At 45.7% G+C, this 144,179-nt stretch overlaps 1 protein-coding gene and 3 long non-coding RNA genes across 5 annotated transcripts; all 4 read right to left on the bottom strand.

The window, feature by feature from the left end:
* Positions 1–25,121: 25,121 nt before the first annotated feature.
* On the bottom strand, positions 25,122–141,853 carry LOC127602590 (uncharacterized). Of its 2 annotated transcripts, none has more exons than XR_007962838.1 (2): positions 141,823–141,853; positions 25,122–25,264 (listed from the first exon to the last, which is right to left on the bottom strand). It is a non-coding gene; the product is annotated as an uncharacterized LOC127602590 (long non-coding RNA). The 2 variants fall into 2 exon arrangements; XR_007962837.1 differs by lacking the exon at positions 141,823–141,853 and adding an exon at positions 39,851–40,392.
* Positions 36,331–38,273, bottom strand: LOC127602591 (uncharacterized). Its single transcript, XR_007962839.1, has 3 exons — positions 36,804–38,273; positions 36,586–36,716; positions 36,331–36,499 (listed from the first exon to the last, which is right to left on the bottom strand). It is a non-coding gene; the product is annotated as an uncharacterized LOC127602591 (long non-coding RNA).
* On the bottom strand, positions 39,051–39,841 carry LOC127602594 (uncharacterized). The gene is made up of 2 exons (XR_007962844.1): positions 39,245–39,841; positions 39,051–39,135 (listed from the first exon to the last, which is right to left on the bottom strand). It is a non-coding gene; the product is annotated as an uncharacterized LOC127602594 (long non-coding RNA).
* Positions 43,435–90,477, bottom strand: rtn4r (reticulon 4 receptor). Its single transcript, XM_052068800.1, has 2 exons — positions 89,965–90,477; positions 43,435–45,460 (listed from the first exon to the last, which is right to left on the bottom strand). Exons 1-2 carry the CDS (start codon positions 89,984–89,986, stop codon positions 44,079–44,081), a joined length of 1,404 nt encoding a protein of 467 aa, XP_051924760.1. The 5' UTR covers positions 89,987–90,477; the 3' UTR covers positions 43,435–44,078.
* Positions 141,854–144,179: the final 2,326 nt, after the last annotated feature.

Raw genomic sequence — 144,179 nt, 5'->3', positions numbered from 1 at the left:
TTCCACCTCCGGCCTCCCTGTGTGGAGTTTGCATGTTCTCCCCGGGCCTGCGTGGGTTTTCTCCGGGTGCTCCGGTTTCCTCCCACATTCCATAAACATGCTTGGCAGGCTGATTGGAAGCTCTAAATTGTCCCTAGGTGTGAATGTGAGTGCGAATGGTTGTTCGTCTCTGTGTGCCCTGTGATTGGCTGGCAACTGATTCAGGGTGTCACCCGCCTACTGCCCAAAGACAGTTGGGATAGGCTCCAGCACCCCCGCGACCCTGGTGAGGATTAAGCGGTTCGGAAAATGGATGGATGGATGGATGAATCCAAGAGTCGGAGAGCGAGAGATATAGCCTCAGATGTGGGAGAGGAGAGAAAAATGGCCTGGCAGCAACCCAAGTGGATCATCGCCTTCTGGTCCGCGATGTGATTGCGGCGATTGAAGGTGAACGCGATCATTTGGAAATGAACGCAGCTCGGTGGACAAGCCGCTCAATCAAGAGCTACGACTGTACCGTGGCAGATAACGGCCACGGGGCTTCAAAGCACAGCTGCCAGCTGGTCCCTGGAACCGAACGACTGGGCTTGTTCTTCGCTCGCTCACACGGGCAGGAAGAAACTGATTAAAACACGCCCACTTTGTGACATGGATGCGCCTTGCTGTTTTCCCGGCAAGAGTTTTTGCTTCATCGGTGCATGGACATTAGCGGATGTTTCAAGTTGTACTTGATACTTGACTTAATAAAGCCCTCCTCAAAACTCACTTGTATTCTTTGGCGTTCGACTCAGCATGACTTAGATTTGCTCTTGATTTTACTGCTTGGTGCTTTCTATCGCCTTTAGTACCGATTCGTCTTACTGTTTATTGTGTATGGTAAATCGCTCCATGTACAGCACTTTGTATGCAGCGATGGCTGTTTGAAAGTGCTCTAGAAAAACTCTTGACTTGACTTGACTTGATATTCGCTCGATATGGACGGAACCAGATGTTGTCGCCGTCGCCGCCGGAAAGATTTACGAGCCTACGTTCTGATTCATGCGTGCACGTGATTCACAAGTTCACGTGATTAAATGACAACGTCTTTGCGTTTGATGAAATAGTCAAACGGGCTGTAAAGTCGAAAAAGGTCAAAGGCATAAAGTGGCTTTGCTCGCCTTAATTGCTCGGAATGATCTAGAATAAGATCTAAATCATACATCCAAAACCAAATCATTAAACACTCCCTTAATTGAAAAATAGAATATCGCTAACTATAAATCGTGTGTGTGACAAATACCATCTTGGAAAAAAAAAAGACATGAATCATATTTAAATGTGAATGGGGGGTGCGGTAGGGGTCGGGGGCGGGGGGGGGGGTGACGCGCTTAATAGATGAGTACTCGGGTCACACTGTAAAGAACAAAATGGCAATTGGAAAATGAAAGCTCATAATATTCCAACAACAACACCGAAGTCCTGAGAACTGTTGAGGACGTTTCGCAAACAACAACGAAACCGCTCATGCAACCGAAGACGCTCGAGTTCTGACCTAGTGGTGGGAGGGGCTACTCATGCAGCGCTCCAAAGTGCGTCACAAGGTGCCATTTTAGCCACGCCCCCCCACCCAACTACACCCCCCCTCCAAAAAAATAAAAAACGACATTTGCGCAGGCTTTTATAGGTCAAACTGAAAAACAAACAATAAAAATATCCCAAATGTGATGCGTGAGACAGAAAAGTATACGCGTTTTATAAATTGTCGTCAAAAATTTTGTTGAGGGACACATAAAGCCACCTCAGATTCAAATGTTATTATTTTGTGTCTTTCATGAAATCATGTTTTTTCTTGGGCGGCCCGGTAGTCCAGTGGTTAGCACGTCGGCTTCACAGTGCAGAGGTACCGGGTTCGATTCCAGCTCCGGCCTCCCTGTGTGGAGTTTGCATGTTCTCCCCGGTCCTGCGTGGGTTTTCTCCGGGTGCTCCGGTTTCCTCCCACATTCCAAAAACATGCGTGGCAGGCTGATTGAACACTTGTCAAAATTGTCCCTAGGTGTGAGTGTGAGTGCGAATGGTTGTTTGTTTCTGTGTGCCCTGCGATTGGCTGGCAACCGATTCAGGGTGTCCCCCGCCTACTGCCCGAAGGCAGCTGGGATAGGCTCCAGCACCCCCCGCGACCCTAGTGAGGATCAAGCGGCTCGGAAGATGAGTGAATGAATGAATGAATGTTTTTTCTTGCAATATGACGCCTTTTTAAAAGCCCCCCCCCCACCATATACATTTTTACTTACTCTGCCATCGTTTTTCATTGCCATTATATCAGTTTTTACTTTCAAGCGTTGTTGAATGCCCCCGTAATGATGCGACGGGCACGTAAGCATCCTATATTTGCAAACCTTGGTGCACATGAATCACAGCGCGAGGCATCAAAACGCTGCGTAATTCAGATAAATGAGTGCCATTAATGTCGCCGCGCAAGGTGAACATCCCAGATGCCTGCAAACGAAGGAAAAAAAGATACGCTCCCAAAGACGACTGTATTTATCTATATTTAAGGCACTAGGCACTGCATTCTTTGGGGGCGGTGGGGGTGGTGGGGGGGGCTTTGATTTGGGGGACGGCGGTTGTTCATTTCTGTGCAAATTCCTCCCATCCGAGCCAATTGAGAGTTGGCCCCCGCATCATGTGGAGAATGATGATTTCAAATGCGGCGAAACTTGCGTTATAACGGATGCACGGGCGCTCTGGCAAAACATTGATCAATACACCGGAGACGCTTGAGAAAATGACTTTGGCTTCCGAGGCTGCGGTCATTTCTCCTCATTTAAATGTGGTCGAAATCTGATGAAGTTGGCGCTCGTCCTACGGGACGTCGAGGTCACGTCACCTGCCGTCGGGATGGGTGCTAAATGTTTCTTCGGGAGAATACGGTTGAAGTCAATTGACTCTTAAGTCATACATTTGTAAAAAAAAAATGCTTTTAAAAGTTGCATGTGCGGCCCGGTAGTCCAGTGGTTAGCGCGTCGGCTTCACAGTGCAGAGGTACCGGGTTCGATTCCAGCTCCGGCCTCCCTGTGTGGAGTTTGCATGTTCTCCTTGGGCCTGCGTGGGTTTTCTCCGGGTGCTCCGGTTTCCTCCCACATTCCAAAAACATGCATGGCAGGCTGATTGAACACTCTAAATTGTCCCTAGGTGTGAGTGTGAGCGTGGATGGTTGTTCGTCTCTGTGTGCCCTGCGATTGGCTGGCAACCGATTCAGGGTGTCCCCCGCCTACTGCCCGAAGACGGCTGGGATAGGCTCCAGCACCCCCCGCGACCCTAGTGAGGATCAAGCGGCTCGGAAGATGAATGAAAGAAGTTGCATGTGACCTCAGGTGTATATGAAGACCAACTTCTGTGATCAACCTTGTGAGGCTGAAGTTAAAAAAAAAAAAAAAGAAGTAACCCTGGGCGCCGCTTCCAAAAAGCCCCCCCCCCAACCCCGATTGAAACCCGCTCAGAGGATGGATTCAACCGTGCCGCACGGCTCCATCTTCATTTCTATTTCATGACCTTTTTCAGTACCTGTCGGCCTTTGCTATATTCCAAATGCGGCATGAAGCCCCCCCCCCCCCCCACCCCCGCAACCTTGAAAACAAGCAGACGATTGTATTCATGCCTCTGCGACACAGACATCATTTCAACCGGATCCAAATGAATAAAATGAGCCAAGCTGCTTCCCCGCCTCATGTTTTCTCCATTCCGGCAACATCACAAATCATTTAAAAATTAAAACGCCATTATGGGCGTCGCCGGCCCGGGCCACCTGCAGGGTTCACACTTCAAACGCAGCGTTGTTAATTAGTGGCAAAACGGCTCGAAATGCAAAGTAAATCACGCACTCAAATAGGCTTTGCGCAGCTGTCGGCACGCGGCGATATCGCGAGCGGTGGCCTCGGACGCGAAGCTGTTGTTTGATAGCGTTTTCAGTTTTAATCGACTGCAGCAAGTCAACACCTGCAGCCACTCCAGTCAAGAGCGAAAAAAAGAAAACCCACCCCACCCCAGGCGGCCCGGTAGTCCAGTGGTTAGCACGTGGGCTTCACAGTGCAGAGGTACCGGGTTCGATTCCAGCTGCGGCCTCCCTGTGTGGAGTTTGCATGTTCTCCCCGGGCTTGCGTGGGTTTTCTCCGGGTGCTCCGGTTTCCTTCCGCATTCCAAAAATATGCGTGGCAGGCTGATTGGACACTCTAAATTGTCCCTAGGTGTGAGCGCGGATGGTTGTTCGTCTCTGTGTGCCCTGCGATTGGCTGGCAACCGGTTCAGGGTGTCCCCCGCCTACTGCCCGGAGACAGCTGGGATAGGCTCCAGCACCCCCCGCGACCCTAGTGAGGATCAAGCGGTTCGGAAAATGAATGAATGGATGACTCTTCCACCCCCAACCCCCCCATATCATCGTCGGTCATCTTCAAGAAGACGAGGAATCACTCCCAGCACAAACACAATTCCAATGAAGCAGGGACGTCGTCATTAACATGAGTAAAAACCGAATGCAAAACACGCATCATCTATATTCAATTAAATACATTGCAAAGGCAAGATATTTAATACCCAAACTTTATTTTTTAAATTTGAACATTATGGCTGCAACAGGTTGCAAAAAAAAGATGCGATACTAAAACATCCGTCCAATCCGTTTTCTAATCCGCTTTTCCTCACGAGGGTCATGGTGGAGCCTATTCCAGCTGTCTTTTGGCACCAGAGTACCCGCAGAAAATAAATTCTAATTATCACTTTAACTCCCGCTTTGGTGCAATTCCAACTCGCTCACACATTTTCGTTTTGTTGCCACCGCCGCCGCCGCCGCGCAAAGGGAACTCAGTTATGAAACAATGGCTCCCTGTTCCGTTTTGTTTTCATTGTATTGATTGGCTGCAATCTGCGTAATTAGAAAAGGAGCACAGAAAACAAGGTCACTTCAGCCTTCATTTAGTTTGAAATTTTTCCCTCGGGAAAACTCGCCATAATTTTAGCAAGGACAAAATTATCCCAGCCGGAATCAAGTCTAATTTTTCATATTCCATGTGAAGACTCTGATGTTCTTCCCTGGAGGCGATACGGCCAAGAAGACCAATTAAGGAACGCCGGCGACTGTCAGGCAGGAAACGGAGGCGATCCGACGGCTTGTGTCGTGGCGACTGCCAGGCGGCGGGACAGTCGGCGGGACTTTCGAGACAGTCGATTCATACTTGCATGAAATGGGTGAAAAGTTCCAAATGATGCACACCACTACCCTCGTGCACCCTCGACTGCACACATTTCGGGAGACAGTGCAACCTCCCGGAGTTGAATGTGTCCGAACTCTGAAAGAATTCAACAAATGCAGTCTGAACAAAATATTTCTCCACCCGAACCAAATATTCGATTTATCCACGGCGTCGCACGAGCGTCTGCACATCGTAAATCTCAGCCAATTTCATGTACACACACACACACACACACACACACACACTACAAGTACTAGTCTGAGACATTGTACACATTATGGCCTCTGCTGGAAATAATTAGCATCTATTTTATATACATTTGTAAAGTCTGCCTTTGGTAGTACAGGAACCATGACAACCATTCCATCGAGGAAACGCTGGCAAAAAAATGTGGGGTGATTCGTCCATCTGCTTTGAAAAAAAAATGCGGGTATTTGTGTAGTATTTGTGATGCCACAGTCAGGCGTGACTGTATCAAACGATCCTTTTTGGAAGCACTTGAAAGCACGTTTAAAGTGCCGTCGACTTGGAAACATTGTCTGCCTGGAGGCATGGCTGCCCATTTCATGATTCTTTTACCGTCACTGTGATCATTTTTCGGATTACAGATTCGTGCGTAGAGATAACTTCTTTGGCACATACGGGTACAGTGTCGCATTGAGTGCTATTGTTCATTCATTCATTCATTCATCTTCCGAACCGCTTGATCCTCACTCGGTTCGCGGGGGGTGCTGGAGCCTATCCCAGCTGTCTTCGGGCAGTAGGCGGGGGACACCCTGAATCGGTTGCCAGCCAATTGCAGGGGACACATAGACGAACAACCATCCATGCTCACACTCACACCTAGGGACAATTTAGAGTGTTCAATCAGCCTGCCACGCATGTTTTTTTTTTGGAATGTGGGAGGAAACCGGAGCACCCGGAGAAAACCCACGCAGGCCCGGGGAGAACATGCAAACTCCACACAGGAAGGCCGGAGCTGGAACCGAACCCGGTTCCTCTGCACTGTGAAGCCGACGTGCTAACCACTGGACTACCGGGCCGCCCAGTGCTATTGTTGTTTATTAAAAAACAAAAAATAACCAAAACCCCGAATCATTCCTTGCACTGAAACAGCCATTATTGATGTGATTAATGGTTCGATAACTAACATGTACAACCTTTGACGTTTAATTGCTGAAAAATCAATGAAAACGTCTACTTTCCTTACTACACAAAGAGAGATCCCCTCTTATAAGTGTGGCTAATCCGGTATTTAGTCACTGGAATATCGAGCTCGCCATTAAACCTTAAAGCGTGAATGCACTCTCAGAGAAACTTTCGACCAAGTTGGAGAAAAAAAAAAAAGTACCTCAGTACCTCAAATTACAGCCACTTAATGCGCCGGGGTCAATGAATTCCGTGAAATCATCATTGAAATTGGCCAATGCTGTTGACACAAGAGTGCCAGGGTGTGGATGTATATAAGATAAGATAAGATAAGATAAGATAAGATAAGATAAGATATCATTTATTCGTCCCACACTGGGGAAATTTACAGCCTCCAGCAGCAAGAATGTATGTAGAAAGAAGAAAGAGAAAAAAACAACAAACATCTTTCAATTAAATGCAATATGAACACAAAATGGATAAATAATCCCGATACAAACCAAAAGTTGTAAAAATATCATGGTTAAGAGTAAAGTATGAGCCTTAATGGAGACTTCTTCTTACTTTTTTCTTTTGATTGAAATTAAAATAACTTAAAATGATTTAGTAGATATAAACACATAACGGGGTAGGACTAGATACATTTTTTACTTCATCCTACTCCCTTGAACATAATAACTGTGTTGAATGAAGACTGATTTCTTTCTTTTTACATTTTTATCTACCTTATTGTCTGTCAAATTATTACTGTATATGTTTTATGTTCAATAAACAAACAAACATTTCATTAGATGGGATGTAAGCTTGATCGCTGATCAAATGCCCTCCAATGACATTGCCATTCAATTCTTGAAAACTGCCTCCCGTAGCAAAACATTGCTATAACGTTCACTCCTTGAATGAACCTCTCCGTGTAGAATTGCTGCAATAAGACACCCAAAAAGAAGAAGGAAAAAAAAAATAATCCTAAATGACAGTTGCATATCTTCCACTGCCGCATGCTGAAAAAGGTCAATTACATCACATTGCTAAAAGCGCCGATGCATTGTGGGAAGTATTCCCAGCCCCGGTGCACTGTGGACCTTTGAGAAAGGCGTGAGTCACTTACTGCCGAGCACGATGTCACCCCTTGTCCCGAGAGAACCAATTACATTGTATGTTTGCCCCCAAAGTCTCGGCGTGAAGCACAACACACACACAAGGAATACAAATATCAGGTGAGGCGGGGGAGGGGGGGGGGGATGGTGCACACTATTGATTGTCTCACTGTTGTGGAAGCCTTCAGGCTGATGGGCTATGCAGCTGTCTTGTTTGCGTTGTGCCGACAGCGACTACAATGACGGTTTTGTTTGAAAACATATTTAAGGGATGTGCATACACGTGGTGATTCGTGCCAGATTGGAACCCAAAATATCAGCAACGCACCGACGATCTTCTATGCGGTAAAATTTTTTTTGTGTGATACCCGTTTGATTCCCACTATCCCGTGGTGCGAACTCTAATTTGGTCTGACTCGAGACGGTGCAAATTTGAAAGAAGAATGGAACAGGAAGTGACTGTTTTAAGATAAGATAAGAAAACCTTTATTAGTCTCGCAATGGAGAAATTCCCAATTCACAGCAGCAAAGTTATGAAAGGAAGAAGTAGAACAACAAAATATAGGAGCTGCTGGAAAGGCAGCCACTCTCGCGGCGCCATTTTGAAGTCAAAATAACAAAAATAACACAAGACAACACATAGGACACAGACAGTCGTGCAATCTTCACCAATTTTCTGTATAGACTTTGTTGTCTGAAACAGTTCTAGATGAAAGAGGAGAGGATCAAAGTGTCCTTTCACCAGTGGATCAGAGACGTCATGCTGAAAATGTGCACACGTCTGCTACAAGCTAAGTTTTGAAAGCAAACACGAAGCTGTATTGACGAAAATAGATTAGTTCACTTCTCCTGTACCACGTAATCCACTTCAAACTCCAAGCCGCGACTCCCAGTTCCAAATCCGCATCGGCGCTCCGCCCGCGCTAACGCTCCTTTCTTCTCATCGTCGGCTCCTCAAGACTTACATCCATCCAGCCGCAGACTGTTTTGTTTTGTATTTCAGCAGAGCCGATTTGCAAAGACAAAGGGACACTGTAAGTAATTAAATAAGTAATTTAATAAGTGCTTTAAATGCGATAAAGTCAATGCCGTGGAGTATTTAAATCGTGCATGCCCCTTATTGCAAGAGTGGAAAGGAACGTAACCCACGCCTTTGGGGGGGAGAGGAATGGATTGCTGTATGTACTTTTTTAATACGAAGCTTGAAGTGTGAAAGGGCCCAAATTTGAAGTATCTTGTAACGGCCAGCCATCCATTTTATATCACGCTTGTCCTCATTAGTGTGTACTGCGGCCTCACTTCCTAGTATAATTCGTGAAGTCTAGGGTGTACCGTGCCTCTTGCTCAAAGTCAGCCCGGATGTGTCCCAAATGAAGACAAGCGCTATGGACAATGACTCAATGAATATTCCATATCAACCGCGTAACGCTCTGGTATTAAAATGATTTCTTGAAACAATTAAATACTATTAAAGTCCCTGTAAAGTGTCATTTTAAAGTAAGCCTGCCAGCTGCTAGCTTGCAAGCTAACGGACGTCCGCACTGGCGCTCGTCCACAATGTTAGCTCCATATATATTCTTCTTTGGGTATATAACTTCTTTATGGGTTATATACCCAACATGACTGGGGAATTAAAAACACCGAGCTGTTCTGTAACATTTATGACATCCAAGGAAGATGTTTTTAAGCTAGCTAGCTAATAGTATGCTTTAGCGGTAGAAACTAAGAGAGAGGAAATAGAGAGTGACGGTCTTGCGCATTATAACAATCTACAAGTCCCTCGTTTGCGTCGACAAGTATTAGTTAATTGGTTTGCAGTTGGAAATATCCAAGTAAACTCAGACCCGCCAGATGAAATGATCGGCGGTCACCGTGTGTCTTAGGGCCTAAATCTTCAATTCCCGGAGCTCTTCAACATGGACGGATGTTCAACTCGCTCTGATTCCTATCAAGGTGTTATTCCACTCAGGTTAAAGTAGCGCTGCAAATCCGCCGGAGGCAGAGCCGTTTGGTCCCACGCGGCATTGAAGGTCAGCCTCTGAAAGGCAACTGATATCCCTGACTGCAGCGCTTTTTGCTTGTCTCCCGTTTGGGCAAATGGCAAGACTCAGGTGATCAATCAAGTGCATCAAAAGGCCAGACAGGACGGAGCCAAAAAGTAAAAAGATAACACTGTCCGATTCGATCCTTGAATGACCGGATTTTACTGTACTTTTTGAAATGAAATTCACTGCATACAAAAACACTCGCCATGCACGGATTGATTTATTGCTTATCTTCAAGTCAGCCGGGAGTGCAAAGATACCAAGGGAAACTCTGTCACTGCTGTGGGAAGTTGTAAAAAGTTGATTTATTTCAAAAATTTCGCAGGGGAAAAAAAAACAATCTTTGAATCTGCCTCTCTGGAGATTTTACCAAAAATATTTATGCATTCAAAACATTTTCGAACAGGTTGCCTATTTTATGTGTATGGCAGCATGTGCGCGAAGACGTGTGCTTCCATATTCAGAGACTGAATATGCAGTGGGTGGGGTGAGATGTCAGGCCATTTTTTTTTGTTCAAACCATTTACAGAATGTTGGGAAAGTTGGGGGGTGATTGGGTGTAATTGAATCAACGCTACTCTAGTTCCGTTTTTGGCTCTCGCCATGATTTATTCATTCATTCATTCATTCATTCATTCATCTTCCGAGCCGCTTGATCCTCACTAGGGTCGCGGGGGATGCTGGAGCCTATCCCAGCTGTCTTCGGGCAGTAGGCGGGGGACACCCTGAATCGGTTGCCAGCCAATCGCAGGGCACACAGAGACGAACAACCACTCACACTCACACCTAGGGACAATTTAGAGTGTTCAATCAGCCTGCCACGCATGTTTTTGGAATGTGGGAGGAAACCGGAGCACCCGGAGAAAACCCACGCAGGCCCGGGGAGAACATGCAAACTCCACACAGGGAGGCCGGAGCTGGAATCGAACCAGGTACCTCTGCACTGTGAAGCCGACGTGCTAACCACTGGACTACCGGGCCGCCGCCATGATTTATGTTCTTCGTTATTCAATTAAGTAGTTCTTGGTGTGTTTAAGTGTATCCACGGTTTGTTCTCCACACGGTATTGTAACTCGGTATTTTCATTCATGTTTTTCCTTGCCTTACGCAAGCGCTTTTTGTTTACTTGGCTTGTTGTCCAGGCTAAATATTTGTTAGCCTAGCGCCTATTTTTGGAAATAAACATTTTTGTTAGATCAACTTTGAACTTTTTATTTGTACTGTCCGATTCTGTCCGGAATCTTTCGGACGCCCAACAACTGTGACTGTTTTACAACAGCTTTTCAACATTATGGATGGCGCACGATGAACTAGCTTGCGCGGCGACATCAGAAGACGACTTGGCGTAGCATGACAAGGTGCTCGCAATTGCCATACTTACTGATTTTATTTTGAAATCTCTGAATCTACAATCACATATACATCCTGTAATTCTGACTTTACTACTGCTTTGATGTTAGCGATCTTGCGCATTTCAACATTTACACAAATGGGAACGGCATCGTAAACCGACGACGCCCTATTTTTTTTCCCATAGCCGTGATTTCTTACGGGAAACGCAAATCCCACACGGAGGTTGACCGCTTTCCCTGAACGTATTTTGTTCTGCCTAAGTGGTTTTGTATTTTTTATTTATTCCACAAATAAATAATTGATCTAATCCTTTTTTGCCATTCACTGTGTAGGAATTAGACCCATTAGTGTGACCGGAAGGATGTTGCAGGATTTATGAGAGTGTAAAGTCCAAAGCCCAAACCCAGCGTTTGATTAAAAAGGAGCGCTATTTCCTGCCGACGGAGGCCGTGTTGCGGTATCGATCCATATATTAGATAACGACTGGCAATTTGTGTAACGAAGGACTTGGGCTGCCTGTTGTGCTGTAATCACAAGCTTCTTACCGACATGCCATTTCCCGCTGTCAGATGAACACAACACCGAAATGCGCACAGACAACCACGTCCGGGGCGGCTTACTTGAGGTTCCTCGGCATTTGAAGGGCGTTCATCCTACTCCACCTCGCAAATCTACAATCAATTTGTACTCCCTGCTCTCCCCTCCCCTGCCCCCACCGCCACTCTTTTCGCTTTCCAATTAACTGCCGTCATTCCCGGCTCGATACGGTTCAGCTTTGGTAGGGCTCGCTCTTTTCCTGAGGTTGTGCCCTATCGGGCGTGCCCGGTATCAAATGTCAGCCCGCTTGCCTCGCGAAGAAGAGCAGACGGTCCGTCGCGTTTTTCATCCTGCACTGTGGCGATTGCTCTCAATCACCTTTTGTGCTACGTTGGGAAGTGATTCATTCACAGCCTTTACGGAGGTATATTATCTGATATATTTGCTGAAAGTGTGAGTCAGACTTGACCGCAGTATGTTAAGAAAATGATGCGTCTTTTAAAATTGAAAACGCATCCTGTTTTGCTAGCTCAAGGTGAGTCTCGAACTAGCTCTCAACAGAGCGCACCGTTAGCACGTCGGATTCACAGTGCAGAGGTACCGGGTTCGATTCCAGCTCCGGCCTCCCTGTGTGGAGTTTGCATGTTCTCCCCGGGCCTGCGTGGGTTTTCTCCGGGTGCTCCGGTTTCCTCCCACATTCCAAAAACATGCGTGGAATTTAGAGTGATTGAACACTCTAAATTGTCCCTAGGTGTGAGTGTGAGTGTGAATGCTTGTTCGTTTCTGTGTGCCCTGCGATTGGCTGGCAACCGATTCAGGGTGTCCCCCGCCTACTGCCCGAAGACAGCTGGGATAGGCTCCAGCACCCCCCGCGACCCTAGTGAGGATCAAGCGGCTCGGAAGATCCTGTTTTTGTGTCAATAACGAGCATATGACATGGGTGTCAAATTCTTTTTTGTCAACTTTGCAGTTACGTCTTCCCTCGGAGGGCCATGATGACAGTGAAACAAACTAAAAGGATGTTAGTATTTGTACACAAAAAAATGATGGATCACTAGTTTTGAAATCGATCAACTCTAATATTTTTTTTCAATTATTATTCAAGTGAGCGTAAACAAATTATTGCTAAATCTCAACGTTATTTATTACAGACTGCAATTGTTCATTTCGACACAGATTTTAGCAAAGATCATGAAGCACATGATTTGCTTCCGCGGGCCACTTAAAATGATGCGACGGGCCGGATCTGGCCCCCAGTCCTTGACTTTGACACCTGTGGCGTAAGACATAAAATGGGCATTCACTTTTAGCCCTTGACGGTTCCGTTCTTTCTCGTAATCTCCACCCCCGCTGTGACAGAGACTGCGGCTGCCGGAGCCCGGGATCTTGCAAATAATGTCGCCGTTCGTATATTGCGGCTGGATGAAAACTCATCAATCACGGCCAAGTTGACACATTTTAAAATGCTTCATTAATGGCTTAATGAATCACAATTTCAAAGGTGTTGCCTTCTCTCCCACCTTGCCGTCGCCATAGATGGGCACGTCACTTTCATTGATCCGGCCCGTGTGTGTGTTGATATATGGTCTCAATCTAAGTGCACTCACTGCGGGCCGTTATGGATGTTGGCCGGGAAGGACGTTTACGCCGGCTTGCCTGCGACTCAGCTCCACCCATGTGCCTTACCGCTTGACCGGACTTTTTCCTGCGCACAAAATAAGAAAACCTGCCATTAAAAATATAACGCAGTTATCAAAGACAACCATTTTTTGTTTTCTAATGAATCCCCTCGTGTGAGCTTTTGTGCAAAATCCATGTGCTGACAGTGTCTTGCGTTTCTGAGGGTCTGAGTTTGAATCCGATAACCGTATTTTCCGCACTATAAGGCACACCATCAATAAATGGCCTATTTTAAAACTGTTTTCAAATTTAGGGTGCACCGCATTTTTAGGCACGTAGAATAGAAGCTAAAATAGTGGCTGCAGTTGCATTATGCATCCACTAGATGGAGCTAGTCTGGGTGGCAGAACAGCCCCCCACAGACTGGACCCGAGGCATCATCCTGCCATTCTGGAAGCGGAAAGGCGACAAGCAACTCTGCAACAACTACAGAGGCGTCTCACTGCTCTCCATACCCGCAAAACTGTTCACCCGGATCCTTCTCAACCGCGCCCTTCCCGCCATTCGAAGCCATCGCTGCCCCCAACAAGCTGGCTTCATGCCCAACCGGTCCACCATAGATCACATCTCAGCAGTTAGACTCATTGTTGAGAAGGCTAGAGAGTTTCGGAAGGACCAACATCTTTTCATAGCCTTCACAGATCTCAAAGCTGCCTTTGATACAGTCGACCACCTCTCCCTTTGGAACATTCTGAAATACCTTGGAGTGCCACCCAAAATAACCACATTGTTCCAGCGACTCTACAACAACTCAGAGAGCTGTGTTCGTGTGAATGGGAAGGACTCAGAGTGGTTCCCCATTAACAGCGGGGTCAGACAGGGCTGCGTAGCCGCTCCTGATCTATTTAACTGTGTCATTGACCACCTTATGATCCGAGTACGGGAGCAAGTCTCAGGCGTGTCGCTCGGCAACTTCCACCTGACCGACCTTGAATACGCTGATGACACCACCCTGTTCAGCAACTCCCTCCAACACCTCAGCAGTGCCCTCTCCATATACCAAACAGAAGCAGCAAAGCTGGGCCTCCAAGTAAGCTGGCAGAAAACCAAACTTATGTATATCGGTGACGGACCCAACCCCTCCCCCCTGATCTTTGGCAGAGACGAAGTGCAATTTGTCAACTCCATCATTTACCTGGGCTCCACTATTACCAGCAGCGGCGATCTCAAGCCAGAGATTGACCGCAGACGCGCCCTCGCGGCCGCGGCAATGCAGTCACTGTGGCGGCCCCTCTGGCGCCACCACTCAGTGTCCCAAAAGACCAAGATGCGCATTTATAACGCAGCAGTTCTTCCCATCCTCCTGTATGGTGCAGAATCCTGGCCATTAAACAAGACCCAGGCCAAGAGGATCGACGGCTTTGACAGCAGGTCACTAAGAACCATTTTGAACATCAGCTGGCACCTCCATGTTTCTAACTCAGACCTCCGAAAACATACCCTTCAGCCCCCTGCATCCCGACTGGCCGCTCAGAGGCGCATCCGTTGGCTTGGTCATCTCCTCCGATTACCCCCGGAACACCCAACTCGTGCCATCTTCTCATTTGATCCAGCGACAGCCGGCTGGAAAAGGCCACGTGGCAGACCCCACACCAGATGGCTCGATGTCATCAGAGAGGATCTCAAACACCAGGGCCTCACCCTGGAGGATGCAGCGGACCTGGCCCATGACCGTGGTCATTGGCGGACCCTGGTGAAGCTGATCGGCTCTACGCACTGCGACGACCCAGCCGAATGAGACTGGGCCCCCGCGTCGCAAGAGCATTATTATTATTATTATTATTAGATGGAGCTATGCTGAAGGGAATACAATACAGCATTATTGATACGGGGCTTTCACTCACGCTGCAGCTGTAATAAAGGGCTATCGGATTATAATGCGCATTGAGAAAATTGAAGGCATTTAGGTACGCCTTATAGTGCGGAAAATACAGTAGTCTAGTTCTATTTTAGCATCAAGCTTGTGTCCAAGAAAATCCAAAACAATAATAATAATAATAATGCACACCCTCCCTTTGTCTCCCAATTAAGGGCTGGAGAATGAATAGCTCATGTTACTTCTTGGTGAGTATGCAAATGTATTACAAATGTAAAATGTAAACAAAGATTACGTTCTCTGGGAATTAGCATAACTTTAACCTATCGCCTCTTTAGACAATATACTGCTTGCCCGTGTTTAGCAATTTCTTGGCATGTGGATGTTCATGCCACTCGTCAATCTCTCATTGGAATCGGAGGTATCTTGCCTGCCGAGTTTCATCTTGATGTCCTAAGCGGTTTAGTGTGGCAGACTGAGACTAAAATGGGCCCACTGGTCTACTCAATTTACTTTCCGAGTTAAATAAATGAAACTAATCAAATGCGAAATCGTATTAAATGACAATTCACCACATGATCTCGAAAACAATTGGCCCTGACGTTCGGCTTTGTTTTGAAATGGTTCATAATTTCCCAGTCAGGATCTGCGTGAATGATTTTGCTAAACAAAAATACAACGCTGCAACGTATGACGATAATTGCGCAAAATGGATTAAATAATTGCCCGTGATGTTCAAGCGGAGACAAAAATATAACATCTCACACTTCTGGCCACTTCCAAAAACATTTGGCTGAAGGTTCATTGAAGACTCGAGCTTTTTGAATAGTTTGAGTGTCAATGGTTGTTTTTTTTTTATGTGGGCACATGCAACCCTAATGAGGACCGACGCCAGATGCCAGTGGATGACTTTTGTTTGGCTCGAGAGGTGCGGCCCCATGTGAGGATAAAGCGGTTCGGAAAATGGATGGATGGGTGGATAAATAAATAAAACACATTTCCCCCAAATGGAAATGGCGGGGCGGGGGGGGGGGGGGAACCCATGCATTTTCATAGAAAAAAAAGGCTTCTTCTGATTTTCTCGCTAATGTCTTTCATTCATTGATCGCCCTAACCTCAGCCGACTTGCAAAAACGCTGCATGGAGCCGCAGTCAAATAATGAGGAAAAGACTCCCCCGGGGGAAGCACGCCCTTCACCCCCTCCTGTTTTTACTAAGCTCCTGCATCCTGATTGATAGATAATGCTGGCTTAATTCCATGAACGACCCTGCTGAGAAGCAGTAAATACTTCACCAAAACAAAGTTGAAATAGCAGCATCAGTATCATAGCCCAAAGCTGCGAACACTTATTTGGCTAGTTTCATGACCCAGTTTTTTTTTAGTTGGTGTGTGTTTTAATCCAATAGCGGTTCACCAGGGCACATCATTTACTCTACACACACACACACACACACACACAGAGGGCGGAAAGACATCACTTTATATAATAGCTGAGATTAAAATGTTTGACTTCCGCGCATCCCAACTAATGGATTGTGTGCTTTGTGATGAGTGATATTTCAAAGGCAGCGTGTATTTTCTTTCCACATTTCATAAGACAACCAGTTGTCTTGTTTGGGTCATCAAGTCCAGTTTCAAACATTTCTCCTGAGGTAGCGGCTCTAATTTCTAATTTCAGGCACTGGAGCCTGAATAGAAAATGCTCGAGAGCCTGCGAACTTTATTTTGGCTCTCCGGATCACTAAAAGATCATCGTTGTGATGGAAAAGTTCTGGATGGAGCATACGGTACTACTAAATCAGCGAGATCTCAAAGTACCGAGCCGTGAAATATTTTACAAGTAAGTAGGGAAACCTCGTACTTGCATCTCAAGTTGGTCTGGGAACCGATGCAAGTTGGCTAGTATCGGGCTAATATGCATAATGCACTATGCATCCCAGTGCAACCGTGTCAGCTGATGGAAGCACTCTGCTCGTCACTGAAAAGTGGCTCCGGATCTCCCATGTGTCAAGTCATGGGGGGGGGGGGGGGGGGGGGGGATCGGAAATAGGCAACTCATGAAAAATTTACTTGTGTGTTTAATTTAACTGCTAAAGGATGGGCAGCGGGGTGCTCTGGCGGACAGCGTGCATTTTTTTTATGACCCCCCCCCCCCCCACACCCCCCTCTGCGCGGCGCCCTAATGTGGTGAACAGGAAGAGATTGATCATTATCGCCGGGCTGAGCCTCAACTGCCAATTTGGTGACAAAAACCTGTCTAGACTTTCGATTAACTCACTGGCGGTCTAAGTTGTGGCACAAGGTGGTGTACGGTGATTTTGATGGATTTGATCAAAGCACGCAGGCAGGTTGATGTCATCGTGTTGCATCCGTAAATGTGACAAGAGGGTGGGACAGTCCCTCTGAATCATTGTTGAAAACATTTCATTCAACTGTCATCGTCATTTGATTTGATCAAGGCTACTATTCATCTCCTTTTACAAAGCAGAGGTTTACCCGCATTCTTGAATGACTGCGCTCCATTTTAGTTTCCACTGTAAGTTATCATTCATATCAAAGACATGAATGACACAAAGATTGCTTATTAATTTAGCGCACCGCCTTGTTGTTTTGCATCCTCTCCGGAGCATATAAATAGCAGACCAAGTCGCGATGCATCTCCATTTTAATAGCCCATTTTCGACCGGGTTACCCCATCTCTTACTCAAACTCATCTGGAACTATCTTATATGTTCGAATAGTTTTGACAAAAGTGTCACAAAGTCCCAAACGTGCGCCCGCTACGCGAAATCATATATGCCTTTGTGCTCTGGAGCACATAAAAGGAATGAGGAATGAAAGTTTTGAGAGGGGAAAAGTGTGATTCCCGAGTAGGAGCATATGGAGAAAATACATTTTTTGAAAAAAACCACCATGTGCGATAATTACATAAATAAATAAAAATCCCCTGCAAAACATTTTTATCTGTTTTCTCCGACGACGCAAAAAGTGGTAGCCGATGCTCCAAAAATTCTTGACCTGTGTCCATTTAATTTAATCTATGCTGCATGTCATATATAAGTCATATTTGACAATAAAGATGACCTTGACCTTGACCTTAATATAATCACATATGTGAATCGCATTTGACATGCTTTTATGCGTCAATAAAAGCTCAAGTTCAAAGGGGCAGTTGACTGCTGAGACGACTTCAAAGTAGAAACGAACCCGAAAGAGAGAATCTGCAATTTCATTTCACATCAGCACGAGTTGCTGCGCTCCACGTCCAAACGTAGCTGCCTTCAAAAAAGGATTTAATAAAAAAAAAATTTTTTAAGGACTAAATGGCCACTGATTGGGGCACAGTGTTCCAAAAGATGCTTGGAACTTTTTGCGAATAAACTTGAACTGCTGACTGTAGCTCCTCCACTTTTTGATGAGCTCCAACCTTTTCCTTTGAAAATTGAAATAAAAGATATGGCCAATTTTGCTTTCAAGTGCACTTCAGTGGATTTAAAAGACTGTCCATACGCATTATTCCTAACGAGTCTCATTTACACTCATTCTCATTTACGAAGCAAAAAAAAAGCCCAATCGTTTCAATTCTGTATGTGACAAAACGACCAAAGTGGTTGTCAGAAAAATACATGCCATTGCACTTCTAAAATGTTCCAGTATTATATGTACAACTTTACAGCGGTGTTAAAAAAAAGTATTAGTCCCTTACTGATTCATGTATTACTGCATGTTTCCCATCATCAAGCAAATTTAAGTACCGTTTTTCCCGCACTATAAGGCTCGCTTGAAAGCATTCAATTTTCTCAAAAGCGGCTTTGTATTGTATTGTAATCCCTTTAGTTTAGCTCCATCTAGTGGATGCATAACATAACCGTAGCCACTATTGTAGCTCCTACTCTGTGCGTCTTATAATCCGGTGCACCCTTATAGTTGAAACAGGTTTAAAACAGGCCATTCATTGAAGCTGGTCCTTATACTCCGGAGCGCCTTATAGTGCGGAAAATACGGTACAAGTCAAAGATAACACAAATTTACACAAAATGCGTTTTTGAGGGGTTTTATTATGAAGAAAAAAAAACACAAAACCGAATAACTGGTTGGACCACCATGAGCAGCAACAACCGAAATCAAGACTTTTCTGGCAATGCATCTTTCTGCACATGTGTTTGGAGATACTTTGGCCAACCATTCCTGGCAAAATAATTTTAATTAAGACACACCAAAGACTTTTTGAGCAGTCTTGTAAAGGTTACGCCATTGGTTTTTTATTAGATTCAAGTCCGGACTTTGTCTAGACCACTCCAGAACGCTCAGCTTGTTCTTTTAGGCCATATACAGAAGCGCTGCTTTTGATCTTGGAACTCTTAACACAGATGTCATTTTCCCCCCAGCCTCCAGTAGCATTCAACAGCTGATTTGTGGATAAGATCTGACACAACGTCGCAATCGCATTCCTCTGGGTTGCCGATGTGAGAAGGGCCCTGTGTAGATTGGACGGAGCACAGCAGCTTACGACGCAAAAAGATTGTTTGTGAGTGGCAAATAAATCTGCTCCTGGAGGGAAACACTCCTGTGCGAGGAGGTTTAGAGGAATCTGGGTGCAGGATCCAGGCAGGAAAGGGAGAGGCTCCGAAGCTGCAAGGGAGGCAGGCTGGGAATTGACGGCAGACAGTTCAGAACAAATAGTCTTCATTCAAATGGGACTATGCTATCAGCTGGATGCAGTTAAATCGAGAAAGGGCATTGTTGACCAGGCAACAATGGAGGAGTGCAATGTCGGCTAAAGCCTGCCGCACACTGCTGAGCAAAAACTCATTCAGGCCGGCTTCTTCAAGCCCTGATCTTCAACTCTCACCGGAGCGGTTCGCAGCCGTGTGTGAAACGGTTGGGTTGACAATCAGCGCATCCTAATTTGCGATGACGGTCCTCAGTCGGAAAAGGGTGGAGTGCCCTCTCCGGGTCGGGGATGAGATGCTGCCCCAAGGGAAGGAGTTCAAGTCTCTTGGGGTCTTGCTGATGAGTTAGGCGAGGATGGATCGGCAGGCGAATCGGCGCGGCGTCTGCAGTCTTGCAGAATCTGTTGTCAGTCTGTAGTGGCGAAGGGTGTCCTCCGCAGGGTGTCCAGGCTCGAGATAAGGTGAGAGGCTCAGCATCCAGGAGGGGCTCAGAGTTGAGCCTCAGGCAAGACGTCTCCCTCATGAGGTGTTTTGGGCATGTCCCACTAGGACATTCTGGAGAGACTCTTTCTCCCGGCTGGCTTGGGAATGCTTCGGGATCCATCAGGGCAAAGTGGCTTGGAAGAGGGAAGTCTGGTCTTCCCTGCCCTGACGACCCAAACTCAGATTAGCAGAAGAGAATGAGATCGGAGATGAAACGAGATAATCAGAATCAGAATCAGAATCATCTTTATTGGCCAAGTATGTAGAACACACAAGGAATTTGTCTCCGGTATAACACGCTGCACTAGTATCATCGTAAACAACAAAATCATTGAACCATTTTAGAGTAACCAGTAGTTTTGTAGTACCATTTTGTGGTGCAAGAAGAGTGACTACGTCAGTGACTGTTTAAGGAGTTAATGGCTAGAGGGAAGAAGCTGTTTAAGTGTCTACTGGATTTGGTGCGCATGGATCTGTAGCGTCTGCCTGAGGGGAGTGGCTGAAAAAGGTGGTGGGCAGGGTGCGGGGGATCCAGGCGGATTTTCCGTGCCCTAGTCTTGATTCTTGCAGTGTGCAAGTCCTCAAGAGTGGGTAGGGCGGTGCCAACGATTTTTTCTGCCGTCCTAACTGTCCGTTGAAGTCGGACAGTTTAATCCGGTTTACCGTTCTTTTGCCAAGTGCTTCTCCTTTTTATCAGATGAATGAATGATGAAGAAGAGCAGATCTGTGCTGGTCTCGACTGGTTCTGATGGGAAAACATCAGTCCGCCCATTCCAAGAGTGAGACAAGACCAGGACTTTTGGGAGTCAAGTCTGCGACAAAACCAAGACCTTCAAAATGTGGTCTACAGACCGGTCTGGAGTGTTACGACATGAATCACTACAAAGCATTGCCATTTGAAATTCTGACAATTCAGGACATTTTATTTCTAATGCTCCAACAGTCACAATGTTCATCAAAACCTCGATGGGTCACTGCCCCATGCCAAAACCACCTCAAGAGTGCATGAGCCGTATTCATTATGAATCACATTCAGAACAGGTTGGGCCACCTGTCTGAGGTCGGCATTCAAATCGCTTCATGACTGACTGAAATTCGCCAGTTTCTAAGATCCATCCATCCATCCATCCATCATCTACCGCTTATCCGGGGCCGGGTCGCGGGGGCAACAGCTTTAGCAGGGAAGCCCAGACTTCCCTCTCCCTAGCTACTTCTTCCAGCTCTCCCCGGGGGATCCCGAGTCGTTCCCAGGCAAGCTGGGTGACATAGTCTCTCCAGCGTGTCCTGGGTCTTCCTCGGGGTCTCCTCCCGGTGGGACATGCCCGGAACACCTCACCGGGGAGGCGTTCAGGAGGCATCCGAATCAGATGCCCAAGCCACCTCATCTGGCTCCTCTCGATGTGGAGGAGAAGTGGCTCGACTCTGAGCCCCTCCCGGATGACTGAGCTTCTCACCTTATCTCTAAGGGAGAACACCCTGCGGAGAAAACTCATTTCAGCCGCTTGTACCCCAAGTGGAGGAGTTCAAGTTTCTAAGATTTTATTTTATTTTTTTCCACGACAGCGATCGTCGTTTTCAACTAAGGCAACCGAATGACAGCTGCCTCAAAATCGGGTTAGCTCAAGTCAACCCTGTGAAATTATTATTTTTTTTAGTCTCTCGCAATTCTGCAGTCATTCCCTGAACTCTATATCATTCGAGCCCTCATTTTAATAAACTATTCTTTTCTGCGCTTGTCATGCCGGCGACTTTCTTGTTTAAACTAACAATTATTTTTAGACGGGCGGTTGAGCCTCTTCACTCCCCGCGTTAAAGCGCATTCGATGTGACTGCAGCTCCGGCTCGCGCTAATATAATGTCACATTGATCCGTCAGCCAGAGGGCCCCTTGGAATCTGGGACGCTTACCCCATCCCAAAGGCATGATTAGTGATTACAATTTGACGCTACATCAGTGCGGCAACTTGTGGCTGCTGCTGGTTGAGCTCGAAAAAAATCAACGCTGAGGGCTCACCGGTCACTCGATGCAACTGAAACGGCACGAACGACGAGAATAATCCAAACATTACTCGGTATTTGCATGATAGAAAATGCGGCAACATTGGTGAATTGAATCCCCCCCCCCCCCCCCCCCCCCGCAGCCCCCTCCATCCTTCTGGCTATTCTCTCTGAATGTTTTAAAACATTCGGCGTGTGAGGAAATGGTGGTGACACACATCTCTCATGTGCAATCCGAACAATGCACGTGGGTTGTGTATTTATATACAGTATACACACACACACACACACACACACAGACATTTATCAGCTGACCTCTCACGCATCGCCGCGCTAATTGCGTCTCCGCCCTCCAAGGAGCGAGGAGGATCTGACAGGAACATCCAGAGTGACGGATATAAAGCCCCGTGGTGACACGTTTATGCCCCCCAGGGCAATGTCAACCAACGATCTGTGACATATGAGCCACTTCTGCGATAGATTTTATCGCTTCTTCAACAAAATGGTGGCCAAAAGGCCGCTAGCCTCTAAAAAAAAAAAAAACATCATTTTATTTATTTTTTGTTTGCTGTGTACTCTGTGGTTGATCCTCCCACAACATCGAACCCACAAAAATAACTGACTGAATTGTTCAAATATCCTGAAAGAAAAGCCCAGCAGGAGTACGTTGACTCTTCGCAAATTGTGGCCATTCGAAGATAGTCAAAGCGCAATCTCATTTGGAAAGGAATTTATATTAATTAATTTATATCCGTACATGTTCTGTAGTGCTTCTCCTAATTGAGGTCATGTCATAAGATAAGATAAGATAAGATAAGATATCCTTCATTCGTCCCACACTGGGGAAATTTACAGCCTCCAGCAGCAAGAATGTATGTAGAAAGAAGAAAGAGAAAAAAAACAACAAACATCTTTCAATTAAATGCAATATGAATACAAAATGGATAAATCGCAGTACTATTTACAATTTTCCTTCACATCCTTAATTATTATTATTATTATTATTGTTATTTTTTATTCATCCTGAGGTCATCCAGCTGACATTGGGCAAAACTGAAGGGACACAAACAACCAAAAAAAAAATCCTGATCGTCTTCTATTGAATATGAGGTGTACCTAATGGAATACGCTGATATATAATGATATATATTTGGATGTGTGAACAATAAAAATGATGTCGATATTCCAAGCATAACATGTTTTCCTGGATGGTATCAATGTTGATGAAATCATCATTCATTGTCGTCTTCGTTGAATATTTTTGTTGCCCATTGGAGGAAGCTCGGGTCATAAATGTAGATGCAGCATATACGGTATATTTCTTTTATTTCCATCTGCTTCGGTTAATATAATTTGCTCTAGATCCTATTTATGTTGTTGTTGTGTTTTCTTTTCTCTCTCGATCTCTAATTATGCCCATTTCAAATCATCCCTTATCTCAAGTCAGATGTTATTTTCAATTTATAATGGTAACGAGTACACGTTGGCTTTGCTCCACAATGGTACTAAATAATTCATAATTGTAATCGTCATGGGCGGCCCGGTAGTCCAGTGGATAGCACGTCGGCTTCACAGTGCAGAGGTACCGGGTTCGATTCCAGCTCCGGCCTCCCTGTGTGGAGTTTGCATGTTCTCCCCGGGCCTGCGTGGGTTTTCTCCGGGTGCTCCGGTTTCCTCCCACATTCCAAAAACATGCGTGGCAGGCTGATTGAACACTCTAAATTGTCCCTAGGTGTGAGTGTGAGTGGTTGTTCGTTTCTGTGTGCCCTGCGATTGGCTGGCAACCGATTCAGGATGTCCCCCGCCTACTGCCCGAAGACAGCTGGGATAGGCTCCAGCACCCCCCGCGACCCTAGTGAGGATCAAGCGGCTCGGAAGATGAATGAATGAATGAATGTAATCGTCATCATCACGCAGATTTTTATGGCATGCAAATGACCCAAAATAAAGGTCAGCCATTTCCGTACATTCGCTGTCAAAAAATGTGGAGCCCTGCAGGACGCGACCACGTACTTTCGAGTGTGCGTAAATGGCATCTGATTCGGCTTGTAAGAAAGCAAACCAACAGCATTAATTCCAGTGTTAAACATTCACTAAAGGCCTTAATAAGGCTTTCTGCATGCTGCTGCATTGTCATGGTTGACTGGGACGCTATTTTTAGCCTCGATGTTTTTACATTGCCAGTGAAAATGTCAGCCGTGGGATTAAAAAAAAAAAAAAAAACACCCTCCCCAACAAAACATGAGGGTGTGAATTTGTGTGAAATCTCATTAAAACTTTCACACGTTGATTGTGAAGATTTCAGAAAGTGTTTTCGAAAGTTTTTTTTTTTTCCTTATGTGGCTTAAGGTTTGTATCCAATGTGGCAAGTCGTTTTCTCCAGGAACATATTAAACAGTAGAGTCGCGGCCCTGTCGGAGGAAATATGACGCTTTCAAATATTTGTTTGAGTGAAATTCTTGAGACTGTCTATAGTTTATTCGGTCCGTCTTTACGGAGAGCAGGAGGCATCGACATGTCTCAACACGCTCAACTCCAAATCAATAGTGCTATCTCGCAACACGTTAAAGCCCTTGTCAAAGGATTTAGTGGGTAATGAGGGCGCTAGCTTGTGGCGGCTTCGAGCGCGCCTTGGCGCGCGGCGTAATGAATTGCGCGAGTCGAGCCGGGGAGGCCAAGCCATTTACCTCGGCTTGAACGGCAACGGCTGGCCGCGGCGTAAACAGCTCAGGCTGCGATAATGAGCTGACAGGTGCACTGTTTACACTCTCGTTGACGCTCGGGGTGGTCAAGACTCCACTCCAGTTTGACGGAGTCACTTTTGGCGGGAATGATGCAGGACCCGGTGACTCACCGCAGCCAAGACGGAGATGGACAAAAAGCGGTCTACTGGTTACTTATCATTGTAATACATTCATTCATCTTCCGAGCCGCTTGATCCTCACTAGGGTCGCGGGGGGTGTGCTGGAGCCTATCCCAGCCGTCTTCGGGCAGTAGGCAGGGGACACCCTGGATCAGTTGCCAGCCAATCGCAGGGCACACAGAGACGAACAACCATCCACGCTCACACTCACACCTAGGGACAATTTAGAGTGTTCAAACAGCCTGCCACGCATGTTTTTGGAATGTGGGAGGAAACCGGAGCACCCGGAGAAAACCCACGCAGGCCCGGGGAGAACATGCAAACTCCACACAGGGAGGCCGGAGCTGGAATCGAACCCGGTACCTCTGCACTGTGAAGCCCACGTGCTAACCACTGGACTACCGGGCCGCCCCATTGTAATACATATTACAGGAATCAAAAAAACATTTTTGGGGGTGGGGGGGGGGGGGGGTAAAGGTGTGCGGAAATTTTATACAACACTGAGAAATCTGCAATACTTTTGAATGCCAAAGAGTCAACATGGCACTCTTCCGTAATTCACTGAACGCAAAACACATTTGACGTGTGTCAGAAAAGTTCCAGGATAGCACAGAAACAACTCCATCGACTGGCATGAAACTTTAAATGTGCGGCAGATAGAATGGAACACCTAGTATGCTGGTGCACAAGACTCACGTTAGTGCAGCACCATATAAAAACAAAAAACAAAAAAGAAAAAAAATGGAATTGTTTATGTTGCGCGACAGCGTATGTGTCAACTGTACATGAATAATAAATCCTATATATACACAGGTCAGTGGCAAATTGGAGAGGAATAAATACATTCTTTATAGATGAACAACAGCAAGAGCAGTCTGCAGAATTGCATACAGCAAAAAAAATAAGAATAATAAATAATAATAACAAAGCAGGGCGGCTCGGTAGTCGTGGTTAGCACGTCGGCTTCACAGTGCAGAGGTACCGGGTTCGATTCCAGCTCCGGCCTCCCTGTGTGGAGTTTGCATGTTCTCCCCGGGCCTGCGTGGGTTTTCTCCGGGTGCTCCGGTTTCCTCCCACATTCCAAAAACATGCGTGGCAGGCTGATTGGACGCTCTAAATTGTCCCTAGGTGTGAGTGTGAGTGCGTATGGTTGTTCGTCAATGTGTGCCCTGTGATTGGCTGGCAACCGATTCAGGGTGTCCCCCGCCTACTGCCCGGAGACAGCTGGGATAGGCTCCAGCACCCCCCGCGGCCCTAGTGAGGTTCAAGCGGTTAGGAAGATGAATGAATGAATAACAAAGCAGACTTTATGGCATGTCCTTAGCTCTCATACGCGATATAACGATGAACTTATAGACGGTTTGGGGACGTAATTTGGTCCGGAAATTGTTTTAGTTCAAAACCATTCGGAATAACATTCAAAACAACAATTAAAAAAAAAATCAAATACACCACTAATACTAAAGCATTCTGTGACCTAAGTCAGCTGTAGTACAGTTCATCTGCAAATGAATTTTGGCAAATTGTAACATTTGAGCCCAGCAGCAAGAACAGGAGCAAATTTCAGCTTTGGGTCCTTCCTTAACGTATTCTCTTCCAAGACGGGCTGGTGCAGTGGGTGAATGCCTCGCCACAAAAACCCCTCCGTGGAATTGCGACGTTAGCTCGAAGCAGTCGTTGTGAAATTCATGTTCGGTCTGATGCAACTTAAGATGTCGTCTACAAAACAGCCACTTTGTCTTTGATTTTATGAGAGCGCACGGAGCAATTATCGTGTCTACGGCACTTTGTGCATTTGCGCAAGCTCATATGTGGGCACAGGAAGAGAAAACGTTTGTCTTGAAGGGAGGGGATCACGGTTTTGCCTTTAACGAAAACCATACAAAAGCAATTGATCAAACTGATGACATTTTTGTGAACTGATTTTATTGGATATTAACTGAACACTATAAGATTTAAACACTAAACAATTCGTGCGACTTATTTATCTGGCGAGGAGTGGTTAGGAAAATGGCCGCCGCGCTTAGTTTACAAAATGACTGCTGGATAGATAGATGTTCAATCTATCAGTTATGTGTTTAGAGTGAGACTTCGCAACGGATACGCAAGTCAAAGTCATGTGACGGGCTTACAATGGTTTTCACAGGCACAATCGGTGCCGGGTTCATTCAAAATGAGTTCAAAATGAAATAAAACCTGAAACTTATAACATATAAGGCCCTATTTTCGTTCCATGCAAGTCGAGCATCGACCAAAATTACAAACGCGCTGAATTCGACCACTGCCCCAGCCTAAAAACGACAACGCGCTCATTTTTGCAAAAATGTCGGATGAGTCGGGGGCGAGGCAACCTGAGAATGCAGTTTCTAAACTGAGCACATGTTAACGTAACATTCTAGAATGAACTATTATAAATAAGTCTATGTAGCTGCCATGGCCAACGTATTCCTATTTAAATGCTAATGCTAACTGTGCGGCTTTTGCTAGCTAGCCATTGCTAGTGCGGCTATCATGACGCTGAAAATGTGTTCGATGACAACATGCCTACGCGCTTCCGTTTCACATCCAGGAATGAATGACCGCGTTTAAGAATGGCACCGCTGCTTGTGAGTGAAGGGCCGTTTTCAGAGAATCCAGGGTTGGGTGGGGATTAACGATGTGAGGTTACATTCTGATCTTGCTAGCACCAAGGCTGCAAACTCTCCCCCACGATGGCCTTAACTGTGCAGGTTTCAATGAACATCTCGCCATTCTAAACAATCAGATGATTCGAAAAAAGCAGTTCACCACTGTTAGCATGAAAACGACGACCTTGAGGCTTCCACTGGTGTGATTTCCAAGAGCCTTTTTTTTTTCCCTCCTCCGTTTTGTGGAGATGGTAAACCAAGTGATTTCTCAGCGGAGCTTAAGCTTAATTTCATGCTGAATAATGCATGAATGTGGGCAAATTTAGGTGATGCAATGGGTGCGCATCTATGAAAGTTTACAAACTGATGCTGCACTAAATTGGGTACCCTTTTTAACACACATTAGTTGATATTCAGTCGCGTCGGTCAAATGCAATTGAAGTGTTTAACGCTGTTAAATATTCAGGGCGCATACGGGGCTGATTATGACTACAACTTAGAGCAGCATGTCCAAAGTCCGGCCCGGGGGCCAAATCCGGCCCACAGTCGAATTTCATCCGGCCCTCGGCCCCTGTCATAAAATCAGTGCCGTCTGGCCCGCAGGTTGGGCGCAATGGAACACGTGTTGCATTGACTGAGGTCTCGTAGACTGGTCAGTGATGTTTCATAGAGTACTGCTTCCCTCTAGTGGCTAAATGAGTAATAGCATTCACTAAATGAGTAATAGCATTTAGACACTAGGGGGCATCACTCACGAGTTAACAAGACATCACTCCGTTTATATTGACTGATATGTCATATTTCAAATGATCCTTGCAGTTGTGGATTTGTGTCGTTCGAGTCAAAGGTTTTGTGACTATTGAAAAGTCATGGTGATACATTTTATGTTTCAAATCAATCAATTTGCACTCAGGAGACTTCTGTTTAAGAAAAAGTCAAGTGAATAAGCAGTTGCATGTGATATACCTGTTTCAAATGAACCAAAAGAAATTCTTAAGATTGCTGAAATTAAAAATGGAAATGTGAAACAGACTGGCTTACTAAAATTAGTTGAACAATATTGTTGTTCAATGTAAAGAATGTCAGCCAAGGTCGACATAAAATCTGGCCCCCTTGGCAAAAAGTTTGGACACCCCTGACTTAGAGCGTGCTGTGCGCGTGTGTTTTCGCCAACATTCACAACCCACTGGGTGAAGTCTTGTGATGGGACTGGAACGGTCCGAAATGTGAGCCTCTGGTTCATAGGCCCAATTGCTGGGGCGACTCTTATTAATCAAGTGCGCCGTTAATGACATTGCGCCCAACATCTTCCCACCATTTGGTCCAAAATGCACAGACGAGTGCACTAATCACCGTTTAAAAAGGGAGGTCTCTGCTCGTTGGAACGTTTCCACAGCCTCTCGCTAATTAAATGACTGACAGAGATGACATTTTATTGACGCTATGGTATGTAATTAGTGTAAATGCAATTTTAGTAGGTTATTACATGCAATCCACAAGAAGGATATGCTAGATTCATTAGAACAAGAATTATTTTGACATTAGGTGAAAATAATTTTACGTCCCAAGTAACTATGCATTGTAGATCATTTGAGAAGGAGTTTTAGCAGGTTTATTTTGGGAACATAAACGTCGAGACCACACTCGCTAACTTTTCAACAACAATATGCGTCAGGTGACAGGACATCACCATGCCAGAGGGGAAAAAACAACCAATCAGTGACAGACGACCAGACTGACACGGCCTCATTCATTACGGTGCACTTGTAGGTAAACACCTGTTATATTGGGCTGGAGGAGCTTTGCTGAAACTGTTGCGGAATATCCACCTCCGGTTAGAACCAAAAGTTAAAAAAGAGGGAATTAATCAGATTCTCAGGCAAAACACACAAGCATGTCTCCCCTCCAATCAATCTTGTTCCCCCACCCCCAGCCTTTGAACCACCTGGATCAGAGGGTGTCCGCAATGAATTCGGAAATCCCTGACCAAGAAACTGCCTCGGCTCTGCGCGAACATCAAAACGAGCTTCTTTCTTCCGTTAACCGCCAACTGTTATAGATTATTGGGAAGAAACGAGTGGAAAATAGATGACAGGATGGATGATTAACTATGTGTTTATTAATCCCTGCCCCCCCCCCACCCCACACACTTCCTTTCTTCCTTCTCTGGAAGTTTTGCTTGCATCGGCACTGCAGTACCAGCAAATTGCGAGCAAACACTAAAATTTACATGGTGCCTTGCCGGGTGCAATTATTTAAAAGGTTGCAACTCTCGGCAGTTATAGTTAATGTTGGTGAAATGAAATGTGCTATACATGCGGCGCGTAAAAAGGGAGGGGAAAAAAAAGGCAAGCTGTGTCGAGTCGTATTGTGAAAATGAGCTTCTCGGTTGCTAAACAAAGCTCATAGTCAGATGACACACTCACAACGTGATTAATCGTCCAAAGCCGCACATGATGTCTGAATATCTAATGACTGTTATTGTCTCTCATTAAAATGATGAATGTCATTACCGATGTAGATTAGGGTGGGGAAACAGAGTCACCGTATGATGTGACAATTCTAATGCCATCATATTAAAATTCAGCCATTTTGACAAACCGGCTTGGGCACGCTTGACATTATTTTGCCGGTCCGTCCTCCTTTCGGGAATTGGTCATCATTCCTCTGTGCTTATTCATATAATCATCATACGATATGGCGGATGGGCTGACATATCGCTCCAACCCGGTTCAACAATTGTCCGCTACTGAATTGAAAAGAAAAATGTTCATGTTCATCTTCCGAGCCGCTTGATCCTCACTAGGGTCGCGTGGGGTGCTGGAGCTTATCCCAGCTGTCTCCGGGCAGTAGGCGGGGGACACCCTGAATCGGTTGCCAGCCAATCACAGGGCACACAGAGGCGAACAACCATCCACGCTCACACTCACACCTAGGGACAATTTAGAATGTTTAATCAGCCCGCCATGCATGTTTTGGGAATGTGGGAGGAAACCGGAGCACCCGGAGAAAACCCACGCAGGCCCGGGGAGAACATGCAAACTCCACACAGGGAGGCCGGAGCTGGAATCGAACCCGGTACCTCTACACTGTGAAGCCGACGTGCTAACCACTGGACTTACCGGGCCGCCCTGAAAAGAAAAATAATATTTATATTCATTTTAGATTTCCAAAGCCTTTATGGCTCCCCCTGGAATCTTGTATTCAACGGTTCAAATTCCTCTTTAATTGTTGACACGACTGTAATTTGTCCTTTCTCATTTGCCGTACAGTGATGTCACATGACAATCTAAGCTAGTAATATCGGAATCTAAACGTCGCCTAACGTGCCAAAAACTGTGATTGATGCGACCAAATTTATGTTGACACTTACACACTTACTTTACTTCATGCTCACATCAACCTTGGAAAATATTAGAATGATAGTGTCAAGTTTTGCGTGATGGTGGAATAGAGGACCCCAAAAAGCAAGGGAGGCAGGGAGGAGCAGGGTGGGAGTGACCAAGATGTTCATTCATTCATTCATCTTCCGAGCCGCTTGATCCTCACTAGGGTCGCGGGGGGTGCTGGAGCCTATCCCAGCTGTCTTCGGGCAGTAGGCGGGGGACACCCTGAATCGGTTGCCAGCCAATCGCAGGGCACACATAGACGAACAACCATCCACGCTCACACTCACACCCAGGGACAATTTAGAGTGTTCAATCAGCCTGCCATGCATATTTTTGAAATGTGGGAGGAAACCGGAGCACCCGGAGAAAACCCACGCAGGCCCGGGGAGAACATGCAAACTCCACACAGGGAGGCCGGAGCTGGAATCGAACCCGGTACCTCTGCACTGTGAAGCCAACGTGCTAACCACTGGACTACCGGGCCGCCCTGACCAAGATGTATTTAACAAAAAATGCATGCAGGACTACACAGGAGAACTCAACTCAAAACCTCAAAGTCCTGAAAACCACAATAAAACAAAGTAACAAACAAACAAACAAACAAAAAAACTATGACAAAAAACAAAACATGACACACACACTCACAGAAAATGATCCGACACACCGACTGGTCGGGCACGGATTCCTTTTAACCGAACACTAACTAATGACACAATGGCCAACAGGTGTGCCACTGCAGGAGGAACCCTACAGTGCCACCTGTTGGTCACAAACAGAACTACCATAACAAATAGCCCAAGCGTGAGGGATTTTCGGGTCATAGAAGTGCTCACTACAAAGCTGCTGTCACTTCAGAAGAGAAACGCGTCGCCCATAAAATACAAAACACATGAGAGATCTTGCAACATTACACAATGCCAAACTTTAAAAAACTGCGCAGGACTCTTGCACGTCAACATTGACGTATTCATCGCGTCTACTCGGCACTGTTCACATTCTCTAAAAGGCCAAACCTGCAAAAAACTTTCCGACAAACCTCAAATCTCCAGCTGGCCCTCGGTGTGATCGTGTGCCAAAACGTATTTCAGATGTTTTGGGAGCGAGTTGAACAAGCCATTTTATCCAAAGACAGTCATGACCGTCCCAAGACGAAAACATTCATCGGCAGATTTGATTAGCTGGTGAAGACTCATTACAAAAGACGATCAAACCGCAGCGTCGAACCGCCAGACATTAGCCGCTAATTGCCAAACGAGTGACTGTGAAGCGATACACCGCCCGTTGCAAAGCTCTCAGATTCTGTTTTTTAATCACATCTGCACACCGGCGGGCCATTCGGTGGCGGATCACATTGCAGCGCTCAAGCCGTGCGTCGGGGACGCACGCGGCGCGTGGGATATTCCATCAGGAAAATTGTCCCTCCCCCTACAGCCGGGTTTACCGTAACAGCTTGCGAGTCGATGACCTGCCAGATGTTTGTAATCTCACAACGAGAGGCTTGTGACTCAGATAAAGGGAACATAGGAGGGGATTATAAAATGTCGACGGTTTCCCTGGATCCCGTTCTAATCGCCGATACATGGCAATTGTCCTCTTCTACCCCCGGTCGCTAGGCTACTTGAATGTTACGTAAGCGTCAGTTGTGAAACGTTTCGACGTATTTTTCTATGACAGTGGTTCTTAACCTGGGTTTGATCGAACCATTTGTTCGGCGAGTCGGTCTCGGGTTCGATGGAGCCTCTTGGAGGGGAAGACTACACGCGACTCGACATGTTAATTAGTTATGACGCGCCCGCTTGGTCATCACTGGCTGCATATGATCACATGACATTGCTTTGTCCAATCAGTGCTTGGGAAATTTAGGTCGATTCGTGGTCAACGTGTGGCTGTCGTGATAGTACGTCGTTCAATAAAAAAATATATCCTTATCCCTTGAAATTTTATTCACTTTTTCCTGTTTTTAATAATAAAAAAAATAATATCTTGAATTAAAAAAAAATAATTATTATTATTTTTATTTACTCGGGCGGCCTGGCAGTCCAGTGGTTAGCACGTCGGCTTCACAGTGCAGAGGTACCGGGTTCGATTCCGGCTCCGGCCTCCCTGTGTGGAGTTTGCATGTTCTCCCCGGGCCTGCGTGGGTTTTCTCCGGGTGCTCCGGTTTCCTCCCACATTCCAAAAACATGCGTGGCAGGCTGATTGAACACTCCAAATTGTCCCTAGGTGTGAGCGTGAATGGTTGTTCGTCTGTGTGCCCTGTGATTGGCTGGCAACCGATTCAGGGTGTCCCCCGCCTATTGCCCGAAGACAGCTGGGATAGGTAGGCTCCAGTACACCCCCCGCGACCCTAGTGAGGATCAAGCGGTTCGGAAGATGAATGAATGAATTATTTTTCACTCATAAAGGGTCCGGTGAATGTGCAGATTGACTGGTTGGGTTACTTGGGTGTAAAATGGGTGTAAAAAATGTCAGCACTCCTGAAAGGAACACCTACTGTACGGGTAAAAAAAACGAAAATGCCACAAATTGTGTAGCGTCTTCATTTATTCATATTTGGCCAATGAATATTTGAAATGCTACTGCAGGACGTTGAGCGGGCCTGTTTTAAGTGCAAATAACAGGTGCAGCAAAATAAATTGGAATGTTAGGAAAAGTGGATTTATTCCACTTGTTTGATTCAAAGAAGGCAAAGGTCCAAATCGCTCTTAATTGTGTTAGTGTGATTAAATTGCTTGAAAACGGCGCCCACATGCAAGCACACGTCTTACTCTACATTTCTGTGGCCCTGTCGTGAAAGTATGCTTGCGTGGGTTGTTTGGGAATTCTTTTAAATCATGAGCAAATGGGTAAGAAAAATTTGATTTTATTTTTTTTTTTCATCTGGTGAACATACAACCGGCCACTCCTTCTTCTCCTGGCTTCACAGTCATAACTTACGAGTGAGTGGATTCAGGGGACTATTTGAGTGAAAAATGAGTGCGCAGTTTGGGTTAAAATGAATCCCGGAATCTGTCACGTATTGACGAGTGAGCAGTAAGACGGAGCCCGCCGGTGGCAAGGCAACAGTTGGTCACTGGCGGTGGAGAAGTAGATTGAAAGAAAATTCCTCGTGAAAGAAGCAGAAGTAATTATGACAAACACTGATTACCGTAGAATATTTAAAGACTTTAAAAAAAATAAAAATCCGGTTCAATGTCACTCTAAAGCTGTGACATGTTACGGTGAATTCAAGCTCCATATTTCTTGACAACTTAGCACCGGAACATGTTACCCTCCATTAGAGAGGAAAAATTGGAGCCATGGAAGTGTAAAGAATTGGATCTCGGCCCCACTAAGACCCGGAGGTAATTGCGGAAATATTGGCTTGCCAAGCACTGCACAGTTAAGAGCTTGTTGTGCTTTTGAAGATGACTTTGCTTCTCTGTGGAGAGTACATTCGTGCAACATGTCCTTCTGCTTTCCCGCAGTTTCGTCCAACGTATTTTGTATCATGGCTGCATGTAATGGAGTAGCTCACACTGAACACATGTTCCGTTTAGGGGCTTACTTGTAGAATGAGAGATTTGGGTGCAGAAAGTGGTTTACCGTTGTCGCAACTGTCATTTACGGTTTGGTTGGACTGTGTCTGACGGGGGTCACAACTATGATGGTCTCGAGCTCCACGTCGCTGCCGCCTCAAGAATACCAGACACGAGGATGTGGCTTTTCCCTTTTTTTATTGTCTGCAACACAGTATGGCAAGAAGATAGGTGAAGTCACGGGGCTTTTCAGTCTCAAAAATAACCTGTGACTTCCCTGGTATCTCTGCCTGAACTAAACATCATCCATAAGAAAGTAAATGCACAACAAAACAAAATATACGACATAGGTGATCGTAAATGAACTATTTACAAAGAAAAGGAAAAAAAACACACTTACACTGGTATCTACGTGATGCCACTGAACGCATCACACGCACAATGCACAATGCACAATAATGGCGGCCGCGACGAACCGCGCGACGCCAGCCACACTAATAGCCAAATGAAAAACGACACGAAAAACTATATACAGTACAATCAAAAGGAAAGAAGCATTACCTGCAACACAGTATGGCAAGAAGATAGGTGAAGTCACGGGGCTTTTCAGTCTCAAAAATAACTGCGCAACAAAAAAAAACACCTGTTAACTCAATGGATAAAAACTGTCATTCGACAAAACTTAAATTAAATGACGACACAAAAAGCAATGTGGACTCGGAACTAATTAAATACACAGCACCGTAGAAAAAGGGAAAACAAAGTGAAATATTGTATATAAACTAGAAATGAATCCGGACCGTCAATGAAACCTGACTTACCCTGTGACTTCCCTGGTAGCTCTGCCTGAACTACGGCGGGAAGCTGGTGCCATACCGTGCGCTGTTGCGTCTCTTCCGTCATAATTTAATAAACGCAATATATTGCTTGCGATAAATGTAAAATTATGTCTTTGAATCAAAGGCAAAGGCAATTCGGAAAAACACAAGAGAGCTGAAACGTATGGGGGGTTCTAAAATGGCCTAAATTTCATGATGTCACCGGCTGATAATTCTCAGGCATTGCAGCAATAATAAAAAAGGTTTTGATTGCGTAATCTTCACAGTTTACATATTTTGCACCATAGAGACCCATTATAATTCATATTTTTGAATGCATCGTAAACCTAATGTGTAAACATGCATTTCACGCGATTTTTACGTCAATCGCTTTGTTTTCGCTTGGACAGACGTATGCATGCCACATTGTTGGGTTGAGGTCATTCCAATTGTGCAACTTTTAGGTGGCGCCAGAGGATCGCAAATGAGTTTGCCTTTTTGCAGGAGGCTTCAAACCAATGCATTTTACATGAACACGTCCGGACACGTCCGGTCGGGATTGTTAGTAGGGCTTGGTTGGGACCTCCAGACACAATTTTATTTTCCTTTTGCAAAAAATAAAGAATAAAAAATCCCAAAGAACTAATAAAAAAACTATATATGTATGGATAGCACAGATGCCGCTGAACATTTTGAGTGTTTGAAAAAAAAAAAAGAATGTTTGTATAACACAAAACACATCATTACAAAAATTGTAAAATGCGTAACTTAGGGTTTTTTTTTTCATTTGAAGAACCCAAGGGTTTTAAAGAGGTTCCGCTAAGTTTGGCCTCTGGGATTTTGTTTGTTTTACGGATAGCTTGATTGTCATCATACGTTAAAGCGCGACGAAATGGAACGGACACAGCCTGTTCAAGAGACGTGAGCAAGGGGGAGGGGGACCCAAAAAAAACTGCTTCCAAAAATGATGACTAGTCATTAAATATGAAGCAAACATATTTTCAATCAAGCGATATGACAAATGCAATTGGAGGGTTACTAACATCAAGTATGCTGCTCTCGCTTCCATTCCATTCCAAGAGATTCTTCAAATATGTCGCCTCTACTCAGCATATCAAACGAACTAATACCGGATAGCGATCCAACTTCCCCGGGAACATCTGGCATCACGGGTGGGATGGGCTTGAGCGAGGTTGATCCCTCCAATAGGAATACTGAAGCAGCATTGGTTGAATCATCACGCTTTCTGACAGTGAAGATGAGAAGAGATGGCATGACATTTAATGGACCAGAGATTGACTGTTCGACCCTCGCAGCGTAGGCAGCCACTACCATAATTGCTTTGATGAAGCGGTGGCAGGGTTGCGCGTGGAAATATTTTGACAGCACCGAGGCACACAGGAAGCGTAGCATAAACAGGATATGGCAGGAATTCCCTCCAAAGATCTTGCAAATTCAACTTTCTGTAAAAAAAATAATAATAATTTGATGTGGCTTGACAAATATAAAGTGCTTGTTTGTTTGACTTTTGAGAAGTGTTTTATCGGTACCTTATAAAGCAGCGGTCCCCAAACCACCAGTACTGGGCCATGGCCTGCCGGAGCCTATCCCAGCTGTCTTCGGGCAGTAGGCGGGGGACACCCTGAACCGGCACACAGACACAAACAACCATCCGCACTCACACTCACACCTAGGGACAATTTAGAGTGTCCAATAAGCCTGTCGTGCATGTTTTTGGAATGCGGGAGGAAACCGGAGTACCCGGAGAAAACCCACGCAGACCAGTGTGTACCCCCCACCCTGAACCAGTTTCTAGCTTTCGCTTTCACAATCACACCAAAGGACAATTTAGAACGTTCGCTTAATCTGCAGCGCATGTTTTTGGAATGCGGGAGGAAACTAGAGTACCCGCAGAAAACCCACACAGGCGAGCGGGGAGGAACATCGACACCGAACCCTTCACCCTTCCACCGTGCCACCCGTGTCTCAATATGTTTCATCAAAAATAAGCATGACGTCAAAGTGAAATATTTGAGGCCTGTTTTACACCGTCGATGCATTAAAAGTAACGAGAACACCAGCAAACGAGGTCATCAAATAAACGTTCATAAGAACAAATTTGTCCTCCGCGTGTTGCATCAGGGAGGATTATGTGCTCAGACCACCGTTTTTCTCTTTTTTTTTTAAATTCATTCTTTTTTTTTTTTAATCCAGTAATAATACGTACGTCTGTGAGTCATGCTTTTTTCATGGCCCATGTTTGGGATCCGGGTAAGATTACCCGACTCCGCGTGCCTGCTCGGTCTTTTGAGGATAATCAAACATCAGCAACGGTCATTGGGTGAGTGAACACGTAACTGCGACGATGTGGTGGGTCCCCCGCGGGCTGGCGAGCGCCGCAGGGAGCGTTTGTTTACGGCTAGCTTTGTTCTTTTTAAATCATGTCCAATTGGATCATTAGATGAAGCCATTTGCACAAATGCGTTCGCGAGGTGGACCAGAGCAAAATCCGATTGGCTATCAGCCTAATCCGTTGCGGAAGCTCCGCGGCTTCTCGTTTCAAAGGGACACCGTCCCTCGGCGGAGGCGTGGATGCGAACATATGTACAAGCATTCATTTGGGTGAATCGGGATCGGGAACAAATTGCCATTCTGTATTCACAAATCCTACAGGATTGGGAAAAATAATGAGTGGCTCAGTCCTCATAAATAGAACACCAGATTATCCGCCCCGCCCCCCCCTCCCACCCGTATGTATCGCACCGCTCACCTCACGTCTGCCCTGAACCTCAATAGCGTTGCACTGTGTCAAATTCAGCTTCTCCGCCACGCAACGCAGTGCCAATTTTGAATTGGCTCAGCTCATCACGATATGGGAAATTGCTAGCCCACTTCACAAAGCTATGTCAAAAAAAAAAAAAATGAGGGTGTTGAAGTGTTTTAAGGGTTTGTTTTTACAACTCGACATGTCGCCGTTGGTCACATTAGGGAGATTAATTTCATTTGAGCATAGGAAAACAAAAAACAAAAAACGGATGCTGCAAAGAGAAATTTTGGACTGAAATACGCAAATATGGCGATGCCCCCCCCCATCCCCCAATAAAGGGACCACGGTGGTTCACGCTTGGCATGCTTCGAAGTTCTCCAAATCGAAACTTGCTTTTTCCAGCCGGAGATCATCAACGGATGCTGAGCTGAGTTGCTTTCGAGACTCTGCGTTGCTTTGTTTGTCTTGTGAGGATAATCAAACATCAACAATGATCATCGCCGAAGTTAGTGTGGGGGGGGGGGGGGAGAAACAAATCAACAAAAGTATTGATTGTTGCATTTGGTAACTCGAGTGTCTGTTCAGAGCTCCCCGCAAGACAGTAAAATCAAGTGCTTTGGTTTCTACGATCCGGCCATCAAGGAAATTATGATGATGTCGTTTTGAATGAGCCGTAGAGGGTATTTTTATTTTTTATTTTTTGCAAAGGTTCAGCTTCGTAATGAATCAGCTAACCGATCATTAAAAAGTGATTTATCACCAACAGTTTGGAATCGTTCTTATCTCAAACGAGGCAAAGTTGACTCGTCTCGTTTGCTGTGAGAGTATTTAGCAACGGGAGGTCGAATGTCTTGCGTTGCCTCATCCAACTCTAACCGCTCAGAATATTCCAGAGAGGTTCGCCAATCTTCTTGAAACAGTAAGAAATCATTGACGGTTCCATTTTCTTCATAGGCAGTCGAGAAAAATGGCGGTGGTAGCTGAGGTGTCCCGTTTTATCTTTCAAAAATCTTCTTAAAGGGTTGTTTAAAGGATTAAGGTAGTATTTGGCTTATCGCTAATTTAGCTCGTCTAAATCTGAAAGATTTTTAAGGACGGGCGAGGATGGGTTTCCTCTTTGTCGGGGGGGCCACGTTATCTTTCCTGACGAGCCGGTGTAAAGCGCTAAAAAGTTCAAAGTTGGATCTTTTCGTGTGTGCTGCTATTTTGTCCACATTTCCAAACGTGTTTCGACTGTGTGCAAAATCCAAGCATGAACCAGGGCATGGTGGAGCATATCGCTCCCAAAATTTGAGACAATGTCTGCCATGACCCGTTGTGACTCCAATCTGAAATTTCGGATTCCGCGTTTGCTTTTAGCGACCACTTTGCTTCTTTATGTTTCCCGCACAGCCCAAACATAAACATCAAATAAATGGAAGAAATAATTAATTTTCAAGATAAGGTTAAACTGTCTCCAGTGACGTGTATGTTTGCTGTAATCTTGAGTCTCGATGGGCTTTTTTTTTTTTTTAATTCATTCATTCATCTTCCGAGCCGCTCGATCCTCACTAGGGTCGCGGGGGGTGCTGGAGGCTATCCCAGCTGTCTTCGGGCAGCAGGCGCAGGACACCCTGAATCGGTTGCCAGCCAATCGCAGGGCACACAGAAACGAACAACCATTCACACTCACACTGACACCTAGGGACAATTTAGAGTGTTCAATCAGCCTGCCACGCATGTTTTTGGAATGTGGGAGGAAACCGGAGCACCCTGAGAAAACCCACGCAGGCCCGGGGAGAACATGCAAGCTCCACACAGGGAGGCCAGAGCTGGAATCGAACCCGGTACCTCTGCACTGTGAAGCCAACGTGCTAACCACTGGACTACCGGGCCGCCCTTTTTTTTTTTTTTTTAATTATTCTAACCTTAATATACCCTTAGAGAGGCAAATTCTGGGAGATCACAGTTTGGTTCCCATGACTGACAGCATGAGTCAGGCTCGCAAAAGTGTAAACTTGCCATTGCTGCATTTTTAGCTCACAAGTGCAAGACCATTAACCTCAAATGCTCCACTGGAGCCTCACACTGGCAAACTGATCAAACTGCGGTTTATACGGGGGCAGCTTCCAGCTGTGGAATTGGGAATTCGGGTTGGAATTTTCCCACACATCTCCCGCTGCGAAACGATTAAAACCAAACAGCTTTTACCTCCGTTGCTGGCCTTTATTTAGATTTCCTGCCAAGACAAATATCCATCCTGCATGCAGAAGCACACTCCCGTCCTGTACGGTTTAACTCGCTTGTCAAATGTAAAAAAGCAGAAATAAGCACAACAGCAAATTCCAAGCAACATTTCCACACGGTGAAGAATAAAGGGTTCATATTTTAAAACGGGGCGGCCCGGTAGTCCAGTGGTTAGCACGTGGGCTTCACAGTGCAGAGGTACCGGGTTCGATTCCAGCTCCGGCCTCCCTGTGTGGAGTTTGCATGTTCTCCCCGGGCCTGTGTGGGTTTTCTCCGGGTGCTCCGGTTTCCTCCCACATTCCAAAAATATGCATAGCAGGCTGATTGAAAACTCCAAATTGTTCCTAGGTGTGAGTGTGAGCGTGGATGGTTGTTCGTCTATGTGTGCCCTGCGATTGGCTGGCAACCGATTCAGGGTGTCCCCCGCCTACTGCCCGGAGACGGCTGGGATGGGCTCCAGCACCCCCCGCGACCCTAGTGAGGATCAAGCGGTACGGAAGATGAATGAATGAATGAATGAATGAATATTTTAAAACGGCGGCGGCCCCGTGGTCTGGCGGTTAGCGCGTCAACCTCACAGTGCAGAGGTGTGGGGTTCGATTCTGCCCACAGCCTGCCTGTGTGGAATTTGCATGTTCTTCCCCGGCCTGCGTGGGTTTTCTCCGGGTACTCTGGTTTCCTCCCGCATTCCAAAACCATGCACGACAGGCTTATTGGACACTCTAAATTGTCTCTGGGTTTGAGTGTGAGTGCGGATGGTCGTTTGTGTCTGTGTGCCGGTTCAGGGTGTCCCCCGCCTACTGCCCGAGGATGGCTGGGAGGCCTGCGTGGATTTTCTCCGGGTACTCTGGTTTCCTCCCGCATTCCAAAAACATGCACGATAGGCTTATTGGACACTCCAAATTGTCCCTCGGTGTGAGTGTGAGTGCGGATGGTTGTTTGTGTCTGTGTGCCGGTTCAGGGTGTCCCCCGCCTACTGCCCGAAGATGGCTGGGAGGCCTGCGTGGGTTTTCTCCGGGTACTGTGGTTTCCTCCTGCATTCCAAAAACATGCACGACAGGCTTATTGGACACTCCAAATTGTCCCTAGGTGTGAGTGTGAGTGCGGATGGTTGTTTGTGTCAGTGTGCCGGTTCAGGGTGTCCCCCGCCTACTGCCCGAAGATGCCTGGGATGGTCTCCATGTGTTCTTGTGACTTCTCATAAGAGATATGAGGGACGAATCCATTTTCTTGCCAAATATTATTCCTGCTTGGCCAACCGCTCACTACTTTTGATTCCAAGTGTGTCAAATTCAAAGTTTGCGATTGCACGTATGCTTAGCAAAAAAATATTTTCTTCAAGACTGTGGTTATTTGAGTGCGACTTATGCAAGTGGGTCAAGCCAGGGAAATTGATGCGGTCGGCAATCCTGACAGATTTAATAATTGCATTTTATGTAAGATGTCAGTGCAGCTCGTGCAGGGATGTAACATGGTGAGCTCGACTGTTTTAACAAGCTGTGGAATCATTTTGACTCTCGCAAGTGACACCTAATTACTTCGATCTAGCCGGACTGCAACTGCTTACGCTTCGTCAGTGTCCATCAGTGGAAGGATAGTTACGTTCGATTGGGGAGGGGCCTTGGCTCAATAATATCCTCTCAGCTTTACATCAGCATTCTTTCTTTTCCATATTAATCGAGAACAATGGATCACACACTCCAGGGGGCCACTTTACGGAATGGGGACTGCCCTTCGAATTCAAACTGTGCATGATGAAGATGAGATCTTTATTTATGCAAAGGCTGGCGACAGAAACATGTTGATGGGCAAGAAAAAAAAAACATGTATATTTATGTATAAATATATATATATGTGTAATTTTTGTCATGACGACAAAGGAATGTGCTTCACATAAGTAGTTTTTAATTTGTGTGTTCTTTAATTATTAGTTCTGATCGATAATTTAGTGCAATGGCAAAAAAAATAATAATAAAAAAGGACGAATAAGCCTTCCTAAGTTTCAAAGGATGTGTTTTTCTATCCAGGCGTGTATTTGCTGCCACGATGCCCTGCAGGTGTGTATTTTGTTGGATGTATGCTTTCATATATTAATTTTTAAATTTCTTTTTCAGCAGTTGTCTGTGCTCTTTTTTTCACCTTGAATTTACGCGTCAATTCTCACTCTATTTGAGCTGTCGCATTCATTTTATTCATTCAAGAGGGATTTATTTTTTTTATTTTATGGTGCCTGATGAATGCAAAGAATCCAAAACGCCTGTAGCGTGTGAATTCAGGGTCATGAGAAGTTTAATAATTTAAACCAAATGATAAGCAATGCGGCACCGTTTGCTACGCGAATAACTATTTCTAATGAGATGCTAAATTCTACGATGCCGCCCGAGGCAGGAGCCACTCACGCCTTCTAAATATGCTGTGTGGATGCTGACCATGTTTCGAATTAGCGTGCAAATCAATGATTTGTGTCAGACACCCAGTGGACCCATCGTTGATACAAATCATTCACTCAAATTAGTCATAGTGGATCATAACGGCATTAACTTTGACATGCAATGGCATGCGTTCCATTTAAGTATACTAATTTCTTCATAAAAATGGCAGGAAGCCTTTTTATTCACCTAATAACAGTCTGAGGCATCTCGTAAGGGGAAGGCTTCTATTAGACGTGATCTTTATTTGTATGAACACATGTAAAGTACCGTATTTTCCCGCACTGTAAGGCGCTACGGAATATAAGGCGCACCTTCAATGAATGGCCTATTTTAAGCCTGTTTTATATATAGGGCGTACCGCATTATAAGGCGCATATAATAGAAGCTACAATCATGGCTGTGGTTGTGTTATGCATCCACTAGACGGAGCTGCGCTAAAAGGAATACAATACAATACAGTTTTCTTTATAGAGAGCCGTCACAACCTCTGCAGCTGTAACAACAGCGCATGACAGAACATTTAAAATACTATGTCCAAGAAATCTGAATATTGATCCATATATAAGGCGCACCGGATTATAAGGTGCACTGTCAAATGCTTTTGCGCCTTATAGGGCAGAAAATACGATAACGACATTGAATGATATTCAACCTAATTGAGGGACAGTGGCATGGGACTACCAAGCAGGACTTAAGGTAATGGTAAAATGGTGGAGTGGAGTTGCCGTCAAAAAAGAACTTGCTGACAAAACAATCTACGAAATAAGAACTTTTATTCATAATATATTCATACTTGTACACAAGTAAAATAAAATGCATATCTATGATTCCGTTGCAATAAACAAATTGACAGCATTCTTTTTTGGCAAATGCTACCCATATATTCTTTCTCTCATAAAAATAAAAAGAAAGATGGGGGAAGATAAAACAACATTTTTTTTAACGTAACAAACATAACATTACTCGACAGATGCATCACTTTCAATAAATAATGGGGGCGGGGGTTCCTTAGTTTTCATAAAATGGACCCAACATTCTTCGTGTGCTTACTGTGTCGTATAGCTTGTCCTTTTTTTTCTTTTGGTGGACTCTCGAAGCAGGAGAAGCTTTGAATGGCGGAGGGTGTTGGGGGCGGGGGGTCTCCAAAATGTAGCTTTGACACATACAGTTCAGTACATAGAGAACAAACGATTTTGGGCACCGATTCATTATTTACATCAAATCTGTTATGTTCTGTAAAGGCATCCATTTTGTTTTCCCGCACTCTGTCTTCATCCTCTGTTCACGGGCGAACGTAGCAACTCACTTTTTCAGTCACTGCCTGTTGTCTGCATCCTCTCCTATCATTGTCACCAGCATCCGCAATCTTCAGTCCTGCATTTGGAATCGCATCAGGAGTCCTAAGACATGGCTAGAGAGATCCAGATTGTGGGAATGAGGAGAAAGCGCAGCACTTCCAGCGTAGCGCCCCGGCCTTTAATGCAGTGGGTGTCTGATCGCGGCTTTTTGGAGCATTTCTTTTTCTTTTTACTTGAGGTTGTTGAAGATTCTAGACTGTCTATAAGGTTCGGGTTCATATTTTCCAGAGGCTTGTCCAGGGTGTTGGATAAGGTTCCAAGAGGCCCGTCGTTCTGCTTGTTCTGGGTGTCATTTTTTGTTCTTTCCGGATCCTTAAATTTCGTCTTGGACATGTTCTCCTTTTCCTTCAAGGGATTGTGAGTAATTTGGCGACTCTTGCCAGACAGGATGGAGGACTTGTCGTTGTCGCCGAGACAACACCTGGGAATCGTGTCCCCTTGAGGATTATCAGTGGAGGGGAACTTGCCGGACTGGGCCTTGGAGGTGTAGAGATTGGTCTGGATTTGAGGCGTTTCCACACATCCCTCCAAGTCTTCGCTCTTGAGTCGTTTCAGGTCTTTCCCCGCCAGGAATTCTGGAACGTCGCACTCCAACTCCGAGCTGGAACCCTTGAAACGTTTGAACCACTCCCACAAGGTCCTGGCCCGACAGTCGCAAATCCACTGGTTCCCATTCAAGCGCAAGTACTGGAGGGTGCTCAGCGGATCCATCGTTTCTCCCGTCAAGACGGTGAGGTTGTTGAAAAACAAAAACAGGGATTTCAGCTTGGCCAGATCGGCAAACGCCCGGGGTTGGACGAAAATGACGCGGTTCTGGTGTAGTAGCAGGCGGTCGAGATTGATCAAACCACGGAACATATTGTCAGTCACGATCTTGATCTTGTTGTTGTGCAGGTAGAGATACGTAAGGTTGGCAAGGTCCACAAAAGTGTCGTCATGCAAGGTTAAAATGTTATTATCCTGCAGGTAAAGGTACTGTAGGGAGAACATTCCTCGGAAAACCCCCACGGGCAGCTCGGACAGTCCGCACCTGTGCAGGTGGAGGGTGTGCAGCTTGGTTAAACCTCGGAAGGCCGTCGGGCTGATGGTGCGAAGGTTGCCATTGTCCCCTATGTCCAGTTCCTCCAGTTTCTCCAAGCCGAAGAAGGCACCGGCCTCGATGTGGCTAATGTTGTTTGAGTAGAGCCACAGGACGGTGAGATTTTGGCAAGAGCTGAAGCTGGTGGATCTCACAACCGTCAGCTTGTTGCTCTGGAGGAAGATTCGCTGGCTCCGCACGGGAATCTCGGTCGGGATGGAAAACAGTCCCTGTTGCTGGCACGCCACGGTGGGCCGCGGCTCGCTGTAGCACACGCACTTAGCGGGGCAGCTGTCGCTTTGAGGTGCAAAGTTCAGCCACATGATCAGGACCAGGAACCGCCCCCCTGAAAAGACAGCAAAACACAGCGGACGGATTAGCAACCGGCAGTTTTGCCCGTGCTTCACGGGATATACGCAACATTTTGAAGAACGCTGCTCGAGTCACAATGCCGACATCGTACGAACCATCTTTTTGACCTTCATAGTGATGGTTCGTTCAAAAAGACATTTTGTGGATACAATACACACAATTTTCTTCCATAAAGTCCGTTGCGGTGTTTCAGAGGAGCTAACCAGCAGAAATGAATCGGCGATGTAGATTCATTTTCAACTGTGGGTTGTCGTATGGGCGTGTTGTGAAATAGTTTTGACCATACTGCAAAATATGTCCACAAAGTTGTTTGAACCTCCTGGCAGATTCGTTAGAACGTACATGGTAACGTTTTTGGAACGTATTTGGTAGTGTTGTTTGAACGTATTCGGTTTTTTAAATATATTGGCATGATGACATTCTAAGATGTCATGCGGACGTTGTATCGGTCTGTCGTGGTGAAGAAGGAGCTGAGCCAAAGGGCGAAGCTCTCAATTTACCGGTCGATCTACGTCCCAACCCTCACCTATGGTCACGAGCTATGGGTCGTGACCGAAAGAACGAGATCCCGGTTACAAGCGGCCGAAATGAGTTTTCTCTGCAGGGTGTCCGGGCTCTCCCTTAGAGATAAGGTAAGAAGCTCGGTCATCCGGGAGGGGCTCCAAGTCGAGCCGCTTCTCCTCCATATCGAGAGGAGCCAGATGAGGTGGCTTGGGCATCTGATTCGGATGCCTCCTGAGCGCCTCCCCGGTGAGGTGTTCCGGTCATGCCCCACCGGGAGGAGACCCCGAGGAAGACCCAGGACACGCTGGAGAGACTACGTCACCCAGCTTGCCTGGGAACGACTCGGGATCCCCCAGGGAGAGCTGGACAAAGTAGCTAGGGAGAGGGAAGTCTGGGCTTCCCTGCTAAAGCTGTTGCCTACGCGACCCGGCCCCAGATAAGCGGTAGATGATGGAAGGATGGATGGACATTCTAAGAAAAAAACCTACTGTTTTTAGTTTTGTACTTGGTCTACGTTTTACCAACACATTCAAATGATTTTACCAGCACGTTCCAGCGAATTTGTCGCTAAGTTTGAACCTATAGCCCAGTCAAAAATATTCACTGCACATTTTCACTCCCACGTAGTTTCCAAAGCATATTGTTGCTGCAGCCCTGAGTGGTTAATGTGGTTTATGATCTTGGAGTTTAGCTTGCCCTCAAGACATCTACGTTCAAAACCAGGCGGATTTTTTGGCATAGTCGCTTACGTGTTGAAAGTCAAACCGACTGGATTGCTACGTGAGCGATCACGTTTGCCGCATGTCCAACGGCTGGGTAAAAAGGGATGTGTGTCTTCGCAGTCCAACTGTGCGCAGAAGCCCGTCTTAGTATCAGCACTTAACTGCAGAAACCACATCCCAATCTCGAGATCCCCTCCAGCTCCTGTCCAAAGAGCTCAGATGTTCTATTATCCGCTGCCATGGATGCCTATGCAGCCCTGACAGGTGCTGCGACCTGAAAGGGGGGCGAGGGTGGGGGGGAGGCTGCACCTTACTCAGCCATCTCTCCTCATTTCCCTGCATTGGATAGCGGGTGCTGCTCGTTTGCGAACTTGTTAAAGCGAGCCCCGGTGCGGCCCGACAGAGGGGCCTCTGCTGCAATTTCCCCTTCCAATCGCCCCGCTCAGCCGTCAGACTGCCACCGCAAAGCTGTCAAGATTTTACGGTCTTTGTGCACCGCGGCACTTTTTTTCTCCCAGCAATGCCTAACAATAGCAATATTTTACCGCACATCCGTGTAGCTCCTCCGCCGTCTCCTGTTTTTTTTTTTTTTGTTTTGGTTTGTTTTTTTGTTTTCCCTGCAAGCTCTCTGCACTGTCTATTCATTAGCAGGCTATTTCCACCCACACGTCACATGTCAAAGTCAGCTTTCCTCCGCTCTCGGCGTATTATGTCCTGTCTTTGTTAGCATCTGTTTGAATGACAGAGCTAGGCACCAAAATGTCATCACCTCGATCACAATTATGCCAGCGCAGTCACTTATCCTGTTTGGGTGCCTGCATGTATTGTAAATGTGCAACCCCGAAGATCGCAATATTTTGGTATGAATCAAGAATCAAGCCAAAAATCATTATTTAAGATCCAATTGGGATTATTATCACTGTAAAAGTTGTCAAATGTCAAAATAAATCAGAATCAGATGGGACATTTTTTTGAAAATTATCGAATGGCTTGTGGTTTGAGTCAGTTAGTCAAGATTAAGTTGGAATTACAAAATGAAGGCAAGCTGATGATAATATTTTCGATTTAGGAAAATGCAGCAGTGAGCTAGACCCAATTTAAAGGGACGCATGAGTGGGGGAAGTTCATTTTCAGGCTCACAACAGGAAGGTTGTCATATTTTTTTTTTTTGACAAAAGCGAATCTATATCTCAGTATGTTGTGCTTCCCAACAAACAAGCAGATTTAATGTGAACATATCAGTTTTGGTAACGGAAGCATCCGTTAGCAATCGCAGAATAATAGCGCAGCGCGAAGGCGCTAATATAATTGTGACTTGCAACTAAGGGAACGGTTGAAACAGCCTGTCAAAAAAAAAAGGTGTCTTGTGGCACATGCATGTAGGAAATTGTGCACAAGACTGGGTAAGTTGAGCGACTTCCATTTGTTCCCAACCTACTTGCCCCCAAGCCTTCTCTCCTTTCATCTTTCATCCTCATTATCCATCCCTTTTTCTTCCTCGCTCACTACTCCATCCTCCTCCCTATCATCTATTCGCTTGATCCTTACCTGCATTTTGTCCGGGTTGCAGGAGGACACGAGCGGACTTGCCTGCTCTCACATCCTTGGCTGCTGTATTCAGGACTTGAGTGGGGCTTGAGCCCCTGTTCATTTTGCACTTTGACACATGGGGCACCATGTCCGGGTCAAGTCCCTTTTTTTAATTTTATTTTTTCTATAAGTGGCATAAAAAGTCCATGATTTTTTTTCATGTCAATGTGAACAGTGCAATTTTATATATAAATCAGCATGTATTGTATTGTATATATATATATATATATATATATATATATATATATATATATATATATATATATATATATATATATAGGTCCAGATATACCACACCAGACAAGACCCAAGGTATAGGTTGTGCAAAGAGGCACCTGAGACGATCCAACACATAACTGCAGGGTAGAAGATGCTGGCAGGGAAAGCCTACATGGAACGCCATAACCAGGTGGCTGGCATAGTCTACCGAAACATCTGTGCGGAGTATGGACTGGAAACCCCAAGGTCAAAATGGGAAACACCTCCGAAGGTGGTGGAGAATGACAGAGCGAAGATCCTGTGGGACTTCCAGATCCAGACTGACAAGATGGTAATGGCGAACCAACCAGATATCGTGATCATAGATAAAGGGCAGAGGAAAGCCGTTGTAGTGGATGTAGCGGTCCCAAGTGATGGAAACATCAGGAAGAAGGAACATGAGAAACTCGAGAAATACCAAGGGCTCAGAGAGGAGCTGGAGAGAGCCTGGAAGGTAAAGGTGACAGTCGTGCCTGTGGTGGTCGGAGCACTCGGGGCAGTGACCCCCAAACTAGATGAGTGGTTGCAACAGATCCCGGGAATAACATCGGACATCTCAGTCCAGAAATGTGCAGTGCTGGGAACAGCAAGGATACTGCGCAGAACCCTCAAGCTTCCTGGCCTCTGGTAGAGGACCCGAGCTGAATGAGGGACGGACACCACCCGAGGGGTGAGATGAGGATATAGCAAGTGCAGCCTAGATGCGTCGGCCGTGCTCATCCAAAGTCGACAAAACATTACAATTGTTTGACAAAACAGACAGGAGTGAAAAACTACAGATGTAGTATCACAAAACAGTCAGTGGCAAAAATCTTTAGGGGAGCGATTGATCGGTTCCAGCGCTAACTTCTGGAAGTTGCCACAAATGTATGACAATAACTGAACCGCATTGACTTCCATAAACCGTGTTTTCTGCGTATGCGTGTCACTTCCAGGTTCGTGTTTGGACAGCTAAAGTCCCTCCCTTCTTTACCTTTGCTGTCAATGCACGTTAAGTCACCGAAGGCGCAATTGTTTTTTTTTTTTCCTCCCCCATCGGTTTGTTTTGGCCGCCGCCGTTGATGCTCAGTCTAAAAATACGACAGCAAGGTTGCGGAGGGGCGTGAATAAAATGATATTCCTTATCGTCTTCTGCCAGTTTTTGTTTTCAACACTTAATCTCGCCCTATCTGCTGTGTCAAAACATGCTTCCGAGCACTGACTCCCCTGTTTGGGGAAGCCGCCACTGGCATATCTTCAGGGAGCTATAGCTTTGCGCCACAGCAACCATCGCTCAGCGGGGAACGAATGAGCCTCTTTTGTTGCCTCTTGACTGACACTGTAGGTCCTTCAGCATGTAAAGCGCAGGCCTCGCCACCCTTGGCACTATTTACAACTGGACCCCGGCAGTTGAGGTATGACGATACTTCAGTGATACTCCCATTTGATTGAGAGAGCGATTTCTCCATCAAAATAAAGATCCCGAAACTGTGCGGTCGCGATGTGTTATTCGTCATCAGAGAGTAGATCGCTTAGCTTGTTTGCGGTTCACCGCAGGACCTTGTGCTAGCTGTCTTGGGTTGAAAGCCAGATCGCTCTCTGGGCCGGTCGCATGTCAATCGCACGGTGATTATGAGTGCGGAAATCCATCCCGTGCCGGCTGCGTGACAGGCAGCTGTGCCTACCTCCACGCTAGCTAGTCACGATTTAAAATAAATCAAACAAACCTGGGAAACGCTTCTGTTTGAAACACACAAAAGTAGCATTGCATGGTATAAAAGCGTAGGCGGGTGTGTACAATTCATTTACGTGGTGTAAATATACTTTGTGGACGACGGTTGTTCCTGTCCAGACTATCTGTTGGTGTAACATAAATCCACCTAATCGAAAAGGTGTCTGAAAGCTGGATGATATAGGTGAATTACATTTTTCCTGTCGAGTACGGTATGAATTGCGCACAGCGCTTGCTGCAGGGGTGTTGTTATTGTATGCATGGAAACACTTAAACTTGTACTGACACCAGCCCCGGCAGCATAACAGAGCGGATAGCGTCACAAAGATAACGGTAAGATTTCAGGATGATGGTTTCCAGTATGACAGCCTGAGAAACCTGCGCCGATAGAAAGTCTGAAGCTCTGGGCCTGACCAATAAGTAGCAAATTTCTGCAAATAAAAGTCATTCTAAATTGCCGAGATAAATATTCTGCAGCAGAAATATATCACCAACAAAAGACTTGAATGACCATTCAAATGCTTAAAATTCTTCCAGCTAAGCTAGCCTCTCAATACGTACATATCAACAATCCAGATGACGATAATAACAAGTTATTCTATGGCGCAATCCGATTTGATTTGGCAGCAACAAGCATGGAGTTATGATGGATGGCGCTGATTCTCCTCGGGCAGCCTGTAACGGTGGGAAACTCAACACGGAGACAAGACAAACTGCCGGCCGCCAGCTAGCTTTAGCTTCGCTAATCTCCATATTCCACTTGTTTTGATGCTGTGTTTGGTCCGAGTTTGAGTTTACTAGTCAATGATAGTGTCAACAAAACAACAGCAAACGAAATATCAACCTCAGAAAGGTTCATCAATGTGGCCCCATGTCTGAATGGCTTCCCCCATTTTGTTTTCTCATGTGTGACAGACCGGATTTCCTGATTGTCTTCTTTTCCATGAATGCTTCAAATTGTCCGAAAAGACTTCAAGATGAAGGTTGTAGCGCAGCCTCTCGCGACGACATGTGCTGCAAAAGTATTCAGGAGATTTCTTTGAACCTCACAGATATTTTTATATGACCCCCTAAGTGAGAAACAACACAAGGCTAAAAGTAACCCCACGCGAGCTAGCATGTACGAGCGGGTGCAGTTAGCCAACACGTCACTCATGTCTCTCCGGTTAAGTTTCGAGCCTTGCGCAAACAATAATTTGTCCCATTGCACAAAAACAAAACAAACACTTTCCTTCCTACCCCCAAAAGTAGACAAAGGTCATTCCAGGACAGTAAAACGAGCAGCCAGTCCATCATGGTGGCTCTACTTTGACACGCCAGGGAGTGGCAAAGGGTTGCTAACATGACAGTCTCGTCAGTCCAACCCCCGAGTGGAAGCGACATATCTGTCAGAGATGAAACACATTCTCCTCCGCCCCCACCCGAGACCTCCTGGCCTTTTTCCGGCATCATACATTATCGTGTTGCTCTGAGGGCAGCCCCTTGTATTTAATCGAGTTGGGATTCTTTCCTCGTCTCTTTGCCAATCCATTCAAGCGTGCAGACATTGTTTCCCGTCCTTTGCTTAAGGTTGAGAAAACATTTCAGATAAAAGCAACGTTAGCCTCTCATTTTCTGATTAGACTATCACTCGCTACTCTAAACGGGCGCTTTGACGCCGCCGCCCCTGAGTTGTAGGGAGTCATTTTTTTGGCCATTTCACACTGTGCATTTTAAACTTTGATTAGACAAAAATGTTACAAGGATACAAGGATTGTTGCACTCTATCCGCATTATCTGTGCATGTTTGTTTTGGGTCTTCGGCATATCAACAGGCCTTTTGTTTTTTTGATGCGAACGACTGCCGCATGTTGTCAATCACAACGGCGGGACTTGATCGGAAAAGCCGCACCGCAACGGAAGAATACATGCAACCGCTGATAGCCGCGTACGCATACCCCCAATAATGTTCAGTTAATATTCATTCATTCATTCATCTTCCGAGCCGCTTGATCCTCATTAGGGTCGCGGGGGGTGCTGGAGCCTATCCCAGCTGTCTTCGGGCAGTAGGCAGGGGACACCCTGAATCGGTTGCCAGCCAATCGCAGGGCACACAGAAACGAACAACCATTTGCACTCACACTCACACCTAGGGACAATTTAGAGTGTTCAACTCGCCTGCCACGCATGTTTTTGGAATGTGGGAGGAAACCGGAGCACCCGGAGAAAACCCACGCAGGCCCGGGGAGAACATGCAAGCTCCACACAGGGAGGCCGGAGCTGGAATCGAACCCGGTACCTCTGCACTGTGAAGCCGACATGCTAACCACTGGACTACCGGGCCGCCCTTCAGTTAATATATTGAGGATAAAAAAAAATGCGATGCTTTTAAATGTTGCTGACAGGTCAAGTCTTCCATCATACGTGAGGATTCATTTAGCCTCCAGTTTCAACTCTGCAGAAGCAAGAGTGATTTTTGTCAAAGATGAAAAGCAACCAAATTAATCTCTGAAATTCACAATTTTTTGAGTGAGGATTAAGCATGGCGGCCGTGGAAGAACTGGAACTGTATTTGAAGGCAAGTTTGCTTTGAACTCTTCTTGGCCCACGGAGCTCCGAAAAATGTCACATAATGGGAAGAAATGGCCTATTCCGGAAAGTGGTGCGGTTGTTAGGAGGGTCATAGTCACCATGGAGGCGCTTGCGATCATGAAAGACAGCTTGTACCTTTTAAGACACAGTTTCCCATGTCACACGAATCTTCATCAATTATTGTAATCGGCGCTAAAGTCACATCGAGCATTTTTAATCGGCACTTCCAGCTGGTTTTGCCATTTAACCAGAACCAGTCATTGTGAAAAATTATATGATTTTTTTTTGGGGGGTGGGGGGGGGGAAGATTGGTTTTTTTTTATATCTTCATCTTATACAAGAGGTACACACACTCACAGACATACACAGACAAATATACACGAACAGAAATTTCCTTGCAAGATCGAGGACGCAAGCGCTCTGGTCTTAAATGAAAATGCACATGTCTGATCAAACCAGTTATTTAGGACATGATGGAGCGGAGGGGCATTAGTGGCACTCTCGGAATGCAGATGAGGATGCCATTAGATGGCCGGATTGGAGATGAGGTGGGGGGGGGGGGGCAAGGAAGGGGTGGGACAGATGAGTTCCTGTTTGACACACATGTGACACCGCACTGGCCCAAGCAGATGGCTCATGAATAACTGAGGGAAGCGCTGGTTGGCAGGACAGAGGGGCCACAAACACACACACACACACACACACACCCGCGTATACAGAAAAGATGAAAATCAATAAAGAAGCAAGCCCAACAAATGCTTCAGGATAACACTGGCAGACAGATCTTGTCACATCGTTAAAATGGATGCAGTTTAAGTAGCGGCAGCGGGATGGCAATGTCCTGACAGGAAGAGAATGAGCTCGCAATCAGAGGGCTGTCGGGTCGAATCCCCCCCCTTGACTGGTGAAAAATGGAACGGGAAAGTGGAAGTGAGGAGTTGTCTCTTTTTCAGAAAATGCCATCAGATTATCGCCGAGCCACTGAGGGATTCGCTGACCTCCAAAGTTAGCCGATGTTGTGATCAGGCTCGGGAAAAAATCGTTGGCACCGCCCTACCCACTCTTGAGGACTTGCACACTGCAAGAATCAAGACAAGGGCACGGAAAATCCTCCTGGATCCCCCGCACCCTGCCCACCACCTTTTTCAGCCACTCCCCTCAGGCAGACGTTACAGATCCATGCGCACCAAATCCAGTAGACACTTAAACAGCTTCTTCCCTCTAGCCATTAACTCCTTAAACAGTCACTGACGTAGTCACTCTTCTTGTACTACAAAATGGTACTACAAAACTACTGGTTACTCTAAAATGGTTCAACGGAGACAAATTCCTTGTGTGTTCTACATACTTGGCCGATAAAGATGATTCTGATTCTGATTCTGAGCTCCGACCGAAATCGGAAAATGCCGCTTCCGCGTTCATCCGTTAGCAATCGCGGAATAATAGCGCAGCGCGACGGCGCTAATATAATTGTGACTTGCAACTAAGGGAACAGTTGAGCAGATGTCACACTACAATTATGGCAAAGTCGATTCAAAAAAAGGCATATTTCGTCACACCTTTACCTAATTCAGTATTGTGGACAATAAAAAAGCACTCTTCAGGGCCGATTACGCTTACATGAGAATGCGACAGTGTCCAGATGGACCGCTTGAGCCACAGAGGAGCAAAAAGTCTAATGGCCTACTTTGGGGTATTTTTGTGTGTGTGTGTGTGTGTGTGTGTGTGTGTGTGTGTGTGTGTTCTGGCTGCAAAGCCACTTTGTCTCACATAGTGTTTGTGGCTTTATCTTATCTGCGCACCGATGCCAAGGAAAGAAATGAGGGCGCCGCGTTTCACCGCATGTCCCCAGTTGTGGCGTTTGATCAGCCTGAGCGCGGCCAATCATTGCATTTGAATCTCTCGTTAGGGGTCTTTATTTTCTTCCAAATACACATGTTGAAATCTACAGCGTCGAGTGAATCCAATCCTGACTTCCAATCGACCTTTTTGACAACGGCATGATACTGTCTTTATCCATTCATTCATTCATTCATCTTCCTAACCGCTTGATCCTCACTAGGGTCGCGGGGGGTGCTGGAGCCTATCCCAGCTGTCTCCGGGCAGTAGGCGGGGGACACCCTGAACCGATTGCCAGCCAATCGCAGGGCACACAGAGACCAACAACCATTCACACTCACACTCACACCTAGGGACAATTTAGAGTGTTCAATCAGCCTGCCATGCATATTTTTGGAATGTGGGAAGAAACCGGAGCACCCGGAGAAAACCCACGCAGGCCCGGGGAGAACGTGCAAACTTCACACAGGGAGGCCGGAGCTGGAATCGAACCCGGTACCTCTGCACTGTGAAGCCGACGTGCTAACCACTGGACTACCGGGCCGCCTACTGTCTTTATATATAGCTAAAATAGCTAACTGTACTCATCTGGAGCAGGCAATCAAATTTTTGAATGAAATAAAGAAAGCATGAAGCTGGTCTTTAACGCCCCTTTCCCCCCCCAGGTTCAATGTCAGGCCACCGGCAAAGAGCCAGGTATGAGCTACGTCATGACGTCATCGTAAAGCGTCCAAAATGTCACCGCTTACGTTGTCGTTTACCCAACAGCAACTGCGCTCTTAATAATCATAATAATGCGTTGTTAGCTTCCGCTAGGCAACCTAGCATAGCATCGATTATGCTTCCATGTAGTCGGCAAACGCTTTTTTTAATCATCATAGATGATCACGGGGCTGGCTGCGAGTCGGAGATCGCATGCTAGCTGGGCACATCCGCGGTCGCTCTTCTGATGGGACGCAATTTACCTGCGTTCACCGCTCAACAGCAAAACTTCCGTGTGTCCAGGGAGTCTGGCCCAAAGAATAATTGGAGCCATCTTCAGCACAAGTTTCAAGCACCAGAGCTAGAGTTTGACCCTATTTCGGTGGTGGAAAAAGAAAGAACTGGCGCTAGCCTGGGCAATGGCCCCGATTTAGCATTAGCATTAGCACTAGCACTAGCACTAGCGTAAGTGCGGTGGAAACGGGCCACGAGTCACAGCTAATGTAGCATTCATTTCCAGTGAGGTATGTGAGCTGTCACAGTTGGCAAAAATCAATGCTGATGAATGACATTTGAAAAGAATGAAAGTGCCAGTGATCCCATCACATCCTATAATAGCTCCCGCAACTAAAAAAAAAAAACAAAAGCGTTTTGATACGGCGCTGATGATAACACAAGCGGAGGTTGCCCGCCCGCAAGGAACACTTGAAACAGTGTTGAAACATTTTGGAATTTCATTGCAGCGTGTCTTTGCTGAAGGCGAAAGACGCGCTCTCGATTGTGACGGGTGCACTCCTTTGGTTGGATGCCGCAACATCCTTTTGGCAGGGTCGGTCGTACAAATCCCCGAGTTTGGCAAGTGGCTCGCTTTGTGTGTGTCCAAGAGGAACAAGCTCTGGACTGAAAAGATGGCAAGGGAAAATGTTGCTGTGATTTGCACTCCGAATTTTATCCCACCAAGTGTTTAAGGGCTGCGCAAACAGTCCTGCCTTGCTCAAGGGCAACTCAATTTTACATTTTTGTCTGCAGTGGGCTTTGTAGGGAAGTGTGTAGCTGCTTTGGCTGCTAATGTTGAGTGAAAAACATTTTTTGGACTGGCAAAGACGTATTTGCAAGTACGTTCGAACGTATTTGAATGTTTTGCGTATGTGTGTGTGTGTGCGCATGTGTGTGTCCCTTGTTCACGTCTCCACCCGTTCTCGTCAGCCCTCTTCCCAGCATCAGCTAATCAGCTCCCAACAGACACTCGTGTCTTGTGCAGGTGTGCCTTGTCGTTTCGTCAATCTGCTTCTGTTTAGTTTCTTGTCTTTTTTTAAAATTTCCTGGTTGTTATTTTTCTGTCGCGTCGCCTTCGTCGTCATTTTTTTGACGTCATTTTTTTTACGTCATTTTTTTTTCATGGTGATCAGTGACGAGTGTTTTGTTTCTGCTGTTTCTCTTTGTGACGGCGTGTTCCTTTTTTTTTTGGTATCGTGCTGGACTAGTTCTGGTTTTGCCTCTTTTATTATTTTCTTTTTTGCCCTCATCAATCTTTTGAGCACATCCTTTGCTTTTGCTTTACCTCCCTGCGCTCGGGTGCTCCGCTCTTCCCTTGTTTGAATCCAATTGGACCATTCGGTAGCGATTAGCCTTTTTGGCTACGGGCAAAGTATGAAAAAAAAAATATGCTTGGTTTTCACTTTTGCAGCAGTGTGAGATGTGTGTTGTTTCCCAAAGCAGATCACATTTTGACAGACGAAGACTATTAAGCGTGGCAGTTGGGCTCCTCTTCCTTTTATTCTGATAAACGAGCCGCCCGTTGTTTGTTTTGCTTGAGAAGATAACCTTTATGATATTTAAGCACTTCATTTGGTGACCTTTCCTTTCTCGCTTGCAGTTGCCGCAAACCTTATTTTAAAGCCGCAGACTTTTATGAGGTACCTCGTGGCCATTTATTTCTCTCTCGTTTTCTAGTTATTTATAGTCAACGCGCTCCTCTCTCCGATCAAGTCAGCGCATGTGTTTGACGGTGCACCGATGGGTGTGTTCATGAAAAAAAAAAACAGATCTGAACAATTAAGGCCCTACCAATCAATTCACAATTACATTACCCTGAAAATGAGAATTGCTTCACATTTGTCACCAAACCCCCCCCCCCCCCCCGCAAGTGTTCACAATGTGTTCCCAATAATAAACTGAACAATCTTAAAGTGGCAGTTTGCACTTTTCAAAATTGTTACGATTCTGTGTGGTTCTCACAGAGTATGGTCCAACCCGATGGTCCAACGCCAACCCACTTTGAGAGTCAATCTTTTCTCACTAGATGTCACCGCTCATCTAGAAATGTATTTTTGAGTGGTGTAAAATGGCCGCTCAACCTTGAAAAGCTTTTAAATATATTAAGTGTTTCGTTCAAGTACTGGCACACATTTACAGATAAGAGCGATGACAAAGGGATGATGGCTAACTAGCTAGCTAGATGAGTGGAGTGACAAATAACGGATGGGTTACCGATTGGATGGCTGGCTGGATGAAATACAAATCAACAATTTGGATAGATCAATAGCTAATACATAGAAGAAACAGAAAGACTTTCATAGTTTTGTTTGTTATGTTTATGTTAAGAAAACTGCCTTGGAACTGAGGCTGAAAACTAGCATTTATGCTAAATCCGACGGATTTACGCTGTCCTGTTGACGAATGTGCAATGTCCCAATGAAATAAAGAAATAGTTCAGACAATGGAAGCCATTGTCAACAATTTGGGAGCCATCTGTACCCTTTTGGAGTGTTAATTTCACTTTTGTGGGCTCTGAGAGGTTTAAGAAAGAAAAATAATGCTGCCGGGGGCTGCCGCAGTGGATGTTTTTTTTTTGTTTTGTTTTTTTTACATATTCATGCTTTCTCTCACCTTGCAAAATGGAAATAAAACAGCTGTGGCCTTGTTGGTTTAATAAGCCCACTTCGCATATTGCCTCACAATGAGTGTTCCCTCCTCTGCAAGAATGAAAGGAGGAAGAGAAAAGAAAAAGCCGTGCATTATTTACCAGTCGCCTCAATGCCGCCGCACCCTGTGCTGCAGGAAAATAGATTTTTTTTCCCTTCCTGTAGAGGATCTCTTATAAGAGGAATAAAGCGGGGGGGGGGGGGGGGGGGCAAAGGCACAGAGAGCTTTGGAACGTCTTCGCTTGGCTAAGGAATCAGTCACATTTCCTTCCGCAAGGCTCCATACTATCTCTCCGTCTTCCTCTCCTGATAAGGGCAGCGCTTTTCATCAAAGGCCTCCACGAATCAGTCACCTTTGTTACTGCAAAGGTCACACACGGGCGCAAAGCTCACATGATGCGACGGGTCATTGTTGGGGCGCCTTCATTCCCAGGTGAGGGATGATCCGAGGCCGAGTTCCCACATCGCCCATCTCTCAAAACCTCCGAGTTGGGTTTACATCCAACGGGATAGCGGGTGTGACGTCTGAGCTTCCCGTTTCACGATTCACGGCACGGAAGGCATCAGATAAGCCAAGAGTAAAGATCCGAGAGTGGCAAGTCAAATTGCTGCCGCGGTCTCTGGAGCAAAGTATTGGCCAGGTTCCATCCATCCATCCATCCATCCATCATCTACCGCTTATCCGGGGCCGGGTCGCGGGGGCAACAGCTTTAGCAGGGAAGCCCAGACTTCCCTCCCCCTAGCTACTTCTTTCAGCTCTCCCCGGGGGATCCCGAGGCGTTCCCAGGCCAGCTGGGTGACATAGTCTCTCCAGCGTGTCCTGGGTCTTCCTCGGGGTCTCCTCCCGGTGGGACATGACCGGAACACCTCACCGGGGAGGCGCTCAGGAGGCATCCGAATCAGATGCCCAAGCCACCTCATCTGGCTCCTCTCGATGTGGAGGAGAAGCGGCTCGACTCTGAGCCCCTCCCGGATGACTGAGCTTCTCACCTTATCTCTAAGGGAGAGCCCGGACACCCTGCGGAGAAAACTCATTTCAGCCGCTTGTATCCGGGATCTCGTTCTTTCGGTCACGACCCATAGCTCGTGACCATAGGTGAGGGTTGGGACGTAGATCGACCGGTAAATTGAGAGCTTCGCCCTTTGGCTCAGCTCCTTCTTCACCACGACGGACCGATACAACGTCCGGTTGTCCAGGTTGTCTGCTTTTATTGCTCCTCTGAGGACACCCGGCAACATATAGCAATCATTTTTAAAAAAATAGCGACTTTGCCGGATTTAATCTTTCAGTCTACGAACAAATGTATTGGGAAAGCCGTCTGGAAATGAAAGCAACATCCTGCCTTTTGTACAAGAATTTCACGCGTGTCCCTGGGATGACTTTGTTCCATTTACGAGTGGATGTTGGGCAAAGGGGGAGCCTTGTTAACGCTTTACTTCCTTCGCGCTGACGTAAAATCTGTAGCGGCCAGTCTTCCTCCTCGGCAAACTCACCCAAGCTCGCCTTAATGGACCTTGCTTTGTGCAGTGAGCACAGTCGCGTTGAATCAGGCCGTTCCCACAAAGTCGAAAGCCTCGAGCTGTCCAAAATGTCCTGCTCGGAGACCGCCTTCAGATTCCAGGGGTCTTACCTCATCCATTATTTACGACCCAAATGAAAAACAGTTGTGCGGCAACCACTTTTTTTTTGGGGTCCAAATTCCTTCCAGCTTCAAAACAACCGGCTAGCGCTTCACCCGTAATAAGATAGGAAGATAAGAAAAACCTTTATTAGTCTCACAATGGAGAAATTCCCAATTCACAGCAGCAAAGTTATGAAAGGAAGAAGTAGAACAACAAAATATAGGAGCTGCTGGAAAGGCAGCCACTCTCGCGGCGCCATTTTGAAGTCAAAATAACAAAAATAACACAAGACAACACATAGGACACAGACAGTCGTTCAATCTTCACCAATTTTCTGCATACACTTTGTTGTCTGAAGCAGTTCTAGATGAAAGAGGAGAGGATCAAAGTGTCCTTTCACCAGTGGATCAGAGACATCGTGCTGAAAATGTGCACACGTCTGCTACAAGCTAAGTTTTGAAAGCAAACACAAAGCTGTAGCATCCATTGACGAAAAGAGATTAGTTCACTTCTCCTGTCCCACGTAATCCGCTTCAAACTCCAAGCCGCGACTCCCAGACACGATGGCGCAATCGCAGTGAGGCCCTACCGCAGGAATGACCCATCTGACAGCAATTTATTATTCCTGTCCCGGAGGAAAGCAAACTGGTATTTTTCAGCCACATCCTTCAGCTGCCTGAAGCGCCATCTTTTGCAAGCACCCGTTCGCTTTCGATATGAATAGCAGCGTCAATGTCACCGCGACTGCGCCTGACAGATAGGGCGGAATGTTCCGTATTTTTTTTTTTTCCGCCACATGTGCCGTGACAAACATGTTTTTGCTCAGTGTTTTTCAGTACAAATATTCACTTATCTGGTGAAACAAATTTTGACTGGCTGCACGGGGCCAAAACAATTCTTTGAACATCTTCGGAAAAGTTGATGCTTCACGGCGCCCGTCTTCAGCTGAATTTTCATTCTGCTTCGAGAGGCACGAATGTTGCCATATCACCAGACAGGAGGCGTTTCAATCATTCCGCTGAGCTTGTAACATTGTTTTTTTTTAAACTGCAGCTGCCGAATTCTTCCCACAGCTGCTCACGTCTCGCTAATTTACTAACACAGTCAAATGTGCACGTGTTGTCAGCCGTTCGCGTCAAGAGCCCCAACCTTTCAATTATGCATGAGACGAAAGGAAGACAGAGGGTGAAAAAGTTTACTTTAAAAAAATATTATATTTGGAGAGAGAGAGCTTGAAAATAAATAACTAAATAAATACATAAAAGCTCCTGAGGATGGAAATAGCTTCATGGCAAGATTATACAAGAAGCTTCACGGGGCGTCTGAAAATAGCAAAACCGCAGATGTTAACGATGGATTGTTCTTTTACTTGGTTTTAATATATGTAAAAGCATATAAAGTAACTGAGCTACAAAAAGCAGGCTTCCATGGCAGTCCCAGGCTTTAGGCAGTCAAAGACGTACGTGGGCGTATTTTCTCATCAATGATATCGACCAGTATTTGTGAAGTCATTGGATTCCAAAGAGAATTCATCAAAAGCTGAGGGAACTTGCTCATGAGCATGACGCGGCATTTATGGTTAAACGGCGCTTCGGACTGGTGCAAGATAAGAGCTTCATTAGCAGGGCGAAGGACCTGATTCAATCTCCCGTGACTAATCCTGTGGCTTTTGTTGTCATTCACGAGTGCAATTGCGCTTCAATCTCGTCTTCTCTGTGGAACGCGGGAAAGTTGCAATTGCATTTTTTTTTGTGCTTTAAAAAATGAAGGGGATATATATATACAGGTATATACTGTATATATTTTCCAATCAGCCTGTCATGCATGTTTTTGGAATGTGGGAGGAAACCGGAGTACCCGGAGAAAACCCACACAGGCCGGAGGAAACCGGATTACCCGGAGAAAACCCGGTACTCTGGATTTTCTCCGTCCACGCAGGCCAGTTCGAGAAGCCGGCCTGCGTGGGTTTTCTCCGGGTACTCTGGTTTCTTCCGGCCTGCGTGGGTTTTCTCCGGGTACTCTGGTTTCCTCCGGCCTGTGTGGGTTTTCTCCGGGTACTCTGGTTTCCTGCGGCCTGCGTGGGTTTTCTCCGGGTACTCTGGTTTCCTCCGGCCTGTGTGGGTTTTCTCCGGGTACTCTGGTTTCCTGCGGCCTGCGTGGGTTTTCTCCGGGTACTCTGGTTTCCTCCGGCCTGCGTGGGTTTTCTCCGGGTACTCTGGTTTCCTGCGGCCTGCGTGGGTTTTCTCCGGGTACTCTGGTTTCCTCCGTCATGCGTGGGTTTTCTCCGGGTACTCTGGTTTCCTGCGGCCTGCGTGGGTTTTCTCCGGGTACTCTGGTTTCCTCCGGCCTGTGTAGGTTTTCTCTGGGTACTCTGGTTTCCTCCGGCCTGTGTGGGTTTTCTCCGGGTACTCCGGTTTCCTCCCACATTCCAAAAACATGCATGACAGGCAATTGGACACTCTAAATTGTCCCTGGGTGTGAGTGAGAGCACGGATGGTTGTTCGTCTTTGTGTGCCCTGTGATTGGCTGGCAACCAGTACAGGGTGTCCCCCGTCTACTGCCCGAAAAAAGCTGGAATAGGCTCTAACGACCCTTGTGAGGATAAAAGCGGATCGGAAAATGAATGGATGGATATACTGTATATATCATTGTAACGTAGAACTCTCTTATAGCGCGTGCGCACACACACACACACACACACAACACACACCTGACAAAATTTCAGTGGACCATAATAAATGGGAATATCAAGGTTCCTAAAGTCACGTGTGGCGCAAACAACACCGCGACTGTCGTAAAGCGGATCCGAAGGCCGGCGGTTTAAATCCCGGCCGCCTCTGCCGTCCGTCCTTCAGCAAAACACTGAACACTAATTTGCACACAGAATGGCGTTCTCAGTTAAAGGTCACATTCACGGTTAGCGAAAAGTTGCGGAATGATTTATGTTGGTCTCATTTATTATTTCTTTTTTTATGGTACACGGCCTCGCCTTTCGAGAGCGACTCTTATGTACACATACGTTCATTCAAGATAGAAAATGAGAAGACAGCTTGTGCGATCTAGTGTCAACTGGTGAAAGCGTTTCTGCGACTGTCAGCTGAAAGCACATTTCAAAAGTGCCAGAGGGAAAGCGGAGTGGATACGCTCGTCACTTTTGGAAACCTCACATTTACTTTCCGTAGGTACACAAGTACATTGCGTTGAAATATTTAAAACCGGTGCGGTTTTCAAAGGCTCGCATGCCACCTCGCCTCGCTGTGTTTATTTTATCTTTCGGGTTTTGACAGCGGCCCCTCAACTTGGCCTGGAAAAACCGAACCGAAAGAGGAGGGAAATCCGCCACGACGTCATTGCTAAAGATAGAATTCTTCTTCAAGCGACGACCCAAATTCGAACGTTAACTCCACGGAGCAAATTCTCTGCCTCAACTTGGGCATGTAAATAAAACATAAACGAGGACACAACTCCGGCGTGAAGCAAGAAGCCTTCCTCTGAAAATATGAGGCGCCATAAAACTGACCTTTGTTTTGTTTGGTTTGTTTTTTTTTTTTAAAGGCTGGTAAAAAATTGTAGCAACCTGACAAAATGAGCTAACTCCACAACCGGCACAATTCATAACAATCAATAAACTAGCTTATCACTCCCAACCTAAATTCTCCTCAACTTTCTACCTTTTGTACAGCTCAATGAACTTGTCATCATCCATAATTGTAAAAAGTGAATCTAGTGTAGAACAAATTAAATTGTATCCAGCGGTGTACAATATACGCAGTGTACACATCTGTGTAAAAATGTGCAAAAAAAAAAAAAAAAAAATATATCCAGGTATATAACAAAATAAAAATATAAATAATAATAATATATATTATTATTATAATTAATATTTATATTATTATTATTAATATAATAATAATATAAATATAAATAATAATAATAATATATTATTATAATTAATATTTATATTTATATTATTATTAATATAATAATAATATAAATATAATTTTATATTAATTATTAATATAATAATAATATAAATATAAATTAATATAATAATAATATAAATAAAAAACAGTGGCAGTATTCATTTCTCCACTGAGGAAGTCGTGCGCACTAAACCACATCTCGCATGATGCTGTACTCATCCTCCGCGGGGAGGGGGTGGGGGGGTAACGTAACACACCATCTGTTCCCTGATCCCCGGCAGCAAACAACAGACCAGCAGACTCGGGGCCCGGGCACCGTTCCCGCACCAGCAATGAATTGTGGGAAACACGGACGCGGCGACATGGAAGTACGGCGGCTAAGCGCGGGGATGAGAGCCGCCGTCGGCTTGTTTAGGATCTGATCGGCGGGGGGCCGAGCTGACATTGCACACCGAGGAATGATGCAAATGGAGGCGGACAGTGCAATAAGCTCACACAAAGCGAAACGTCCGATCGCGGAATGTAGCCAATGAGGGGGATGAGCGAGATGCACCGAGTTTATTTTAAGTCGTTCCGGCAGCTCCGCAGAGGAGGAAGAGAGATTTTTTTTTTTTTTTTTTTTTTACAATGCGAAGCATTTTTAAACAACGACGTCTACAAATGGCTTCATCAGAATGATAAGTTGCCCGCTCGAACGTTGTCGCTGGACTAATATTTAGTGCGTGGCCTAAACAAACACATTCCAGGCATGTTTGCTCACAAGGAGAAGCCCGTCGTTGAGCGAAAAAAATCAAAATAAAAAAATCTAAATCAAAATCAAAATAAATCAAATGAAGGATGTTCAATATGCGCAAGGAAGGTCTTAGTCTTCCCGTCGTGTCTGTCACGGTCTCTAATAGCCTTTTTACACATCAAAACATGGTCGTCCATCGATTCATTTTCGACCACTTAGGGGTCATGAACTAGAAGTCAATTCCAGCCGGCTTTGGCCCAGATGCCGGGTGTGCAGCCTTGGAATGTGAGAGCCGTAGCACATTGTCTCTTTTTCTTGAGTGAAGGTCGTTTCATTTTTCCAGAATACTGTACTTTACTTCGGTAAGGTGTGTATGTCTACATTTGTGCAACTGTGCACTTAATAGCCGCGACTCACTTGATTTTCTGACCACATGTATGAACTCGGCGGCCCGGTAGTCCAGTGGTTAGCACGTCGGCTTCAGAGTGCACAGGTACCGGGTTCGATTCCAGCTCCAGCCTCCCTGTGTGGAGTTTGCATGTTCTCCCCGGGCCTGCGTGGGTTTTCTCCGGGTGCTCCGGTTTCCTCCCACATTCCAAAAACATGCATGGCAGGCTGATTGAACACTCTAAATTGTCCCTAGGTGTGAGTGTGAGCGTGGATGGTTGTTCGTCTCTGTGTGCCCTGTGATTGGCTGGCAACCGATTCAGGGTGTCCCCCGCCTACTGCCCGGAGACAACTGGGATAGGCTCCAGCACCCCCCGCGACCCTAGTGAGGATCAAGCGGCTCGGAAGATGAATGAATGAGTGAATGAATGTATGAACTCAGGCCTGACTTGGTGATTGACTGAAATTGGCTCTTTTGAAATGGATTTTTTTTTTGCAGGGGTGCGGGGGGCTCTTATTCAAAGCCATCAGTCTGAAATTGTGCTTGTAAATTGTACGGTGATTTTTAAATTTCACTGGCAAATTGATGCTGTTGTTTTCCGATCTCAAGCAGCTGGCTCAAGTCAAGTCTGTCCTATCACAGCAGCACTTGGAAACATGAACACATCCTTTCGTTATATCTCGGCTAAATTACTGTAATGCACTTTTATTTTGGAGTCAGCCAGTCCACCCTCAAGCGTTTCCAGTTGCTCCAAAACGCTGCTGTTCGCCTCCTAACTTCAGCTCGTAGGAGGGAGCACATAACTTCACTTCTGGCGTCCTTTACAGGCTCTATGTCCACTTTAGAGTTCCTTTAAAGCTTCTTTTATTTTTACGTTTTTAAATGGTATCGCCCCCAACTTACCTGTCTGACCCCCCCCCCCCCCCCCCCCCCCACCACCACCCTAATGGTGATAGCTGGATGGATAGATACAGTGTCCAGTAATGTACGGATACGATTGGTAGAAAGAACACGCGACCATAATAGAAATATTCATTACTTGAAAGAAGAAAACAATTTGACCCTATTAACGACACCACTCATCCGCTTCTCCGTTTCGTATTTGCCGGCATCGGTTCTGATTAAATAATGTGCAATGTTGCGGTACTGAACCAAGTGAACACACAAAATGCTCTCTCTCATTGAGGAAATGGCATCAATGTATTCAAAAGACATGACACGGAATGTCAATTGGGAGCGTGTCGCTATTTCTTTTATGATCGAGAAATCTTTTTGTCAGTCGTGAAAGTCACGTCACGGTAAACCGGCCGTAGCGGCTCAGCTGTTATCCGCCGAACACAGTTACCGATAGTGTGTGGAGACGCTCAGTGAAAGGGTCGACCGCCCTGATTGTTTTACATCCAACAGTGATATGCAGCTCATAAAAGAAGGATATGATTCCTCCAGGTGTGTGAGGATATCATCCCAGAGTCAATAATCGTGGAAATGCGATGATCATCGCCATGGCAACACAGACTGGCAAACCCGTCAGCTTTTTGCCGTGAGCTGGCGGGGGGGTGGGGGTGGTGGTTTGGGAATAGCAGAGGCATATAATGACTCACCTCATAGTGATTGTGTAGCTGTATTAAATTAGGACGTTGTAAATATAATGGACGTGTATATCCATCCGTCCATTTTCTAGAACGCTTTTTCATGGTGAGCGGAAGCCGATCCCAGCCCACTTCTGCCCCCCGTTTTTTTGGGGAGGAGGTGTGGGGGGTGCCCTTGTTATCTGGCGCAATTGTGACATCAAGTTAGCGAGTTAGCTTGAAAGTACATCTTCCCTTCGGATAGTCTCCCATCGTGGTGGCTTTAGAGTGCCTCATTGTGTGCCGCGAGTGTGTGAACATCACACGGAAAGAGATAGAAGGAGGAATTTGGCGTCTTTATTATATATTTTTTTCAAAGTCCGACTTTCCAACCAGCGTGTGGACCGCGTATTTTACTTCAGGATTTTGAAGCCTTATCTTGTGTTCGTCTTTATTTATTGATTTCATTCTTCAAATTTGGCAAGGTTGATAGAACAAGACTCTTATGACTCAAGATATAAAGATACATCTATTTGTACCTTACGCAAGTACGAGCAGAAACGCTCATGTGTGACATCTTGCATGTCAGTGCTTTCTGATGCGTTCAACTATCGAGGCTCCACGATGTACCGTATCAGCTTCCGAACGATGATTTGAAGGTCAGCGCGATAACACGACACGCCGCAGGATACGCCGCTCAGGCAGTGGCTCACTACGATCGCGCGGGCATCTTAGCGAAAAAATGTTGTCTACCCACAAGCATTGCAATAAAATTGTTAGTTATTTAGTAGAGCTAAACATCTCTTTATTTTCGCGATAAGCAATGAAGATGAACAAAAAGTTGAACCAAGCAACAACACTTTTGTGGGCCGAAGGCCCACCTTACCAGCCTTCCGCAGGAACTAGCTGATGAGCCGCCCGGAGGCCGGCGAACCAGCTAGTCTATAATAATCCAAAACTATCTTTCGTCACCATATTTCTGTGCAGTGATGCTCCTCTGCCGGCATTGTCTTGAAAGTTTATAATGATTCTGTCTAAATGTCACCAAAAGAAGAAAAAAAAAAGTGCAGCCCTGAATCGGTTGCCAGCCAATCGCAGGGCACACAGAAACGAACAACCATTCGCACTCACACTCACACCTAGGGACAATTTAGAGCGTCCAATCAGCCTGCCATGCATGTTTTTGGAATGTGGGAGGAAACCGGAGCACCCGGAGAAAACCCACGCAGGCCCGGGGAGAACATGCAAACTCCACACAGGGAGGCCAGAGCTGAAATCGAACCCGGTACCTCTGCACTGTGAAGCCGACGTGCTAACCACTGGACTACCAGGCAATACAAATAAAGTAATCAGCCTTTTGGTACATCAGAGCGAGAGGAAGACATGTTGACTCAACCGGCACGTTATTTTCAGCTTTCGTTTGCTTGTCTATTGATTGAACTAGAGCATGGAAAGCACTGGTGACAAGGCCCTGATATCCTGCCGCCTATTATCTTGCATCACTCAATGGAACAAATTGTTTGTCTTAGGTCAGACTCCCTTGCGCGGTGCGCGACACACGGAAAAGGGGTCAGGACAAGACAAAAGTTCCAAATATCGTCTGGCGCTCAGAGGATTTGTCGACAGTATTTGCCTCCAGTGACATTCCCGGTCTTACGTTTTCAACGCCAAATCAGTCGGATGAAAAACAAGCAAAAAAAATTTAAACAAATCCTGCCTTGACAAGATATGTAACTGGCCTTTTGCAAAGCAGTCTATTACGCAGAGGGTGTACCAAGTCTCCTTTCTGATCCAGCCCCTGCAAGCTTAGGAGTGAACACGCAAAGTCATCTCCTTATCGGCAGGGGGGGTGAAGACTTTGTGGATGACAGTTTGGAATGTATTTCCGCCTCACCGGAATATCACAGCGCCACCAGGATAAGCAATCAACAGCGACAAATCTCATAATTCTAAATGAACGAATAGACCCGAGGCGCTTTTTAACACGCTGACATCGTCAGCAGCGACAGGGCAACGGTCTGTGTGTGTGTGGGGGGGGGCGGGGGGCGGGGTGGAAAACAAAACCAAAAAAGACATAAACAAATTGCTCCTCAGCCGGTCAGATCCGGCAGAAAGTGACAGGAATTGTGCCTCCCGCCTTCTCCTGGAGCCTGATGTCCCACCAGGGGAGCTTATCTGATTGGATCACAGAAATCGACACCAAAGATCCGAGCTTGACGTGCCATTTGGAGTCTATTCGCTGAAAGCACGTTCGAGTTCCTCGCCAGTAGTGAGACAAGATCCACTCATCGGGACGGAGGTCGATAAAGTATCTGCTCATCAGGAGGGAGTGACATCCCGTAAGATGAAACAGCATCAATCGCGTGGACCCGAACGCGAATGCAAACCGGCACCGAACCGGAGACCCTCAACATGTATTATGCAGGGAGGTCAAGAGGCCGTTAGACTTGTAAATATTTTAGTGTTTTCATTCATGTCGTCGCTCGCTCGCCCGGGCCAGGTTTCGGTCCGGCTAATAAAAACACACTGAGGCCACCACACACTATTGCCATCTAATGAAACCCAACACTGGAGCCGTTTTTACAAATATGACCATTTTAAATTGTGACAATGACATTTGTAGGGTGGGGGGGGGGGGGGTGCAATGATGCACTACATTATAAACAGGGCTGTTCCTAATATTTTGTCCCTCTTAGGGTACTGTGAGGTCATCAAACTACACTATTGACTTTTTAACACCACTGCCGTGTATCCTAATGTAACCACTCAATCTTTCTCTATGTGAATTTTTCTTTTTGTTTCTAATTAAGCACCCTGTATAAAACCCCTTGAGTCAGGATTTTTAAAAAATATATTTAGTGAGGGCGGCCCGGTAGTCCAGTGGTTAGCACGTCGGCTTCACAGTGCAGAGGTACCGGGTTCGTTTCCAGCTCCGGCCTCCCTGTGTGGAGTTTGCATGTTCTCCCCGGGCCTGCGTGGGTTTTCTCCGGGTGCTCCGGTTTCCTCCCACATTCCAAAAACATGCGTGGCAGGCTGATTGAACACTCTAAATTGTCCCTAGGTGTGAGTGTGAGCGTGGATGGTTGTTCGTCTCTGTGTGCCCTGCGATTGGCTGGCAACCGGTTCAGGGTGTCCCCCGCCTACTGCCCGGAGACAGCTGGGATAGGCTCCAGCACCCCCCGCGACCCTCGTGAGGATCGAGCGGCTCGGAAGACGAATGAATGAATGAATAGTGAGTCTTATTTGCTGGATTTTACAGTACATGAAATGTGCTTGAAAGTATCCAACGCCTGAGAAGAGTTTACGACTAGATTGTTGAGACAGATCGCATCAAATTCCGGACTTCTGGAACAACAGGACCGAGTTCCGTCATCCCGGATGACCTGGCCACACATTTGTCCGCTAGCTAACTCGGCCGCGTGTTATTTGCTCTGAGTCAAGACGAAAAAACCGAGTGAGGTGATAAGTGAGTTCCTGGACAACTGTGACAGTTGTCAGTAGGCTAACAAGCTAGCAAGGTAGAGGGCGAGCAGCACCTGAAGCGTGCTTCGAAAAAAATATTTATTATTTCTTTTAATCATCTTTTTTTGGGCAAAATTGTTGCTTTTGTTTTGTTGGGGTGCGGGGGTGGGGTCATAAGACAGGATGATAAATGTCGTGAGCACATCTGTCTCACATTAAGGCTCTGTTGGAATTGCTAGTTCGCTAGTGTAGAGGGCCGAGCAGTCCAGGGTGTTGGCTGCCTCTCACCAATCAACGGGGATATGCTACAGCTCACAAAAATAAGCATAAGCCAAACAGAAGAGGAATGGATTTATAATCATCTGAGAAATGTCCCAGCGGTTTCCAGATGTCGAAAAAAAAACTGGATCCACATTGCCTAATAGAATTCCCATTGGCCCAAAGCCTTCCTCTGGCAAACATTCTAATGAGTCTTTTCTCAATAGATTGTTCACTAACAAATGAAAACCTCAAATTCCTTGGCAGGATAATCCACAATCTTGTGTTTGGAAAAGAACCCGACGCCAAATCGATGTATTACACCCGAATGAAATCAAGATTTTCAAAAGCGTCCTTTCGTCTGTTAATTCGAACTTCCCTGTTGCCTTGTCCAGTCAAGTCTCATTGCTCCCGTAGCGAATAAAGCAAGAAGGCAAACAGGATGAACCCGAACCGGCTCGGGCAGCGCACTCCCCAAGGCGACTTCATAGCCAGCAGATGTTGTGCTGCAGCTCACATGAAGCGTGTGTGTGTTTGTGTGTGTGTGTGTGCGTGTGTGTGTGTGTGAAAATGACTTGAGAGAGTGTAATTTTTTCGACCTTTCTTTCACTGCCATTTGGACATTTTCTGTCCAACAATGAAGCCCGCAGTTAAACATTTCACTTTGCTGCTTAACCCGTGTCGCTTTCAAATTTCATGTGAAGTGGTGCTGTTGTTTTTTTTTGTCTTCCCCCCCGCCCCCCCCCACAGGGGTTCAGATGAAAATCCGTCCGGAACATCAGGCTATTTATTATTTTTTTTAAGCACTCACTTGTTTTCCCCATCAGACTCAATTGAGCAGAATTGTGGGACATCAGTACAGCCGTTGTGTCACCGTCATGTCATCGAATCAATCCTGTGTTCTTCCATCACGGTTTGGTTTGGGGCCGCCACAAAAAAGGACAAAATCCGACTTCAACGGACAGTTAGGACGGCGGAAAAAATCGTTGGCACCGCCCTACCCACTCTTGAGGACTTGCACACTGCAAGAATCAAGACAAGGGCACGGAAAATCCTCCTGGATCCCCCGCATCCTGCCCACCACCTTTTTCAGCCACTCCCCTCAGGCAGACGCTACAGATCCATGCGCACCAAATCCAGTAGACACTTAAACAGCTTCTTCCCTCTAGCCATTAACTCCTTAAACAGTCACTGACGTAGTCACTCTTCTTGCACCACAAAATGGTACTACAAAACTACTGGTTACTCTAAAATGGTTCAATGATTTTGTTGTTTACGATGATACTAGTGCAGCGTGTTATACCGGAGAAAAATTCCTTGCGTGTTCTACATACTTGGCCAATAAAGATGATTCTGATTCTGATGTCATAGGGCTATTTTATTTTACAATAACATTTCAAAAACGTTTCCTTCCACGTCGCAATTCTATGCTACTTTTTGATGGCATCCCCCATAAAATCTCAAACAAAAATACATTTGAGTTATTGACAGCGAGGTCACCAAATGTATTTTTTTTTCAAGGCACTGTCAAGTGCATCTCCGCCATCGCGTGAGAACACCAACATGAGTCATGATTCGGCGCTTCCTCCCAAACAGAAGGTTTCAACACCTCTTCAGCTATTCACCGTGCAGCGAATGACACATATTATGCGGTCACACCCCCGTTTATCATCTTAGTAACGGCATTTCGAAGCCAATTAGCCAAGTCAATATGGCGTCTCTGTTATAACTGGCATAATTGCATCGGTAAATTACTTCAATGGGGCGATAGACGGCATCGGTGTGACACCCAACGTGCTCGGTAGTTGGATAGCAATCCAGATGACAGATTGATGGCGCAATATCTCGGGCTTGTTGATTGATGGATACCAAAAAAAGAGGAAGACTATGTAGGCAGTACAGTTTTAGGAAGACAGTGAATTGGAAAAGTTGAAATGGAGCCCATCATGCAAAGTAGAAGAGGGGACGCAAGGATGCAGAGGGCAACATTAGTATGCAGGATTCTCATCTGTCAGTCTTTGGCTTCAGCACGGTTGTAGCCTGGGATGTCAGGAGGAGACTGAAATATTTGTTTCCCCTTTGTCCTGAAATTCAAGGTCTCACTGGGTCTCCTTTACTTTTCTAGTAGTGAGGTTGTTTGAACGCACAGCTTCAAATCCCACAGAAAGGAAGCATTCATTCATTTTACATGTATGGCGTGCATGGTAGTAATCGGGTAGTTCAGCGTGGGGGAAATATATAAAAGCTAAAAAAATACACCTGTATATTTATTTATTTATTTATTTATATTAATAAATAATTTATTATTTATTTATTACTCTGTCACCTGTGCGTGCTCGCCATTACTTCAAAAAGACGTTTGACGCCCATTTTGCAATGAACATTTCAGGTGTGAGAAGTGGACTGTGAGTGCATTGTTTTTTGGCTTGGATGGGGCACGCCATGCAGTGACATTAAAAACCAATACCGTGCCGAGTATTTTTCAAGAGCCAGAGGCGGGATCAAGATCGAGCCCAGGGTGGATTTGCGGCAGCAGGTTGTCTAAAGTGACAGAGGATGCCATAATTCATATATCTTCATCTTCATCTTCATCTTCCGAACCGCTTGATCCTCACTAGGGTTGCGGGGGGTGCTGGAGCCTATCCCAGCTGTCTTCGGGCAGTCGGCGGGGGACACCCTGAAATGGTTGCCAGCTAATCACAGGGCACACAGAGACGAACAACCATCCACGCTCACACTCACACCTAGGGACAATTTAGAGTGTTCAATCAGCCTGCCACGCATGTTTTTGGAATGTGGGAGGAAACCGGAGCACCCGGAGAAAACCCACGCAGGCCCGGGGAGAACATGCAAACTCCACACAGGGAGGCCGGAGCTGGAATCGAACCTGGTACATCGGCACTGTGAAGCCGACGTGCTAACCACTGGACTACCGGGCCGCCCTAATTCATATATATGCATATATATATATATATATATATATATATATATATATATATATATATATATACACACACTGTTCTGTGGCAGTATGCGCTTTGAGGCACACTGTGACATCGCCTGTTGTGCACCGAGACTTATAGTGTGACTTATATTTTCTGCCATCCCACGCGACGCCACTGCACTTTAGTGTGCATATCTGTGCCGTCACCAACCCGACAACATCATCATCATCATCTGAAGTATTTTTCTTCCTACTTTTTATTCACTCTGCCGGTGACAGCAGCGCCGCACAAGCAAAGAGCGGCGTTAAACGTCCCGGGGGAAGTTTTGACACTCGATCTCAAACACGAAGCTGCTCACCGAGCAGCGCTGGAAGTATGTTTACTTGTGGAAAAAAAGGGGGGCACGATTGCAATCGACTAAGTTTGAGCGCAAACGGAGTAGAGCGGAGAAAGTTTCAAAGAAATGCGAGGCTGATGAAATATAGATTGGGCCGAGGTGACAGAGAGTGACGGGGGGTGTTTTGTCTGGGCTATTCCCATTTCCCCACTGATGAAAACAGCCTTTGATGGTTGGCCCATATGGAGTTTATTACAATCCTCCGGTGATCAAATTCAGAGCAAGTTGCATATGGCGCAATTATTTTTTCAAGTTTCCACACCACATTTGGGATCCCCGTGTCAACTCACCGGCAGCTAATTTTTAACAACCGAAGAAAAAGAACAGCTGCCCGACTGGAGTCTGCTGCCGGTGTGAACAAACACCATGAAAGCGGTTATTTGAAGTGCTCGTTTGGAGCATTATTTGGCATGCCTTTGGAATAGCGGGGACACCTGGGAATGACTCTTGGTTATCATCCAAACCGGCTCCTCCCAGTAAATACTGAAATTATTGCGTCTCGTTAGGGTTTACTGCCCGACGAATCACACAACTTTCCCTCGAGTGTCTTATTTCCTCAAATGCACGCAAGTATCGTCAAGGCTTTACCGAGCTGAATGTTCATGATGGAAAGTTTTGTGATCGAAATGGAAACTGGGATGATTACTATTTACGCGTCATGCGATCATCTGCAGATATTATTTTTGCTCGCGGCAGTGAAAAGTGTTCTCTCACCTTGGGTAATGTGATTATTTTTTTTTTCAGCTACATGCTTATTATTTTTTAATCGTCTAAGTTCAGCTTCATTTGACTACCGCTGCATCTTGTTGTCATTCAGAGGAGAAAAGCGAGACGAAAGGCGCAGCGACGGTACTTTGAAGACGGAGTCAATCTGGCGACAGCATGTCTTTCATTCTTCCCCTTCTTCGCCTCTTCAGCACCGCGGGAAGAACATCATGCAAAATTAGCATGAGTGCACAAAGGCCGTTGCTTCCGCACTGCTTCTTGTCGCAAATAAAATCGGTCGAATCAAAACGGATCATTTTGTATTGTCGCAAAGACTTAACGGCAACTCGGCGTGTGAAGCTGCTTGAGCGAGAAAGTTAGCCAGCTAATGAGCCTTTTATCAATTTTTACGTTGTACATTCAAAGAAGCTCATATTGACAGCGCATCAACACCTTTGTCATGTCATTACTTTGCCTCTCATGCCGTGCTAGCAGCAAACAAAAAGAGTTTGCAAACTTAGATGCCAGACAAGAGAGATGAACTCCCCAGCTAGCTTAGCGATAGCTAGGTCATGGCTGGTACCATAAAATGTGGATGGATTTAAAAAGGCGACCAAAAGCAAAAAACCACCCTCAGTTCTACCGTTGGCCAAAGCATGACGAGGAATCCTGGTGATTATTCATTCATTCATCTTCCAAGCCGCTTGATCCTCACTAGGGTCGCGGGGGGTGCTAGAGCCTATCCCACGCAGGCCCGGGGAGAACATGCAAACTCCACACAGGGAGGCCGGAGCTGGAATCGAACCCGGTACCTCTGCACTGTGAAGCCTACGTGCTAACCACTGGACTACCGGGCCGCCCCCTGGTGATTATAAAAGCCATAAAGCCATTTTCAACTAAAAAGGAAAATGTTTTCCGTACATTCCGTAGGTGAGACAATATAAGGATTTATCAACCGCTTTTGATAAAATTGCAGTTTTCCTTCATTGGACTACGACGTGTTTTTTCTTCCAGAAAAGATGTGACTCGATACAAATAGCCATTTCCTGACATCCACACGTATATGAACGGAAAATTTGGGCGCGCATTTGAGCTCTGAATGACTCCAAACACGCACAATGTACACTTTCACAATCTGGATTGTGCGTAAGACGCAGACTGTTCAGGAACACTATGTGTGCATGTGTGTATTCCGGGGCTCTTAACTTGCAAAAGCCTCATTTAGAATTCCAGACCCCATTATCAAGCGGAAACCTCTCGCGACGTCAAACCTCCCAGTTCATTGCAAGAAAGTTTTCACGCCGGGCATTTTGTAAATATCGATTTGTCCACATTGGCGGAAACACCGTGAGCCAAGTAACATTCACATTCATTCATTCATTCATTCATTCATCTTCCGAGCCGCTTGATCCTCACTAGGGTCGCGGGCGGTGCTGGAGCCTATCCCAGCTGTCTTCGGGCAGTAGGCGGGGGGACACCCTGAATCGGTTGCCAGCCAATCGCAGGGCACACAGAAACGAACAACCATTCGCACTCACACTCACACCTAGGGACAATTTAGAGTGTTCAATCAGCCTGCCACGCATGTTTTTGGCATGTGGGAGGAAACCGGAGCACCCGGAGAAAACCCACGCAGGCCCGGGGAGAATATGCAAACTCCACACAGGGAGGCCGGAGCTGGAATCGAACCCGGTACCTCTGCACTGTGAAGCCGACGTGCTCACCACTGGACTACCGGGCCGCCCATTCACATTCAGTCTCGGAGAAAAAAATGCAAATGGACATTCAGTGTAAAGCTACGCTCTCTTTCTCAATTGCCACTGGGTCGGACAACGAAACCAAAACCCCCATATCAGTGGCCGGCACCTGAATCTCATCCTTGATGAGCTGGAAAACATATAACAACGCAGCTTTAATAGCTAAGTAATTACTGTCACCTTGCCCTGCTGGTAAAATGAGCCCTGCTGCCACTGCCTCTTGTGTTTCTGTTATCTACGCATAAACGCATTAGCGTGTGCCCCCTTTAATGACATTAATTAGCTGTAAACTGAGCATATTTTCCTGCTAAGTACTTGGAAGAGTCAATACCATAACACAGGCCTAATATATGCATGCCTGACGTCTATCTATCTAGTTTGGAAGGCGGCGCGACGGGGAGAGGGTTTATGAACCGGCAACAACCGGTGGGCTTGATGAGACTGTTCGGTAATAAAGAGGCTATCGTGTATCCGTTCGCTTCTTTTGATTCGCAGGGGAGCGTAATTACATTGCGGCACTATTGACAGACGATTTCTTTTGAAGAGACTCGATTATGCAACAGAAAAAATTTTAAAAAGAGAAAAGAAAGTGAAGAAATGATGATCCGGTGGAAACTGTATCGCCGACGAGCACCGATAAAAGTTCTCTATGGACAATTATAAGTGGGGAAAGGAAAAGAAGCACTCTGAGCCGCCTCTTCTCGCAACAAAGAAAGGGGAAAAAAATGAAACACTTGTCTTGGGCTAAGTGAGCTCGAGACCATTTTGTGGAAATGACAGAACGGCTCAATATGATATGACAGTCATGGCAGATGTCAGAATAAGCGCAAAGGAAGAAATGGGGCGCATAAAACGTGCTTGTGAAGCATCCTACGTGGTTCTTGAATATTGTTGAAATGTTAAAGTCGGCGGCCCGGTAGTCCAGTGGTTAGCACGTCGGCTTCACAGTGCAGAGGTACCGGGTTCGATTCCAGCTCCGGCCTCCCTGTGTGGAGTTTGCATGTTCTCCCTGGGCCTGCGTGGGTTTTCTCCGGGTGCTACGGTTTCCTCCCACATTCCAAAAACATGCGTGGCAGGCTGACTGAACACTCTAAATTGTCCCTAGGTGTGAGTGTGAGTGTGAATGGTTGTTCGTTTCTGTGTGCCCTGCGATTGGCTGGCAACCGATTCAGGGTGTCCCCCGCCTACTGCCCGGAGACAGCTGGGATAGGCTCCAGCACCCCCCGCGACCCGAGTGAGGATCAAGCGGCTCGGAAGATGAATGAATGAATGTTAAAGTCATAAAATGCAACCCCCCCCCAAAAAAAGTAAATGTAAACAGCACACGGAGCAGCAGTGATGCGCGACGCTGCGTTTTCGTTGTCGCATTTGTATTGGCTGCTTTTCCCGCTGAGGCAAATCATGTTCACCGTGCACGTTTAATGAAGAAAGATATTGTTGCTCTCTGGAAGGAACCCAGAATGTCCAAATATGGTCAATGACATGGTTCACGCATTACAAACCAATTTAAAATGTTTGAAAATAGCTCGAGAGCAAATCATTTTCGAGCACTTAACTGTCAGCGAAGTGTTGTTAAAACGCCGCCTTTTGCCTTGGCAGCGACGCGGAACTGTGTCGCCTCAAAATTGAAAGTCGAGGTGTTTACATTTGACACGAAAATGACAGGGAATAGACGAGGGACATTTGAGTAAGCCTGTTTTGTGGAAAATGGATTGTGAAACGGTTGGTTGCAAAATGGAGACATCAGACGCGAAGGTGAAGTTTGCAGCGGAATCATTTATGCCCATTGTATTGCTTTAGTCAGTTTGTCGTTTTATTTATTGCGTCACGAATGGCGCCAAGACCTTTCAAGAAGAGTGCGAAAAGCTGATGTAACCACAGTAGTTTGCTTTTGTGAAGTTATTGATATTGTTATTATTTTATTTTATTTTATTTTATTTTATTTTATTTTATTTTATTTTATTTTATTTTATTTTATTTTATTTTTATTTTTATTTTTATTTTTATTTTTATTTTTATTTTTATTTTTTACTTGTTGGGCAATCGTGTGAACTGCGGATGCTGCTCCCATGTTTGGACCATTTTTTTTTTTATTTTAATAATGGCAAAACAAAAAAAATTAAATCTTTTTTTTTAAATTTAGATTAAAAAGAAATTTTAAATTTAATCTAATTTAATCATTTTTAAAAATGATTAAATTAGGTTTAATCATTATTTATTTAATCATTTTTTTAAATGATTAAATTAGATTAAATTTTTAAATAATTTTTTTAATGATTAAATTAGACATTGATTATGATTTTGGGGTGGTGTTGTAATGAAGTTTATGTGCAACAATATTATAAATATCGTATACGTAATACTAACTCGGCAGATGGGCTCTTTAACTCAACTCAAAAAGATGGCTTTGTTTGTTTTTTATTTCACAAAAGTAGTATTATTGGAGATGTGCTGATTCCTGTTGAAGAACTTTGCACTCCACACTCATCTCAACCAATCCTGTATCTTTTTTTTGCTGATACTCATTCATTCATTCATTCATTCATCTTCCGAGCCGCTTGATCCTCACTAGGGTCGCGGAGGGTGCTGGAGCCTATCCCAGCTGTCATTGGGCAGTAGGCGGGGGACACCCTGAACCGGTTGCCAGCCAATCGCAGGGCACAAAGAGACAAACAACCAACCACGCTCACACTCACACCTAGGGACAATTTAGAGTGTTCAATCAGCCTGCCACGCATGTTTTTGGAATGTGGGAGGAAACCGGAGCACCCGGAGAAAACCCACGCAGGCCCGTGGAGAACATGCAAACTCCACACAGGGAGGCCGGAGCTGGAATCGAACCCGGTACCTCTGCAATGTGAAGGCGACGTGCTAACCACTGGACTACCGGGCCGACCACAAAATTTACAAAAGGTAATAAATATGTCCTATCGGTTTCTGGCTGAGAAACAAAACATATTTTGGACGCATGGAGACAAATAATGAAAAATTGGACAGCGGTGGCTCAGTCCGCAAGGACTTGCCTCGGCCAGGTCACTTGTTGTAATCCACATACAGATGAAGCAATTTGCCACGGCCCGGTATCGACACGAGGGAATCGGTATTTCTACCGACTAGTACAGTCAAGAAAATGAGTGACGGGGCCTGTGCGCCGCGGGGGAAACGAGGGATCGCTAAGGTGAGAGGTAGAAGCGGGACGTGACAACGGTAAAAAGTCCTGAGGAATGTCGTCGTCAGACAATCCGCCGCGTTCAACGCCTCAGATTTGCATTTTAATCCGACCGCTCCTCCGAGAGCAAAACTCGATTCACGTCAAAGCGCCTGAACGCGCGGCCGATGCGGCCGGGCCAGTTGTGTCGCCGCGGCCGTGACAGATGATGCATTTTCAACAACCTGGTATTGATTTGTGGATGGAAGGATGTGACATGTGCGGGTAGAAATTTGCTGAACTCCTGTTTAAAAGATCAACAGATCAATTCCTCCTGATCCAGTAAGTGACACCCTATTTCCCCTGAATGACTCACTGCTTTTTTCTTGTTTTTTTTTAACTTTTCATCTCTCCAGGGGACACAAGTCACCAATTATAGTTTTGTTTTGTTTTGTTTTGTTTTGTTTTTTTCCTGCGGCACACTCACTCCTTTGAATTTCTGGAGGGATTTTACTTTGCGACAATTTCAGTTGCAGCTCTAGCGGAGTATATATATAGAGTGAGTGGTTCTCAACCTGGGTTTGATCGAATTTCAGGGTTTCGGTGAATCGGTCTCAGGGGTTCGACGCAGCCTCCGCCATGGAGGTTAAGACACAGCCGACTCAGCATGTCAATTCGTTCTGACACACCCGCTTGGAAGTCGCTGGCTGCAGATGATTACGTTGCTTGTCCAATCAGTGCTGCGGAAAATTCCGTTCGCTCACTCGTCAAAGTGTGACTGTCATAATAGTACGTCGTGTGATTTTTTTTTTTTTAATACATGCTAACTATGTCAAGCAAGGCGGCCCGGTAGTCCAGTGGTTAGCACATCGGCTTCACAGTGCAGAGGCACCGGGTTCGATTCCAGCTCCGGCCTCCCTGTGTGGAGTTTGCATGTTCTCCCCGGGCCTGCGTGGGTTTTCTCCGGGTGCTCCGGTTTCCTCCCACATTCCAAAAATATGCGTGGCAGGCTGATTGAACACTCTAAATTGTCCCTAGGTGTGAGTGTGAGCGTGGACGGTTGTTCGTCTATGTGTGCCCTGCGATTGGCTGGCAACCGATTCAGGGTGTCCCCCGCCTACTGCCCGGTGACGGCTGGGATAGGCTCCAGCATTCCCCGCGACCCTAGTGAGGATCAAGCGGTACGGTAGACGAATGAATGAATGAATATGTCAAGCAAAAGAAAAAAAAAATGGTTGGACAAATATTTACAACATGGATTCACATGCATCACGGAAAGTGATGCATGTGGGTTTTCTCCGGGTACTCCGATTTCCCCCCACATTCCAAAAACATGCGTGGCAGGTTAATGGAACACTCAAAATTGGCCCTAGGTGTGGGCGTAAGCGTGGATGGTTGTTCGTCTCTGTGTGCCCCGCGATTGGCTGGCAACCAGTTCAGGGTGTCCCCTCCCTCACTGCCCGATGACAACTGGGATAGGCTCCAGCAAGCCCCGCGACCCTTGCGAGGATGAAGCGGATCAAAAAAATGATTGAATGGTTGGATGGATGGATATATAAGCCAGTTCCAAATGATCATCTCCTGCCCTGACACAAGTCTGTTTCTCATTCCACACCAGACGGAAGTGATGAAATATCTCACACTGGCCTGGAAGAAAAGAAAATGGGTGTCCAAGTCATGTCGCCTTGCCGTAGATGGGACCGAATGCCGAGCATGCTCAATAACATCCTTGGCAACATTTATAAAAGGTCGATTAAACCTCATCGCCTAAAAGGTTTAGGATTCTTTACTCGCTAAAAAAGTCTTTTATGTCTTGATTTAGAAAGCTGCTTTTTAAAAAAAATAAAATAAAAGGCACATCCAACCCGCACAAGCCAATTAGCCAAAGCCACTGAATATTTGGAATGGAATTTCCTGTAGCTTTTGTGACATTGCTTCACATCACGAAATGAATTTTTACTTGTCTCCGCCAGATATTCGCACAAGGTCGCTCAGTTTTAGAATTTTAAGTGAGAATTGCTTCCAGAATTCAATAAAATTTGTTATTTAGGGGTAAATTTGCCAACGTGGAGCAAGAATGGTCTCTGTTATCTATTCAAATCGTTTGTTCTCTGAATTCCTCTCAAAATGCTTCCCACCCACTCGACACTATCAAATTCCGTTCTAAAATCCCCAACTAAATTATGCAACCTCTGGAATCAAGTGAGCAATGTTTGCCCTTCAGATTAAAAGCGCAGCACTCGTGTACACAAGGCAAAGAAATGGCCCTTAAGAGCGTTGTTTTCAATGAAGGCAAGAATAGCATCTAAAGCAAAGATGGGCAACTTCAAGGATGGGCGGAGTGGGGGGGGGGCACAATTTTTCATCAGTGCTACTCGGGTGATGATGACATGATCATATTATTGAGGTACTATGTTTGTCCTATGTGTCATTCCAACTGTTGAAAAAGAATATTCAGTCAAATCAGAGTCATGCCATGTCTGTCATCTAGTGGTGAATGGCGGAATTACAACTTAATACCACAGTCAACAGTCGAGCAGGCCAAATTCTTTTCATTCATTCATTCATTCATTCATCTTCCGTACCGCTTGATCCTCACTAGGGTCGCGGGGGGTGCTGGAGCCCATCCCAGCCGTCTCCGGGCAGTAGGCGGGGGACACCCTGAATCGGTTGCCAGCCAATCGCAGGGCACACAGAGACGAACAACCATCCGCGCTCACACTCACACCTAGGGACAATTTAGAGTATTCAATCAGCCTGCCATGCATATTTTTGGAATGTGGGAGGAAACCGGAGCACCCGGAGAAAACCCACGCAGGCCCGGGGAGAACATGCAAACTCCACACAGGGACGCCGGAGCTGGAATCGAACCCGGTACCTCTGCACTGTGAAGCCGACGTGCTAACCACTGGACTACCGGGCCGCCCCAAATTCTTTTCAATCTATATATATTTTTTCCAATTAGGAGCCACTCAGAGTGTGGCCAGGCCACGAGTTGGCCATCCCTGACCAAATGCTTGTGTTTCTGTGAGCTGAATCTTTCTGTCCATTTTTCTATTGTCTATCTAATAGCCATTCATCATCCCATCATCTATCCATCTAACCATCAGGCTCTCTATTATTTATCTTCCTTTGTGCAAGTCAGTGTTTCCGTCTGTCCATCATTTATCCATCTAACTGTGCGCCCATCCATCAACGCGTATCACCCATCTGCCGTTGTGGTTTCTCTGGTGAACGGGACGGTGAAGCTCTCTTCCCAGAAAAGCAAAAGCAGAAGAGTGAGAATGACAGCGAGGTTTTTTTTTTAAATTATGATTATTATTGGGTGGGCGGCCCGGTAGTCCAGTGGTTAGCATGTTGGCTTCACAGTGCAGAGGTACCGGGTTCGATTCCAGCTCCGGCCTCCCTGTGTGGAGTTTGCATGTTCTCCCCGGGTCTGCGTGGGTTTTCTCCGGGTGCTCCGGTTTTCTCCCACATTCCAAAAACATGCGTGGCAGTGTGATTGAACACTCTAAATTGTCCCTCGGTGTGAGTGTGAGCGTGGATGGTTGTTCGTTTCTGTGTGACCTGCGATTGGCTGGCAACCGATTCAGGGTGTCCCCCGCCTACTGCCCGAAGACAGCTGGGATAGGCTCCAGCACCCCCCGCGACCCTAGTGAGGATCAAGCGGTTCGGAAGATGAATGAATGAATGAATTATTATTGGGTGTTGTCGGAGGGAAAAACGAATTAAATGGTTGTACGTGACTGAATTCTGCCTAGCAACAAGTGGCCACGGAAAATATGCGATTTCCATGAGCAGAAAAGAACAAAACAAAGCAATTTCTCTCCATCAATCCATTCATTTATAAATCAACGTGGCGTCGCTGCTTGCTAAAATCTGCTCGGGCCTCACTTTGACACGCACTCCATACGCGCTTCTAATTTAAGAAGCGCTTCTGCTTCTGTCTGATTAACAATTTACCAGGCCATCAGTCAGCCTACTCCGCTGGGCCGTAATCAGCGTCGTCGGCGTGCAGGCAGCGCGACGCAGCGCATTTGCGGCTGGACTCGCAACTTCCACGGAACACAATGACAGAGAAATGGGCACAAAGTGGAGCGATGCGACACAGCGACATGACAATTGGGCGATTTGTTTGCGCACCTTCAAAAGCGTCGCCGTGTAGCATCACGGCAATGCGAGAGGATGGATGCCTTTTCTCCGGCGGCGAGCAGGCTTTGGTGTCGCGCGCCGGCTCAGACAGTAATGCTTACCTCAACTCGGTCGCCGCTGCACATTTTATGCTTGCACTTTGAAAGGCTGAGCTCAGACACACTGAGAGGCTTGACCCGTCATACGTAAGCACCTTTAAAAGGATTATGATACAGTGTCACTGTAGATTTTTTGTAAATAGACGAAGAAATCCTCCATGAGACGGCATCCGTGGTGAAGATGCAACATATTAAATCAGCCAGGGCGCCATCCTCAAGTCAAGTAAGCATAGAAATGGCCTTTGGTTCCGACAAACATTTCATCGACCCTGGAAGCTTTGCTTTGCTTTGTCCGGAACAAAATAAAAGTTTAAAATTTAAAAAAGCGTTTACTCATTCATACTATAATAAACCATTATTGGTTAGTATTTCTCATGTGGTGGATTTCCTTTCCAAGCCTTTTTGCTTTGTTTCGCTTTTTCCTGGTTCGATGTAACCGGTGTCTTTCATTGTACTTGGTCGGTCCTGCATTTATTTTTATTTTTATTTTTTTCTTGTTTTTTTTTTTGTGCCAAAACTCAAATCTGTCTGTAACTTTAACGGAAACCTGACAGTATTTCTTTTGTTGATGGTTATTTTTTTAAATAATTTTTAAAATTTAGATTAATCATTGATCATTTTTGCAGTCACAATTCTTGGAAAAAAAAGATAAATTGAGCTAAATGAGAGGGCGGCCCGGTAGTCCAGTGGTTAGCACGTCGGCTTCACAGTGCAGAGGTACCGGGTTCGATTCCAGCTCCGGCCTCCCTGTGTGGAGTTTGCATGTTCTCCCTGGGCCTGCGTGGGTTTTCTCCGGGTGCTCCGATTTCCTCCCACATTCCAAAAACATGCGTGGCAGGCTGATTGAACACTCTAAATTGTCCCTAGGTGTGAGTGTGAGCGTGGATGGTTGTTCATCTCTGTGTGCCCTGCGATTGGCTGGCAACCGTTTCAGGGTGTCCCCCGCCTACTGCCCGGAGACAGCTGGGATCGGCTCCAGCACCCCCCCACCCCCCACCCGCGACCCTAGTGAGGATCATGGGGTTCGGAAGATGAATGAATGAATGAATGAGCTAAATGAAATAGCCACATCTTCACTTTTAAAGCTCAACAACAACCAGAAGACAACTGATATAGCCACCTTGAAAAGCAGCTGGAAGCACCTGATTGCAATCTCATCACAATTATTTATAGCCTGCCTTAGTGCAGTCATTTATTTTTCTGCCAACGAGTAACTTCATCCGGTTGGCCAATGCAACTAAATGAATATAATGTGGGAGGAGTGGGGGGGGGGGGGGGGGGTTGAATGAAGCTATATGGAGACATGTACATCGTTTCACACTCGCAACTGCCCCACCGAGGGCAACTCTAACGCTGACGCGGCTCGGAATCGAAATGACTTTGACGGCCTTGCTCGCACGTGTAAAGCGCACCGGTGCACTACATAAAGGGTGCAGCTAATTAACAGAATTCCCTGACGGACGGCGCTCATCGGGATGCGGCGAACATCTCAGATCCGCCTCCGCCTGCTGCAGTCCATCACTGAGACGTAGACGCTAATGGCGCCGAGCCGCTGTTGCACAAGGCACTGACATCTTCATCCTCGATTTTTTTTGTTTTGTTTTCATGAAGAGGACAATGTCTTTCAGACACGTGGAATGGATCTGCAACTGACCGCAGAAATCAACAAGGTCACATGACGGCATGTCATTATGATGTTGCAATGTAACTAGCATCAGTTTTTTGTTGTTTTTTAATTTGGTTTTTTTTTGTGGGGCGCTTTGTATTTTATAGTGGGATAAGGACATTCACTACATTGAGGGGCCGATTATTTTTTTTTAATTTTGCTTCACAGTGTGAAATGAGGCGTTCAGTGGACCGAGTTTTATGAGTGGCCGACTCCACGTGCAGGCAGATTTCGGGTTATGCTTTGGCTGGTAGTCATCTATTTAGTTTTCTCCAGAAATGCTGGTTTGGTGTTGCCAAAAAAAAAAAAAGATGCTTACAGGTTAACAAAGAGATGTTTCTAATTAATTTGACAGTTTAATGGACAAAGAAAAGTACTTCAGCGTTATTCAAAAGGGTTAAAATTCCTCCTCGGAGTTAGTGTTAAGCTGGCTGCAAAATAAATACGCTAAGAAACCATGTGATGGGCTGAACAAAATAAAGGGCTGGATTTATTAATATCGGGGGGAAAAAATCGCGTGCCAAATTCAGTGATTGCAGGAACAGATTGGGCAACAGGTGTAGCAAGTAAAAACGAAACGACGGAATAAGCACTCGGGCACGCTGCGCTGAAATGACCCACAGAGCACAACTAGTGGTCATGAAATCTGCCGAGGTCTTGGCTAAGTGCGACAAGGAGTGGATATTAAAACCAGAAATCTCAGCACTTGGCAGTGCGATCAATAAGTCGGCGGCATTGACTAACTACACTCGGAGCAACAGAACATATTCCAGTCGTTTGGCTCCGATATATCAATCGAATTGCTAGCCCTCTGCCGATTCTTTGTCTAAATTGGACCCTAGCAAATTCCTTCTCAATGACATTGAGGTGAAATGAAAATACAACATCCCATATTTTCCGCACTAAAAGGTGACCTGGATTATGAGGCGCAGCTTCAACAAATGGCCTATTTTGTCTTTTTTTTTCATGCATAACGGGCGCACCGCATTATAAGACGCAATCTACAATTCATCCACTAGATGGTGCTACATTCAAGGAAACGCCAACAGAAATAACGATCAGATGTCACGAGCAAGGAGCCATTTTGGGATCCAAATATGACCGTAATGACACATACATTTTAAAGTGCGCTTTGAAGAAAATGGAAGGCTTCCAGGTGCGCCTTTTAGTGCGGAAAATACGGTACCTCGCTCATTTGCGGCGTGTGAGAAAGACACGAAGCAGAAGTCAAGCATTCTAATTTCCTGACTGGCTTCAGACGTGCTTTTGAATGAACACACACACACACACACGCGCGCATGCACACAGCGCATAAACAAACCCCCTTTTCTGCTCTCTATGCGCACTCCCACCCAAACACGCCGATGGATCAATTTCACGTTTCCGCTCAGGGTTGCGGAAGATGTCGCCTTTCATTGCCGGTTTAAGGCACCGTGTTTGATCCCACCTAATGCTGCTATGCAAATCAGCCATTGTTATTCGATCTGCGCCTGTCCTCGTTTTCTTTGCGCCGTGATAAGTCCCCGACAATTATCTCTCCACCTCGGATGCTGCATCCTGTGGCCTATTTCCTAAAAATAGGGCAGGGCTTTTTTTTTTGGCACTGCCACAACAAACAAACGGTTAACTCATTAAAGAGAGACAATAAGCCTGACTTTCTCGTGGCTTTGTAAGTGCTGAAAGGGAAAGCGTACCGTACCGCCATTATGGTTTTAGCCACTCATTTGGCCACTTTTTTTCTTTTTTTATTATTATTATTTTTTTAGCTAGGTAGTTTAAAAAAACAGCCATGAGCAACTGCCACTCAGGCATTGATCAGATTCTAATTTGGTAGGGGTTCAATAGATAGATATAGATATGCATTCGTTAATTGACAACTAATCAATTAGCAAATTATTGCCTTTTTTTTTTTAACTTGTTTCATTTAAAAAATTCAGCCTCTCAACAATAAATATTCTCGGATTTTGGTGGTCCTCTATGAAAGCAGACTGGTTATATTTGTGTTGTTTCGAGGAAAAAAAAAAAGTCCCAACTTAAGTTTCCAAGTTAAGCGCTGTTGCCTTGTTGTTGTTTTTTTTCTTTTGATTTTGAGTTACAAATAAATTTCAAATGCCATTGAGAGAAGTTATATTTCAAAAAATGGACCCGTTAAGGGGCGGTCCGGTAGTCCAGTGGTTAGCACGTGGGCTTCACAGTGCAGAGGTACCGGGTTCGATTCCAGCTTCGGCCTCCCTGTGTGGAGTTTGCATGTTCTTCCCGGGCCTGCGTGGGTTTTCTCCGGGTGCTCCGGTTTCCTCCCACATTCCAAAAACATGCGTGGCAGGCTGATTGAACACTCTAAATTGTCCCTAGGTGTGAGTGAGAGCGTGGATGGTTGTTTGTTTCTGTGTGCCCTGCGATTGGCTGGCAACCGATTCAGGGTGTCCCCCGCCTACTGCCCGAAGACAGCTGGGATAGGCTCCAGCACCCCCCGCGACCCTAGTGAGGATCGAGCGGCTCGGAAGATGAATGAATGAAAAGGACCCGTTAAGGTACTAGAATGCCTGCACATGTGGGCAAGAAGCGCTACGGTCACCAACGTTGTACTTTGTTACTCGGGATAAACCGTTCGACACACAAATACAAAACTAAAACACTCGTAAAGTGCTGCAGTAGATCACAACTCCCGCCCAGAAGCTTTTGAAATATTTATTCTTACACTTACAACGTCATTATCATGTGGCCCGACGGACTCCATTTCTATTCTACTGTACATCTGGCCTGCAAAGCGATGAAAAAAAAAATGGGGGTCTGCGGGAGGTAGTGGCAGAAAAAAAGGGTCTGCAAATGCATATGTATAACATTGGGGGCGGGGGTGGACTTCTCAAAGAGAATACGCAAGTAGGAGTGCCACTTTGATTTTATCTGGATGGGAAATGCAAAGATGGACCTACCATAATCTGCGGCTTTCTTCCCGTAATCCTGCAGTTTTAGCCACGTAATGAGCAGCGTGAAGAGGAGTGGGAGCGTGTTGCGTAAGGCCTGTCGGTGTGTGTGCGTGCGCGTGCGTGTGCGTGTGACTCAGGGTGGGGCGGCGTGGCTGCATACAATAGGCAAGATGCAAGTTCATTCTGTTCTTGCTCACACACTGAAATCATCTTTCCACATTGAGCTGAGTGGGAATTGCATTTTCATCTGTTCCAGCCCCACCCCACCCCCTCACCCGCCCCCGAAGAAAACATTAAAAATAGCACTCTATTATATATATAGTTATTATAGAGATATTATATATATATATATATATATATATATATATATATATATATATATATATATATATATATATATATATATATATAATATATATATATTCATTCATTCATCTTCCGAGCCGCTTGATCCTCACTAGGGTCGCGGGGGGTGCTGGAGCCTATCCCAGCTGTCTTTGGGCAGTAGGGGGGGGGGGACACCCTGAATCGGTTGCCAGCCAATCGCAGGGCACACATAGACGAACAACCATTCGCACTCACACTCACACCTAGGGACAATTTGGAGTGTTCAATCAGCCTGCCACGCATGTTTTTGGAATGTGGGAGGAAACCGGAGCACCCGGAGAAAACCCACGCAGGCCCGGGGAGAACATGCAAACTCCACACAGGGAGGCCGGAGCTGGAATCGAACCCGGTACCTCTGCACTGTGAAGCCGACGTGCTAACCACTGGACTACCGGGCCGCAATATATATATATATATATATATATTATATAATATCTACTCTATTTGGCTATACTTTACAAATACATCATGTAGTAAAGTCATTGAAGAAATCATAAAGAATGAAAAATTTTTTGCCTTTTTCTCAGTTCAGTAAACATTGTGTTGCTCCTTCTATGGGGGGGAGGGGGGGCGTATGAACAAATGGGATTTATATAGAAATAAAATCGGCTTTGCCGTGGGTTTAGTTTGACAGCAAACTTCAACTGGGAGTAGCAACAAACAGTTTGAAGCCACTCTTTATTCTCTTTATTTATTTTTGGAATAATTGTTCGCCATCTGCCAAACGAATTGTGAAGTAATTTGAGTTCACTGCCAGCATAGAGGACTTAACATGTCCAAAAATTAAAAAATAAATAAAATAAAATAAACAAACGCGAACTATGTCTTTTGAAAAAACACCCGATGGAAGTAAAAAAATGAGTTGTGATGCTGGCACTGGACAGAATGTTACATTCTCTCTGTGTGAACAGCAAAACGCAACCGCGCGAGGGCAGGTGCATCCTCCCTCCCAGCATGCAACCCTCCGTCTGGCTGCCAAAAACTGAGGTTGTTGGTCATTTCCAGTGAGACTGGCCTGGGGAAGGGCAAGCCAAGCTGTGTGCTCGTTAGAATTGCTCAAAAGTCCAACCCGGATGAAAGCTGGCAAGAGTCAATTTCCTTTCACTCTATTGGGTTCACTCTACAGTGGGACGAGGACACACGCAAACAAACAACCCCCCACCCAAAAAGAAAAAATCCAATTATCAAAGTGTGTATGTGTGTGTGTGGGTGGGTGGGTGGGGGGGCGGTGAGGCTCTTGCAGTGCGTGGTGCTACTGAGCCGCCAAGTGGACTGTCTGCAAATTTCATCATGGGGGAGGAGGCGAGAGCTTCCAGGTGCGCGCACCCTGGTTAAATTGTTCCATCACACACGTCCGAGTCGGGAAATGAAACGCATTCACATCACGAGTTAACCCCCCCCCCCCCTCCCTATACATCAGAAATGATTAAACAATGAACCCGAATGTCCCCAGTGCGCAATCATCCACCAGGTCTCATTTCTGTGCAAACTTAACTCACGACCCATGTGTCGATACTCACCATCAGCAATAATGGTCTTCATGGTTTGAGGCGGAGGGAGGGGGGGGGGTGTTAATGGTGTTACTTCAAGGTGCGTAAATCCAGACAGATCGGCAATCCGGAGGTGGTAAACGGCCAGCCCCTCAAAACTTTAGCCGCGGCTCTTCCCGAGTGGGCAGCCCGCTCTGTGCCCGCACCCGAGCTCGGTCATGCGGGCGACTTGACGGAAAGAGTCCGGGATAAACATCCAGTGTCGGATCGGCGCGCTCGAGACACCAGTCGACGCCGAAATATAGGGCGTCAAAACAGCTCCGAGGTCCACATTGACACCGACGCACACATCAACAACAACAACAACAAAAATGGAAGAAAAAAAGTCGAATCAGCGGCAAATGCGCAAACACAAGATCGAATCCATGTTTTTTTGAAAAGCGCGTTATCCTCTTGTCCGATCCTTTAGTTTCCAAGTCGAAAGTGTGTGGATGCGCATGGATGGTGCGCGCTAGTGTGCGCGGTGGTGGTGAGGGGTGGGGATGGGGAGGGGGGGGGTGGCGAGGAGGAAGGGCGGGGCTGCGTGGAGGAGGTGGGAAGAGAAAAAAAAGAGAGAGAGAGAGAGAGAGAGAGAGGAAGATGGAGAGAATTCCGAGATAAATGTTTTATGTGTCCGTATCACGCTCCTAAAATGTCCTTCCGATCATCTCAAACATTTTTTTTTTCATTGCACGAGAAGAAGAAGGAGGAAGAAAAAAAAAAGTTGCATTCTTAACCGCCTTTTCTGCCTGGTTTCTTCCCTCGAGCCCTCGAGCTATTTTGGGAGTCATAATCCCTCACGGAAGCGCAGACGTTGTTTTTCACGCAGAGTCCATTTTGAGAGTGAATGTGACACTTAATTGCTTATTCACACAGACATGTCTTGCTGCGCGGTGCTGCATGCTTTCTGATGAATGTTTGATGTGCAGCGGGTGGGTGGGTTTGGGGGGGGGGGGGGCTCGCTGGCTTGCCGGTGGGTGGCTGACTTGCATGGGAAGGGGAGGTTGGGGGGGTGGGGGGGACGTGAGGCGAATTGAATGCGGATCGGACACAAGGCGCAGGCACGCACCTGCATGCGAAAGGAGACGGGCGGCCGGCCAGGCCTGCACTCTGGGACCTGGAGCCTCCTCACAGGGATCATGCTCCGCATGAAGGCACAGAGAAAAGAAAAGAGAGGGCGGGTGGGGTGGGAGTGGGGGTGTAGCTGTTGTCAAAACGTGCCAAATGGGCCTGAAAAGCCGGAAGATAGTTGATATCGCCGCTTAAATAAGATGATGATTGCGTCATGGAATATATTAAAAACACATATGGATCCATTGATTTATTAACACCAACTCTCATGAATATTGAGATAAACATACATGGGTGGCACTGGTCTGATGCTATCCAATCTTTAGCTCTACATCCCCCCCTACTGGTACAGAAAAAAAAACATTTCAGCACCTGAGACAGCGTTACTGTGCGACGAAGCTGCACGTGTATTGATGAGAGATGGGTTGGGTCGCCGTAAAATTCTACTCAAGTAAAAGTAGTGTTACGTCAGAAAAGAAAGAGTCCACTTGCATAAGAGTCGGTATTCAGTGAATAAATTACTGGAGTACTGACGTCCAATACAAACACGATGACATTACGTTTTCATCGGAGATATGCGGCGTACTCAAGAAAATGTACTTAACATTATTATTATTACTCTTATTTAAGAGGAGTGTGACCCGTGTATATGAAAAAGTATTCAGTGAAAAAATACTCAAAGTGCTCTGTAACAGGACAGTTTATCACGCAAAACAAAGATAATTATACTCACTTTTTATCAGCATAGCCTAAAATTGTACTCGAGTAAGAGTGCCGTTACTTAAGAGTAATATGACTCAGGTAAATGAAAAAATGACAGTTCCAAATACTTACTTGAGTCAGTACTCAGTATGAAAAAAATACTCAAGTATTGAGTAAGCGCATAATTTAACCATGTCCAATGCAAAGAGAATGGCGTTCAATTTTGATCTGAGATGGGTAGCGTAACCTAAAATTGCACTCGTGTGAAATTATGGTTATTTAATTGTAAAATGACTCCACTAAAGGAAAAAAGTCGTCTTCCAAAGAGTTACCTGAGTAACTATTTAATAAAAAAATACTCAAGTACTGAGTAAAAGCACAATTTCATAACATCCAATGTTAAGATAATGAGTCTCAATTTTGATTGGAGAAGCCAAAAATTGTACTCAAGTAATGCTTTACTTGAGTACAATTTGACTCAAGTGAAAATTCATTCATTCATTCATTCATTCATTCATCTTCCGAGCCGCTTGATCCTCACTAGGGTCGCGGGGGGTGCTGGAGCCTATCCCAGCCGTCTTCGGGCTGTTGGCGGGGGACACCCTGGATCAGTCGCCAGCCAATCGCAGGGCACACATAGACGAACAACCATTCGCACTCACACTCACACCTAGGGACAATTTAGAGTGTTCAATCAGCCTGCCATGCATATTTTTGGAATATGGGAGGAAACCGGAGCACCCGGAGAAAACCCACGCAGGCCCGGGCAGAACATGCAAACTCCACACAGGGAGGCCGGAGCTGGAATCGAACCCGGTACCTCTGCACTGTGAAGCCGACGTGCTAACCACTGGACTACCGGGCTGAAAATTCAATGTTTACAAAACTATATCAGTGAAATGGTGAGTGTGCAACTGTCACATTTGCTAAAACAGCCATTTTGAGTAGTAGAAGATAAATACAATCAAGTGGGAAAAAAAACATATTGTTTTATAGTCAACATTTCATTCCGAATAAAGTATGGTCTGGAGTCACCGTCGCCCATCTCCCATTCATATAATGTATCGCCTGATCTCTATTGTTATTTTTTTTAAAGATAGTCCACTACAATAATTTTGATATTGCACATGGATATAAATCATGAATGATCATGTTGTTCTAGCTAGTTGGCGTGTATCCCTCATTCCATGGCAGCTTCATGCATCTTGTATGTCAAATCATGCAATCTGGCACAGCAGATCCGATTGTCGTGAATGGAAAGCGGCAGCCAGGCGGGATTCCGCCGATGTGGAAGCACGCGCCGCGAGATAATCCCCCAAGTGTACGCTAAACGCCAACGTCGGAAATATGCCACTCGGCATGGCTCAACTGGCTCGCAGCGGGGCGCCGAGCTGCGCCAGATGGCCCGCGGAGGCGTGGCCCCAAGTCGCTGGCATACGTGACCCTGCTGGGAGTGAGGTCGTCCCGAGAGCTGAGGAAGTGCTGTCAGCTTTTGCAGTGTTGTGTGACGGTACCTATTATGTGACGCCGTGTATATATATATATTATATCTATAAATATACTGTATATAGATGGATAAATAGATAAATAGTTTTTTTTTCCCTAAGGACTGCACTTTAAAATCCAGTGAGACCATTCAGTTCAATTTGTTGCATTCACATCTTTTCAACCAAAACCAATTTTAAATTTCAAATGGGCGGCCCGGTAGTCCAGTGGTTAGCACGTCGGCTTCACAGTGCAGAGGTACCGGGTTCGATTCCAGCTCCGGCCTCCCTGTGTGGAGTTTGCATGTTCTCCCCGGGGCCTGCGTGGGTTTTCTCCGGGTACTCCGGTTTCCTCCCACATTCCAAAAACATGCGTGGCAGGCTGATTGAACACTCGAAATTGTCCCTAGGTGTGAGTGTGAGCGCGGATGGTTGTTCGTCTCTGTGTGCCCTGTGATTGGCTGGCAACCGATTCAGGGTGTCCCCCGCCTACTGCCCGGAGACAGCTGGGATAGGCTCCAGCACCCCCCGCGACCCTAGTGAGGATCAAGCGGTACGGAAAATGAATGAATGAAATTTCAAATGTTTTAGTTTTAGTTTTTTTTAATTACACCCCAACTCACTTTGTACAATTGCTCAATGCACCGGGAAGGAGCAACATGCCCACTCACACATGATACCCTTGACACTTATTTGCACAAGCAAGTGAAAATGGCATTGGTAAACTGACACGGGAGTTTGGAGGTTAGAAGCGCGGCACAGGGGGCGACTATCAACGGACGGAGGTGGCTTCATTGACGTGCCAACGGACGACGGAGATTGAATATATTTAATTCATAACAGCAATGGAATGAGTCAAGCTGGATGGATGGAGGTCTTGAGGAGCCGACGATGAGAAGAAAGGAGCGTTGACGCGGAGTGCCGATGCGGATTTGGAGCTGGGAGTCGCGGCTTGGAGTTTGAAGCGGATTACGTGGGACAGGAGAAGTGAACTAATCTCTTTTCGTCAATGGATGCTACAGCTTTGTGTTTGCTTTCAAAACTTAGCTTGTAGCAGACGTGTGCACATTTTCAGCATGACGTCTCTGATCCACTGGAGAAAGGACACTTTGATCCTCTCCTCTTTCATCTAGAACTGCTTCAGACAACAAAGTGTATGCAGAAAATTGGTGAAGATTGAACGACTGTCTGTGTCCTATGTGTTGTCTTGTGTTATTTCTGTTATTTTGACTTCAAAATGGCGCCGCGAGAGTGGCTGCCTTTCCAGCAGCTCCTTAATTTTGTTGTTCTACTTCTTACTTTCATAACTTCGCTGCTGTGAATTGGGAATTTCTCCATTGTGAGACTAATAAAGGTTTTTTTCTTCTTTCTTCTTTCTAGATCTCAAAGGGCCTCGACTCCCCGGACTGAAGCTCCACGACTTATTTCAACCTGCACACTGATAGATCAAAAAGGGCCTAAAATGACGTCCGTTGTTCGTGCGGCCGTTGCTGTTGTCGCCTTCGGCTCTCCAGTCCGGTAGGTCAGTTTTAATGACGGTGAATGATTATTCAAAAGGAGCATGTTCAAACCGCTCTCCGGGTTACATGTCGAAATGGTTCTTAATTGATGCGGCGCTGAGGTCACGAAGGCCGCACGGGGACTCAGATAGCCGTACCGTCTTGTCAAGCATGACGTTGCTGTCATGCAATTTTTTTGGGCCTGATTGAGCACGCTCGTTCGCTTCTCTTTCTCAGCAAAAGTACTGTCAAATTCAAGAGTTGACTATTGCCAACAACAATTTAAAGTGACGCAAGCAGGACTCGACGTGGCAAAAGCTGTCACATTGCCAAACGAACTTTGGGGAAGTTGAGCGTTGCATCACCGTTACAGGGCTGCTCTCAGGTTACTATGGTCTACCGCCGTGAGCTCTGCGCGCAGTGAACTAGTTGCTACAACTAGCAAGTGAACTAAAGGCGTCAAGATATTTGTTTGTGTTGTATGTATGCCCTTGAAATGTGTGTATGAATATTCTACGACTGCATTCGTTTCGTTTGGTCACAAAGAATAGGCAGTGGCATTCCATCAGGGCCAGCAAGGCCTTCTCTGCTGGCCTAAACATTCGCAGAAAAGTAAATTTAATACATGTACTTTTCTTAGAATAACATAATTTAAGTAGTTATTTAATTTTCATAAATATGTCAACAAAATTATTCTCTGTGTTATTTACGTCATATTATTTTCACTTAGTCGAGTGCCTTTCAATGTTATTTTAAATAACATTGAAAGACACTCGATAAATAACTTATTTATTATCGTAGAGTTTTTAACCAATCATATTTCAGATAGCTTGTGTTGCCAGGTAAACTAAACTTGCTCGGGGCCTTCAGATGAAACAGAGCAGGTCACAGTCAGCTTGCGATAGCCAATCAGATCACGAGTCTGCGTAACAGGGCCAGCCAGAAGGGTTTACGTCGACACTGGACGTACGCGTTTGGTGATTGGATTAGCGCCTGCTAGAGGGAGCTGTTGCTGCGTTTTGACCCAAAATGGTCGAAGGAGAAGACGTTGTTGATCTGGTTGCAGGACTACTTTCCACACAATTTCCAAGACGGACCTCCAACTGGATTTACCAATTTAAGTTGTTTTACCAAGACAGCAAGGAAACATCAGAGCACGGCTGGGCACTTACAAGCTACGGTGCGTTTAAAAACATTTGGGGACACTCGCGTAGATCTGCAGCTCAGTGAACAGGCACTACATTGGTGAGTAAATGAATTGTATTTTACATTTCTTCTTGTTATTTTATTTCGTTAGTATTAAGTCACGAAGTAAAATGACAAAGATACAAAAATGTTTCAAATAAATTAGCTGATCTGAAATTTATAATGGCGCATTGTAGTCAGCTTTGTGCACTAAAATTCTCAGCTGCTCAACATTTTCAGTTATTTGCTGTTGTATAGCCTATTTTCAAAATGCAAATGATCTGTTAATTTCATTTTCAAAGAATAGTTTGTTTTGTTATTGTGTGCTTGGTGTCTTATATGAAACTGCAACATTGCGCAATTTATTGGACAGACTTCTTTATGATCACACAGCGTAATTAGGTGGCATTTTATTTAGTATTTTTTTTAATCTTTTTATTTTTGACGATATCTGTAAATGTAGTTTCCTGCTCTTAATTGTGAATGCATACTTGATGGTTTTAAATGCTCCTGAAATTAAATGCGGCCTGACGAGCCTATGTTGTGTTAATGTATGAGAAGTCAGGCCTAAGGTTGAAATGAGAGTAGTCTACTGACCAACTCACAGTGGACATAAAAGTTTACTGACACCATGCCAGGTTGTTGTGACATAAAAAAAAAAATAACAAGGAGAGCAAGATCAATATTTTCAAAACATGTTCCACCCACCACAGTTACCTGGAACCTTATCCAACTCCAAAACTTTCATCTGACCAGAACACATTTTATCCAAACATGTGTTTGGTTGATAAGATGAAAGTTGAACTTTTTGGTCAGAATTCCAAAAAGTATGTTTGTTGCCAAAAACACTGCCTCACCAAAAGAACCACATAGTTTGTAAAGCGTCGTGGCGGCATCTTGCCTTCTGGCTATTTTTCTTTAGCTGGACGTGATGGCTTTGGGAAGGAAGGTAGAGAGAATTATGAAGAGAATTTCAGGCTGATGCAATAAGCGAAAAAACCAAACAAACAAACAAAAAAGTTCAGAAAAGCTGACTAAAAGACCCGAACTTTCGGGGGGGGGGGTTGATGAGAGGCACTTGAAATGGTGGCAGCTGTTAGCTGACTCCCATTTAACTTGATGTTGAATGTGATTGGTTAATCCTGATGTTTGCTGTTTTGCATTTCCTCTCGAGGCACGACCTTTTGTTTATTTCTTACTCTTGTTTTTATCAAATATGAAGGGCAAAAAATGGCCACCGCTTTCCTCTTGCTCCTTAGAGTCAAATATTAATTACGGCCCCGGGTGACAGCTCATTTCTGTCAGTGGCCGTGATGGAATTGTTGTTGTTTTTTTTCCATCCTTCTCTTTCCAGCGCACAACATTATGAGCTCATTGGAATAAAGACAACCTGGACTTGTTTTCATTTCAACTGCAATTATGCTGATTCACTCAGGTCGCTCACACTCGCTCTTCTCGTTTGATTCGCCGCCTTGATTGGGTTCCGCTCCACTCAAACGACACCAACAACGGGCTCATGAATTAAACACCTCGTCGTCAGCCATGGCTCCCTTTAAGGATGCCAGTGGCAGGGGGTGGGGGTGACGTGTATCTTCACCGGTCATACATCAGCTAGCTTGACAAGGCAATATTCCTTGAGTCTGTCACTGAGTCCAGACAAAGTCTCTGGAAATGCATTCTCCTGCGGAGTCACGCGCACTGGCCTGACCTTGATTCTCTCGCTTCATGTCAGAGTCGCCGAGAGAAAGAAATGAGCGAGGAGGGATTGGGGGTGGGGTGGGGGGGGGTATCGAGAGGCAAAGAGTGATGCTTGGGCGAACGTGGCTTTGTGCATCTGTCTCATGTGGATTGGGTTTGGTGTCTATCAGGCGATACGGGCGCCGATCGCAGATGTCGAGCACGACTTGCCTTTTTTCACCATGCGCCTATGTGGGAATCACATGTCATGAATTGGAAGTTATTTTAATCCGAATTTATTCAAACGTAATGTATTTCTGATTTCGACTCAAAACTTGGCACTGACAGAGTCTTTCGGTGCACGTTGATAAAATGAACCTGCATGCGCGTAATACGAAGCCAGCAATGCACGTCACACTTAGACATTGAAAGTGAAGTAATGGGAAAGCGTCACAAGCTGAGCCAGTGAATACATTACGTAAGGATGTTATTATATTTGTTTATTCAGCTCAATAATTGGCATGAATCATTAAGCTATTCGCTGCCAAATGCAGTATGTGATTTGTTTGTTTCCATGTCATGTCCCATCCTTTTTGTTTTCCTGCTCTTATTTCCAAAATGGAGCCTGACCCGAAAAAAGAAAAAAAAAAACCAAAAATGAGTCTGTTTTATTTGATTTTTTTTGCGTGGGACAAAAACATCACATCACACACTGTATTGTGCCAAAAGTCTTGGGCCACCACAAGCTTTGTGGGTTTTATGACCATATGTGTGATTCACCATGTTCATTCATTCATTCATTCATTCATTCATCTTCCGAACCGCTTGATCCTCACTAGGGTCGCGGGGGGTGCTGGAGCCTATACCAGCTGTCTCCGGGCAGTAGGCGGGGGACACCCTGAATCGGTTGCCAGCCAATCACAGGGCCCACAGAGACGAACAACCATCCACGCCCACGGACAATTTAGAGTGTTCAATCAGCCTGCCACGCATGTTTTTGGAACGTGGGAGGAAACCGGAGCACCCGGAGAAAACCCACGCAGGCCCGGGGAGAACATGCAAACTCCACACAGGGAGGCCAGAGCTGGAATCGAACCCGGTACCTCTGCACTGTGAAGCCGACGTGCTAACCACTGGACTACCGGGCCGCCTGATTCACCATGTGTGATTCATATTTCACAGGATTATGCACTAAAGTCTAAATCTGCACGCACCGGTACTGCAAAAACAGACAAAATTTTGCTCAGGATCTGATACAGAAATTCATTTTCATGTTCCACTTCCCAGAACCATGATGCCACTGTCATTCTGATCTCCCCGTTCCGAGAAATAAAATGCTAAATTTTGTTTTCAGCCACTTGGAGGTGTGCACTTTATCGTCACAACAAGTTCTCGAAGACTTTTGCTCATTTACGCTGGCAAGGCAGGACACCTTTCGAGAACTATTTATAGTTAAAGGCACGCCCAAACCACAAACGATTATCACTCTTATGTGATACAAAACGACAGCCTTTAAAAGGGGACCTCTGCATATTGCAATGTCGCTTTCCGGAGTACCGCAAGGATCAGTACTCGACCCACTAGTGTTCAGTATTTCTATGCTGCTGCTCTGCAATATCATACACAAATAAAATGTAGGCGGCCCGGTAGTCCAGTGGTTAGCACGTCGGCTTCACAGTGCAGAGGTACCGGGTTCAATTCCAGCTCCGGCCTCCCTGTGTGGAGTTTGCATGTTGTCCCCGGGCCTGCGTGGGTTTTCTCCGGGTGCTCCAGTTTCCTCCCACATTCCAAAAATATGCATGGCAGGCTGATTGAACACTCGAAATTGTCCCTAGGTGTGAGTGTGAGCGTGGATGGTTGTTCGTCTATGTGTGCCCTGCGATTGGCTGGCAACCGATTCAGGGTGTCCCCCGCCTACTGCCCGGAGACAGCTGGGATAGGCTCCAGCACCCCCCGCGACCCTAGTGAGGATCAAGCGGTACGGAAGATGAATGAATGAATGAATGAATGAATGAATAAAATGTATCATTAGCTTCATCTCTTATGTCGACGATACCAAAGTGTAGACGCTTTTAAAACTCACTAACCCACCCAACTGCTGTAATCAGGAGGCATATGTCGTTCAGCTCAAACAATGGATGTACTGCAATTTGTTACTTCTTAACCTTGAGAAAAATGCTGATTATTGGACCTGCTAGACACAGACACTGATTAAAGACGACACTCTAAGTACACTCACTCAAAGTCCTGATACAAAAAAAAAAAAATCAACAAAATATTAACTTTAACTGTAGTTGTTAGACAGTTTGGACAATGTTTCACAAAAGCCTTACGCACATCAAACGATTTCCTTTTACACATATCTTTGTTTGAAGCTCCTTGGCTCTTGAAAGCCTTACATTCAATGTTATTAATTCATGAAGACGAAGAAAGATTTCTGAGTCCTTGTTTAACAGTGTGGAGCCCGTTGCCTTTGAAAGCACACCGTCGGGCACTCTTATGTCTCATTTGTCTTCCTGTGTTCGGCACACAAAACAGAACAATTTGTGTATTTCTTATTTCGTTTTGCAGGTCGTGTTGACAATCTCAATAGTGGGTTGAGGGAGGCTCTTCCCTGTTTCTTACATCACAACCATTCTCGATTATCGAGGGGCCTAATCCCGCCTCCGCTGAAGATAAAGCCGACGACACATGCTCGCCGAATGCAATGAGACCTTTTGCCTCATTTCATTTCGTGTAAACCACACCGCCAAAGCACAATTAAACTTGCTTGCCGCTTACTAATAGAGCACAGAAAACAAAACTGCGCTAAGAGAGACAGAGTAGTTTGGTTAAAAGCAGACGCCGCGGCGCAGCTGCAACAAATGAAGTAGCTCGCTCATTCCTGCCTATCGAATTAGGTGGCATTAAAGCGCTTTATGATTTACTGGTGAATTCCGGGCTGCTTTTTGTTCACACCATGAGCGAAGGCAGAGCTCGCTGCATTTCTGAATCGGACTGGATTACAAGCTTAGGTTCTTTCTTTTTTCCCTGTTCTCTGCTGGTATTGGCAAAAGGTTCATACGGAATGCCTGGACAAAGTCCTTTCTCCCGGTACAATCAGATTTGTTATATTTTCATCAACAATTACTGTCGAGAGTCATTGTTTCGCAAGAGATGTAACGTAATACGCTGGAAGGTTATTTAGTGACAATGTATCCACTGGAGTCCTGTTTGGAGATCAAAATATAATCTCTGGCCGCTGTTACTTAGTTTGGTATGTCAGAGGATATAATGGGATCAGGCTAGTACCTGGATGTGTAGACCTACGCTGTATGTATTGTAATGTTTTGTGTTGAGGATTCAGATGCGCTCTGCTTCCGAATCTCACTCGGGAGACTCTGAGATTGTGTGATACTTTAATACACAAATCAATCTTGCCGAGAATATTTTTTTTCCCAACTAATCTTACAAAAAGAGGATAAAACATTAAGATTGCACTCCACGAGCATCGAGATTGCACTCTGACAGACAGTAAACCATGGCAGCTACATGACGATTAACCCGCTAAAAACATGCGACGTCTAGAAGATTAATGATAATCTTCACGTCCGGTTTGCACAACTGTTCCTCTTTTTCCCGAAATGCTGTCTCATAGACTAAAAAAAGCCTGAAACGAGAACTGATCATTGTGTCCAATAAGGCAGAAATGGGCAAATGATGGCCCCCCACCCCCCACCCCCCATATATATATATATATATATATATATATATATATATATATATATATATATATATATATATATATATATATATATATATATATGTATATACTGTATGTATATATATAATATATGGCGGCCCGGTAGTCCAGTGGTTAGCACATCGGCTTCACAGTGCAGAGGTACCGGGTTCGATTCCAGCTCCGGCCTCCCTGTGTGGAGTTTGCATGTTCTCCCCGGGCCTGCGTGGGTTTTCTCCGGGTGCTCCGGTTTCCTCCCACATTCCAAAAACATGCGTGGCAGGCTGATTGAACACTCTAAATTGTCCCTAGGTGTGAGTGTGAGTGCGAATGGTTGTTCGTCTCTGTGTGCCCTGCGATTGGCTGGCAACCGATTCAGGGTGTCCCCAGCCGACTGCCCGGAGACAGCTGGGATAGGCTCCAGCACCCCCCGCGACCCTAGTGAGGATCAAGCGGTTAGGAAGATATATAATATATATACATAATTTTTAAAAATCATTGTGTGATTTATTTTTTCACACCAAAAAGATACTTCAAAAAACATGCATCAAAATGTACATTTTCTACCATTAAAAAAAAAGGGCGGAACTGCGGAAGAAAATTCTGGGGGGGGACAATTCCAACAAGGGCTGAGTTAATTTCCATTGTGTGTGTGTTATTATGGCCAATGAGTTCTATCTGAAAGGAACAAGTGAAAAAGCCCTCAAGAAATAAATACAATGGGGTCGATTTATTGGTGAGGGCAGAGTGGAAACGGCTTAAGTTTCTCCCATTTATCGAATAGAAAATCTGACCTTTGATTGATAGCTGATACTTTGAACAAATAGTAAACAGGAAGTCGCCAGCCTGTTATGTTTTTGAAGTATGACATATTGATCTTAGATTGCCTTTCCCGCAGCAGGCTGATTTTGTGTTAACATGAGTAAGTAGCTCATCAAGGACGTATCGAATACCGCGTGACGAATAGCACTGAGAATGAAATCACAATTCATGAAACAAACGGTAAATCATCCTCTTGATAAGGTGAGATTTTCAAGGAGCTAACCCAAGACATGGAAAACTGCAGGGCAGAAATCAGCTGTGAGTGATTTATGGCAGCGCTGTCCAAAATAGGTACACTCCATGTGTCATGTCAACGCATATGTGACCCTTAAACCTGCCATCTGCAGGCCTCAAAAAAGAGATGGATCACCTCGCAGCAGAATGACAGGCGAGCATCATTTAAAGTTTTGTGTAGTACCATAACTCCCAGTTTTGTTTTAATCGCTAGTTGTAGGCCAATATAATTGCTTTGCGGGAGCCCGACCGTAGTAAGAATGCAAATGTAGTAGAACCTAACTAGATGACAATTTAGGATCGGCATGAAGTAAACAAAGGCAGCGACATACTCTGCTCCATGTTAGAGAGTGTCATTTAATTTATAAACAGGTTTCATCTGGAGAAAAAGAGTTTGTTTGTGATGAATGAAAGTTTCAGATCTGATTGAATGGCCGTGACATGTGGGATCCCTCAAGGGTCAATCCTTGGACCCCTTTAGTTCAGTCTGTATATTTTACCTTTGGGTGAAATAGGTCAGAAGGCCAATTTTGGCGATCATGGTTATGCAGAGGACACGGCTACATTTATCAATTTCAAGTTTAAGTTTAAATGAACACCCGGATGAAGCAAAACTTCCTTCAGCTAACACTTGCTGTCTCTGTTTTTAAAAACCAAATTTAAGACAAGCTAGAAATTAAAGCAAAACAGGCTCATGGTCATGTTAGATTGTGTAATTTAATTTCTGGACGTGATAAACTTGTGGCTCGAATCTAATTAGCACTGATGCCTACTGATTGGTGCTGGTCTGATTGCTGTTCCTGTAACGAAGTCACTTCACTTGAGTAATACAGCGGCTACTTAGAGCTGCGATGATGTGAAGGGGTCAGTCCTGTCTTGATCCAGCAAAGACCTTGTTGCAGCTCGGGCAGCTGCTTTCATCGTCTTACGAGTAACAGCTTTCACTTTGTCTCTCTGCAGGCATCTGCCCTCAGGCAGGCTATCTCCGCAAAAGGTCAGCGAGAACATCCTGGCCTCATATAAAAAAAATAATCCTAATTAAAAAAATAAAGGCCAATTAACGCCCCTCCACTCAGAACTCTGGCTTATTTATTCAGGATAACCCGCCCCCTTCACTCACAGTGTGAAGATGAGAATGAGGGAGAAGGTAAGGAGCATATCATAAGAGATGGAAGAGATCAGAGGGAAAGTCGAGTTTAATTACAGCCAGCTCGGTGAGCTATCAGTGCTGGACATGGAGTTGGCAAAGGCTGGTGCAAACATTATCTTGTGCTTCTGACACAGCTCACTCTTCACACAGCTGTTATGGCTAAAAAGCACTTGGATGAAGGTGAGAGGAGAGCCACTTGATGAGACTGACGTGCTCCATGATGAATAACGGAAGAAGCATTTTCGTCAAAAGCCCTTAATTGGCTGAAAGAAGGGGAGCATTTTCATGAAGTGTGTTTAACCTGCCTCCTCCTTCTGGAGATGTAATTGAACATCCTCGGTTACTAACTTAGCATTCACGAACCACTCCCGGCTTCACCGATGCAAAAACGTGTTTTCAAGTCTTTGGGATAAACACTTAGCCTCACAGCGAGTGAAGGAGATGTGATTAAGTCCCCGCATCCACGCATCGGGCGATAAACATCATTAGATGGAAAAGCGGCGGGTCTAATTTGTTGTGATGCGCCTGTGATGTCACACATTGGACGTGCTCCTCCAGAGGAGAGCGAGGCAACGCCGGTCGCCTTGGAAAAACACTTTTATCAAGAGATGTTGTTGACGACAAATGTGCTGTGATGAAGCAGGTTATTTTCAGCATGTGTTGCTCCAGTTTGACACACGCGCACAAACAACTTAATTAACATGACAACTTTAACATCACGCATCTTAGCGAGTGACAATGATTTACAGACAAATGTAGGCCGGCCATCTTTGTCTTTATATACATAGCATTGCTGTCAAAAAGAGCTTTCCCCTCAGACACGCTTTCCATCCAGTCTTTCAAATCGTATAATGCTCTTGCTGTGCAGACAAAATATTCCATTAATAATAATAATAATAATAATAATAATAATAATAATACATTTTATTTATAAGCGCCTTTCAAGACACCCAAGGACACTTTACAATAACAAAAAACACAAAACAATACGGTCTGTCCTGTCCATTTATTGTCTACAGTCGTATGTTATGTGTCTCTGCACTCGCTTTGTTATGTTGCGCAACCTCATTAATTCTTGCACGAAAGGCATCTCCAAGTATTTACTGCAGCCCAGCAGCCATAAAGTAACGTTATTTTCTAGTGCGCGAAACAGAGATGTGCATTAGTCGACCACATCTGCTAAAGTCGAGTACCCGCTGTGTACTTTAGAGCAAATAAGTGGGTGGTAGCCATTAGTCACTGCTGTGGGATGGTGTTGATTTCAGTGTGTGTATGTGTGTGTTTTGCGGATGTATAATATGGGATTATTGCTCTGGTCGGTACGCTAACGGATAATGCAGCAGGACAGCGAAAAACTCACTGTGGGGACACTGAAATGCCCCTCTGATGAACGAGGCGCCTCATTTCCCTTGGTCTCTATTTAAAGAGAGTTTTTGTCTGTCCCTACCCCCTCCTTAATGTAAGTGGCTTCTTAATGCAGTCAGTGCTGTGAGGGAAGCATTTAGTCAACTGCCAGTGCCATATGTTAAATGTAAGTGATCGCCAATTACCAATTAGCCGGGTTTGCTCTACATTGGGAAGTAGAAGACGGTAGTCTGGGAAACACTATGAATGGATAGGAGCGTTCTCTATAGTCAATATTGGGCAGATAGTTTCACATAACAGACCTTTTCAAATGTCTTTGTCCACAAAGGTTAATAAGTGGCGTAAAAGTTAGACGTTTTGACTTTTACAGTGGGATTCTTACTCTTGGGGCTCAACAGTTTCCAGCGGTAAAAGCCATGATGCCTGCGAGCCATCATTTTCCCAGCCCTGCTTCAAGTCTAATTGTGACCTTTAAAATGCTCTAATTTAAAGCTACCAGTCAAAGCTCTGATGCAGATGAGCTGCCGGGCAGCAAAATGATAGCCATTAATATTAATGAGCTTAATAATAGCGAGCTACATAGAACTGACACAAGCCGCCTAACCCCAAAAGCGGAAATTCAAGACCGAAGCGCAAATAGAAAGCATCTGTCTCGCTGCCACTTTAAATGATATCGTCCAAAGCTTTATCACAACACCGGCTGAAGCTCGGCGATCCACCTGACACATAAACATGCAAACAACATTCATTCATTCATCTTCCGTACCGCTTGATCCTCACTAGGGTCGCGGGGGGTGCTGGAGCCCATCCCAGCCGTCTCCGGGCAGTAGGCGGGGGACACCCTGAATCGGTTGCCAGCCAATCGCAGGGCACACATAGACGAACAACCATCCACGCTCACACTCACACCTAGGGACAAGTTAGAGTGTTCAATCAGCCTGCCATGCATATTTTTGGAATGTGGGAGGAAACCGGAGCACCCGGAGAAAACCCACGCAGGCCCGGGGAGAACAAGCAAACTCCACACAGGGAGGCCGGAGCTGGAACCGAACCCGGTACATCTGCACTGTGAAGCCCACGTGCTAACCACTGGACTACCGGGCCGCCCTCTACTTAAGATGATTATTTTTATTCATTCATTCATCTTCCGAGTCGCTTGATCCTCACTAGGGTCGCGGGGGGTGCTGGAGCCTATCCCAGCTGTCTTCGGGCAGTAGGCAGGGGACACCCTGAATCGGTTGCCAGCCAATCGCAGGGCACACAGAGACGAACAACCACGCTCACACTCACACCTAGGGACAATTTAGAGTGTTCAATCAGCCTGCCACGCATGTTTTTGGAATGTGGGAGGAAACCGGAGCACCCGGAGAAAACCCACGCAGGCCCGGGGAGAACATGCAAACTCCACACAGGGAGGCCGGAGCTGGAATCGAACCCGGTACCTCTGCACTGTGAAGCCGACGTGCTAACCACTGGACTACCGGGCCGCCCATGCAAACAACAACCTCGCAAATATATTTTGATGAAAGTCGAGTGATGCTGCTGCCGGAGGCTATTCCGACGCTTCCATCGAATCCTCCGGAGGGCCAAAGATTTACCTGCTTGCCTCTATTTATTCAGACCTTGACGCCCCATGTCAAACAAAACAAAAGGCATAAATAAAACATTGACTTTAAATGAAATGTAACATGATAATTAAACCGTCTGGAATCGTAGCAGCTCTGTCGATGCAGATGAATCACCGGCCGGCACGCATACAGTGATTAGAGTATACATCTATCCACGGCTTGTGTTCTAATACGCCATTTGTCCGGTGCGCCCGCTCGAGTCGCTCGCCTCTTGTCAGCAAAAGGTCAGCCTTCCCCTCCAGGCCGAGTGCACACTTGACTCCAGGGAATTTAATGGCTCCGAGCCTTCGGTCGCCGTCTTTGTCCATCTTTGTAATTTGCCGGCGTCGACTTGGAGGATGCCTTGAAAAGGTAAATGTGCACTCGCCCACATACGGAGGATGAAAACAGATGGACGCTCTTTATGTGTTGATGAATTTGATGTCCGCGAGCCGGGGGGTTTTTTTTCCCCCCCACTGTGACACATGACATGACATCCTGACATGTTTTCAATGCGTAAATGTTTTTGTGTTAGACAGATATTCTTCAGGGAAGATGTGTGTCCGTGTGTGCGTGCTTGCGAGGTGGTGACTTTCCGATCTTTCTATCATTTGTGTGGGTTCGCTGCTTTGGCCATCTTGTGCTAAGTCATTATGTTTATGATTATGCAATGCAGTTCAGTTTTCAGTTGTATTTGTCATGATTGCACTTTTCCTCTTTGCCATCACGAGCTCCCTCACTCGGTAACTTTCCTCAAATTTGTACTATAAAGCAGCAATAGAATTGTTTGTCTCCTTGTCTCTTCATATTCCCATTTAATGTTCTGTCCTGCGGTACAAAATCTTGGAATAGGATGTGATCGCTTGGATCGGATCAGCGCTTAATCCAAAAATGGCGCTCGGTCGTAAGGTCATAATTTGACGATTGAACGATGTTGTCGTCGAGCCACAAAATAAGACACAAACTTTGACTATTTGTGGGCCCACAAATTGCAAGGGTCAACGATAAAGTAAATGAACACATTTTCTAAATAAATTGGACGGATTGGTCCATCTTCTGTTCTGATCAGCGATAGGTTATTATTTTGGTTTTTAAATTCCCTCATAGGCGATCCGTTCCAAAATCCCAATTGTGTAAAGCCTTGTGGTATATTAAGATATTTTGTGATGTTTTCTTTAACCGATGTACAGTATATCTTCTCAGAGGTAAACTCTTGAACCTGCTTTGGAATGATTGCAAGTGAGATAAACCCTTTGGAATACTTTTAAATGATTACAAGTGAGATAAACTCTTGAACCTGCTTTGGAATAATTGCAAGTAAATGATTACAAGTCCGTGCCACTTGGTTACACAACAAACGGTGTGGCGTAGGAAGGGATGAGAATGGCCACTCACCCCTCCCGATGCACACACTTTAGAGGATAAAAGGAGGGGAGCGATGCTCCTCAGCAGAGTCCGCTATGGGTTACCGTACGAACGCCCAGCTCGTATTGAAGCTCACTCTGCTGAGGGTGCTGAGGCTCTCCGCCCTACTGGCACACGGTAAGAGTTCTTTAGCTTCATACAACTTGTTTGAACTGTGTTATCATTTCTTTGTGGGACCAATAAAATGCCTATTGTTGGTAGCCAGAAGTGTCTTGTCGTTATTTCTGAGTGCCTATCTCCGACGATCCTTTATAAAACTTGATATTCATTCAAATTGAGTATCAGAAGTGTTTCAAAACACCTTGATGAAAGGGACACTGAAATGGACGTACCATAAAATAATACCTTGCTATGAGGCCATTCCTCTCAGAGACAGTACAGTTTGTCAAAGGATGACATATGGATGCTGAAATAAATCAGTAGAGGTTTGGACTTCCCAGCATCACACGGCGAAGAGAGACAGTATGTGGATAAAACTTTCATGACACAAACCTTATCAAAAAAGGCAAATATTTCCTCTCCTAAACTGTCCTCTTCTTTTATCAGGTCTAATTCAGGCCTGGCCGACCTCGGCACACCTCGACAAATCGGGCACCCGGATCATAATGGGATCTCCCATCGGTTCGTAAGCCGCTTTTTGGGAAGGTGGAATGGGTCATAACGGATGATGAATTCCTGTTTTAAAACAACCAAAGACAACATGCTTTGGCGCTGTTCTGAACTAAGTCAAGTTTTTTGGGGGCTCCATTTTTTTTTTAAATACGAACAACATATTTCACCTTGCGGCGGCCCGGTAGTCCAGTGGTTAGCACGTCGGCTTCACAGTGCAGAGGTACCGGGTTCGATTCCAGCTCCGGCCTCCCTGTGTGGAGTTTGCATGTTCTCCCCGGGCCTGCGTGGATTTTCTCCGGGTGCTCCGGTTTCCTCCCACATTCCAAAAATATGCATGGCAGGCTGATTGAACACTCTAAATTGTCCCTAGGTGTGAGTGTGAGTGCGAATGGTTGTTCGTTTATGTGTGCCCTGTGATTGGCTGGCAACCGATTCAGGGAGTCCCCTGCCTACTCCCCGGAGACAGCTGGGATAGGCTCCAGCACCCCCCGCGACCCTCGTGAGGATCAAGCGGTACGGAAAATTAATTCATGAATATTTCACTTTAGCCTGTTGCTTTCTTTTATTTTTTTTTTATGTGTGTGTTTTACGTGTCTGCAGGAATTTTCCCTGGGTATTCTGGTTTCCTCCCGCATTCCAAAAACATGCATGACTGGTGAATGCAATGCTCTAAATTGTCCTTAGATGTGACTGTGACTGTGCGTGTGAATGTTTGTTTGTCTATGTGTGCCCTGTGATTGGCTGGCAAACGGGTGTACCCCGCCTACTGCCCAAAGACGGCTGGGATAGGCTGCAGCATGCCCACGACCCTCGTGAGGATAAACGTGTTCGAAAATGGATGGACGGACTAATACACTTCATTCAACTACCTCAACGCGGCATTAAGATTTGCTCCAATACTTTCTTTTCAAATGAAATAAAGTTTGCCCAGCCCCCAATCCACGCAAAACCTTTGGAAAGTGGACCTAAAAGGCCCGTCGATGGGACCATTGCAGGGTGTTAAAAAAATATGGCTAGATAGGAAAAAAAATGTGTATTATCATGGCTGCAGGCTAGTTATAATAGATGGGAGGCCAAGCCGAAGGCCCTCGCAGGTCCCCGCTGGGTGCCCGGGAGGCGCCCAGCAAGCACCGAGGATGAGTGATTCTATGTGTAAAAGTGGAATCCTGCAGGGAAGGGAAGTCAGAAAGATGATCGGGATGAAGAAGGAACTACAGAAGGAAGGACGGCTGTGCAATGTATGTGCCGTCGTTCTTCTAGCGTTTATGAGTTGAGTGTCAATAATGTCCGCCAACATTAACAACAAGTCGCGGCTTGGAGTTTGAAGCGGATTATGTGGGACAGGAGAAGTGAACTAATCTCTTTTCGTCAATGGACGCTACAGCTTCGTGTTTGCTTTCAAAACTTTGCTTGTAGCAGACGTGTGCACATTTTTCAGCATGATGTCTCTGATCCACTGGTGAAAGGACACTTTGATCCTCTCCTCTTTCATCTATAACTGCTTCAGACAACAAAGTGTATGCAGAAAAGTGGTGAAGATTGCACGACTGTCTCTGTCCTATGTGTTGTCTTGTGTTATTTTTGTTATTTTTGACTTCAAAATGGCGCCGCGAGAGTGGCTGCCTTTCCAGCAGCTCCTATTTTTTTGTTGTTCTACTTCTTCCTTTCATAACTTTGCTGCTGTGAATCTGGAATTTCTCCATTGCGAGACTAATAAAGGTTTTCTTAATCTTAACCTTGAGAGCAAACGCAGACTGCGGAGTTACACTTTGCAGATCTGTGATGACGGTATTATGACGGAGAATTGGACTCAAACGTCCCCTTTCGGAGGTTTGAGATTACAGCTTTGTAAATGGGAAGAGGAGCGTGAAGCCTGTTGGAAGGAGACAGAGCTGCGAAAGGGACAAGCACCTTGGAGCTTTGGGCCAGTGTTGATCCTCTCCTGAGGGATGTTAATGCATAAACCCCATTACCATATTCATTACTCACGTTGCTCATAAAAGACACAGTTCACGCAAAGGTTATGTATCACCAGGGTTTAACACGCAGATCTTGTTGCAGTGCTACTCAGTGGTTGCTCTGCTGAATACAACCAAAACCCCCTGCGGTGGTTTTAAGTATCTAATACGAATCAAATGTGGGTCAAGTTATCAAAACTGTACTCGAGTAAGAGTATCATAACTTTAGAAACAAGGAAGTGTGTAGGATCTGTGGAGTTGCCCTCGATTAAGTTTTGAAAATGAAAATGTTTCCTAGAGCTGAGGAGCCTTAAATTGTAATCGCAGAGTTCACCATTGGATGGCGAACCTCGCATCTAACCCCATGACCGAAATTGTGCATAACAGAAGAAGAGAGAGCGTGTCGCCAGCACTCACAATATTTCAAGAAAATTGTGTCTTTCAAGTAAAATAGAAATCAGGATATATAGTCGACAAATTTAAACGCAAATCTACCTGCTTAGTTTGCTCACCAGCTATGAAAAACTTCAATAAAGCTCACAAAAGTAGTAGCAGTTTTGAGTCAACAGCGCTACCGCTGGTTGCAGCGAGGTACTGCACCCCATTTTGCCTCTTATTTTTGTTAGAATTCTCACCATTTAATAGATTTCGACAGTTATTAGAGCTATCTCGACTGGAAAGCTGCTGTTGAGATGGAAACATAGTTGACATTTATCTCGCTTTGCCAAATTTAGTTCCCAAACTCCCACATACACATTCTAGGCTCGAATAGTTGGCCTGTATCATGTTAGCATTTGTATCGCATTTTGGGTGCAAAGGCCTTAAGCATACAATCTAACTCACAGCTCCAAATTTTATCGTTATGCTACTACTGCAAAAGGACACATATGAATATGCAGAGACAAGTGACCGCTGGGTAAAGCAGTGATAAAAGGCTGCTTGTGTAATGGGGAAATGTTGGAACAAAAAGGCTGCTTTTGGAACTCAGACAGAATTTCTCAGCTGCAGCTGAAAGAAAGTTTAAATTTAGCAGAGCTTTTTTTTTTCTTCCTGCAAGCGAGGTCATATTCCTTACCTTCGAAACATTTACAAGCAGATGCTTGTATCAGCATGTTCCTCTCTGTGTATTATTTAGGACAAGGAAACAGCATGCAACATTTGTCACCGCGGTGTCACTGCAGAATAACAACAAGCCATGCCAGATGAAATCCCCCATGTGTCAAACTGCTCCGCACTTGACACCTTCCAAACAGCTGTAATCTGCGTGAGCAGCATTAAATTGGAGGTAACATTTGGAAGAACGCTTTGGAGCATTTTTTTTTATGTAATTCCTTTTTTTTAATTTTGTAAAGTCTGGCGAGCATAAAAGTAGGTGGGTTAATATCATCACCATATGGTGCCTTTGAGACTTCCCCTTTAGATCCAAAGAAATTGAGATTTTCTATTGAACTTCATATGCACTGTATTAAGTCTACGCGATTCTGTTAAAAAATGCATATTGGTCAAGCTCCCACACTTAAAAAAATTAAAATAACTCCAAAAAAGCAAAATATGTGAGCTTGCTAACAGGGTTGTCGGTGACAGGAAGGTGTTTTTTTTTTAAGGCCCATGTGAGCATTCATTCATTCGTTCATCTTCCGAGCCGCTTGATCCTCACTAGGGTCGCGGGTCATGTGAGCATTTCATGGGCAAATGCTGGACCTTCACTCAGGAAACATTCCTGTCATGACCTTGTCCTGTTTTTGAGTGTCTGGCACGAGTGGTGGGCGTTCCCTCCTGAGCCGCACCAGTCACTAATCATCCTCATAATCCAACTGCCTTTAAAAAGCCGTGCCAGCCAGAAAACTGGCTGTTGGATTGTTCGCCTTGCTCACGACTCTTGTCTCAAGCCATAATTCTCGAGACGCTCATTCCTTGTTCATTCCACTCTACTTCATGTCAAAATTTGTGTGGTTAGATTTGGTCAAATCTTTACCACACACATATTTTCAAAATTTAGAGTCGTAAGTGAAAAAAGACACACATCCAATGAAACCAAATGGGATCAAATGAATGAAACATGCCACGAGACGTCATGTGTCACAAAACACAATTTCGGAAAATCAGTTTGTCTTTGAATTGATATGAGAATGCACTGAACCGAATCGATGCGTTCCACTTTAAAATAATTCAAAATATGTGTGGAATCATTTTTTTTTTATTGGAGAGATATTTAAAATGACACCAAGAAACTCGTTGCACCGTGCCCGCTCCAAAAATGAGCTGTACTATATTGAATCGAAATGCAGTCCCACCAAAGGCACTTTGACGGACCCACATATGCATTTCTTAGTATTTTTAGTTGTATAATTTAGTTGTATAATTTAGTTGCGGCGGCCCGGTAGTCCAGTGGTTAGCATGTCGGCTTCACAGTGCAGAGGAACCGGGTTCGATTCCAGCTCCGGCCTCCCTGTGTGATGTTTGCATGTTCTCCCCGGGCCTGCGTGGGTTTTCTCCGGGTGCTCCGGTTTCCTCCCACATTCCAAAAACATGCATGGCAGGCTGATTGGATGCTCTAAATTGTCCCTAGGTGTGAGTGTGGGCGTGGATGGTTGTTCGTCTCTGTGGGCCCTGTGATTGGCTGGCAACTCCTACTGCCCGAAGACGGCTGGGATAGGCTCCAGCACCCTAGTGAGGATCAAGCGGTTCGGAAAATGGATGGATGGATAATTTAGTTGAAAAGAGAACGTGCCTTGGCAATCAATAACGAGTCGGTTGATGATGGATGGCGGTGCGATTCCTAATTTCCCAGCCAGACAAACTGGCTGACTTGAGCGACACGGAGCATTCACTGCTTCTCGATTCACTTTCACTCTCCCACCCCGAAAGGCCGTAATGGCGGCCAGGTAATCGTACGTGGGAAGGCGTGTGCGCCCCCTTACCGGCTCGATCACGACTCGCATCTCTCTGACTCACGGAATCGGGTCAGCAGCAGCTCAATAGAAGGCTGCTCTTGTGTGCTGTTCTTGACATGCATTGTGCACTTGCAGGGAACTTCAAACATCAGGTTGTTATATAAACCGTTATTTGCAAACATCCCAGGAGAGAAAAAAAGCAAAAGATGATTTTTCAACTTACTTCAGATTGGAATAGTCGGCGGGGAGGAGACGGTAGAGGTCAGATGAAGACACGATGGCACGCGTCCAAATTTCAGAGCCTCTGAATGCTCAGCTGAACTCATTAGAAGTTAATTAATCACAGGCATCGATCAGTTTCCACTCTTGTGCTCCGCACTAAATCGCAGGGCTACGCTTTGTGCTGAGGTCTCGTGTCTCTCCCCCTCATCCTGGCGCCACGTGAGGTGTCACTTTGAGATCCATGTGCGGAAACAAGGCCAGCCGATAAGACAGCTCAGCATCAGGCCTTAATTCAGTGTTAATGTACATTCCTATACTAACGCCCCGTCTTTTTTTTTTTTTGTGCAAGAAACGATCCATATTTAACAGTCCTCTATTGATGGGCGGCAGCCTTTTATGGTAACGTAAATCCTTGTCTGGCAACCGTAATGGACTTCCGTGAGTGTCGGTTTTCAACCAACATAATTACTGTAATAACACTGCAAAGCGTGGGTTGGATTCCTTGTCTTCTGCTATTTACGGCATTTCGTCCGCTGATACGGACCAATGCTTGTGGTGAGCTGTTTTATCACACCTTGAAATAAGTGTTGAGTTTCTGTTTCCAGTGTGGGGTTTGCTCTGTGTACTGTACCTGAGGTGGTAAAAAAAAAAAAATCTCACACTCTTCACATAAGTAGAAGTAAAGACTCATAAAAGTAGAAGATTCAAGAAGCAGTACATTGAACTCCTTGACTTCAGTAAAAATCACAGATTGTGAAATGTAGTTTTGCATTTGTATTATTTGGCACAATATAAAACAAACTTCACTGCACCATAAAGGTTACCTCTTTTATTTAATTACACACCGTTTGTACTGACAGGAAGGGAAAAAAAAGGAATCATTCAATGTGTTGATAAGCGCTAGCTAGCGACAACTAGCATCACACTGTTTGTACTGATAGGAAGAAAAAAAAAGGAATCATTCAATGTGTTGATAAGCGCTAGCTAGCGACAACTAGCGTTAGCTTAACTTGTCAAAGTTTATTCCCATCGCTTTGTAACATTGTGACCTAACAAAAAGAGTAAATATGAGTTAATTTATGTTTCTGTTTGTTTGTTTATTTGTTTTTTCGTTAGCTCTTGTTGAAAACGAGCTGCAGAAAACCCGGCACAGCTAGCGGCTAGCCTAATGCTAGCGATAACCGTATCTTAAGTCCATGTTTCCTGGCTGTTTGAGTGTTCCAGCTACATTACATAACATTTCTGGACATGAACAAATACTTGGATGTGATGTCACTCTGACCTCTCCGTTTCGGTCCACTTTGCTTTTGCCACTTAACTGCAGCTGACACACACACACACACACTCATGCATGAATGTATTCAACGATCTACTTGGCCACTCAGTAGTATGTAATTCACTGTCGAGGGAAAGTGCAGTGGGCAGGTGAGGGTCAGCGGCTTAAATCATCTTTATGTGCAAAGGAATTTGTACATGTGCATCCCTATGGAAGTGTGTGCACTTCTTACTTTTACGTACAGGAATTCCTCGCCAGGAACTGAAGTTTAGATATGGATGGAAATACCGGTAGCCTATGCCCTTGAGATCCTGAAGATTCTTTGTCATATGCGGCTCAACGGGATTAGAGAATTTATTATCCGCCTGCTATAACCGCAGGAAGTTCTTATTGCCGCTGACCAACCTTAAATTCGGCCATTCGTTGTTACACTGGATAGCATCGGCCGGTAGCATATTTGCCCTATGGCTATAGATGATTTCTTTTCATGATTCAGGCTGTACCTTTTCACCATTCATCAGGTTTCAGGTAAAAATTTGAATTGCTGGATATGAAGTGCAGGTATAGAGTTAAATTGTTTTTCACCATTTAAGGTTACTTGAGCCTCCTTTTTTTTGTTTGTTTGTTATCTGGCGCGATTGCAATGTGAATTTAGCTAGCTGGCTATAGCTGCACCACAAAAATGCATCTTCCTTTCAGATCCCTTTAGAGCGCCTCATTGTCGGCAGTGAGTGTGCGCATGTCTCAGAGGGAAAAAAAGCCTAAAGCTGCTTTCGGCCAGTCCTACATGATGCTGGCATGGGTTTTTTAGAGCGCCTCGTTGTTGCGGAGGCTTCAAGTGGATACATTTTTGTAGATCAAACATTTAGTGTGGGCAGACGAGAGATGCTAGACCATGGCATCATCCATTTTTGCAGGTCATAATTGTGGTAATTGATCGACTTTTGAGCTGAGTGTGGCTGAAGCGTATTCAGTGGACGTGCCCACAGCATTTGAGAGAGGAGAGAATTGTTTCTGAAGCCTCGTTTTATATTCCTGATCACCCGCAAGCCCAGTGAAGATAATTGGTAAATAGAATATGGCTTAACGGATGTTGTGTGTGTCAAGAAATGTCTTTGGAAGGGAGTAAAATGCTTTTTGTTGGGTTTGAGTGAGTGTCAAGGACGAACTGCAGTAACATAAATATTGCCTGGAGCCTTTTTAATTGAAAGCAAAATGCAAAAACGCAGTTTGTGGTCAAGCGAAGCTTTGCTCATTTCTGCAGAGCTGAATGCAGAATGTGCTTGTCTACTTGACAACTGGTAATCCATAATCCTTACGAGAGAGCAAGAACTGATTACATCACATTCAGCTTACTATCACATCTAATATTATATCATGTCTGCGGCTCGGAAATCCGACAGCAGGGAGCAAAATAAGCTCCCTGAGCGCTGACTTCCATCTGATCGCAGGCTATTTCTTTTACCGCTACGGCAGGGTGCAATGTGATTAGGTTTGCATTATCCTTGTAGTTTAGAATTAGGTGGTGCATTAAGAGAAAACATCTTCCATGCTAACCTCCAGCCACGAGTCACGTCGCCCCTCCACCTCCACTCTGTTTGCCTGAGATACCGTCTCCGCAAATCCTCTTATGGCTTTAGAGCTCCCTTCAAATTAAAGGCGTGAACTATGCAATTAACACCATGCTGATTTAACTCAGGGCGGCCCGGTAGTCCAGTGGTTAGCACGTCGGCTTCACAGTGCGGAGGTACCGGGTTCGATTCCAGCTCCGGCCTCCCTGTGTGGAGTTTGCATGTTCTCCCCGGGCCTGCGTGGGTTTTCTCCGGGTGCTCCGATTTCCTCCCACATTCCAAAAACATGCAAGGCAGGCTGATTGAACACTCTAAATTGTCCCTAGGTGTGAGTGTGAGTGTGAATGGTTGTTCGTTTCTGTGTGCCCTGCGATTGGCTGGCAACCGGTTCAGGGTGTCCCCCGCCTACTGCCCGGAGACGGCTGGGATAGGCTCCAGCACCCCCCGCGACCCTAGTGAGGATCAAACGGCTCGGAAGATGAATGAATGAATGATTTAACTCAACTTTTACCACGCCGATCTTTTTGGGTGCTATTTCAATGGGTCATTAGGTTTGTGCCGTAACCATGAGCGATATATCGTGCTTGGGTTATAATCTTCAAAACCATTACCTTGGTTGTCTTGCACTTGGCTGATTCATCCACCTTGGCCTCCTTCTCTGGAAAAGTAACAGCGTTCATTCCCCAGGTATCCAGGGGTGACTGGCCTTGAGGCGCAGCCATTTCCTAGGGTCTAAATAGCCAATTAGCTGGGACCTTGGGAACCACGCTAAGGTAGCCATTAGTAATTAGCCATTGACATTTGGGCGGCCATAGCTATTGGATGGTGGCGCTTGACTTTCACACCGAAATGGCCATTTCATTACAGACGTGGTCAGTGAGTCGTGGTTGCGGGAAGCCGGTTCGGAGATGTGCTCTGGTGGCCTTTAGTGCATCGCTGATTTCTAATCGCGAGTTTGATATCATTATTGTTCTAGGACGTCCACTTGAAATGATTTCATATCGCAAGACATCACCCGAGTGAGTTACCCTGGATTTGATACATCACATTGATTTATAATACATTAACCGGCCATAACATTATGACCGCTCGCGCGATCGAATAATATCCAATGTGAGAGCTGGATATGATGCCGTATCGGGTTCCATCCTTTGGGGGGAATGGTCTGGTATCATAATTACACATGTGCAGTCGGTAAAATAAGTCTACACACCCCTATGCAAATGCAGATTTGAGATGGATAGATCGTTAAAACAGATGCATATAAAGAAAATTATCCTCCAGCCTTCCTGAGTGGTGTTGGCACGTTCTCCCCGTGCCCACGTGGGTTTTCTCCGGTTACTCCGGTTTCCTCCCACGTTCCAAAAACATGCACGGCAGGCTGATTGAACACTCTAAGGTGTCGCTGGGTGTGAGTGTGTGCACAGATGGTTGTTAGTCTCTGTGTGCCATGCGATTGGCTGGCAACCGATTCAGGGTGTCCCCCGCCTACAGCCCAAAGACAGCTGGGATAGGCTCTAGCACGCCCGCTACCGGATTTTTTTTTTCATTCATCACTAATTGGGAACTATTTAGAATTTTGCATTCAAAATAGTACCTATAATCTAGGTAGGTTCTATTCAACAGTCAGTCATCTTGATGTTTATCCCAAATAGAGAGACAATTGGTGGAACCAAAAAAAACACTATGTGGCCCGGTAGTCCAGTGGTTAGCACGTCGGCTTCGCAGTGCAGAGGTACCGGGTTCGATTCCAGCTCCGGCCTCCCTGTGTGGAGTTTGCATGTTCTCCCCGGGCCTGCGTGGGTTTTCTCCGGGTGCTCTGGTTTCCTCCCACATTCCAAAAATATGCGTGGCAGGCTGATTGAACACTCTAAATTGTCCCTAGGTGTGAGTGTGAGCGTGGATGGTTGTTCGTCTCTGTGTGCCCTGTGATTGGCTGGCAACCGATTCAGGGTGTCCCCCGCCTACTGCCCGAAGACGGCTGGGATAGGCTCCAGCACCCCCCGCGACCCTAGTGAGGATCATGCGGTTCGGAAAATGGATGGATGGATGGATATTTTATGAATGAAACAGAATGCAATGAGTGACCTCTATCAAATGCGTTGTTGTGCGCCTGCTCACCTGCAAGCAGCGTGGCGTGCGCAAGATAAATTTTCCTCAACTGTGATGAGTCCATTGTGTCCAGGGATAAGTGTGAAGTCTTCTCAGTGAGTCAGGAGCTGAGACAGGCTGGGGCCAGTGTATATCCACCTTGTATTAGAACGTCAGCAGCCTTCCCGTGACCCACATTCTCCACCTTAGACAATAACACTAGAGAGAAAATTGTGGAATTATGAGCCAGCCGGGCAATTTTATCAGGACGTCCAGACTGTGCTCACAGTTGCTCTAAATCTCTCAGGACAATCGCTCACATTACCACAGGCGGAGGAGGATTTTTGTCAGGCTTTTCTTGTCTCAATAATGCATCTATTGTTAGTTGGCGCTGTTCTATGAGCAGGCAGGATTGCAGCAAAAAAAAAAACTCTTGAGAAAAATTAATTCAAGGATTTCAAAATCAATTCTTCACGCGGTTCAGCGAAAGGTGCGACGAGATATTTTGTCATCTTCAGAGCGCATTAATGTTGGTCACATCATTGGGGTAGAACTTCACATGGGTGGTTCAGTCATCAGGATGTCAACTTGGTACAAATATGAACCCCCCCCCCCAAAAAAATATTTGTTTTCAAAACCCAAATCCCACGCCAAACCTAAATTAGCATAATTGATTGTGAGGCCTCAAGTCGCTGACAAATACCATAATCACTCATCTCGTTAAAAGAGGATTATCAGATTGCTTGTATCTTGTTACACTGCTCAAGATTTCTCGTGCTTTCTCGCAGCACATTAGCTGTTTTTTCTTTTCTCTCCTAATTTGTGAAAGGGATAATCTTCCATGTTGTTGGGTTTTTTTTTTTTTTTTGTCTCCAGTGGATTTCGCTGTTGTTGGCTATGTTGTCTTCTCTTAAAATGGATGACCGGCCGCGAATGGCCGCGGGCGATAGTTTGGACACATTTAAAGTCTTTTGGTTGACCTTGAGATTGAAGAATTACTTATTATTTTTTCTGAATTGATTTTCCTAATTCCCTAGCCACGACTCAGATCACTGGTTAGCATTTTAATTGCCACTAAAACAAGTGTACTTCAAATAGATGCCTGGTAGTGCCTGGCAGTTGAGTAAATAAACACCCCAGGCCACCATTTGAGAAAATACGGTCATCAAACGGTGGAAAATGACATCAATGCGGCACTGGAGTAAAACATGTCCAATGCTTAATGTCATTAAGCTGATTCTACCATCAGAATTGATTAACTCATCAAAGTGCTATTTGAAAGGGAAATAAAATGTTACGAGTTTGATCTGATGCGTCTGACTCGCGTTGTTCCCTTTGCATATTAGCAGTGGAACCAGAAGGTTGCAGGCCAGATTTGAAAGCCATCGGAAATACTGAAAACGGAAGTTCATTCACAATGTTGCCCAACTCCTCCCAATTTTTCCACAAACACACCTGAAATAATGCCAAACGTCACTCCTCCTTAGAGGAGCGGGGTGGGCATCGGGAATTTCAGAAGAATATGTTCATTCTACCAAAATGGCCGGTGTATTTCCAGTGCGGTCCTGGATGTCATTTTTAGGAGATGTGTCCAGAATCAGAATCAGAATCATCTTTATTGGCCAAGTATGTAGAACACACAAGGAATTTGTCTCCGGTATAACACGCTGCACTAGTATCATCGTAAACAACAAAATCATTGAACCATTTTAGAGTAACCAGTAGTTTTGTAGTACCATTTTGTGGTGCAAGAAGAGTGACTACGTCAGTGACTGTTTAAGGAGTTAATGGCTAGAGGGAAGAAGCTGTTTAAGTGTCTACTGGATTTGGTGCGCATGGATCTGTAGCGTCTGCCTGAGGGGAGTGGCTGAAAAAGGTGGTGGGCAGGGTGCGGGGGATCCAGGAGGATTTTCCGTGCCCTTGTCTTGATTCTTGCAGTGTGCAAGTCCTCAAGAGTGGGTAGGGCGGTGCCAACAATTTTTTCTGTCCATGTACTAAAGAGATCAAAAACTCTGGCCTGAATACTCCAAAATATTTCTACCTCTTCCCGCATTGCTCCCCTGCAGATATGAGACGATAAATAGATGAGCCCCAACAGCATGGATCTGTAGCGTCTGCCTGAGGGGAGTGGCTGAAAAAGGTGGTGGGCAGGGTGCGGGGGATCCAGGAGGATTTTCCGTGCCCTTGTCTTGATTCTTGCAGTGTGCAAGTCCTCAAGAGTGGGTAGGGCGGTGCCAACGATTTTTTCTGTCCATGTACTAAAGAGATCAAAAACTCTGGCCTGAATACTCCAAAATATTTCTACCTCTTCCCGCATTGCTCCCCTGCAGATATGAGACGATAAATAGATGAGCCCCAACAGACCAATATTTGCTTCTGTAAATATTACTATTGTACATTTGGTTCACATGCCAGACAGACTGAAATCATTAACTCATGTATTTCCTCCCAAGAATCTGAACCACGATGAACCAGGCATTTCGTGCCTTTTTCATTTATTCCTGATAAATGACACACGTGACTTCCGGGTGCTTTTTGGACTTTCTAGGAAGCCAACAGCATCGACCCGTGGAATACTATTAATATCATTAGAGTCTCTCACCGAGATAATTAGGATGGCATTTAGGCATGTGAAGAAATGCCATCGCCGCGATTACAAATTGTAGCGGAAACCAGCCGAGACCGCGTTACATAATCTGCTCACGGGGCGCTCTCAAGCGAGTGCGCCCGCAGACAATAAAGCAAGTCAAAGCAGAGGTTGCTGCATCTGGATTGCAATGATTGATGATTGTTTTTGTTGTTTTTTCCTGCAGTATCGGGGAATTAAGACTTCTCGCCAGTGAGGATATTTAAATGGATGCTTGTGCATAGAGTAGCCTACATGGAGTTAACCATGCCAACAGCCAGTAGATGCCAAAGCAGTCATTAGCACGTTGTACTATAATTTGATCATTTATGCATCGTCACGCCTGAGATTCTGGCAAAATATCATTGCATCTCACAAGAGCTTGCATTCAAACTCTGTATATCCGTTTCATTCTGGAGTGTTTTAGTGCCACACTACCTCTATCATGTCTTATTTTAGCCGTTGACAATAAATGCCATTCCGTTCCGGTCCCAAAAGTTCTCCGGCAATCATCAAACTTTGCGCACGAGAGACTCATGACCTGATTTACCACGTTTAAATAGAGCCACACTTTTTGATGACACCTCCGTTCTTACAAGTTAATGTTGTGCCCCAGAGGTGGAGGACATTTCAAAGATTAACACAGAACACTTCTCTGGCAAAATGACATCTGTAAAGTACTTAAAAAGTTGAGAGGAAAAAAAAAATGTGCATTCGCAAACGAGCAGATTTTAACACAGCAAGGTCAGAGGAATTGGCACTCATGGTTTTTAACTGCTGAAGCAAGGACATGATGATATCTCCTCTGGGCCGGCGCCGAGTGGAGCTCGTCTGATTTATCCGGAGAACCATATGCCAGACAGATTACAGAATCAAAATCCCAGATTAAAAGACAGCTATCCAGCTACAGCAACGTCCCGATACGGGAAATGCATCACTTGGCGCAAAAAGTAAAAGGCACGTCGCAGCCTTTTACACAATCGAGAGGTGTAGTAATGTATACATCCAATGGGCATCAAGGATAGACAAATTATTGCTCGTCGCCGGCCGCATATACACACACACACACACACACACACACACAAGCATATGAAGTTAATTATATTTCATTCATTCTCCGAACCGCTTGATCCTCACTAGGGTCGCGGAGCCTATCCCAGATGTCTCCGGGCAGTAGGCGGGGGACACCCTGAATCGGTTGCCAGCCAATCACAGGGCACACAGAGACGAACAACCATCCACGCTCACACTCACACCTAGGGACAATTTAGAGTCAGCCTGCCACGCATGTTTTTTTCGGAATGTGGGAGGAAATCGGAGCACCCGGAAAAAACCCACGCAGGGCCGGGGAGAACATGCAAACTCCACACAGGGAGGCCGGAGCTGGAATCGAACCCGGTGCCTCCGCACTGTGAAGCCGACATGCTAACCACTGTACTACCGGGCCGCCCTTAATTATATTTGTAGTTTAAAAATAACTACTGGTGATGTGGCGAAATTAATTCCAAGTTCAATGAAAGGATTAACCAAAATGTCTTTCTTCAAGCAGTGACACGGGAAGGGCTGTAGGTTGTTTGCGACTTTAGCTAAGCACATCAGGTTTTCGCCGTGGTTGTCAGCATTTAATACTCACGGGGGCGTTTGCAAATCACTTCCTGTTGTGCTTAAATACGGCGGGACGTTCAATACGGGTCGGCAAAATTGAGGAAATTAAGCCGCCGTGCCGTTTAGTGGGCGCCCGACGGCGCAACACAGCCGTTGGTGCCTTCTGCGCGTCACGTGATCACCCAGCCTTGCAAATCACCATTTAAATACGCCTCACAATGTAGCTCACATTAATGTAATTCATCACGGTGGCCATTATTCCCCTCACGTGTCCAATGGCAGCACAGGTAATGAAAGAGAATTCTCTCCCCCCTTCCGCCCGTGCTCGGATAATGAGATGAGCCACAGCGCAAGTTAGTCTTGCAACAGGTTCATCTCCAAGTGAGCTGTTTCACACAATGTCTCCCATCAATCTAAACTGCTTTGAAGCACCCGTTTTGGTCTGTGACAACATGACACGGAGCTCCTACTGCTGTCATATGTGCCCGCAGTCTGTTTTCACTCACTGCTGATTCATCACTCGAGGGCCTGCAGGAAGTACGGAATCATCGCAGGTCAGCAAAAGTGCAAACACGGGTCACAAATTGGCGTCGGGCTGCTGATGCTGATGCTCATCAACAAACGGTACTCTGATATGGCAATATTTTTGATCAGGGTTGTCCTACCGTCAGAATGTAATTTCGGCCCGTGTCCAGGTGTCACCACCATTTGCTGGACACATTGCAACAAGTACGGTGGTAACCTCTACTTATGAACGTCTGTTCGTATGAAATTTTCAAGTTACAAAACGCCTGAACAGGAAAATATTGCCTCATATTTCGAAAGAAATTTTAAGATACGAAAGGTAAAAAAATACAAAGTTGTCCCGCATCACGGAGCTCCGAGTTTCTTGAACGCCACATACTTATAGCTGCTCTGCCATTGGCTATTACCTGGCATCTTCCTGGCATCCCATTGGCTAAAAAGGACCTCTTCCGCGTGTGTCTGTGCGTATAGAAAGATTGGTGTGTGTCTATGCAGTGTGCTCATCATTCGCTCCTCATGAGGCTTCCCCATAGTTTTACGTAAATGAAACCCGGAACAGGTGTTCACAGTCGGGCGATCGCTCACTATGGTGCTGTTTGCCTTGGACATTTTCGAAGGAAGGCGCCCCGGTAGTCCAGTGGTTAGCACGTTGGCTTCACAGTGCAGAGGTACCGGGTTCGATTCCAGCTCCGGCCTCCCTGTGTGGAGTTTGCATGTTCTCCCCGGGCCTGCGTGGGTTTTCTCCGGGTGCTCCGGTTTCCTCCCACATTCCAAAAACATGCGTGGCAGGCTGATTGAACACTCTAAATTGTACCTAGGTGTGAGTGTGAGTGCGAATGGTTGTTTGTCTCTGTGTGCCCTGCGATTGGCTGGCAACCGATTCAGGGTGTCCCCCGCCTACTGCCCGAAGACAGCTGGGATAGGCTCCAGCACCCCCCGCGACCCTAGTGAGGATCAAGCGGCTCGGAAGATGAATGAATGAATGAATGAATTTTCGAAGGAGTGTAAAAAGTCGACAAAAGCAAACGTTCTCGGATCGGTTCTTTACAAAACGCTAAGCAAAAACCACTTCTGAGAGAGAACATGAGCTAAAAAGGGCACAAAACGATGACGGTTAAGGTAAATGACCATCTTTTTTTTATTCTTTATTCTTTGTATTATTACATTATGAACAACTCTCATTTATCGTGCAATAATCTAATTGTCACATGTATTTGTTACATATTTTGATGAATTTTTACCGCTGTACTTTTCATGTAAGAAAGTTACTGCACTTCTCAACAATTGAAAAGATTCAAATGTGCCGCTTTGTCTTTACGAAAGTCAAGTGGACACAGAGTGATCGTTCTCACAGCGGTCCTTTTTACAGCAGGTCCTAACCTTGCTGTAACCAATATCGTAAGATTTAATTGAATTTAACCGCGCGCCCCGCCACCTCCCTGGAGTCGCAATGCTCACATCAATGGCGCGATTTGCACTGTATCTGATACAAGCGCTATTAATGTCATTAATTTCCCCCATCGCGATCCTTTGGCGTCTGCCGGGAAATTCAATTTGTGAGATCTTTCTCAATGTGCCAGAAGTGATCATGAGCATCGTGATCCACTTGACTGGACGGGACGGGATGCGATTGAGATGATAGCGCTCTGACGCAACGGCTTTCGTGACCGGCGCAAATCCGTCGTGGCGTAAATCTGCACAGGCGAGTATGACAACAGGTGTCGGTCATATCATTGGTAATAATGTTACATTTTAATAGCTTATGAGCCAAAAGGTATGATGCTGATTGTTGTGTACAGCAGGGGTCTCCAACCATCGGCCCGCGGACCGTTACCGGGCCGCACAGAGTCAGAGCTGTGCTGTGAGCAAAACTACTAATATCGGTTTGCAAGTTGAAATAAACAGAACCTGTCGAATCATTTGAACAAGTAGCACCCAAGTTATCAAGCGGAAAGCATGAAAAATGCGAGTGATTCGCTAATAATTAGCCGGCAGCCAGAGGATGAAAGCGTCTCACTCAACCCGACTACAATGATTTGCTAACAAATCTACGTATTAAACACAGTCAGTCTTTCAAGTTTAGTATTCCCTCTGGAGAACTTGCCTTCCAGCTTTAATGCCATTCGACACCAAGAAATTATTTCGAAAGAGGCGAGAGGCAGCTAAAGATGTCAAGCGAAGTGCAGCGGTGCATTTTCTTGCTCCGATCAGACGAAATGCTTGAATTTCTTGACTGGAGCCAAAATGGGGAGACGATAGAAGACCCTGATTCAGCTTTATTGTCATTGTTAGCATTCCGAGTGATACGGCGGAAGAGGCTCGGTTGTCGGCGTACTGTTTGAAGTGATAAAACGAGCGCCCCAAGTCATGTCAAGGTTTGACAGCACGATCAACACAATGATCATAAAGGAAGATTTATGGAATATAGTATTTTCCATAAATCTTCCTTCCAGTGTATATTCAATATCCACTGGGGCCAGGCGGGGAGGGGAACATTATTCAATTTAGTTCATTTGATTAAGGTGAGAACCTCGGTCATCCGGGAGGGGCTCAGAGTCGAGCCGCTTCTTCTCCACATCGAGAGGAGCCAGATGAGGTGGCTTGGGCATCTGATTCGGATGCCTCCTGAGTGCCTCCCTGGTGAGGTGTTCTGGGCATGTCCCACCGGGAGGAAACCCCGAGGAAGACCCAGGACACGCTGGAGAGACTATGTCACTCAGCTGGCCTGGGAACGCCTCGGGATCCCCCGGGGAGAGCTGGAAGAAGTTGCTAGGGAGAGGGAAGTCTGGGCTTCCCTGCTAAAGCTGTTGCCCCCGCGACCCGGCCCTGGATAAGCGGTAGATGATGGATGGATGGATGGATGGATGGGTTGCACGAAATAGCAAAAACTTTTTTTCAGCGTACATAACAAAATGAGCTGCTGGGGTGGGGTGTCTTTGGTCCTCCATTCTTGATCTTAAAAAAAAAAAACCTTGCTTCATCATTTTATGATAACCCGTGTTAACGTTCTTTTTACGCTAAGATAAATGTCACGTGTACAATTTATAAGGACACGATGAGGATGACAGTTTGAGCATATTTCAGTTGGTATTGACTGATTGATGGCTGGCGCAAAGTTGACTGGGAAAAAAAATCATGCCGAGATTCCACCAGCATCCTCGAAGTTTATCAACAGGGCTGCCAAGTTTGCGTCGGGTGCATTGTGTAGGACTCAAAAGTAAGGGATTTGAATCACAGAGAAACTCGTAATCTGACACACTCGGCGGGGATCGTGACAGCCTCACAATGCGGCACTTTGGCAATTAACCCGCCGATAGCAAAGTCGTTCAGCACGAGAAGGGCGAGAAGTGGGAAGAGGAAAGGTGTCAGTGTCAACTTTTCAGAACGAACAACAAAGAGTCATCCACCCTGTTGTTGTCACGGATTTTAAATCGTGCCACAAGTTTCTACACAAACATTGGAAAGGAATATAGCTCAGTGCCTCAACCAGTCAAGTAAATCTGCTCAGTTGTTGACAGGGTCTGGCAACAGGGAGAGTGATTTACTCTACTGAAGACAAGGCAGTTAGATTTTTTCGGGGGAATGATTTATTTCTACAAATGTATATTTATATTGCCTAAAACAGCCATCCACTTTCTACTGCTATAATTATTTTCATGTAATCGTTGTTGCCCCCCCCTCCCCCCACAAATGCAAATGTTACTGCCTATATTTCACATTAAGCATTTTGATCGTTGGTGTTCTGTCGCCATCTAGTGGCGAGTGTTGGCTGGAACCAGTTATCGCGGATAATATCATTGCAGTGCACATTTTCTGGCGCACATTAAAAGACACGTTTTGTAAGCTCTGCGTCGCCATTTTTATAAGAACACGACAGTGCCGAGAACCGACCGTACAGGGCAAGACAACGACGGGCAGTATTTCGGGGAAGCTTAGCACCTTATGGGGCGGGAGAAACTTCCAGAAGCTTGAGAATCAATCCCAAGGCGAATTGGCTGAGCTGAACATTTTGAATTTCAAATTCGAATGTCAATATGGATGTGTGGAAAGGAATGCGACTCCATTTTGTAAGAATGCACCTTTTGAGAGTGAAGGTGGAAATGTGGGATGGAAATGTGGCATAGTGGAAAAAACTATGATTTTTTTTTTAAATGGTTAAAAATAATAGCTTGCATGACATGAATGTTTGAAATAAGTTCAGGGCGGCTTGGGGAGATCGCGAGAATCAGTCGGCAAAATGGAAGCTTCCATAAATCACACAATAAATGCATTGACACGATACATCCAGCCAAGCACAGTTTTGTGTTGTCGGCCTTCTATCCCTGACTCCAGCGAGTATAAGCGGTATGGAAAATGGATGGATAGACTTTCATTCACAGCACTTTGTGCATGTGTAGCACGCTGACGGAGATGGCATACATGGAAACATGATTTTGACAATGGCTGATTCCAAACCACGAGTACGTACCAATAATTGTCATTTAATGTGCTTCTCGACTGCTTCGCATTTCCCTCCTCGCTCCGCGCTGACTTGGGAACACGCGAATCATTCAATATTCACTTTGTCACGCAGTGTGAGCCGCACGTTAATTCAATCCATTTTCTAGTTTCCTAAAATGCTTTTAGTTACGGTGTGACTGCCAAATTGGTTTTCCTTCCAGCTGAATTAAAAAAGAAAAGAGAAGAAAAAAAAACGACTGTGTGTGCACGTGTATGCCATGTTGCAAGGTGCGTGCCATTTGTGCAAACTGCAATTAAATAAAATACAAGCCTAATTAAACAGGCATTTGGCTCGCGAATACACCGCTACCATTAACTTATGAATTAATTTTCCCGAAGCTTATAACTCAATTCACTTGATTTACTTCTCAAATAATTTCCCCATTGAAATCAAGTCAACTAAACATGACCGGCGTGTTTCTCCCATTTTTCATGCCGTGTCTGATTGCGAGGTTTTGCTTTGCACTTGTTCTCTTTAGCCCCACTTCCTTTGTGTCTACTAATTATTGTTTTGCGTGTATTTAGTTTTGTTCAGTTGCGGTCGGTTTATTGTCGTTGATGCTGTTGCCCCAGACCATTTCATGTATTGTTCCTCCTCCCTTTGTTACTTTTAAAGCTTGTTTTGGCCCTTTTGTTTGTTATCTATCTCTATCTAGCTAGCTAGCTATCTATCTAGCTAGCTAGCTAGCTAGCTAGCGTTATTGCTATTTATTTATTTTAGATGCCTGCTGCCTGGCTTCACTGCATTCAGGTCGTCCCCCTTCCGGCACAACCTGGCCTATCCGCTCGCTTTTGTCACACAAGCACCATTCATCTATTTCAACCCCCCACCCCCAATAAAGACCGATATATCCATCCATCCATCAATTTTCTGAACCGCTTTATCCTCCAAAAATCTACCTTTTGCAGCCCCGTCGACAACAAAAAAATCTTAGGGGGCATCATATTCATGTCCCTGCCCCAGGCATCATCCGTGTTTGGCCCCCCCAGTAGGCACTTGGGAGTCAAATTCATTTGTAGTCCAACTTCACCAGCCCGATTTGGGGGGGGGGGGGCGTCTTATTTGTTCTTCTCCAGTGTATGCATCTGCAATGGAAAATAAACATCTCAGTGGGTGGGCAGAATTTTTTTTTTTTCTCCTACATCAGTCCACATTGACAGTCAACAGTTCCACGCCCGCCAGGTGGTGCCCCCCCCCCCATCCCCCAAACCCCCCCACCCAGCCGTGTGCTCGGAAGGCTCCTCTCATCCGCTCAGAGAGCACGAGGCTCATCTATCGACTTGCTCTGCCAGCAACTCTTCCGGGAACTGCGTCACTAAGAAGCCAGCAAAGGTGATTGGCCTACCAAATTCTGACAAGTGACAAACGAGGAGCGATGGTTGTATCCCCGGCAAGGGGAAACAAATGTGCCTTGCTAAACGCAGTTGGACGGGCAAAAATAGGCAAAAGCTCAACTGCCGCATTTACCTTGCGGAAAGTGTTGAGCCGATTATGTCGTTCAGCTCAACACCAAACAGTTTTCATCACTTACGGGTGCAGTTTAGAGGGGAAAAAATGTGTTGTGTTGGTAGAACGGAAAGAGACATTTATATCCATATAGATGGTGAGAAAAGGCAAAGCTTAGTGGCACTTGGTGCCGACAAATCATTATGGATGGCTTATGGTTGGCTGATACGCACGGGGGGGGGGGGGGGGGGCTGTATGTAAACTCCCGTCTTCACAGCCTATTGAGCTAGCCTGGTGAGAGTGCGAATATTTGATGTCAAGCACCATCAAACCCTGAGAGAGTCTCGGGTAAAATTTGCCTCATTTCACCACACTCCAGCGTAATGGGTTTGACTTCAGTGTCAGGATTTAGACGTAGCCGACGTAGAAGAAGCCACTCCATTTGAAGCATCCGTTGGCACCATTTTTGGTGGAGGGAAATGTAGAAAAAAACGTGGAGAGACCTTTGAAAAGAACAGCAAATAGCTACGTTGGATGGCGTCGTCAGTTTAGTTAGCAACCGCCGTAATTGAGGGAAATGAAACATTCAGAGTAAATTTTCACTCCCAAGTAGTGGATGATTTGTTCTCCAAATGATTAGGCTGAACTTGAACTTTAATATTTGTTTTTCACAAGATATGAAAAGTATTCCGTCTGCCGGCGTCGGTGTGAATATGTTTTTGCTAATTGCTAAAAGGCTAAATCACACTAGCTTGTCCGTATTTTTCCACTGACTGCTAGCGATATGCTATAAAGTGGTTTTAAGTACTGGTTTTATTTAAATCTGCAATCTGTCATTCTTTTTTTACTCGTTTAATTTGTGTTTTTGTGTTCCGGACTTTCGGTAGAATACGTAGCAATTCACTACGGCCGTGAGTGAATACATCCGTATATTATATGCATCAAAATCGGTCGCTGTCTCGTTGCTTGATGGAAAAGACGTGATCCACCAAGACATCACGTACATAAATCATATGGTCTTCTCCGGGTATTTATTTAAACTTATGTCTTGTCTTGTGATGGTATATTCATGCCTCATAGCACACTCATGAATATTATTCATGACATATTCTATATATTTACGAAGCTTGTTCCAATACGTTGAGCTCTTCTTTACTTTGCTGCTCGCACACAATGGACGCATTGTTATCAAAATGTATTGTTATATGGATTTTTTTTCCTTTTTTTTTTATCCATACTGCCCTTTTATATTCCTATATGCAAATTCACCAGGCGTGCGGACCGTCACTGTGCGTGCTCAGCCATGATCCGCCGGCTGCTTAGCGTGTGAATGCGGGATTTGGATGTTGCCACACGGCATGAACGCACGCACCGGTTAGCCTCCTCTTATATTTGTTTCTCTGGGTTTAGCTATTTTGGATTTGGATGAATCGGCTTTCTGGCCTTTTTTGCGGGCACAACTGACATGAATATTCATTTGGGAGCAACGTGTCGGACCTAATCATGCACTGCTGAAGTCTATTGTTCGACTGCCATTTGCAGGAAAAAAATACTGTAAGTCCATACAGTGTCTTGGACAGTATAAATAATTTCTCTAAAAGGTTGCCTAGCAACTAGACTACCATCCGCTAACCATTTTTGTCGTGTAGAGAAAACTAGCTGACATCATGATATCAACATACTCTTGTAATTGCCATCATAGCATCTCATTTGGCCTTTAAAAAAAATTTTTTTTAGCTTTTAGACAAAAAACTGGAGTGGCTTTAGACTTTTTTGTGGGTCCATCCATCTCCATCTGACACTCATGTTTCATCTTGAGGTGTAGGAAAGCAGCTTTGCACACCTTTAAATCATCTTTAATTAGCAACGCAGAGTCAACCAGCCCCCCCAACCCCCTCCCTCACCATGTCGCAGTACGGATACACCTTCATCTTCCCTTCCTACCCGCATTGCTACAATCACCTCTGACTCAAGGGGATCCACAAAATTCCATTTACCTTAAGAAAACCTTTATTAGTCTCGCAATGGAGAAATTCCAGATTCACAGCAGCAAAGTTATGAAAGGAAGAAGTAGAACAACAAAAAAATAGGAGCTGCTGGAAAGGCAGCCACTCTCGCGGCGCCATTTTGAAGTCAAAAATAACAAAAAATAACACAAGACAACACATAGGACAGAGACAGTCGTGCAATCTTCACCACATTTCTGCATACACTTTGTTGTCTGAAGCAGTTATAGATGAAAGAGGAGAGGATCAAAGTGTCCTTTCACCAGTGGATCAGAGACATCATGCTGAAAAATGTGCACACGTCTGCTACAAGCAAAGTTTTGAAAGCAAACACGAAGCTGTAGCGTCCATTGACGAAAAGAGATTAGTTCACTTCTCCTGTCCCACATAATCCGCTTCAAACTCCAAGCCGCGACTCCCAGCTCCAAATCCGCATCGGCACTCCGCGCCAACGCTCCTTTCTTCTCATCGTCGGCTCCTCAAGACCTCCATCCATCCAGCCGCAGTACCGTCACGCTCTTCAGTTGGTGGCCATAACGACATGTCATGTCAAGTTGGGCTGCCTTAGCTTTTGCATTCCTCCAAGTGACGACTCGTTCATTCAAGTTAGCATTTTTTTTATCCGCTCGTGCACCCGTCAATACTCTGTGGCTACATGGGAATGTTTTTAGCATTTAGCTTACATTTGAGCAATGTGCTTGAATAAACTTTGCAACTATCTTCCAATGACTTTGCCAGTCATAAAGTTTTACACCACATTGGCAGTTCCTGTTCCGTGCCTGTGTGGGTTTTCTCCGGGTACTCCGGTTTTCCTCCCACATTCCAAAAAACATCTATATCAGGCTGATTCAACACTCTTAATTGTCCCTTGTTGTGATTGTGAGCGCGAATAATTGCTCGTCTATGCGTGCCCTGCGATTGGCTGGTTACCCGTTCAGGGTGTCCCCTTGCGCACAAGCGACAATACTATGTGAATCACTTGTCTGACTGTGAGGACTTAAACTCTTATAATATGCAAATTACACGAGCTGCAGAGAGCGTTAAAAATTCCCCCAACTGGCTCCTGAACGAACAATCGTGAGGCTAAAAGAGCCATTGTGCCCATTGTGCATTGTGCTTGCGTTTGTGAATCAATGTTAATTGCCAAGCCGACAGGAGGGCGATGTAGGGGGGTTGGGGGGTGGGGGGGGAGAAAAATCTTGAATTGACAAAGTATGATTGAGGCATTTTTTGTTTTCAGCGTCATCTAACTGGTGCTGGATCTCGTCCAAGGCGGGTTGAGCAGAGACAGAGAAGAGGTTAAATTGCTCTAACTGCTAAGGAGCGACTGGGAACAATTTGGAAGCACGGCACAATATTAATGCCGTTAATCATCACGCCGCTCATCATCCGCAGAGACGAGCTGGCACGTGCATGTATGCATCTGTCTGTCTCTGTACGACAACATGTGTGAATATCGTCGAGTGCATCCTCCAATTTGACTGTCTCTCCAGAAAAAAAGATTTGGAGAGAAATTTTAATAAGCGATAAGACACATGTGTAATCTCACAAATTCAATTGACCAAGAGTCAAATTCATACAACCAATCGAGTCTCGATTTGCACAAAAACTGAGAAGGAACATCCAAGCTAGTGAACGTCCAGAGTATGATCTTCAGTCAAAGGAAACCCATCAGAATCAGAATCATCTTTATTGGCCAAGTATGTACAACACACAAGGAATTTGTCTCCGGTATAACACGCTGCACTAGTATCATCGCAAACAACAAAATCATTGAACCATTTTAGAGTAACCAGTAGTTTTGTAGTACCATTTTGTAGTAGAAGAAGGGTGACTACATCAGTGACTGTTTAAGGAGTTAATGGCTAGAGGGAAGAAGCTGTTTAAGTGTCTACTGGATTTGGTGCGCATGGATCTGTAGCGTCTGCCTGAGGGGAGTGGGTGGAAAAGGTGGTGGGCAGGGTGCGGGGGATCCAGGAGGATTTTCCGTGCCCTTGTCTTGATTCTTGCAGTGTGCAAGTCCTCAAGAGTGGGTAGGGCGGTGCCAACGATTTTTTCTGCCGTCCTAACTGTCCGTTGAAGTCGGATTTTGTACAGGATGTTGAAGTATTTGTTTTCTTAATCCTGAAACACAAATTTTTTCCATGGAAAATGATGATACCTCATCTTTTTTATGCCTACAAATAAATATTGGTTAACAAATGCTTTTCAAAAAATATCTAATTTTAGGTTTGCGGGAGGGTGGGGGGGCATGGTGGTTGAAGACAGATTCTCACCTGGATCAAAAAGCAATTACAATTTTGACGACGCTTCTGTCGGCAGCTAATAGCACTTGCGCGCAAGCATGACAGCTAAATGCTGATGCACCATATTTGCTTTGAATTCTGGGCTCCACTTGAATGACCTGACTCTGCAGACCTCGGAGCCCGACTGGGTTGATTCTCCATGAGCATTTCTTTCATGTATTCAGGACCAAAACCATTTAGTGATTTACAGTCCAGTTGAGAGAATTTTTAAAACTATTAAACGGCTGACTTGGGAGCCCGTATAAAGTCCTTAGTTGAAAAAAAATAATAATAAATACCCTTACAAATGAGTTTAGTACTTAAGCCTCCTGATCAGCTCTTCCCCGCATGAATGTGGGTGGAAGACCCACGTGAAACCTTGTGAAATTGTGTGCTGGCATAGCAATGTGCTCCCTCCGACAAAACAAATTTATGCCCTTCACAGATGGCCTTTCATTGTCCATCGCTGGCAAAACGTCCACAGAACGCGTCCGCACACTCCCCGGGTTGTTATTGCCTGGATAATGACACAGATAACGACGGGATGCGGCGCGGTGTCACGTTAGCGCGAGCCGAAAGGTGAGCCACACTTGCCTCTGCAGCTTTCGTGCCAAGCACGGCCAGTGAACGCTCACGACAAGTCACGATGGCGCCAGTATTGACAGAAACGTGATGTGTCTGCATCAAAACTCTTTAACTGCCCTGCTGATGGGTCATGACATTTGATGGCACATAAAGCCCAGGATTTGGCGTAGTGCTGCGGTGCAATCACGCAAGAGATGAATGTGTTTGGGATGTGAAAGGACTGTCAAATGAATTGATGCTGGCTCATGAGAAGTGGCAGAAAACAGACAAACTTTTTTTTTTTTTCCCCCGTCGGACGTAGCTTAAATGGTAGTTATTCTAAGAAGTATTTACCGAAACACGTCGAGGGAAGAGAAGAAAAAAAATGAGCCGCAAGAAAGACGTCACACCATCAAGCTCATCGCTCGGACCATGGGCATACCAAATGTTTTTTCTGGAATGTTTTATATATTACTAGCTGGTTCGCCGCCCTCCGGGCGGCTCATCAGCTAGTTCCTGCGGAAGGCTGGTAAGGTGGGCCTTCGGCCCACAAAAGTGTTGTTGCTTGGTTCAACTTTTTGTTCATCTTCATTGCTTATCGCGAAAATAAAGAGATGTTTAGCTCTACTAAATAACTAACAATTTTATTGCAATGCTTGTGGGTAGACAACATTTTTTCGCTAAGATGCCCGCGCGATCGTAGTGAGCCACTGCCTGAGCGGCGCGGTGAAGTAGGTACGTTTTGAAAAGGGACAGACGGAAGGACAGACCGCGTGCGGGACGAGGCGCAATATGTATATAGGTATAATAAATACTTTCGGGCTGAAATGGAGTGTGGCAGTCGAACCAATGTTATCTTTTTCCTTATATTATCCATCCATCCATCCATTTTCCGAACCGCTTAATCCTCACTAGGGTCGCGGGGGGTGCTGGAGCCTATCCCAGCCGTCTTCAGGCAGTAGGCGGGGCACACCCTGAATCGGTTGCCAGCCAATCGCAGGGCACACATAGACGAACAACCATCCGCGCTCACACTCACACCTCGGGACAATTTAGAGTGTTCAATCAGCCTGCCATGCATGTTTTTTGGAACGTGGGAGGAAACCGGAGTACCCGGAGAAAACCCACGCAGGCCCGGGGAGAACATGCAAACTCCACACAGGGAGGCCGGAGCTGGAATCGAACCCGGTACCTCTGCACTGTGAAGCCCACGTGCTAACCACTGGACTACCGGGTCGCCCCTTATATTATCAAAAATTACAATTTTTTTTTCTATTTTATGGGTGTGCTTGTTATCGCCCAGTTAGCATAGCAACAAAGACAGCTAGCACGTATGCTTTAGTAGTAAGACTCAAAATATCATCATTGATTTGCTACCCTGTAACTATAATCACAATTTACTGTTCATTTTTTGATTTAATGAAGTCATATTTTTTGAAACACCATAAGTGTACAATATTTCCATATGTGTGATTATCAGTCGCAGGCCAAACTAAGAAAAATACACAATATGACGAATAAATATCTCAAACAAAGTGTTTGCTTGAGAACAAAATGGTTGTAAAAGATGAATCCAATATGTATTATATGGCGGGTTTATTTTATGCTTTTAAAATAAAAAATTAGTGTATAATTCCGGAACGAGCCAGAAATATCTTTCATTTACAGCAAATTGGAATTGTAACCACAGGTTTGAAAGTCTGAGCATGTACCGTACACATCACAACAATAAACTGTAAAAGTCTGAAAAATTCCATTTGAGGTGACTCTCTTGACGGATAAAACAAAGGTCACAAAAGCATGATAAACGTCGCCAGCTTCCAAATGTCACGTCCTCCTGTTTCCAGACATGTTGTCCTTCGCGCCGCTGCGCATTACTCCTGCCCTGTTGCGTCCTCCCCGATAATTGAAGCCTCACAACTTTGGCGCAAAAAGAGCCACCCGTGCGTTGCACACAGCGCCGTGGAATAATTTGAAGAGCGTGGAAGTCATGATGAAACTCACCCGCTGGCTTCCCCCGCAGGCAGGAATATTACGCGCCGCATCGGCAGTTTTCCCGCTCCCTCGGTTTACCTGTTTCGGCGTGGCAGAAGCATCCGCGGTCACGACTTATTTTAATGAGGTGTAAATGACTCTTAATTGATTGCTAAGTTGATGAATTCAAGGGGAGAAAAAAAATCTATAATTTGTAGCTGTTTTGATTCTCGCTTTAATTGATGACGTGATTTATCTGTTTTTTTTTAACACGTGTTGGAATAAAATGTCAGCTCAGGGCTTATAGAAGTGCTTGAGACGCTATCATTAACACCTCTGATTGGTTAGTGTTTCCACCGCGAGTGTTTTGATGGGATTCCAGTAGCTGCATGGGCTCTGTAAATAGTCGAGATCATCGCAGCAGGACCTGGCAGCAAATTCAACAAAGAAGAAAGGAAAGCGGTGTCCTGCGTGTGAACTTCATCACTCGCAGCTTTAGCTGTAAATCTACTGACATTACCCACTGCGATTGTATTGATTTTATTGTATACTGCGGTTAAATAGGTCTTGGTTGGGAAAAAAAAAGGTTCATACGGAAAAAATGTTCTTTTACATACAAATGGAAAAGAAACAAGGCATATCCGATGCCTTATCTGGTTCAGGGTTGCGTGCAAGCTGGAGTCTACCAGAGGTGCGAAAAGTACAGTCGACCTCTGCATACATGCCGACCCGTTGACAATTTTTCATCACATGACGGCCTCTGGCTTCATCCGTCCCCCACGTATTTCACATTCATTCATCATTCATTCATCTTCCGAGCCGCTTGATCCTCACTAGGGTCGCGGGGGGTGCTGGAGCCTATCCCAGCCGTCTCCGGGCAGTAGGCGGGGGACACCCTGAATCGGTTGCCAGCCAATCACAGGGCACACAGAGACGAACAACCATTCGCACTCACACTCACACCTAGGGACAATTTAGAGTGTTCAATCAGCCTGCCATGCATATTTTTGGAATGTGGGAGGAAACCGGAGCACCCGGAGAAAACCCACGCAGGCCCGGGGAGAACATGCAAACTCCACACAGGGAGGCCGGAGCTGGAATCGAACCCGGTACCTCTGCACTGTGAAGCCGACGTGCTAACCACTGGACTACCGGGTCGCCCCTTATATTATCAAAAATGACAATTTTTTTTCTATTTTATGGGTGTGCTTGTTATCGCCCAGTTAGCATAGCAACAAAGACAGCTAGCACGTATGCTTTAGTAGTAAGACTCAAAATATCATCATTGATTTGCTACCCTGTAAGTATAATCACAATTTGCTGTTCAAATCAAATACAGCTTTCTTGATTTAATGAAGTCATATTTTTGAGCACCCGGAGAAAACCCACGCAGGCCCGGGGAGAACATGCAAACTCCACACAGGGAGGCCGGAGCTGGAATCGAACCCAGTACCTCTGCACTGTGAAGCCGACGTGCTAACCACTGGACTACCGGGTCGCCCCAGTTGTATACAGATTTACGCTATTCGCGGTCAGCCCATCCCGACCCCCCCCCCCGGTCAACTGTCCATCCAACTTTTAGCAATTTTTATGAGCACGATTTGAACGTGAGCCTCAATTCACTGTCAACACTGCGTGAACGTTGAAGGCAATGCTTCACCCAGCGAGGAATAGCGACAAAACCAGTCGTGAATTGAACAAGACAGGCACTAATATTCACGCCGTCACTCGTCATTCTTGCTCCGGCTCTGACAAATGCGTTGTCTTCAAGTGAATTTCGACACGATAATGAAAACACTCTTCAGCGCGCGCTCGTTTATTGTCCCGCGATGGGCCAATCTCTTTCCCGCGAGCTGAACTCCGCCGCTCTAGGCGTCTTGACACCGCGCCGGTGCCGTTTATACATACAAATGTTCACAGCTCGGCCGAAGCCTGATCGCGAGCTGCTAAGCGGCGCAGTTATCTCGACGGCAAGCGCGGCGGAGATGAATCCGTGGACTTCCACCCGGCTGCTGGATAAACCTGCCCTTGCCGAGATTGAGATCGCCCACTCACATCTGCACCATCTGGAAATCTCTGACGGACGCCGCCCGCATAAGCCCGGCACCTCCTTCCATTGCTCCTCCTTCCTCCTCTCACCCAAACACTCCTAGCGCTCGATCGCACCGATAGTGTCTAAACTAGACATGTCCAAAGTCCGGCCCGCGGGCCAAATCCGGCCCGCGATCGAATTTCATCCGGCCCTCGGCCCCCGTCATAAAATCAGTGCAGTCTGGCCCGTAGGTTGGGCGCAATGGAACACGTGTTGCATTGACTGAGGTCTCGTAGACTGGTGAGTGATGTTTCATAGAGTACTGCTTCCCTCTAGTGGCTAAATGAGTAATAGCATTCACTAAATGAGTAATAGCATTTAGACACTAGAGGGCATCACTCACGAGTTAACAAGACATCACTCCGTGTTTATATTGACTGATATGTCATATTTCAAATTCCTGTTTCAAATGAACCAAAAGAAATTCTTAAGATTGTTGAAATTAAAATAAAAATGGAAATGTGAAACAGACTGGCTTACTAAAATTTGTTGAACAATATTGTTGTTCAATGTAAAGAATGTCAGTCAAGGTCGGCCCCCCGACATTTTACCACATAAAATCTGGCCCCCATGGCAAAAAGTTTGGACACCCCTGGTCTAAACCTTAAATGTCACACCTTTCACAGTTTCGTGGAGACGTCATATCCAGATGTGCCCTTCTTACACACGCACGTCTCCTCGACTTATCATGTTCCGCAGCACACGATGCCGCTCCTTTTGCTCCGAAAAATGAAACGCCGGATGACCTTTTAAATCCGCTGACCGCAATTCAACCCTGCGTCTCTTTACGGAAAATCGTGCCATTAGCTTTGAGACGCAAAACCGGGGCCCAGTAATGTGAATGTCTACGAGATATGTTTCACGGGGAATTCTCCTGACAATGCCTGACCGGAGAGAATTGGATTGCAGGCTGGATTAAAAGGTGATCATGTGGGAATGGTGGAAGCAGCTGGACACGAATCACGGCCGCTATTGACCTAATTCGGAAGCAACAACACATATCTGTGACAAGAGAGTGACAACCCAATCGTAGACTTTTATTGTACATTAAGGGTGCTTAAGTTTTGGCGATGACCAAAAATACTTTTGTTCCCCCCAACCCCCCACCCATTATCCAACATTTAGTTCTGACGAGCTATTTGATCGGACATTCTGTCATTCCGTGAGTGCTGTTCGACAGCCCAACAGCACTCTGACTTTTATTTTCATTCCGCCACACAAAAATAATTATATATAAATAAAAATAATAACCTTAAGTAGAGGGCGGCCCGGTAGTCCAGTGGTTAGCACGTCGGCTTCACAGTGTAGAGGTACCGGGTTCGATTCCAGCTCCGGCCTCCCTGTGTGGAGTTTGCAAGTTCTCCCCGGGCCTGCGTGGGTTTTCTCCGGGTGCTCCGGTTTCCTCCCACATTCCAAAAATATGCATGGCAGGCTGATTGGACGCTCTAAATTGTCCCTAGGTGTGAGTGTGAGTGCGGATGGTTGTTCGTCTCTGTGTGCCCTGCGATTGGCTGGCAACCGATTCAGGGTGTCCCCCGCCTACTGCCCGGAGACAGCTGGGATCGGCTCCAGCACCCCCCCCCCTCACCCTAGTGAGGATCAAGCGACTCGGAAGATGAATGAATGAATAAAAATAATAACCTTAAGTAGAGGGCGGCCCGATAGTCCAGTGGTTAGCACGTCGGCTTCACAGTGCAGAGGTACCGGGTTCGATTCCAGCTCCAGCCTCCCTGTGTGGAGTTTGCATGGGATAAGCTCCAGCGACCCTAGTGAGGATCGAGCGGCTCGGAAGATGAATGAATGAATGAATGAATCTTAAGTAGATTGGTCCCAACATGCATGCCAAAAAAAAAAAAAACTCTCACTATGCGAGATCGTATGTCTCGCATAGTGACGGTTACAATGACGGACGAGAATCCACGTCCATCACTGCTTCATCCACCATTATTTTCTTATTTTCTGTTTGCCTTCATTTGTCAAGCAAAATGTTTTTTTTTGTCGGTGACGGACTGATGGCGGAATGCCCGCCTCTGCTCCCTTTCGTGTGATATTCCTTAAATATACACAAGTACATGCAGATGGAGACTAAATGGAGTATTCCCCATCTGGCCCTCCAAGGTGAGCTCAGTCCAACGGTGTGATTTAAACTTTCTCAGGGCTTTTCTCTCGCACTCTCCACACAAGTCCCGCAATCATCATTCCAGGCGGGGGTTAGCGTCAATTCACAGGTGACAATAGGATGAATAACAGGAATTTATGTGCGGGCATGCTCACGGTATTTGGAGGCTGTGTGTGCTGAGAAAAAAAAAAAAAAAAAGGACAGATGGACAGATGCGGTGTCCGCTCGTGAATGCCTGTGTTTACATTTGGAAATTGTCTCGCGCGCCTCGCCCACGCCTCATGGCGCTCTCTATCTCAACATCGCGGCGAATGTCTTGTCTTTGTTTCGGGAAAACAAATTAAGGGAAAAAAAAAAAAAAAGAATAATAAGGCTTCAAAGACGCGCCCTGCCTCGGATTGTCTTGATACGTGCTTGTCAAACAAACGGCGATAAGAGCATCGCTGCGGCTTTCAATCATTCTTATGCGCTCGACGGCACGCGCTAACATGCATTTAAAGGCTTTTATGGCTTTCCTTTGGCTGTTGATGAAAGGAAGGGGAGAATCCGCTCCAAGAAATGATTCCCCGGAGTGTCTGAATGGATGATTGAAGTTCATCCATCAAATTTCATGCCGTGCGTTTCACGGCAGCATGAGGAGGTCTAAAAGTTGAACCGGTTGCCAGCCAGAGAGAATCACGGAAAAGATCTGAATTGATGAAGACGATCTTGAACAATGCATCCGTCTCTAACTGCTGTGCGTATTTAAGAGATCTAAAAATGCATGAAGATGATGAATGCCACTGCATAATTCATCATTAGTCTCGCTCTCAATTTTACAAGTTAACTTTATCACTTTAAATATAAATGCGTGTGCTGTGTATTAGTATTACAGTAGTTTTGACCCCGCCCCCCGCCCCTTCTGAAATTCTCTTTTGCAGTTTCCCCACTCGAATAACGATGCTCATAACACAAAGGTAAATATCAGACAAGGTAAACATAGAAGGCAGGTTTAATATTGTGATTTGATTTATTGAGGAGGAAAAAAAAAAACTTCAAGGCTACCTGGCCCTATGTGAAAATTTACTCCCCCCTTATTGAAAAGTGAATTTACTGCGCCTATGCTCCCATTTTTCAGGTAGTTTTCGCTAAGCACACCCAAGCCCGATGACCGTCAGACCTGTTCAATCACAAAATCACCTTCATTGCAATTGACGGGCAAAATAAAGTCACCCAGAAGATCTCATTCATTCATTCATCTTCCGAGCCGCTTGATCCTCACTAGGGTCGCGGGGGGTGCTGGAGCCTATCCCAGCTGTCTTCGGGCAGTAGGCGGGGGACACCCTGAATCGGTTGCCAGCCAATCGCAGGGCACACAGAAACGAACAACCACTCGCACTCACACTCACACCTAAGGACAATTTAGAGTGTTCAATCAGCCTGCCACGCATGTTTTTGGAATGTGGGAGGAAACCGGAGCACCCGGAGAAAACCCACGCAGGCCCGGGGAGAACATGCAAACTCCACACAGGGAGGCCGGAGCTGGAATCGAACCCGGTACCTCTGCACTGTGAAGCCAACGTGCTAACCACTGGACTTTCCGGGCCGCCTCCTCACTAGGGTCGCGGGGGGGTGCTGGAGCCTATCCCAGCTGTCTTCGGGCAGTAGGCGGGGGACACCCTGAATCGGTTGCCAGCCAATCGCAGGGCACACAGAAACGAACAAGGATTCGCACTCACACTCACACCTAGGGACAATTTAGAGTGTTCAATCAGCCTGCCACGCATGTTTTTGGAATGTGGGAGGAAACCGGAGCACCCGGAGAAAACCCACGCAGGCCCGGGGAGAACATGCAAACTCCACACAGGGAGGCCGGAGCTGGAATCGAACCCGGTACCTCTGCACTGTGAAGCCAACATGCTAACCACTGGACTTACCGGGCCGCCTCCTCACTAGGGTCGCGGGGGGTGCTGGAGCCGATCCCAGCTGTCTCCGGGCAGTAGGCGGAGGACACCCTCAATCGGTTGCCAGCCAATCGCAGGGCACACAGAGACGAACAACCATCCACGCTCACACTCACACCTAGGGACAATTTAGAGTGTCCAATAAGCCTGCCGCGCATGTTTTTGGAATGTGGGAGGAAACCGGAGCACCCGGAGAAAACCCACGCAGTCCCCGGGGAGAACATGCAAACTCCACATAGGGAGGCCGGAGCTGGAATCGAACCCGGTACCTCTGCACTGTGAAGCCGACGTGCTAACCACTGGACTACCCGGCCGCCCCCCAGAAGATCTCAAAAAGCTGCAATAAATTGCCAGCATTCAAAGAAATTCAAGAACGAACGAGACCACATGTCATTGACATCGATCAGTCTGGAAAAGGGTTGCAGAGTCATTCCAATAGCTTTAGGACTCCAGTGAATTGTGCCGAGAGAGATGATCAATCACAAATTGAGAAACAATGGCACAGCCGGTGTCCATTCCCAGGAGTGGCCAGCCAGCAGAAATGACTCCAAGTGCACAGCGATGATTCATCCAGGAGGTCCTGAAGGAATCCCAGGGTAACGTCTCAAGAACTGCTTGCCTCCCTCACCTCAGTTAAGGTTAATGTTCATGACTCCACAATGTGAAAGAGAAAAAAGGAGTCCCGAGGCAAAAACCAGTGCTGACCACAAAGGAGCATAAAAGGCTCATTTACTTCTGCAAAACCCATATGAATGGCTCTCAAGACTTTGGGGAGAATGCTCAGTGAATTGATAATACAAAATTTGACCTTTTAGGAAAGTGTGCGTCTCGTCACATCTTTTCAAAACGTACCTACTTCACCGCGCCGCCACTGCGCGCCGCCACTGCGCGCCGCCACTGCGCGCCGCCACTGCGCGCCGCCACTGCGCCGCTCAGGCAGTGGCTCGCTACGATCGCGCGGGCATCTTAGCGAAAAAATGTTGTCTACCCACAAGCATTGCAATGAAATTGTTAGTTATTTAGTAGAGCTAAACATCTCTTTATTTTCGCGATAAGCAATGAAGATGAACAAAAAGTTGAACCAAGCAACAACACTTTTGTGGGCCGAAGGCCCACCTTACCAGCCTTCCGCAGGAACTCGCTGATGAGCCGCCCGGAGAGCGGCGAACCAGCTAGTCTGATATAAATGTAAGACAGCATTTCAGAAACAGAACTCCATGCCAACATTCAAACGTGGTCTGGGGCTGCTTTGCTTCTTCAGCACCCGGATGGAATTCTGCTCTTTAGCATAATAATGTTCGGCCATCAGTTGATGGCCTGAAGGTGAGGCGCACTTGGGTTCCGCGGCAGGTCAGCGATCCGAAAGCAAGTCAACTTCTGAATGACTTTAACAAACACACTCACAAAAAATGATAGTTTTGGAGTTATCAAAGTCAAAGTCCAATCGTGAAGCTGATTGAAATGATGTGGCATGACCGTAAAACGGCCAGCTGTGCTCAAAAACCCTCCCGTGTTAACTGAATTCTGGAAGGAAGAATGAGCCAAAAATATCTTCGCAGAGATATGAAAGACTCATTGACAGTCATATCAAATGTTTGATTTGAGTTGCTGATGAGAGTGGCTCGGCCAGTTATTATGTTTAGGGGGCAAGTAGCGGTAGATTTTCACGCCGGGCCATGATAGTGTCCTTATAAACAAACAAACTCCCCATTTTACCACCCACATTTTATGTTTACTTGGGTTATCTTTGTCTCATATTGACATTCATTTTGTGATTTCAAAAATAAAAGTGGCAAAACTATGCAAAGAATATATGTATTTTGTGATAAGGGCAAATAGTTTTCACGGCACTATATGTAGTGTCAGACGAGAGTAAAGCAGGTTTTGCTGTTATTTTGGGGTGGAAGGCATCACGAGACTGACGTTGGGCTGTTAAAAGCATGCAGTTAAGATG

This window comes from Hippocampus zosterae, chromosome 6 (assembly GCF_025434085.1).
Source record: "Hippocampus zosterae strain Florida chromosome 6, ASM2543408v3, whole genome shotgun sequence".
NCBI classification, from domain to species: domain Eukaryota; kingdom Metazoa; phylum Chordata; class Actinopteri; order Syngnathiformes; family Syngnathidae; genus Hippocampus; species Hippocampus zosterae.
The sequence above is the reverse complement of the archived record's forward strand: the minus strand, read 5'-3'. Positions and strand labels throughout refer to the sequence as shown.

Coding starts and splice junctions, on each gene's coding strand:
- rtn4r (XM_052068800.1), bottom strand. CDS start 89,986: ATGAAGACCATTATTGCTGATG. Junction 45,461..89,964: donor GAAGACCATTATTGCTGATG/GTGAGTATCGAC, acceptor CTGTCTTTTCAG/GGGGGCGGTTCCTGGTCCTG.